The sequence below is a fragment of the Balaenoptera ricei genome, chromosome 4 (assembly GCF_028023285.1).
Source record: "Balaenoptera ricei isolate mBalRic1 chromosome 4, mBalRic1.hap2, whole genome shotgun sequence".
NCBI classification, from domain to species: domain Eukaryota; kingdom Metazoa; phylum Chordata; class Mammalia; order Artiodactyla; family Balaenopteridae; genus Balaenoptera; species Balaenoptera ricei.
This window is the reverse complement of record NC_082642.1, coordinates 74,975,932-75,120,110: the sequence shown is the minus strand read 5'-3', so window position 1 is coordinate 75,120,110 and position 144,179 is coordinate 74,975,932. Positions and strand designations below refer to the sequence as shown.

Here is a 144,179-nt window from a genome sequence, read left to right as displayed (position 1 = left end):
GCACACATATACTGTGGTGGAATGTGAATTTATACAATACCCATCAAAATTAAAAGTATACACACTCCCTGACCCAGCAAACCACTTCTAAAAACAATTCTATAGAAGTATTTTGTACATGTGCTCAAAGATATAGGTATAAAGGTGTTCATGATAACATTTCTTGTAATAACTGAAAATTAGAAACATACTGAGTCCATTAACTTTAAGATAATAAAGACGGTACATATATACAATGAAATATTAGCCTTTAAAAAGAATGAAATAATGCCATTTGCAGCAACGTGGATGGACATGGAGATTGTCATACTAAGTGAAGTAAGTCAGACAGAGAAAGACAAATATCATCTGATATCACTTATATGCAGAATCTTAAAAAAAATGATACAAATAAACTTATTTACAAAACAGAAACAGACTCACAAACTTAGAGAATGAACTTATGGTTACCATGGGGGAAGGATGGGGAGGAGGGATAGATTGGGAGTTTAGGATTGACGTGTACTCACTGCTATATTTAAAATAGATAACCAACAAGGACCTACTGTATAGCACAGGGAACTCTGTGCTATTCTGTAATAACCTAAATGGGAAAAGAATTTGAAAAAGAATAGATACATGTATATGTATAAGTGAATCACTTTGCTGTACACCTGAAACTAACACAACATTGTTAATCAACTTGCTCCAATATAAAAGTAAAATTAAAAAAAAATATGGTACATCCACACATGGAATATTATGCAGATTGAAAGAGGTCCATTGATTAGTGAAAAAAGGCAAATCTCAGAATAATATGTGTAGTGTAGTCCTATTGATGTAAAATCTCTCTCTTTATATAGGTATATGTGTAGTGCATAGAAAAGTTCTGGAAAAATACAATTCCAAATTTTCAATAATGGGAGGTAGAGCAAGACTGAGATTGGCAGGTTGGGCGGTGTGTGTGTGTGTGTGTGTGTGTGTGTGTGTGTGTGTGAAGTTTTTACTCATTACACTCTGTGTTGTTTGAAAATTTTCTTACAATAGTATGCTTTTTTTTTCTTTTGCAGTGAAACAGTAACAAGAAACCCACCATCAAATTCATATAAACAAGGCATATTGTAGGGAAGACAAAAATCCTTATTAATATTTCCTTTCATGTGCTTACATAAGAACTCTAGTTGCTGATCCTTTCCCACAGTTTAGACCTAGTTGAGAGAAAGTGTTTTAGAGTCAGATACATGCGGATTAAAGTTCTAGTGGAAAATTGCTGAACCCTTGGAAGCCTCAGTTTCATCATCTGGAAAATGGGGATAATGGGTTCTTATCTAACAGGACTGTTGTGAGGATTTAGGAGATAATGTACCTAAATTGCAGAGCTCCAAGTCTGGCCTAGAGTCAGAGTTTGATGAATGGTGGCTTTTATTTTTGTAGCTTCACAGCAACTCTGTGATGTGGTAAAATGTATTTTAACTCTAATTTTTTACAGATGGAGAAATTCAGGCTCAGAGAGGTTAAACAGCTTTTTCAAGATGACAGAATCTGGGGCTAGCATCTGAATTTAATTATCATTATTCTGCCTTATGGTTCTTTTTCTTAGAAGCTGAAGAAATTGAAGGTTGGATAATTTTTACTTCAAAAACTGCCAATTTTAATCCATATTTTTGAAATGACTACTTTCACCTGTGAAACGAAAAAAACTAATTTGCGATGGAAATTGGTACTGAAGGAACAACAACAGAAAAAACCCCAGTAGCTCTACATAATTTCCTATGAATTGCCTGGCCTCTGATGTAGAAATATCTTTCATTTCTGGGACCCTAGGGACATGAGAGAGACAGATTCCTGCTCCATTCTGATTCAAAAGATTTCTTCTCCCAGTTTCCCATTTCACTCCTTCTGGCCTGCCCCATTCTCAACCTCAGCTTTTCCCTGCAGTTGACAGAATTCTCTGGCCTCCAGCTTGCTGCTCTGTCACCCTGATTCCTGGGCAACTGTAATGCAGTGCCTGCTACTGTGTTCATGGAATGAATGGATGATTATGAAGTTTCATACACTCTTTGTTTCCATCTTTCATTAATGAATAGAATGTTTAGTGCTACGGATTCCAGTTCAATAGAAAGAGGAAATAGCTGACAGTGGGACAGGTTGTCTGGAAAGGTTTGAGGATCATCTATCAAGGATGTCTGCAGTGAGTAGGAAGCTACAAGATCACATATATGACCTCTCCTTGATTCCGGGATTCTGAGATTTTAAAATAAATGTTGAATATCTGCTATTGTGTGTTGGTTGGTTGGTTTTTGTTTTGTTTTGTTTTTGTACCAGATGCTTGAATCCTGAAGTAAGGTAGAGAAAACAGCTTTTAATTTTTTCCTTCCTAGAACTAAAAACCTAAAATTAACAAGCTGATGGACATGGGAACAACATAATCTTAAGGAGTCAGTGTGTGCACTGGAGGTTGGTGGGTAGCTTAGAGTCTGGCAAGGCAGGGCAGAGAGGATCTGGGAAATCTACATGCCTTTTGGGGTGTGCAGTGTCCTGGAGGAGTCTAGGTGGATGGATGACAATATCTAGCGAGAATGGAGACATACATCTATGGTAGTCTGGTTAGAGAGCAGCAAGAGCTAGGTGTTCTCAAAGATCAGCAGAGAATCCCAGACTCGGAATTATGTGGACATTCAGAAAGAGAAGGCCGAGGCAAAAGTGGAAGCGGGTAGCTGGGCCCCCATCTCCAGACTGGCGTTCAGGGATACGGCTTCAGAGCCATGGACAACTGGGGAGAACCAAGCAGGTGTCAAGGTCAGAAAACAGTTCAGGGCAGGAAGTCAGGACCCAGTTCAAGGGTACAAGGGTAAGGCCTGTTCAAGGACAAAGACTAGCTACTAGAAATGGGGCCCAACATCAGAGCACACAATTCTAAAGACAATGAACTAAGATTGCTCCTACCTAGACCAACCTTAGGGTGAGTTCTAATACAGGCTGAGCCCAATCCTGACCTTGGCCAGGAAGCATGTAAGGAACAAAATTTCTATAGTTGATAGCCAGGTGGGGCATTATATTGAGTGATAAAATAAACTAATATAGAGGCTGTTTTAAAAAAAAATGGAAAGACACACAATATGTCACTTAAAAATGCTTTGCTCAAATGACCCCCGCCCCATATTTGTTTATTAGGAGTATTTTTTTTCTTTTTTGGCCATGCCATGTGGCTTGCAGGATCTCAGTTCCCTGACTGGGGATTGAACTTGAGCCACGGCAGTGAAAGCGCCGAATCCTAACCACTAGACCACCAGGGAACTTGCTATTAGGAGGATTTTGGCAGGTAACATTTAATTTAGTTTTATGTTGAGAAAATTCAGAGAAGCAGCAGTAGCATTCCTTCTGGGCTTTTTGTTTGTTTGTTTGTTCATTTGGTTTGGTTTTGTTTTGCAGAAATTATATTCCAACTATTCTTTTACTATGAAACTACTTATTTCCATGGAGAATGATTTGCTCAAAAGTTATACTTATGCAGATAGAGAAAAAAATGACCCATGGGTTAATAGTCACAAAATTGCCATTAGCATTATGCAGTTTTTATGAGCCATCATCTATTTTAAGTTAATATTGTTGTGATGTGAACCTAACAATACTATCTTCACAGATGGGCCACTGATCAGGGTGGTTTGATCAGTGCAGAAAATAAAAATAAGATAGGGGTCTTCAGACCTTGCCTTTGGTCATGCGACTAAAACTGGGTCTCTAATAAAAACATTTTGAAAGACCCAGAGGTGGTATGAGTTTTCCTTTGGTTGACCACCATGAGACTTCAAGGACTCGCCTTCCCTATGGAGACAGTTTTCTTCAAGACTGTGGTCCAGGCGGCCTCTCCAGGAAGCCAGCAGGTAGCATAGTTTCCCAAGTTTTATGAGGGCTTTGATTTGCATTAAGTCTCCCGCACACTTCTGAGCAAAGGACAGGAGGGGGGATTTTCCACGAGGAGATCCTTTGAGTTTTTGTGCCAGTTGAAGACTATGAATTAATGCTTTTCTGATATTCCTAAAATTAAGACCCCATGAACTAACCATTTTAGGGTATTAAGCTTTGCTTCAAAATGCATTCTCCACAGATGAATCAAAGGGCCTAATGCATTTGCTATTTGGGAATAATAAAGCATGAAATGGGGTGCAGGACATATATTTATTTACATAAGAAGAAAGAGCTGGAGAAGTTTAGGAAAAACAACAACAGAGGAAGGTGCCACTGTGAGACTTGTTCTGAAAAAGCAGACATGTAAACCGCTCCTCTTCAAACCACTACCCAGCTTATGACAATTCAGGTGCATAGAGGATTCTGGAGACCTCACCCCTTCCTTTCCCTTGGTTTTCCCTGAACTTCCTCTAGATTTTGGCATTTCCCTTGCCTTGCTGTGCACTTCTGGGAGAAACAAAGGGCAAGGGGAAACAAAGAAAAAGAAAAACATTGGTGTTTTCCAAATTTTCCGTGGTGATCAGGTACACAGTTAGGAAAATATATTTAAAATGGAAGAGAAAAAGTCAAGATATAGGAACTTTAGGAATAGCAGTGATCTAGTTTTCTTTTAAAATTGAGTCAATCTAGACATTGCACTTTATACAAGAAAAAGTTGTGTGAATCCCAGATACCCAGCCTCTTTCGCAATCTCCCATATCACCTTGAGAGCCTCGAGGTAATTCCATCAAAGAATCATGGAATCACATAGCTTTGTAGCTGCGAGTTGAATATCCTGTTAAGATAACTAGAATTTAAAATTTTTTAAACAAAAATATTATTCCAGATGGCAACTCTTTTATTTTATTTACTCACATGAAAATAAATTCAGGACCAGAGCCATGCTGTAGGCAGTCCCTGTGGGAATAGAGGCTGTGTCAGTTAGCCTAGGCTGGGCTGCATGTGATAGCGAGCCCAGAGTTATGGAGCCTTAAACAAGGTCAAAAGTTTCTCTTTCACGTGAAATTAATGTGGAGTTAATGATTCCAGGGCTGACGTGGTAACTCCATGGCCCTCAGAGACCGCAGCTCCTTTGTTCTTGCTGCTTTGCCTTCAGAGTTTACCTCATGTCCAAAACAGCAATTCTAGCTCTAGTCATCACATTTGCATTCCAGGGGATATAGAAGATTGAGGGCCAAGGAGATTCCCAGAAACTGCCACACAGCTCCTCCAGTTGTATTTCAAAAGCCATTTCTTAAACACATGGCTACACCTGGCTGCAAGGAAGGCAGGGACTGCCTTCCTTATTCTGGGCAGTAGAGTGCTGGGGTTGTATTAATAAGGAAGAAGGTGAGAATGAATATCAGGGCAGAGAGCCATCAACCTGTGTCTGTATGTCAACAAGATGCCTATTCTAATAACTGTTCTTCATCCTGGTTACTACTTTTTCCTTCACTTTTATCTTCACGTAATATCTCCTGGATGAAAGTACAGAGCAATGAAACATCAGTTACATTATGTGACGCCTATAACAATAGTAATAAACTGGGAAGACAAGAGGTAAAGTAGAGATGGTTTCTAACTCAGAAACAAAAAGACAAGGGGGAAGAAGGACCTATTTTCTCTCCTCCCCTCTCTCTCTCACCCCTGCCCCCTCCACACAAATTTGTACACACTCTAGCTATTTTTTCTTATTTCTTGGCCAGAGCACATCACTGTAGAGGTGAAATATTTCACATGGTCCAGTGAAGAGAAAATGACAGTTATTTGACCTTTTTGTACTTAATGGCAGATCATTTAACAGAAAGGACTGCTGGTTTGTCTAGGGAATTAGTAAAGAGGAATATACTAATATATAAAAGGCATCAGCAATAAAAGAAGCAAAACCTTTTACAAATCCCTCAGGAGAAGAAAGTCAAAAGCCCTGAGTTTCTTTGGTTATTTCAAACACTGCCTTTCTTTGGGCATCTTTTGCTTTCAAATATTTGCCAATTGAGATATGTTATTTCACTGGGATAGCCAGTTGAAGTGGGGAGTGCCTATATCATCGACAAAAGCAATGCATTCAAAGTGAGAAGATTCGTTTGTTGTCCCTTTCATCTTCAAGGTATGAGTTGCCTTACTCAGGGGAAGCTATATGGTAATATTCAATGCAGACTTGATTGGGCTGGCCTTGAGAGTACAGCAATGTGAGTCAAGACCAACATTATAATGTGTTGATTGATGAATTAGTTGGATGATGGTAGTGCAATGTGATAAAAATAATATATAGCTAGAACTGTGGTTCTCAAACTTTAGTGTTAATAAACTGAGTAATAATCAACTGAGGAGCTTGTTAAAACCACCTGGTCCTGGTCCAGCCACAAAACTCTAATTTAGTACATCTGGATAGGTCCCAGGAATCTGAATTTTGTTTGTTTTGTTTTGTTTTTGTTTTTGGTCGCGCCTCGCAGCATGCCCTGCAGTGGAACGTTCCCTGCAGTGGAAAAGTGGAGTCTTAACCACTGGACCACCAGGGAAGTCCCCCAGGAATCTGGATTTTTGCTAAGCATCTTAGGACCAAGCTTTGAGAAATACTGACCTAGAAATTCAGGTAGTGTGAAAATGATAGAATATGAGATTTAATACTATAAGAACTGGATTTGACTCACCTTTGCCATTTATGAACTGTGTGATCTTGGGCAAACTACTTAACCTCTGAGATCAGTTTCCTCATTTTTAAAATGAGTAAACATATAACTGCCTCATAGGATTGTTTTTTGAATTAACTGGAAAAAGACACTTGAAAACACATAGTATGTTGCTTGGCACATAATAAAGATATAAAAAAGTTTCTCCATCATGACATAATCTGAAGCGCTCCACAGAGATTCTTTACCCACAAAGTCTACCACAAGTAATCACCTGAAATTCCTACCAAAGAATCAGGCTTCTGGGTTAAAACACAGTCTTTAGAAAATACCTGTTGTTGTTTTTTTAATCAGGTGTAAGGTTCATAGGTTTTTCTTTTATTTTAACTTTTTATTTTATATTGGAGTATAGCCAACTGACAATATTGTGATGGTTTCAGGTGCACAGCAAAGTGACTCAGCCATACATATACATGTATCGATTCTCCCCCAGACTCCCCTCCCATCCAAGATGCCACATCATTGAGCAGTAGGTCCTTGTTGGTGATCCTTTTAAAATATAGCACTGTGTACATGTCAATCCCAAACTCCCTAACTGTCCCTTCCCTCCACCCTTCCCTGCCCTGGTAACCATTTCTCTAAGTCTGTGAGTCCATTTCTGTTTTGTAAATATGATCATCTATATCATTTCTTTTTAGATTCCACATATAAGCAATATCATACAATATTTGTCTTTCTCTGTCTGACTTACTTCACTCAGTATGACAATCTCTAGGTCCATCCATGCTGCTGCAAATGGTATTATTTCATTCTTTTTTATGGCTGAGTAATATTCCATTGTATATATGTACCATATCTTCTTCATCCATTCCTCTGTCGATGGACATTCAGGTTGCTTCCATGTCTTGGCTATTGTAAACAGTGCTGCAATGAACATTGGGGTGCATGTATCCCTTCGGACCATGTTAGAAAATACCTGTTGTGATTCAAGTAAGTCACTTTAACTGCTAATCCTTAGCTGGTGCTTCCTGGGGTGTGTTCCGTGGAACAGGAGTCCTGTGGGACATTAAGGGGTGGTATTTAAAAAGCTTTCATTGACAAATAATTTTGGAAAATGCAGGATTAAAAAAAATCAATAAAGTTTTCCAGTGTAAGACTTCTCTGAGCCTTTAATATGTTAATGCACATTTTGTCCTCAAGGGTGAGGTTGTGTATAAACATTTCCTAAATTTAACAGGAAAATCCTTTTTTTTTTTCTTCACACACACACACTGTATATTATTTTTACAAGAGATAAATAGACTGACACCAAGCATTATAAATGGATGACCACAACAAAAGCAACAATGATTGCAATTACCAAACACGAAACACACTCATGCTATGTCATAATATTGACATTCAGTCCAGTAATCCTCCACTAACAGCTCCTTTACTTTGCAGTGAAAATTGAAGGAAAATCCTTTTGAATGAAGCATCTCCGGGGAACACACTTGGGATACATAATGACATATTTCCACACATTGAAGTTTTAGGTTTGCTAGCAGAGAGCAGTAAGTTAAGAGAGAAACTAGAATGGTGGATTTTAGGAAAAGGAAATAGGAAAAGGTGTGGGATATAGGATGAAGCCTGGGGAGGGCAAATCCAAGTGAAAAGCTCACAGCAGCTGAGGACATCATGGGGGAACCAGGGGTCCTAGAGGCTAGGCCCTAATACGAAGCCTTTAGGGACTTCCCTGGTGGCACAGTGGTTAAGAATCCGCCTGCCAATGCAGGGGACATGGGTTCAAGCCCTGGTCCGGGAAGATCACACATGCTGTGGAGCAACTAAGCCCGTGAGCCACAACTACTGAGCCTGCGGTCTAGAGCCTGCAAGCCACATCTACTGAAGCCCGCATGCCCTGGGCCCACACGCTGCAACTACTGAAGCCCACGCACTCTAGGGCCTGTGTGCCGCAACTACTGAGCTTATGTGCTGCAACTACTGAAACCTGCGCACCTAGAGCCTGTGCTCCACAACAGGAGAAGCCACTGCAATGAGAAGCCTGCGCACCGCAATGAAGAGTAGACCCCACTTGCTGCAACTAGAAAAAGCCTGCGTGCAGCAACGAAGACCCAAAGCAGCCAAAAATAAATAAAATTTTAAAAAAAGACAAGAAGAAGCCTTTAAAGTCAAAATGCCTTAGTCACGATTTAGTCTAGTACTGCTCCGCTAGGGGAAAAAATTCTGTGCTTCCTTTCTCTGTTCTTATTTTTACCTTCATAGCTTCTGATCTGCCTAATTGAGGTCACCTAGGTACTCACAGTGGAAGTTCATTCCTCCTCTTCTCTTCCAAAAAACAGAAACTTTAATTAGATATTTAACATATGTCAGGCATTGGACTTGGAGCTAAGAATCAAAGGGTGGTGTCAGGCATCGGACTTGGAGCTAAGAATCAAAAGGTGAACATGATATTGTTTATGTCCTTGAAGAACAATCATCTGGTATGAGAGAAATATAGGTAAACAGATGATTATAGTTGTGTGATAATGTTAATTAGGTTACATTATAATTAACATAGTGAATGTTATAGTGAATGACGGGTAGTGTTTCAGAAATTGGAGGTATCAGAAATATTTCAGGTATAAAGTTATGGTTGAGCTAATTCTTGAGGGGTAAGGGTTCCATGAAATGCAAAGGCTTAGGAGGATGAGGATAATAGAGTTCTAAAAGACAGATTTTCAGCTGGAAGCAGGGAGCACACATATTTGGTGGAGTTCATGGCTCTTTTATGGTGTAAAGGACTGGAGGTAAATTTGTAAAACAATGATGCTAAATCCAGCCTATAATTAAGAGCTATTTTCTGGGACTTCCCTTGCGGTCCAGAGGTTGACTCCTCACTTCCACTGCAGGGGGGCACTGGGTTGGATCCCTGGTCAGGGAACTAAGATCCCACATGCTGCGTCACACTGCCAGAAAAAAAAAAAAGAACGATTTTCCATCCATGACACAGCGATGTTTATGAAAGAAGTCAGCACTTAAAACACTATGGGTAAGGGCATATAATGGGCTTTGTGGTCATCCTGATAGATTCCCACTCAGGTGGGCTTTCCTGGGAACCTACATGATCACGGCTAAATCTTTCTTTTTTTAATTGAAGTATAGTTGATTAACAATGTTGTGTTAAGTCACTGCTGAATCTTGAGTGTATCATCTATGCTCTTTGCTTACACTAGTTCTTGAATCAGATAGCCAATCTATTTTCATCTGAAACTAACCCGTCTTTCAAGGAGAAATTCACATCTCAGGCATACCCAGGGTGAAAATTTCTCTGACTACTGTAGTACACAGCACCATCTTTTTCTGAATTTATGAAGTGTTTATGGTCTAATGAGAACATTAGACACACAACTCAACTCATTCACTAGAGTTTCCTCTTATATGGAAATGATCCCTGAGAATTTCTTAAATCACCATTTAAATTGATAAGGTCTGACCTGCTCACTCTGAAATTCAAGAGTTAGCTAGTTTTTTTCTTTGCTATTTTTTTTGGCTGTGTCCTCTCTTCTGTGGAGCAGTGGGGTCCAAGGTTTCAATTTACACACTGACAAGCAGAGAAAATGGAAATTTATCCCTAAGCAGGGGAGACTATATGAAATTTGAGGTCAGGGGACATGTCTAATATTTCTTTTTATGCTCCCTGGTTTCCAATATTATTATTATTATTATTATTATTGGCCACACTGCGCGGCATGCGGGATCCTGGGATCGAACCCGTGCTCCCTGCAGTGGAAGTGCGAGGCCCTAACCCCTGGACCGCCAGGGAATTCCCTCCAGTATTATTCTTTGTTGGTTTGTTGATGAGCCTGGGGAGAGAAACACCTATATGGCATTAGAACTATGAAGATACTTCCCTGGACAAAAATGGCTACTCATTGTGGAGGGAGCCAGACAGAGAAGCTATCTCTCTGCCTGGAGGCAAGTGTCCCTGATAAACACCGACTTCTTTTCTGCAAGGCTCTATGTATTTAAATATTTTGAAAAAGAAAACCTCAATTTTATGAAATAAAACTGTTTTCCTCTAAAATTCAGGAATTAAGAGTTTTAAAATATGTATAGATAAAACAGAGATAAAAATCTGTAGACCTATTGATTATTTTCAGTCCTGGCAGAAAAAAAAAAAACTATGTTGTTAAAGAAATAACAATGTTAAGAGCCACTAGTGTATATGCCTCCAGTGCTTTTTGACAAAACGTAGAAGAGAAAAGCAGAATGCTGTCTCCTTCATAACTGCTATTACTTTAAGCAATACTTTGGCCACAAGGTCTGCTGCCTTGCCTCTCTGATTTTCTTATTTCAACAATTGCGCTAAATTCTGGGTAAATTAATTTTCCCTCAAAGTGAAAGGTCCTTTTAATAATTTCTTGAATGTTCACATCATTGTCATTAATGGGCTTTGTTCTGTTCACTGTAAGATAACTTCTTTATATACGTGTCTTTTCAAAGGCTTTCTTCCCATGAATAGACATCATAGTAAGTCACTTGAAAAAATCTCCTGTAAATATGGATTTTTTTCAATATTATCAACCATTGTCTTATAATTTTCTTTCATAACTCTGACTTGGAATTACAGAAACCCTGGTCATGAATACCAGGTCAAATTCTATACTTGTAGCTTGAAAAAGCAGTTTAATAATAAATATAAAGCTTATTGTAGTTAAAAAAATAATAGTAAAGCATCAATATAGGTTAGGATTCTGAACAATTTACTTTTTAAGTATCTTTTGTTCTCACTCTATACTTTGAAGTTTAAACTGAGAATTCAAGATAAAAATATGAATAGTTAAGAGTTCAAGAAAATATCACTTGGAGACCATATTCTTTTTTTTTTTTACTTTTTTTTTATATTGGGAGTATAGTTGTTTTACAATGTTGTGTTAGTTTCTACTGTACAGTGAAGTGAATCAGCCATATGTACATATATCTCCTCTTTTTTGGATTTCCTTCCCATTTAGGTCACCACAGAGCACTAAGTAGAGTTCCCTGTGCTATACAGCAGGGTCTCATGAGTTATCTGTTTTATACATATTAGTGTATATATGTCAATCCCAATCTCCCAATTCATTCCACCTCCCCTTTCCCACCTTGGTGTCCATACGTTTGTTCTCTATGTCTGTGTGGAGACCATATTCTTCTTCTTCTTTTTTTTTTTTCTCTTTTTTCCCTTTTTAAAAAAAAATTAATTAATTAATTAATTTATGGCTGTGTTGTGTCCTCGTCTCTGTGCGAGGGCCCTCTCCAGTTGCGGCAAGCGGGGGCCACTCCTCATCGCGATGCGCGGGACCCTCACCATTGCGGCCTCTCCCGTTGCGGAGCACAGGCTCCAGACGTGCAGGCTCAGCAATTGTGGCTCACGGGCCCAGTCGCTCTGCGGCATGTGGGATCCTCCCAGACCAGGGCTCGAACCCGTGTCCCCCCCACCGGCAGGCGGACCCTCAACCACTGCGCCACCAGGGAAGCCCGAGACCATATTCTTGAGAAGATTTTTTGTTTTTTTTTAAATTACCGAGAGAGGGATTCAGGGTAGTGCATTGTTAAGACCTGTAGGCTCCAATGAGTGACACACTAGACTGTGTGAATCTCTTCGTTCTTCCACTCGTTAGCTGTGTGACTTTGGTGTCCTCATCTATAAATTGGGGATCACAGCAGCTACTTCAAAGGGCTTTTATGAAAATAAATGAGGCAACACATATAAAGTGCTTAGCAGTGTCTTACACTTATTAAAATAGATTTTAACAGATCGAGGTAGCGTTTGTTGTAAGATATGTGTAATCTAATGTTAACTTTGTGGTCTGAAGTGTTTAGCTATCAAACGGATTCTTTTTTTTTTTTTTGGTGGAGGGGACACCCGGAAGTGGATTCTTTAGTAGACCAAATCTTTTGTCACTGAAGTGTTCTGAAATATACCTTGATGTTTAAAAAAACAAATTATTATTATTGTATATGTTTGCCTGTTATTTTGGCATTGTATGAAATTTACGACTGGGAAACCAAATAACTCCAGGAATGAGAATTTAGAAACTTTCTTTTTTATAGGGCCCAAAGGGACCATTTTCATAGTACTTTCATTTGGGACACTCAGGTAAGAACACAACTCTTCCAGGAAATCTATGTGATTGAATATTATTTTTGTGTCCTCCAAGAGGGTGGCCAGCCATGTAGAGCAGGTCAAACCTACAGGCCCAGTTCTCAATTTAGAACAACAAATCAAGCGGATTGAGAATAAGTTTACAGGCCACACACCCAGGTGTGTCAAAAAGCACTTTATTCTTCTACAGGTAAAATTAATATCTATCTCTAGCTCTTATTCCTCTGAGATGCAGAGATTCAATTTCCATTTAATTCAGGTTTGCATCTAATCCTGGAAGGTTTAAATGGAGCTCACCAAGAATTTCTGGGGCTTGGCTGAAAGAGTTGGGTGCAGGATCCACTCTCCAATCCATTTAAAACATCTAGCACAATTTCTTTCTTGTCTATCCCCTCACCCTGCTTTACCTTCCCCCAGTCTGGACAACCTATGTTTAGCCTTCGGAGTAGATGTTATGTCTCCTCACCTAGTCTCCTTCCAATTTTTTTTAAATGGATAAACCTTATGTCCTGAATCCTCCAGAGATTGGATTTTTGAAATGCTTTAAGCCCAGATTTTGCAAGTAAAAAGTTGTGTGTTTCATTTAAGAGCCATCAGAGAAATGTGACTGACAATATATTTGATGATATTAAAGAGTTACTGTTTAATTTTTAAATGTGATAATGGTATTTATTGTGGTTATATTTTCTTTAAAAAATGAGTCTTTTCCAGCTAATATATCTTGTAGAACAAACAAACAGGTGTGGAGAAAGGGAATCACAAAAAAGTCTTTATCTTGGAGATATGTACTTAATATTTGTGAGTGAAATTATATGATGTCCAGAATTTACTTCCGAAACTCCAAGGCAGAAGCGGAGTGGGTAAGGGTGTAGATTAATCAGAACTGGGCTTGAGTTGATAATAGTTGAAACTGGGTGGTGCATAGATAGGAGTTTATTATATTAGTCTCTCTGCCTTTGTATTTTGTTTGAGAATTCCCATAGTAAAAATGGTTTTTTATTTTGTTTTCTTTTGTTTTTTTTAAAGCCATAAGTTCTAAGAGCCTCTTACAGCAATCAGAAAACAAGAATTGAACATCTGTGTACCCTGAATTCTGGTCATCCCTCCTTCCCTGAGTAACGCCTAGCTCTGATCAATTGAGAAGAGTCAGAGTGACATAATATTCTTGGAAAGGGGAAATCTTGTTAATATATCAAAGTTTCATCCTATTACACAAACCAGTCAATTCAGACTTTGGATATGGTAATATTTAATGATTAAAAATATGAATGACTGATACTTCCCTAATATCCTTTGGTTATATATTCACCATGTTAGATGTGCAAATTGATGCAGAAAGTTTGGAACTGTGAAACTATTTCGTAGGCTTGATGATTTTTTTATCAACCAGTTAGCCAGCTGGTTGGGGGGCAGGAGTAGGGAAGAGGTTACACCACATGAGTTATTCTGCACAGTTCAGCTAATGGAAAATGTTTCCAAATTATGGCCTCCATTGCTGAGAGTTTGTGTAAATTGATCTAACCACACTCTTGAAAATGTAACAAGCTCCTATAAGAGAAAGAAGTTAGTATGAGTAAAACATAGTATTAAAATAAAGTAGTGGTAACCTTCATGTCAATATAAAAAAAATGACGAAGGCAGCTACTGTGCAGGCTATAGAATATTTAGCAATATAATGGCTGATTTCATCCCTTGTTTGTCCCCTATGGTAGAGAATTTATTCATAAAACATTTATTGAGCACCTACGCTATGCAAAGAACTGGACATGAGAAGACAAATAATACACAGACTCCAACGTGGAGCTCATGGTATGATAGGTAGCTGGGGGTACAGCATGGACTACTTCTGATTACCCTCTCATCCTCTCACTCTCCCAGCTTCTTTTAATAAGTATAAGATTAATACAAGTATTAAGATCAGAATTTAGAAAATTCTGCAAAACGTTACTTATAATTAGTTTGAAACATTTAGAAACACATAGATTTATTCTCCTTAATGGCAAAGAGTAGCTAAGATGAACAACTACTGGATATTTTAATTTAGTGCATTACTTTTCTTTGATAATCTTGAAATTCAGAGCTAGGTGTCGGAGAAAAGGTGTTTTTCTTCTCAACTCATTTATTCTCCCACCCATTTCTTCTTTTCTTCACTCCCTATATCCCTGCTAGAGCCACAGTGAAAATTATTTTAATTTCTAAAAGGCACTTCTGTGGGAGAGAGGAAAAAAAATGTTACAGTTAAATAAATGTTGGAACAGGCAGAGTGTCCTCTATGAAGGACATTGAAGTAGCTAATAGTTCCCCTAAGAGATTACCAGTGAAGTGGTCTTGCATGAAAGAAAGGTGGCATGAAAGATCATTGCTTCAGTTATTATTAATGGAATGCTATTCCCACAAAGATCATCTGGGGAATGGTTCTGATTGGTCATCTGGTATCATCAAAGGTAGTTTGTTTAGCTGTGTGACTAATGCCACTGTTTTCAAGGTCTCCTCATGGCACTTCAATTAAATGGAAGCTGTGGCAGTTAGAGAAGCTTTCTTGCACTCTTTGCAGAGTTTCAGGAAAGGAAAACTTTTCCATTAACTGTGAAGCTAAAAAAAAATCCTATAATGTATTTCTTAACCAGATTAGAAACCAGAACCCTGGTAGGCTTTTGTTTAGCTGTTTTGCTGAGGGTGTTCTGCTAAGGCCATGCAAAGAATGAATAATTCAGATTGAAAACCTTAGCATTTTACTTAAAAGCCTTATTTTCATTTTTGGAAAATGTGACAGCAAGAATTAGTACTGGCACTTCTGTTTCAATAATGGTGGTGATGTTTAAATGACAACAAATATATAATTGGACTTACATGCACATTTATGGACACAAAAAAAATGTCATTACCTATTTTGGTGGAACATTTTACACTTACTCTATAAACGACAAAAATCAGCTTAAGTTGTTTTTATCGATAAGCAATGAATCAATGTGAGAAACCCTTGTGGCATTCATACTTTGAGAAGAATATCTTTTTTTCCATTCCCTGATTTTGAAAGGATGAAATTGTTTGTTTTAAATAAGATCCTTGATGAATCCTCCTTAAATAAATGTTAACCCATTTTCATAACATTCCTTCAAGTCCTGTGGAGATCAATAATTAGACTTCTCAAATTAGAAGATAGATTAGAGACAAACTGTAGCAGAATAATTCTATGCCTCCCTCAGTTTGATTGAGCTGAAATTGTCTGACTATCATAGGGTATGAGATTTAGCATTTTATGGTGAGAACAGAGAAGAGAGATTAGGAAATAGAATGTTGTGGGAAGAATGGGGGAACTCATTTATAGCACTTTGGGTACCAATCATTTTACCCATGGAAGACACAGGATAAATAATGATATAAAACAACAAAGAAAAATAACTACTCTTCTCTCAACTACTGCATAGATATTCATTTTAAGATTAAGAATGAAATAAATTTATGTATTAATAAGAAATATGGCTTTGAGCTCAAAGACTTGCTGTGAATTCCTGGTTTACTAAATCCCAACAGTGAGGTCTGAGTATTTCCACGCCTCCTTGAAGTTTCTGAGACACACAGAGAGTCACAAATAGTTTTTTTTAAAACCAATTTTTAATTGAAGTATAGTTGCTGTACAGTATTACATGTTAAGGTGTACAATATAGTGATTCACAATTTTTAAAGGTTATACTCCGTTTATAGTTATTATAACAAATACTCATTACTTTTTGTCTGCCAATCTCTTGGCATTATACTGTATGATCCATTTGTTAACTTGAATTAAATTTCTTTTAAATATATGGTGCCTTGGTAGGTGTTTTCCCAGATGTCGCTAACCTTAAAAGTTACACATGCATTCAACTTTGGAGTAGCCATTAAACATTGCTAGGTTTCTACTAGAGACCATTTTAGTCCACCTATTAGTTGGGACATATGGGTAAAGTCTGAGAATTAAATATATAAAACAACGATCTATAGATATGTTAAGATTGACTGTCCTGTCTTTAGCATCTTTATAGGATTAATCTGTGTCTTCTGTTTTGCAGCGGCTCAATAAAAATGTGGCTACTGCTGTTTGCTATTTTCATTCCCTGCTCCTTTCCTTGGCTCAGGTAATTCTCCATACCTGTTATTTGGCCAGACTGCTCCACAATTCACCAGCCCTCCGTGGTTCTTGCAGCAAATACAACTCACACTTCACCAACAGATGGTTCAGTACAATTCGTGTTGGTCTCAGATTCTGCCCAGGAATGCAAGCTATTTCTAATGCAGTCCACAGTAGAATGCTGAGAGCTGGCTTCCCATCCCTCTCCAGTCTTATCCCTGCTTGGTCATTTAGTGCCCTCATTCCCTTTTTCTTCCTAACAAATCTAACCCCAAGGAAGATTTAAAACCCACAATTCAGTCTAAATCAATGATATTGTTTAAAGGGTTAGATCTGCCAGGCACATCTACATTTACTAGCTGACATGAGTTTTAGATAATAAAATTATTCTTTATTGGTAGAATTTTAGGTCTCAAAAGACATTGGAAAAGATTTCTTGGGGGGGACCAGGGGTGCAGGTGAGTCAAAGGGTCTCGTCCAGCACCTCAGAAAATACTCCCAGTCTTTTACTTTGCTTACTTATGAGATTAGTTCTGGTGAGGCATAACGCCCCTTCTCCAAACCATCTCTCTCTCCCCACCTTTATACTGCATATCAGGGAAACCTCTACTAAGAAGCTTTTCTTGATTAGTCTCACCATGCTTCAGCCAGCCTGTTTAAATTCTGGCCTACTCTTCCACTGTTATCAGGCTGTTAAAGACCTCCAAGGTCCCGGGCCTAACACTTTTATAGACCCTATCCAACATCATATCATATCGAATTGTACTGACATCCCACTTCAACCATATATATTTTTTCCTGCAACAATAATTTAAAAGGATTGTAATACTTTTATGTCCAAAAATTTTTAGCTATGTATAGCTTGTTTAAGATTGCCTATAATTTCTTGGTAATCATTGTGCAGTCTCAGAAATTTGGGTGATAAGAAAATATCTTACTCTTTTTTTAATGTAATGATGTTTTATGAATATTAAATTTCACAGGTAGTGAAGAAGATATGATGGTGACAGTTTGTGGAAATTTAATTAAGCACTTAATTTACTTTTAAAGTTTTTTGTAATGAAATTTTTTTTCAGGTTTCAAACATTTTTACAAGTACTCAGAAGGCTCATTTTCTAAAAATAAATTTATTTATTTATTTATGGCTGCGTTGGGTCTTAGTTGCTGTGTGTGGGCTTTCTCTAGTTGCGGTGAGTGGGGGCTACTCTTCGTTGTGGTGCACGGGATTCTCATTGCGGTGGCTTCTCTTGTGGCAGAGCACGGGCTCTACGTGCACAGGCTCAGTAGTTGTGGCTCGCAGGCCCTAGAGTGCAGGCTCAGTAGTTGTGGCGCACGGGCTCAGTTGCCACGACACATGTGGGATCTTCCCGGACCAGGGATCGAACCCCTGTCCCCTGCACTGGCAGGCGGATTCTTAACCACTGCACCACCAGGGAAGTCCTTGAAGGCTCATTTTTTTAAAAAATTTACTTTATTGAAGTATAGTTGATTTACAATGTTGTATTAATTTCTGCTGTACAGCAAAGTGATTCAGTTGTACATATATATATTCTTTTTTGTATTCTTTTCCATTATGGTTTATTACAGTATATTGAATATATTTCCCTGTGCTATACAGTAGGACCTTGTTGTTTATCCATCCTATATATAATAGCTTATACCTGCTAATCCCAAATTCCCAGTCCTTCCCTCCCCCCGCCCCCTTTGGCAACCACAAGTCTGTTCTCTATGTCTGTGAGTCTGTTTCTTCATAGACATTCATTCTAATGACATCTATATATCGAGTAATGTGCTGGCAGAGAAAGTTAAGAAGTTGAAAAGACAAAGTCCCTGCCCTCAGAGAGTTCAGAGGAACATATCTAAGGAAATAATACCCATGCAGGGTGATAAGTGCTCTAATTAAAATAGCATTAGGGACACAAAGATGGCTGTGACTAACTCACCTCAACCCAGTTCTCAGAAGAGGTGACTTTTGAGCATAACAGTGACTGACTTCAGTCATTCCTAGATTGAAGAGTCAGGATCGTTCATGGAGGACTGTCTCATTAATTACTTTCACATTCTATTTTTTAACTAATACAATCTTGAGTTCTTGTAAAAATCTGGAACATCTACCAGAATTGGTCTGATATGATTCTCAACCCATTGGGTCACCCTCTTTGCAGGAGCCTCCCTTCCACTGTAGAAATAGAATATGAATAGGAGGGTGATCCAGTTGCATGTGATCTTCAGAGACAAACTTCGAAGTCAGTGCTATCATGATCCCATCAAATAGGTGAGGAAATAAAAACTCAGAGAAGGGAATTCATTTGCCTAAAGTCAGACGGGTAGTAAAATAGCAGAGGTGGGGATCAACCTCCCATTAGTGTGACTCCACAACCCTTAACCTCACCTCTCTGTAGACTGGGACACTGAACGCACACTCCCACCTCATTCCTATGGCTGCTCTTCTCTAGGTAACTTGGTGTGTAGTACATTTTTCTCAATTTCCTTCTCTGACGATGAAATGTAAAAGAACTTTTAGAAAGAAGGGGAAAAAAAACCTCTCCATATCCAGGAAGAGGTAAAAACTTATATCAGGAAAAGATAACTCAGAAAGGAAAAAATATTGAGCACAAAATCATTCTCCTGATACCCCCAGCTTTTCCCAAAGCTTCTTTTATAAAGTGACAAGCATTTCCGTCTTCACCCTACATTTCTGCCTACCTTAGCAAGAAATATTTTGCTTGATACATAGTTTTTGATAAGGGAAGATGCATCAGGATAAAAAGGTGATAATATTTCATATACTTGAATGAATTTTAGGATGGAAGTTTAACAGAACAATAGGTGTATTCATATTATAGCCATTTTTAATGATCCCATTTTAAGATCTTGTTAGAGGCTAAGAATAGAACCCACACAAACATTGAGTTAGTGAAAGGTACTAATAACAAAAATTCCTCAGAGCCATGAAGATTAGTCTTTGCTGTAAGTTAGGATAATATTCTGTTAGAGGAGTTCTGATTTTAGTATTGTGTAAGCTGCTTTCTTAATACATATCTACCCTCTGCCTAGGTGATATTCATGAAATAAGGCATAGATAATGCATTTAGTAACACTGAGCTGAATCATGCAAAACATAATTTGTGTGCAATTTTGGGGAGTGTAAAATAAAAGTTGTTTTAAATGTCAGAAAAAAAATCCATAAAAATAAAGCATTCTAATCAGAGAAAAAATTCAAAAGCTTGTGTCATAAAGGAAAACAATTTACTTGTGCCGGTACCCTTAATAAGTGCCCCAAAGCGTTCCAGTGCTGTTACATTCTCTAATGATATTACAGTATGTGGCACATCTCATCTAATCTGTTAGTAAAATCCTAAAGTCACTTATGTCAGTCTCTAATGCAAGCCAAATGAGTCTTTCCAGTAATAAGAAGCTTCGCAGAATTAGTTTTCGTTTTGCAGAAAATTGCCATTGGGGCTGGCACTTTTATCTAAAAATTTCACTCGTGCATAAGCAAAAAACTCATATATTATTTGGTTACATTCCATCAGTATGAGAAATAACATTGTGAGAATTCTATGCATGCTAATGATATATAGAAATCCACCTGCTTTCAGATAAAATGAGTTTAATTTTCTGTTGCCCACTGCCTGGTTGGCCTTTCATAAATTACTTATGCACAGCTATTATTAAAATAGAGGGAAAGCAAATTAGAAAGTCCTCCTATCTCTCCACTGGATTTAGCCAAGGCAGGACTGTGACAGCTAGAGTCAGCGTTTTTGAAAAAATTCTGCTCTCTTGAAAAATTTTGCATCTCTATACAATTCTATACCACTGTTGTAAACGTTCTGACCTGCCTTCTTACCAAATTAACCTAAATCCTTTCTATTTTTCAACATTAATGGAATCCTCTAGAGTCCTGCTGATATATATTAAAATATATTTATTGGTTAATTTGAATTCCAGCATTTTGTACCTCATTTCCAGCACTCCTGTTAAATCTGAACAGCTTTGAGCTTTAGCATTAAAAACTTACAAATTAAGATACATACAGTACATCTTACAATTATCAGATCAAAACAACTTAACTTTTATTGGAGTATAGAATGGCAAACTTAACTTTCTGATAAAATAGAAAATGAAGGCTGTCTGTGTGAAAGAGTTAATTGGATTTCAATGAGTGTTTTCTAGCTGATGAGGGGGCGTCTTTATTGGCCAGTGAATACTTGACCTCTCGGTTTTAAGGACAGGTGAAAAGTTTTTATTTCTTGAGTGTTTTGAAGTCCAAAGTTCCCAATAACTGAAGACTAATTTCTGTTAATATTACTTTGCTCAAGTATGATCACAAGTTTCTTAGAATATCTGGTTACCATGTCTTTGAAGCCTGAGTAAGTATTGATGAGGCTCTACCCTTTCATTCCATAGTGTTAAAAGAGTTATCAAAGCACTATTTTGAAAAGCAACTTCAACCGCAGTTCATATTGTAAAAGATAAAATAAAGAACACTCCCAAGCCATTTCATAAAATATATTGATAAACAGATTTTTTTTTTAAAGAGAATTGCATCCTGTGTTGGGGAGGATTGGCTATCATACTCAAATAGCATTTAACCTAGTTCTGAAAAATTAAATATGCTCATTAGTTTCTGTTGTTAAGATCTTCATAGTGTTTTGATATAAGCTTTGTACATAACTAAATGGAGTTTTAAAAACAGCATCTTGATAGTATAAGTTATTAATACAAATAAAATTACAAATAAGTAATTGTGGTGTATGTGTGGGGTGTAAGTGGAGCTGTCTTAGGAAAGTATGGTGGAATGGGGAAAGGAGACACATACCTCTTTTTTGCCCTCATCTTTGCCCTGAATCCAAACTAGCCATTTTTCTTTCTCTTTGGGAGAAATCTTTCAGACAAAGGTAGCAAACATACTTATGCTCACGTTCAAAATGGATGTTGGAAAAGAATACCAAGCAAACAAAACCTAGCATCACAACTAAAAGGCATACAAATGATTTTGGAAATTTGCTGCTGTAAGATACCAGAGGAAAGTATTATTTTCAGGTCCGTCCACAGCGATTTTCAAATGGGGTCATCTCTCCTCCTGTCAAAGTTTAATGACAAAGTGTTGTTCTCTCCTTGAGAGAACTGGATGGAAAAATACTATTTGTGTATCCAGCATTATTAATTTTAAAATTCAGTGTGTAATTATATGGTGTTATGATGCCTTTAAAATAAATCTATTCTGAAACTTGCAAGGTGGAATTCACTAGTGAGGTGGAATTTACTAGCAATAGAGTTTTGTCAAATGTATCAAAAAGAATGCAGAGTTTGAGCTTTTGCCCTCCCTCGCCAGCTGCAAAGCCGAGGACATGTGGAGCCACTGGGTTTGGCAGCTCCTGCGTTCTGAAGGCAGCGGGGGCCTCCGGGTTTCAACTCCCCGCGGGCGTTATTTCCCCGGCCCTGCGGAGAGATTTCTTCACCACCACAACCAAGGAAGGATAATATATGAGGCGAGTGGACATAACTCCTTTAGGACAAAGGAAATTAACTTTTGATACCCGTGCATTGGTTCAGGACTTGGAAACTCATGGATTTGACAAAGCACAAGCAGAAACAATTGTATCAGCATTAACCACTTTATCAAATGTCAGCCTCGATACTATCTATAAGGAGATGGTCACTCAAGTTAAACAGGAAATAACAGTACAACAGTTAATGGCTCATTTGGACTCCATCAGGAAAGACAGTCATCCTAGAGAAAAGTGAATTTGCAAATCTGCGAGCAGAGAACCAGAAAATGAAAATTGAATTAGAACAAGTTAAGCAACAACTGATAAATAAACCCAGTCGAATCAGAGCAGATAATAAACTGGATATCAACCTAGAAAGGAGCAGAGTAACAGATATGTTTACAGATCAAGAAAAGAAACTTATGGAAGCAACCACAGAATTTACCAAAAATGAAACCAAAACCAGAGTTATATTTCAGAGACCGGTAACAAAATTGACACTGAAATTGCTTATTTAAAAACGCTAATGGCGTCTAACAAGCTTGAGACAATTTGTTACCTTGCAGCCTCAGTGTTTACTTGCCTGGCAATAGCATTGGGATTTTTATAGACTCTGGAAATAACAGTGAAACTACTATATTATGCTCCTAATCCTGCTGCTGTTGACTTCTTAGAACAAACACTGTGCCAGGATGGATTTACTCTGAACTTTGAAAGTTGCAGTAGAAACTTAATACAAGATTATTTAAAGTACATATGGACTAAAGGAAATGTTTTAGAATGGGAAGGTGCATTTTGTCTTTGTTTTTTATATGTCTTTATTGTATTATGTTGAAAAGATGCCGTTCAAAACCTGATTGATTTGAGATAGACAGGCCTTTTGTCTTTATCCTTTTGATAGCTCATAGAAACTGAAGCAGAGTTTTCTTGTTTGCTTGAACAACTGTAAATCATACAGGATTTCTTTGGTATGTGTTGCAAATTTGTTTAGTTATAAATAGGGAATCTAAAGTATAGAGTAGTCAAAAGACTGACCTTGTATGGTCCAGCAAGTGAGAATCAGAGGCTCTCCAACTAAATTTTTTTCAAAGAGCTAACAGCGGGGTTGTTTTCAAAACAAAACTTTCTGTATTTTGATTCAAAATATCTCAGAATCCTCTTGCCTAAGAAAATTCTTGGCACACTGTAGATAAATTTGTGTTGGATTAATAAATAAAGACCATATAGATTCCATGGTAAAAAAAAAAAAAAAAGAATATAGTTTGAGATCAGTGAGCTACTTGAATCATGATAGCTGATCCTCTGTTTATAAAATACTTAACTAGCTGAAGTTTCTTAGATGTCTTGTTTTTTACCTTGGCAATGGTGGTTTAAGCCAAGAAATCCCATGGAAGACAAATAATTAGTGTGCCATTACTCCCCAGGCATCTGCATAAAGTCTAACACCTGAATGAAAAAAGAAGCATCTATTCTTTTAGACAGTTTAAGGTAACAGCATGGTTGGCATTTTGTAGACACAGCTTCCTATCAGTTCTAAGGGTTGTAGGCTGAGAAGAAACTTAAATCTAAATTGAAAATAGAAGATGAATTAAATTATCAGGATAATTCAGGCAAAAAGTAAAGTTTTGCAAATAAATCGCTCACATGCTATTCCTCAAAAACTATAGCTTGCTTTTCCTATAGACTGTTTGCTTTGAATTAATTCATCATTTAATTGATCAGTTGTTTCCCTGTAAATTGCTTGAAGAGCAGCATGAATAGAGTTGTGAAAAGATAGGAACTTTTGAGTCTAACAGACTTGGATTTGAAACTTGGCTATAACGTTACCTACCTGTGTAGGTACATAACCTCACTTAAGCCTCAGTTTCTTCTTTTGTAAAAATGGAATAATACCTTACTCACATTTATCAGGAGGATTGAATAAGGTCGTGTTTGAAAATGATCGACTTATGAGTATGTAGGTGCTCAGTAAACATTAGGATTTCTTTAGTGCATTTAATCAGCTACAGGTATGTAAGACTTTTTAAAACAGGCTTCAGATCTTATACATTTTTGGTAGTATTAAAGGTATGATTTCCATATATAACTTCTCTTTAGTCAATTGTAGGTATGTAAAAATTTTGTTGTTGTTGTACTTTAGATATAATATTTTTGTAGTGTATTCTTATGATCGCCATAAAACTCCTCAGTATGTACATCCATGAATGAAGCAGAGAAGAGTTTGTTTCTTACAAAAGGACAAGGATTTTGAAAATACAAAATATTTCAAAACATTCTTAAATAAGAAAATACTTGAGTTGCTCAATGTAGAATATTTGAGAATTATACAGTGATATAAATTGAAAAATGAAAATCTTCTTTCTTTCCATATTCCAAAGACATTTGAATATTTCTATACATATCCATATTTTTTTATAAAACTGAGATCGTATTGTATTTGCTAAGATTTGATAACCATTTCATTTAAGAACATATTGGTCCTCCCTCATGACAAATATTTTTATAAGCGTAATTTTTAATGACTGCAAAATATTCAGGTGAATGATCTTACAATAATTTATCAAACCATTTACTATTTTTGGATGCTTAGGTTGTTTCTAACTTAGGGCTATTGTATAATTTTATTTAACTAACAGATTTTTGTCTGCATTTTTTTGTTGTCTTCTTTGGTAACCTAGTTGTCAATGAATATAGGCATTTTTGACCTGTTTAGAATTTAATTCCAAATTCTGCAAGAGTTGTAGCACTTTATACTTCCACAAATAAAATGCAAGAATATACTTCTCGAATCCCCTTTGCGTAAGTTGAGCATGTTATTTTTTAAAACTTTTGTGAATTTAATAAATGAAAAATTCAATTTCTGTCAAAAGTGTATGAGTACCGGTTTCCGGTAAACCAAATCAGCACTGGATATTATCAACAAAACAAGGTATTTTATTTGTTTTGGCGAAATTTATTTTTTAAATGAAAGAACTTTTTAAATTGCTAGTGGGATTGAACATTTTTTTTCTGTTTATTGGAATTTGAATTGTCTTCTTTGGTGAATCATCTTTTCTCATTCTTTTATCATTTATCTATTGGTGTGTTTATCTTATTCTTGTTGACTTATAAGAACTATTTATATGTTAAAATAAAAACCATTTAGTATTTTGCATTTATTTTTGGCCTTTTAACATTATGATGTTTTAAAATTAATATAGTTTTATGTTTTTATATTAAAAAATAAATCCTTTCCTTTATTTATAATATTATAAACTTCAATACTTATATATATATTACTTTCAAATATTTTACTCATAGACAGTAGTAAAATTGTTGCTTAAAATTAATTCTCCTTTTATAGTTTCTTTTTTTACATTTTATACAAACTATCTGAAATTTATTTCTGTATTTATGAAGAGGTAGGGTGTTAGTTTTATTTTTTCCATGCAGTAGGCCAACCTACTATCAGAGTCGGTTTTTTCCCATCTCTTATATTGGTTAAGTCTCATGGATTTATGACAGTTTCTGACTTACTTCTCAGTTATCGATTAGATCTATTTATCTGTAGATAGTTTTTCCCTAACATTATGCCCTTTTATGCAGTACAAATCTTCATCATTTTATCATTGTTTTGGCAATAATAAAATAATAATTGCAATAAATGATAATTATGATTAGGACAAGAATGATCACTTTACTCAAGTCAGTGATTCATATGCAAGGTAACCTTGGGTAAGCTACTTACTTACCCATTTGGGGTAAGTAAAGTGGGAAGCATCTGTAAAATGGGCAGAATAGTATCTAGTGAACATTATGGTTTACTCTTCAATAGGCATTCCACTCCAACTCTTTAGTGGCCAGTTATGATAGTCTTTTCATGCTTAACAGTGACTGCTTTAGATAAGGTCTTGTCTAAGCCAATTGGGCCAATAAAACTTGAGAAAAGTCTTAGGGCTTCTGGGCAAGAAGCTTCCTGCACTTTAACAGTTGGGTAAAAGTGGTTTTGGTCTGTCTGTCTCTCTCTCTGACACACATGCACATTTCCCTTACACATGAACAAGGAATTCCATTTCCTTGTCTACTACTGGCAGTCGTCTTGAGATTATGAGGCAAGCAGCCTGAGGACTACAGCTGACTCAAAGAGAGGGAAAAGTTAAGAAAATAACAGAAGGTGGAGCCTGGAGCCCTTATCTCCCTTTGCCTGAAGCCCACACTACTTCTGGCAGGTTACTGTTACTTGCAACTGAAAGCGTCCTGATTGATACATATTATCTCTTCCCAGTTTAGTGTGCTAAGCAAATAAAAGCATGATTCCATAGTGCTTTAGAATATCACCAGGAATGCAGCAATATGTGGTTGTCATCATTAAGATGTCATTAGGTACGAAATGTTACTGTCATTATGCATGAGTTAGTTGATCACACATCTCTATTAGCAAAAATGTTTGAGCATGCAGCTTCAATATATTTGTTTACCAGATGCATTACTGTAAATATCTATGTGATATATAAATAAAAATATATATTAGACATAATATATGTAACATTGAACATTATATACATTATAAAAATTCACAAAATAGGAAGGAACTCAGAAGAGATAAAGACGAAATAAGTAATTTAAAAATAATTTTATTTTGCTCACTTATTAATGTTACAGAAAACCCTTCCCCACTAATAGCATCATTATTAAATATATTTATTTTATAAAAACATCTACTGGATCACACACTATTACCTAACCCATATCATCTCAGAAAGGTCAATAAATCATGAACAGCTGTCTTAAAAAAATTGTCACAACTGTACTTTAAATTCAACCACTCTTTTAAGTACTTTTTGAAGAAGTTACCAGCAAAATCTGTAATATATCAGGCTTCTCTCCCAACCTAATGTCAGGTATTGTAAAGACTCTATTCTTTAAAGTAATATCTGTATGTATATTTGGCCTCATGCACAAACTGCAATAGGCCATAATATGCTGAAAGCTTGTAGATGAATTAAGGCTTTTCTGTTGACCCTCGGCATTGCTAAAACCACATACCTCCCTCAGCCAAACTGACAAACCTTTTATGATAGGTTGACCAATTTATGGTGTCAGTGTCAACTGTGTATTAAATATTATAGGGTTCTTTTATTCCTTTTTCAAGATAAAGATAAATATAAACTCATTATTTCTACCATATGTCAATAAATTGTCTTATGTCCTCCTGGCATATGAATGCCCTTCACTGGAATACATCGGTTAGATATCAATTGTGAGCTGCTAAAAAAAAAAATCTAATTTTTTTTTGGAAAAAGCCATCATGAGGTAACATGTCAAAACAACTGAAAACCAATCCTAAGAAATAGAATATTCTAGTTGATAAACTGCTATGAATGTAGAGGCTCTTGTTTTTATTCTGGCCCCAGTATTGATTACAAACCTTATAATCACAGTCAGAAGCACAAAACTAGAGTAGTTGGTGCTAACGTGGAAATTGAGGAATAGCAGTGTTAAATCAATGAGACCACTTCTGCCAGTGAAGGGGGGTAGAACTAGGAATTTATCATAGTGTAACAAAACCACATGAAGTATTGCCTTAACTGCTTTCAGCATCAAAAGAGAGCCAGTAATATTATCATTTATTTGTATAAAGATTCAGATGGTTTTGAAAAAGGTTAAAATATAGTTATATCTGGGTACTCTGAACTCTTGGAAAGTGAGTTGTACTATATAGCCAAACTGTACTGCTTCTTAAGGATTAAACCCTCAACAATCAACCCTTTTATTATATTTTAATTTTTCTAGTATGAGTTTCAGTCATTTATGCACTAAGCAAACATTTCCAAGAGTCTTCTGTAAATTCCTATAGACTGCTCCTGTGATGTGTGTAAGACCATTTGCCACATCCGTAAAGAGCTCTGCACAGCTGCCCTTTTTAAATTCGTGCTTTGCTTTTTACGGTGTTTCTATCTTTTCTTTTTCTTCTATATTGTCACATCTTGTTAATATATTAAGTTCTGCTTGTGGGAAATACCCTTCTACAGCCCTTCTCTCCCTTCCTAATTTGCTGCTTCAAATCAGTTTTGGTCCTGAAACAAGTTAGAAATGTTCATTAACAGCTAGATTGGCTTGAATTACTGACATAAGTTCTCTCCTATGAGCAGAGTGTGTCAATTTTACTGCCTGTGTGTTATAATATACATTTCAATTACTTAATATTCTTTTTTTGGCTTTGAGATTGGTGAGGAAGCCACAGACCCATGCTTCAGAATGGGTAAATTGTTACTCTGGTGCTCAGTGTTTTCTGCTTTTGACCTGATGGCAGTGGATTCCTTGAAACCTGTCATGTCTCTGTGTTGATTGTTAAGCTTTCACTCATGAAGAATGATTATAATGCATTTCCTGTTATCCCAACTTCTTAAATGAGGTTTTCTCAGAATATAGGATATGAAAAAACATATAAACATCCTTAGAAATACCAGAAAAGAATTCTGCACTGAACACTAGTGACACCCTACTGAATTTTTAAAAATTCCTTTAATCTAAGACCAAATTGCAATGTATTAATTGACTTGGGATTGTTTCTTTTTGACTTCTGGAAACTCAGAGTCATTGTCTAAATTTTTGACTGAAATAAAGTAAGAAGTAAATAAGTGGAAAATAAAATAAAATGTTTTTATTGTTTGTCCCACAATAAATTTTAATTTATTTGACTATTTACCAGAGTTAGAGTTGACGGTGTTCACTTGATATTTGAAGTGCATTTTATGATAGATTTTTTTTTGCAGTTTTAAAATTATTTAAGACCCTTTTTTGAGAAGTTACAGAAATGTATAAATCACACAGAATGAAGTCCAATAATACTACTTTCTGTATGCTTTGTATTTTACAATTTCCAAAGCATTCTCTCCATAACTTAATTTTTTAGTTCTCATGATCCATGTCAAGAGGTAAACGGGGCAGTTATTACAACTGTTTTACAGATGAGAAAACTGAGCCACGTATGCAACTAAGGGACTGACCAAGGAGGTCACATCGCCAGCTTGTAATTGACAGAACTTGGATGTGAATGTGAATATAGTCAGTGCTTTTTGCCCTTCAGATGTTGCCTGGGTGTGGTTCGTAGAAGTACTGATATGAAAATGAATGCTTAACAAAAACCTGTTGACTGATTGATTGGTATGGAAGCAAGTCATGTCTAATGGAAGTGAGAAGAGGCTGACAATAATGTCAGAATCGGCCTGGAGAGGGCCTGGCACGTGCCTGTGCATTTTGCTCTCAGTCACTGCTACATCCTATTCCTACTGTCCATGAAATGACCCAGGAATCCTTCTTCCCTGGCAGTGTCTGTAGCTGCTATATGTGGACCAACTCTCCATGGAACTAGGATTAAGGAAGGGCCATAGAAGAGTGATCTCCCCACTAAATAGGCTGATAAAATGTTCAAGAGTCACAGCTGTTAGAAACAGCAGGTCTTTTGTTCCCTGTGCATGTGGAAAAAGATCACTGGAACAAAGTTCCAGTTCTTCAAAATTCAAAGTTCTAGGACTTCAGAGTTTTGTGGGGTTTTTTTGTTTTCTTTAATCTTGGGAGAGGACTTTAGAATGATGTGCCACATTATCAATACATACAATATTTTACAAAAATCAGTCCTTTGTCCCCAGAAGCTCATTTCCTTTTTTATTTAGCGCAGGACATATCCTAGGAACTTAGTAAAGGGCATGCTACAATATTAAGAATTCTATAATTAATGTTGGCCAGGATTTGAATTTAAATCCTTTACTTTTCAGGGTCTAATTAAACTGAGGCATTATTGTGAGTGGAATGAGACATTTTCCTGACCAACCGTATATTAATGGTTTAATATGTAAGGATTTTATGTTAAAAGTTTAAAACATATTTGGAATAATGCGTTTTTCTTTGAAGTCAGGAAGAGTGAAAAGTTATCTTGCCTTAACATAAAAGGAAATCACCTTTGGTAAAAGTGGCCTTATTAGGGCAAATATTATTTTATCTCTTTACAATTCTTAGTAGCTCTAAAATACACCACAAAATTGTAAATATAATGACAAACACTATACCAACATAACTGCTGTAATTTAGTAGGTTTGGGTTCTAAATAACTAATTCATTTTAGATCAGGTTTTTAGCTGTGAAATTGAACTCTTTGGGGAATGATGTTAATATTTGCAGGTAGCTTAACTGCAAAACTGTCAATATAACAGAATTGTGTATTCAAGTGCTTAATTTCAGGTTTTACTTGGGCTGTAAAAGGTAGTTTAATATATGTCCTAGAAAGTCAGCTATAAGAAAATAATCATCTGTTGATGTTTACAATGTACTCTAGAAAGGAAATAATGTTCATTTTCTGGCAATCATTTTTTCCCCCAGAATTATAAATTATATGCATTAAGAGCATTAACATCTTAGATGTCCATAGCAACTTTTCTCTAATAATTCAAGTGCTTTTACGTCTATTATTTCATTGTATGTTAACATCATTATATGTACTTCATTCACAAATCAAACTCACAAATCAATATACTATACGTACTTCATTCACAAATCAATGTTAATTGAAAATAGCATTATAAAATTTAAAAAGAGAAATGCATAACCTGAAATCTATAAACTATAAAAATTATAAAAAGACAAACCTCCAAAAATGCTCTGTTCCAAAATAATATTCTTCAAATTTCACAAAGATGAAAATATTAGTTGGATTATTTAAAATCCAACTAATATTGAATAAAATCATCAGGCATAAATAAAACAGTAAGAATTGGTGTAAAATAAGCCTTCAGTTTTTATGTAAAAACAAAAGTGTGTTTTCATGCTCATACAAGCTTATAATCTTTTTCTGCCCCACTTCTCTGATCTTAGGAAGAAAGGATCAAGTTCTTTTGCTTTTTTCTCTGTTTCATCGAAATAGAAATCATAGATCTTAGGAGAAGGGGAAAAGAAAGCGAAACAAAGGGCAAAGCTAAGGGCGAAGTGGACTGAAAAGAAGGCTTCATACATTTCCCCGAATCTGACTGTTCTCTGGAGTTGGCTTATCAATATCTTGTGTAGTAGTAGTAATAATAGTAGCAGTGGTATAATTGTCACTCATATAGATATTCTTCCTGAAAATAGAGAAATAGCCTATTAATTTTAGGAAGAGTATAACTTTCACAAAGCCCTCAGATTTAGGCCCAGGGCACTGAAAAGAATGTCTGAGCACTCAGAAATGTTTAATTTAAGATTGAACTTGGACCATTTACCTTTTTTTTTTTTAATTTATTTTTGGCTGCATTGGGTCTTTGTTGCTGCGCAGGCTTTCTCTAGTTGAGGCGAGCGGGGGCTACTCTTCCTTGCGGTCGCAGGCTCCTCATTGCAGTGGCTTCTCTTGTTGTGGCTCACGGGCTCTAGGCGTGCGGGCTTCAGTAGTTGTGGCGCACAGGCTTACTTGCTCCACGGCATGTGGGATCTCCCCAGACCAGGGATTGAACCCATGTCCCCTGCATTGGCAGGCGGATTCTTAACCACTGTGCCACCAGGGAAGTCCCGGACCATTTACCTTTGATTGTCACCACCAGCAAATCCTGAAGTTGAATCTCTTGAAACTTACTATGGTTTCAGCAGCACAGGGGTTAAATTTCCTTCCAACCTGCCCTAGATTCTTCTCAGGAGCTGGGAAGGCAGTTCTCCCAATTCCCAAGTAAGTTATTCAACACAGCATAAGGCAGAGCTCAAATTCTTCTGTTGAGAACTTATCACTACTCAAACCAAAAGGAAATCTAAAGAAGGCTGCCAAAATGCTTCTCTGCTGCCCTCCCCCACCAAGAGAGATATAAAAATGGCAGAGTTACAAAGCAAGCTACAGTGTATGGAACATTATATATATATATATATATATATATATATATATATATATATATATATATATATATATATATATAAATTTAAAAAGCCCACCACTTTGTCTTATTTGCATGAGCACAAATCGCTTTCAACTTAATGCCAGAGAAAAAGGCAACATTCCCTGTGATGACTTGCTGAAAAGCTCACTGTATTTGTTTGATAATGGATTTTAGTTCATTGTCATGTACTTCACTCTTCATCAGCAGGAGCACTTCAGGGTAAAGAAACAGGCTTTTACCACACTGGAACAAAAGCTATATAAGAAAAAAAAAAGTCCTGAGCAGATGGAATATTATTTGCATTTGCACAAATAGTGGTTTTTATCACAATTCATATTACTCCATTGTGAGCTAAAGTAAGCCAGATGTGTCTACAGCATGCTGCAGATGTAGAATCGGCTTTTTGTTTGTCAGACTCAGAGGTCCCAACCTTATGATCTTTGTACTTGTATATCCATTAGTTTTATTTCAGTTACTTATCAGGAGGGAAAAGAAGAAAATGGCACTATGTATTTAAGAGGACCATTGCAGAGAGGGCCAAATTAACTATTTTTTATTTTCATGAGTGAGGATCAAATAGGTTTCAGTTATCTGAATGTCCATCTAGAGGTCTAGATGATGATGTAAAATTAAAAAGCAGAATGTAAGTGTAATAAAAATTTAGTTCTCTATGATTACCTTAAATAATCCTTGACATATATTTTTTTCTTAAGTATCTCTTATGCAAAGTAGAAAGACAAATTATTTGACATGATTGAAATAGAATTTTAGGTCTGAAAGGGATCTTTGACACTATCTAGACCAACTTCCTCATTTTACAAATCAGGGAATTGAGGCTCTGGCACTGAAGTGAGTTGTAGGAACTGGTACAGATAGAACTGGGGCCTGGTCTCCTGACCTTGAATCCCATCATCTGTCCATATATCAGCATTTTCTAAAATGTTTTAGTTGGGCTACAAGCTTGAACAGGTTTGATAATTCAGGCTTCAAAAAAAGTTAAGCTAACAAATTTTTCTCAGCCTTTAGTATATGTCACCTCTGTTGTACCTTTCTAAGAGCAGGAAATAATAAACAGCGTTTCCCAAAGTCTCTTGACCCAGACCCCCATTTTCCACAATACATAACAAGGGTCACTTGTGTAGAATGTTCTTTGGGGGGTTGCAGCAATGGAGTATTGCATCGCCTTTTCCCTTCATTACAATGAAAAGACATTGAACAAATTTAAAGAAATCACAAGGGAAAAAATCCTCGATGACATCAAATTCTGGTAAAGATAAAACAAAGGTATTCAGTTTAATTAAAAACAGTGAGTGATATATTTAAAGCTAGCTAGACATTTTTGATCAGTTAACATTCATTTATTTCATTTCTTAAACAAACCTCTGCTTTCCATGTTATTCACTATGTCTTATTTATAAAGAGTGTGCTCGTCCATCCATGCTGATAGTGGAATAGTGGCTGCTCTCCATCTGCGTTAACTCAGGGTCTAGTTGGTAACCCAAGAGCCATTTTTATCTGGCTTTGAGATGTTCTCATTCATTTGTCCATTTAATCATGTAATGATATGATTGAGCCCCTAGTATATATCAGGCACTGTGCTAGGCATTGAGACTATAGAAGTAAATAAGTAGAGCACTTCTCCTCAAGAAGCTTACAGTCTAGTCAGGGAGAACGAAATAACAAACAAATAAACAATTATGAACAAGTAAACAAACATACAAAGAAAAAATAGTTACAATAAAATACATTATACTATATTCCATACCACATATTATCGTAGCATATTTTCTGATAGCAAAATACACAAAAGTGCTTATAACAGGATGCCATGGATGCAAGTGGAAGGGCATATTACACATACCAAGAGGTCAAGGAAAGCCTCCTGATAGAAAGAGCTATCTCAACTAAGACCTGTAGGATAATCAGATGTCAGCTATTGTTAAGCACAATGGGAAAGGGAGAAAGAAAAAACATTCTAAGCATAGAGACTAGAAGGTACAAAGACCAAGAGCTGAATGAGGACATGACATGTTCTAGGGATTCTGGTGCTACTGTTTGCATGTGCCGGGGCATAGAGTGTGACAAGGAGGCTAGAAGATATAAGGCTGGAGAATTAAGTAGACACCAGAAGATGAGGCTGTCCTGAACTGTGTTAAAGAGTTGAGACTTTATCCCCTGAACAGTGGGTATGGGAAGCCTCTGAAGGATTTTACTTTGTCAGACAAGTTAAAAGGCTGTGAAATAATCTAGGAGAAAAATGGTGGTGAAGTGAACATAGTAGTGGTGGAGATGAAAACAAGTGGACAGTTTGAAAAACACTAAGGAGGCAGCACATACAGTTCTTAGGGTTGGAAGACTTGTGTGGACTGGGAAGAGAGACGACTGTAGATGACTCATGTGGCTGGGGCATCGGTAGGCTACTTTACTTAGTTATATTTGATTTAGGTTATTTCTTTAACTACCTGACAGCAAAGAAGAAAAAGTACCTTAACTTAGATTTGAAATGATATAGAGTCACAGGGATGCAGTGACCTTCTAAAAGCTGAGGTTAGAAGAAAAATGCGTTTAATCTCTTCTTATTGTAAAAATAGAAATGTTTGTATCATAATAACTTTTTAGCTATAAAGAAAGCATTTTAATTTAGTAAATGTGCATAATCTGCAAAAGTAGATGAAGAAAATAATGTCATTTCTCACTTAGAGATAGTTACTACTCTAACATACAGGTATTTCTAACTGTCTGAAAGCTTATTATCTGAATTCAGGAACTGAATTTTGATAGCATGAAATATTTGTATTTCTTTACAATCTTCTTATGTGTACATGTCACAAAATTGGCTTCATATTATATGTGTAATTGTGTCCCAATTTTTTATTTAACATTTTGTTGTATACATTTGTCTTGTGTCATCATATAATCTTTAAAAATGTGATTGTACTGACAGGACAATAATCCACTGTACTATAATTTTTGAACCATTTCCCTATTGAAGAACATTAGGGGTTTTTTTTCACCATAATAAATGCTGTGGCAATGAACATTTTTAAATGCAATATTAGCCTTTGATTGTTTTTTAGGATACCTTCCTGGAAGTGGAATTGCTAAATCAAAAGTTACTCACATCTTGAAGTCTCTTAATAGATAATGCCAAATTGACCTTATACTTTATAACAATATTTTGAGTGTCCCCTGTGTTCTGGGAACATTGTGTTTGAGTGTTCCCAGAAAGCAGAAACATTTCAGAAAAAATGTCTTTAAATCAGGAGTACATAACAGATATCTGAGTTATGGGAAAATGGGTTTTGTTATTCACTTGAAAAGCAGCAGTAGATATACCTGCCATAAAAAACAAGTGCTTAGTGTCTCTTCACACCAACTGAACGTAGAGCATTTACCACAGCCTAACAAAAGTGGAGACAGTGAAAGAGCTCTAGTATGAAATGATCTTATCATTTTGTTATATGGTCAGTGGAGAGTAAATTAGACAATACATGATCAAATGTTTGACTTATATACTTCCACCAAGAAATAAGTCAGACAGAGAAAGTCAAATACTGTACGATATCACTTATATGTGGAATCTAAAAAATATAACAAACTCATGAACATAACAACATCCCTCTGTTAGAGGATGAAGAATGGAAGAGCCAACAAAACCTCGAAGAGGTATTATGATTGTGTAATGTTTTTACAGATGACTATATAAACACAAGGTACACAAAGGAGAAGAGCACTTCAGAGGGAGGGAACAGGAACAAAGCCCTACTCTTTAAATGCTGATGTTTTCAAATCTAGAGGGTTCACCTTCTGCCATCTTTTATTTCTCACTTTATGGGCTATCTGCCAATAGTCTTATCCACTCCAGAGGCAAACACTGGTATAGATATATTAGTCTCAAGCCTATATATCTATTGGATCACCAGAACTGTATTCTTAACTCACTGGATGGCTCCACTTGGATATTCAACACACACTTTACTTTATTTTTAAATTATTGTTTAATTGAATTATAGTTGATGTACAATATTATATAAGTTACAGGTGTACAATATAGTGATTCACAATATTTAAGGGTCATACTCCATTTATAGTTATTATAAAATATTGGCTATATTCCCTGTGTTGTGCAATATAACCTTGTAGCTTAGTTTATACATAATAGTTTGTACCTCTTAATCTCCTACCACTCTATTGCCCCTCCCCCTTCCCTCTCCCCGTGGGTAACCACTAGTTTTTTCTCTATATCTGTGAGTCTGCTTCTTTTTTGTTATATCCACTAGTTTGTTGTATTTTTTAGGTTCCACATATAAGTGATATCCTACAGTATTTGTCTTTCTCTGTCTGATTATTTCACTTAATAACTCCAAGTCCTTCCATGTTGCTGCAAATGGCAAAATTTCTTCTTGTTATGGCAGAATAGTATTCCATTTGTATATATATACCACATCTTCTTTATCTATTCATCTGTTGATGGTCACTTTGGTTGCTTCCATATCTTGACTATTGTGAATAGTGCTGCTGTGAACATTGGGGTGCATGTATCTCTTTGAATTAGTGTTTTCGTTTTTTTTCAGATATATACCCAGGAGTGGAATTGCTCGGTTATATGGTAGTTCTATTTTTAGTTTTCTGAGAAACCGCCATACTGTTTTCCACAGTGGCTGCACCAGTTTATGTTCCCACCAACAGTCAACACGCACTTTAAATGAAACATGATTTGTTCCCTTCCAATCAGCCTTTCCTCCTATATGTACTTAGATTAACCAGATTTCAGAATCTTCTTAGATTTCTTACTGTTCCTCAACATTTAAAATTCTTTGAAAAAAAAATCAATAGGAACTATTTTTTCTCTTTCTTGAATGTCTCTTGAATCTGCCTTTTCCTCCTATTCTTGCTGCTATTGCCTTAGTTCACGCTTTTATTATTTCTTATTGAGAATATTGCTCTCTAACGGTACAGAGCAATGTAGCATAGATATGGTAAAGTAAAAAGAATATAGGCTTTGGAGTTGAACAAACATTTAGAATATCATTTCCAACTCTTAGTATTTAAATAAATTTTTTGAAGTTACTTAATTTATTTGGGTCATGATTTTTCCCTCTATAAAATGAGGAATCATAATATTTACTTTCAGGGTTATTGTAAAGATTTAATATTATAACGTACATAAAGTACCCAGTACCATGCCTAGTATGTAATAGCTGTTTAATAAATGACAGGTACCTTTTGTATGCAGTTGTAGTGTGAAATAAATGCAATTAAGAGACAAACAAAAGAAGAATGATATTGACACATGTAACTGGGAATTTCAGGACACTGTCACCCAGGGCTGACACAATGTTGTAGAGCTCTTTTCCTTTCACCTCTATTTTTTCTCATATGTTGGCTTCTATTTTACACAGACTCTTTCTGTGTAATGGCAGGATGGCTGTTGGGAACTCTCAGCCTACATCTTTAGACTACGTTTACTGAAAGGATCCATGGCTTAACCTCAGGAAAGAACTCAGATTGGCTCTGCTTGAATCACATGCTTATCCATGAACCAATTGTGCATCCCAGGAAAATGCAGCACTAAAATTGACCCAACCTTGTGGTTCTGTGGGACACTGATTGACAGTCCCACCAAGACTGCACAGAGTGGAGAGGAAGTTCTCACCAGGAAATGAACACTTTCAGACAAAACAACATGCCCACCATACCTTCCCTACCCAATCTCCTTGTCTCCAGTATTTCTATCCAGCATATCCTCCATGAGATAAGATTATTTTTCTAAAATGTAGAATGTATTATGTAACTCTCAAAACCTTAAAAAACTATACTCTGCTTAGAGAACATAGCACCAACTTCTTTACAGGGCTTCAAATATGCACACTATTTGACCTCAGCAACCTTCCCTTCTTTCCCACTGTGTACCACCAATGCCATACAGTCCCTCAACACGCACTGAGTTTTCCCTCTTCTTGCTTTTGCTCAAACTCTCTGCTTGGAATGACTTTAGTTTCCATCTTAGCATGGGGGTAGCCAATGTGTTTTTCTAGACTGCAGTGGATTTAATTCTTTTGGTTTACCCAGAACTCCTCTTTCTAGGAGAACCTGCTTCTCTCCCTTTGCAGTGATGTGTTTCTGAAAGCCTTGCCAATCACCGACCTAGGCCATATACATCAGCATGCTTGTGGCCCCAGTGATTGATCCAAGGGTGAGCAAGTAACCCCAGCTGGGCCAGTTGGAGTCCTTCCAAGATTGAAGGTAGGTAAGGGATACCCTTTCTTTCTGAATCATTACTTTGGAATGATGTTTAGCCCAAAGCTGCCAGTGACCATGTTCCCTACGACAAGGAGAAAGCTCACATGTAGTAGGAGACAATGAGGCCGACATGCAAAAAGAATCAGATAAGAGAGGTGGGAGGCTAAGGGAGTCAAGGTGCTCCAGTCCTTGTTCTAATAGTGGTAAACCATAATCTCCTTTTTCCCCTTAAACCACTTTGAATTGAGTCTCTATCGCTTGAAAGGAATAGTCTTCAGGTCCACATTAAGTATTTCTTCCTCTTTGCAGCCTTTCTAGACTGTAACCTTATAGACCTGCTTTATTACACAATTACCATCTGCTTTTTCCAAAGGTATAGTTAAGTATTTACTTATTCCACTAGGTTCAATCATTCAGTAACATTTGCCAAGTGTTACCATGTTTCCCACGGGGCTAGACTGGGAGCTTGTCTCATACCCCACTCAGCACAGTGCCTAGTACACAGTAGAATTTTAAAAAAATGTTTATTACTTTGAATTGCTAAATGTTGTTCAAAGAAGGGTTTTCTTCCTATTGTGTCTGATGACATGTATTTCTCTCTCCATTCAGGTTCTGCACTGGTAATAGAATCACAAATGATCTACAATAGTTCACTGAAAATGTAATTTTTGAAAAATATGTGAACAAGTGGAGAACATAAGCTACATTCAAAGCAGAAAAGGTTAGTTTTCAAATAATGAACTTAAGCCATTTCTGTGTCTTACCTCTAAATAGCAGGTACAAATTGGTTTATTTGCATTTTCTTGGTTAATTACACATTTTGGAATGATCTTTCCATGTGGAAGTCATTGATAACAGGATCTAATGCCGGAGACCAAAGTGCCATTAGCTTCATTGAATTGAAGCATTTTCAGAGGTTGGAGTCAAAGCCTGGGAATTAGAAATTGTGGGTCTTAATTACATCTTGGTCACAGATTGGTTGTTTTCTTAGAAGCATGCAACCTCAAAAAATTCAAGTGCCTGTAAAATGAAGATGAGAATCTTTGCCTCTTTCAACATCAGGCTTCTACATGGTTTAATGAAATATTACCTATACACGCCTTTGATTTCCAAGGATGGTGTGTCTTACTTTCCTTAGCTCTTAAATAGAGTGGCCATGTAGCATTATGGACGAACAGGTACATTAAGGCCTCTGGCGTGGTGGAAAGCAAAGTCTAGCTGTTTGTAAGTGAGGCTCAGAAACAGGAGAGGGAAGGGAGCCACCCTGAATTGGTGGGTCCTCTCCACGAACTGCGTGTTAACCAAGGGTCTTTACTTATCTGTAAACCTTAGAAATTTTTATGAGATAAATAGAGAACACCTTTTACCCATAATGAGACCAAACTTCAGATACCTTAAATAATTTTCTTTAGGGTCACACAAACAACAACTGGATGATGGTCTGTGTGCTGGTCTTTGTAGAATTAATTATGCTGTCGGAAGGCTGTGCTTTTGGTGCTGGCATATTAAGCCATTTACTCATAACAGTTAATAAAAACTAGGCACCTGTTTTGGACATATTTTCAAAAGTAGTGCGATACATTTTATTATTGATTACTGTCAGCAATAAGAGGAACTTTGAGCTTCAGCATGTTTTTGCTGTATCAGAATGGCTCATAAATTTAAAAAGTTAGCCCTTGAGTTTGTCTCTAGATGGGACTATAGGAATGCTGTGGGCAGTCTTTCTCAAAGTACAGATTAGGCATCCGATTCACTTGTGAAGCTTGCTGAAAAAACCAACCCTGGAGCCATTTCATGGAGATTCTCACTCTGAAGAATGTGTGTGTGTGTGTGTGTGTGTGTGTGTGTGTGTGTGTTTACACGCTCTTCTCTGAGATAGGAAGATAGCGATCCAAGAATGACAGGTTTCCCTGGGAGAAGACTAAAGCCAGTCCAGGCGAGGTGCATGCTTGTGGGAAGCTCTATGAAATCTAGGTTATCTGTAAGGTATCCTGGAGTCCCTAAACTGTCCCTCCAGTTGTACACATTTCTAAATTGGCTTTGGAATTGACCCGTTCTTCATAAAACTTGTGTGGCAGAGACAACACCTGGTCCTGACAGGTTATCATCGCTCATCCGGGAGCATGTTCAAGTCAAAACAGCTAACAGAGGGGAGGAGAGAGCACTCTGGGTGAACATGGGAAGCAGCGAAAAGTGAGAATCCTTTGGCAGCAAGCCCAAAACCTTACCATTAAGGAGGCTGCACCCCTTTCAACCACCAGATAAGACAGCATAATACCTTCATGTTTCAGTTGGCCAGTTTATAATGTGGCACTCAAAGGGAAGCAAGTGTGTCAAGCTGGTGTCTGCATTATCTGATTTCCCCTGCACGGCCCCTGCCGTCCCCCATTGTGTCAGAAGTGCATTACTTGTTGGAGCAGTGAGGCTCAGCAAACCTGGAGAGTGGGGCTGGGAGGATTATGGGGAAGAGCAGTGAGGCTCAACTAATGTGGGGGAGTGGAGAGAGGCAGGGACACATATAACAACACACGCTCTGCTTTGACTCACATGACCAAATCCAGCTGAAAAGCCGGTTCAGATTTTAGTGTAACAACTCTATTGGCAAAAGACAGCAAGGGTTTTCCCCAAGCTGTTTCTTCAGAATTCAGAGGAAACAGTGCTAGAAGGATGTAAATACTACTCTCTTAATTTATTTTATTAAAAAGAAGTTTAAGTGTGTGTGTGTGTATGCACATGTGTGTGCACTCATTCATTCCTCCCTACACTGGCATGGAAACATGGAAGAAGTCTCTCTTGGAAATGGCCACAGAGTGCTATAGGATAAAACTATTTCATTGATATTTTTCTTGTCCATAACACACAGAATTTAATCTGATGTTCCTTTCCCATGGAAACTGGCAATAGTCAAACAATATAGCATGGGTGTCTGATAAGGATTAGGGTGTATGAGGGTCCATAGCTTAATTTGAGACTATATGCAAAAGTCTGTATGCAAAAACAAACAGTCTGTGGCATAGCCAAAACAAGTATAGATTGACTATGGATTCTGAACAGTTCATACAATCATTATTAATCAATATAGGTATAGTAATCACATTGATTATGAAAACTGATCTTAGGGACTTCCCTGGTGGCACAGTGGTTAAGAGTCCGCCTGCCAAAAAAAAAAAAAAAAAGAATCCGCCTGCCAATGCAGGGGACACAGGTTCCATCCCTGGTCCGGGAATATCCCACGTGAGGCGGAGCAACTAAGCCCTTGTGCCTGCGCGCCTAGCGCCCGTGCTCTGCAACAAGAGAAGCCACCGCAATGAGAAGCCAGCGCACCACAACGAAGAGTAGCTCCCACTCGCCGCGACCAGAGAAAGCCCGCGTGCAGCAACAAAAAGACCCAATGCAGCCAAATAAATAAATAAATAAATAAATAAATAAAATTTTTAAAAAAAGAAAACTGATCTTAGAAAACCATAGGGATCATTTAAAATATTGAGGTTTAACAAGTTTAAATAGATCAGATCATAAGTGATGCCCTTTTCCTCATCTCCTTATGAAAGAAAAATTTAAATTCTTCAGGTGAGCATACCTGAAGAAAGTTCACAGTAACTTTTACTAGAGAATTCAACTGTACTTTTTTTTTTTTTAATTTATTTATTTATTTATTTTTGGCTGTGTTGGGTCTTCGTTTCTGTGCGAGGGCTTTCTCTAGTTGGGGCAAGCGGGGGCCACTCTTCATCGCGGTGCGCGGGCCTCTCACTATCGCGGCCTCTCTTGTTGCGGAGCACAGGCTCCAGACGCGCAGGCTCAGTAGTTGTGGCTCACGGGCCTAGTTGCTCCGCGGCACATGGGATCTTCCCAGACCAGGGCTCGAACCTGTGTCCCCTGCAGGCAGACAGACTCTCAACCACTGCGCCACCAGGGAAGCCCACAACTGTACTTTTAAAATGAACATTAAACAATAATAAACAGTAATAATAAAACAGCTACCCTTTACTGAGTAACTACTGTGTACCTGACATAGTGGTGTTTTACATATATTATCTTAATTAATTCTCTCAAAAGCCATAGGGCTTAATGCTTAATGCTGTTAGTATCCCCGTGAAGCCTACAGAGTTCAAGTTCACACAGCTAAAATAAGTGGTGGATTTAGGAATTGAACCTATAAAAGCCTGATCCCTGGAACCTGGCTCTTAACCATTACTGTATCCTAGAACCACAAACACCTTCAACATAACCCAGAGATGTAGCAAGAGGAGGTAAAAGACTTGCCATATTGATGGATCTAGGATGAGGTTTTCCAATTCATAAATTTGGGTTGTTCAGTAGATCACATAACTTCATTAAAGTAAATCAAGTAATCCTCCTTGCTTGCTAGGCTGATATTTATAAAGGATGGGCCAGGGAGATAGATTTCCAGTTAAAGTTTGTTCCAACCATGGCTTTTCCTATAAACTTATGTAATGTAAGCACCATCCCACCGTCAAAAAGACCCCAGAGAAACCTTACTACAGTCTCTTTAGGTTACTTTTAAATGAAGAATTGCTATTTAGAAAAGAAATATACTTTCACTGTAAAAAAAAGGAAGAAAAATACAGATATATTCAAGAAAAAAAATCACCCATCCATAACCCCATCACTGTTTAATTTTGTTTTTCTTATATTCTCCTAGTTTCTGTGTGTTCGTACATAAATTTCTATTGTTTTTGTAATTTATTTAGTTATTTATTTAGTTTTGGCTGCGTTGGGTCTTCGTTGCTGCACACGGGCTTTCTCTAGTTGCGGTGAGCGGGAGCTACTTTTCGTTGCGGTGCATGGGCTTCTCATTGCTGTGGCTTCTCTTGTAGCAGAGCACGGGCTCTAGGCGCGCAGGCTTCCGTAGCTGTGGCTCGCGGGCTTAGCTGCTCCGCGGCATGTGGGATCTTCCCGGACCAGGGCTTGAACCCATGTCCCCTGCATTGGCAGGCGGATTCTTAGCCACTGTGCCACCAGGGAAGTCCCATAAATTTCTATTTTCAAATAAAAATTAGATACCCCATAATATTATTTCATTTACTGTCTTTTCCTGTCAATATATTAATATATGATTTAGCAGCCACAACCCAGCTTCACATCTTATGAATTGTGAAACTTTAGGAAAATTGTTTAGTTTCTAAGTGCTTCAGTTTGCTTTTTTGTAAAATAGAGATAATATAAATATAATGTTGCCATAAAGTTTTATTTTTAATATTTGAAAAATGCTTAGGGCAGTGCCTGGCACATAGTATTATAAAATAAATACCGGAGAAAATTATGTGCACCTTTTAAAGGATTCTTTCTGGATTCTTTTCTTACCTTCCAGAAAGAGTCTACCAATTTATATGCTTAGAGCACAGCATGTGAGTGGAGTACCCATTTTCCTGCTCCCATGGCAGAGTGGTTAAGAGTGTGGGAGGTCAGGCCAAAATCTGACTCCATTGTCCAGTAGCCATGTTATCCTGGGAAAGTTGCTTGACCATGCTAAGCGTCACTTTCTTTTTCTGTAAAATGGGAATGACAATAAATATCTACTTTTTAGGATTGTTAGGAAGCTGAAATGAGATGATATAAGTGATTAACACAGTGCCTCACATAGAAAAAGGGATCAATAAATGCTAACTATTAGTCTATGTTTGCAGTCCCTCCACATTAAAGATAAGGAAAATTAGGACCAGAAAGTATGTCATCCATGGCTGAAGAACTAAAGTAACAAGCCAAAATGATACAGGAAATCCAGTGAGAAGGATATTTCTGGTTTGAGGTGATAAATTTTTTTGTGCCTTGCTGACCAATATGGATATCTTTAAAAAAAATTATTTCCAGGTTGCCTTCCTGTGGCTAGTGCTCAGCATATATTCATTAGTGACATGGACAGTGGCACAGAAAGTATGCTTGTTAAACCTGCCAGTGTGAGGGAGCGAGGGCATGAGCGTCACCTTGAAAGAAAGAACCAAGAAAATACGATTCTACCAGGAAAGGTGATAGTAGTCTACTTGAAGAGAAAAATCAGTTGCCCAAGTACCAAGTGCGAAATGAATGATTATGTTCAAACCAAGAAGAAAAAGCTCTATCAGCCAATCTGTGCGAAACAACTGTATGATGAATGTAATTCTACAGATTAAGTTAACCTGAAAGCCTTGAGTAGATAGACTGAGAACGGGGTGGTGTCCTGCTCTTTTGGGGCACCACTGATCAGCCTTTCAGATAAGTAACAACATAGGGTTACTTAATTGGGTTCCCTAATTAGGGATGGTCTTGCAGAGTGTAGGACTTCATCAGAGGGGACCTACAATACAAATGGCTAAAAAGATGAAAGAACCGCATTATTCACTTTGAGGAATTTGTCAGACATTTTTGTTATTTTTCAAGTACAGGCAAGACTCTCTTAGAAAGTATACAGTTGTTTATTTTCACTGAGATTAGGACAATAGGAAATGGATTTCAAACTGCAGCATGGAAGATTTAAGTTAGAATGATAGAAAAAAAACCTTACAAGTAGTGTGAAATGTAAAACACTGCAAATGATTACCAAGTAAAACTATGTAATCTTTTCAGAATTATTTAAAATAAGACTTTTTTGTATTAGTTTCAAATTATTTTAGTAGATCTTAACTAAAGGCAGGAGAATAAGCTGGGTAGACTCTCAAGGTTCCTTTCTATGATTTGATGATAAAAAAGACTTGATCCTATAAAGATTGCTCTGGCTTCTTTTCTATTGAGGCTACCCAAGGAACAGCTGTTGCCTTGACAACAAGGGACAGTCCTAGGTTCCTCATATGCTAATAGGAAAATGGCCAATTTTCTTGTTCATAAGAGAAAACTGTTGGTTAATGTGTGCATCTCTTTCTCTCTCTCCCCCACCCGTCTCTCTTTCACTTTCTCTGTCCTACCATTTTTAGCCACCCTTACATGAACCTCAGTGAAAGTTAGAGTTCAGAGAAGATGAGAAAAAGGTGGTAGAATAGTTTGTATTTTCAGAAATACTCGCCAAAACTTAAGAAACTCATTCACAAAAGACTTTGAAGTAAGGTAATGCTATAGGAATACCAAGAGATCAGCCTTCAATGTGTAGAGAAGAAAAACAACGGATGGCATAAAATTCTTAGAATGTGGGCAGACACACTGAACAGATTCCAAGAGGAAGGAATCAATATACCTTCACTGATGTCTCAACATGGGATGAATGACATAACCACCACTTCCAACTATGTAGGTACACGTATACAGACATCACCCACTTTTGACTAAACTGAGTAGATTGTATATAGACCTAGCTTTACATAAGATTTATGTGAATAATACTACAGAACATAGTAGAAGAACAGCAGTTACTTCACATACAATTCACTAAAGTAATAGGCAACAGTTAGTTCCCCTAGGGCAAAAACTTTAGGATAATCCCTGCTTTCTCCTTTGCTACCTGAAATGTAGCCAAATGCAGGCTAGGAAACAGATTGACAGCTGATAAAAAGTGCTTTGAGTAAACTTGCCCATATATTATGTGGGGAGCTATAGCTCGTTGAATTAAAGTAGGCCAACTCTCTGCAGTGTCTCTTAAAGCCTCAACTATAAAAAAGCCAAGTTTGTTAGCCCAGTGGAGTGGTGCTTTTTCCATACAGCAGCATGGAAGGTTCAAGCTGCAGCTCTGTACCAGCCTTGTTTTTATACTGCGCTCAAACGGATGGTGTGTTACAGTATCATGACAACACACATTTTCTTGTATGTTTACCCTACCTTTTTCTACATAGTGATTATACGGTGGGTGTGTTTTTTGTTTGCTGTTTCACCACTCCCCACTACCTCCCAAGGATTTTTTTTTTGTGGGGGGTGGTATTATTGTTGTTAAAAAGTATTTTTTTTCTGGTTATAAAAAAATTCAAGCTTGTTGTAAAGAATATGAAAAAAGTTCACAAAAGAACAAAGAAGGAAATGAAAGAATCTTGGTATTGTTTGGAAGAGCAGTACTGAAAGCAAAGAAAGCCAATACCAATATTTTTTTACTAACTGCTGGGATAGCATAAGACACAGGATATTACTTCCTGCCTGTTTTCTTTATTTTTCTGTGTCTACCATGGTCCTGGGAGAATAACACTCTAATGATGTGCGAAAACATGCAGGTACCCGTAGGTGATGCTATATATTCTGATGACGTAGAGTGGGATTGTCAAACACGTGAGAGACTATATAAGGTTTGAAAGGCCAAGCAAAACCACATTTACACTTTGATGAGATAATGTTAAGGATATTTTGAAAACTCTGCTACTTGTGGCACAATATTGCTGGCAGATTTTGGAGCTAGCTTTTCTCATCCCAAGCCCGACGGTCCCCAAAATTTCCCACAGAATGAGAAGACCATCCTCTTGGTTGGTCCCACTTTTAAACAGTCACAAAGTCTTATCTTCTGCCTTTTTTCTCTTTACCTATTTCAGACCCTCATTACTGATCCCTTTTCCATTCATCTCCCCCATTTAAAATTATTCAGTGTGTCCCTAACGTCTATAAGAAAATATCTTTGTGTTGTGGTACCTTTCAATTCTCCCTGCCTCATCTCATGTTACTCTCCCAGGCAAATGCTACCCTCAAAAGTCACCCCATTCCCCTTTCAGTAGTGTTGAACTACTTGTAATTTCTCACTTCTCTTTACCTCTGAGGCTCAAGATTTTCCACATTATTACCTTTTTATTATTATTCTACCTGGAATACACTTTCACCTCAGCTTTTCGCCAGGAACATTTATATCCCCATCTTTGAAGTTTCAGAGAAGACCTTATTCTTTTTTTTTATAGAGTGCATATATTTTATTGTTTCCTCATTGGTTACATTATTTTTTTTAATTTTTATTTTATATTGGAGTATAGTTGATTAACAATGATATGTTAGTTATAGGTGTACAGCAAAGTGATTCAGTTATACCCATACAAGTGTCTATTCATTTTCAAATTCTTTTCCCATTTCGGTTATTACAGAATATTGAGCCAAGCTCCCTGTGCTATACAGTAGGTCCTTGTTGGTTATCTATTTTAAATATAGTAGTGTATACATGTCAATCCCAAACTGCGGATCTAGCCCTTCCCCCCCTTTTCCCCCTGGTAACCGTAAATTCGTTCTTTAAGTCTGTGAGTGTTTCTGTTTTGTAAATAAGTTCATTTGTATCATTTTTTTAGATTCCACATGTAAGCGATATCATATGGTATTTGTCTTTCTCTGTCTAACTTACTTCACTTAGTATGATAATCTCCTGGTCCATCCATGCTGCTGCAAATGGCATTATTTCATTATTTTTAAATTCTGAGTAATAATCCATTGTATATATGTAGCACATCTTCTTTATTCATTCATCTATCGATGGACATTTAGGTTGCTTCCATGTCTTGACTATTGTAAACAGTGCTGCAATGAACAATGGGGGTACATGTATCCTTTCAAACCATTGTTTTTTCTGGATATACACCCAGGAGCGGGATTGCTAGATCATATGGTAGTTCTATTCTTAGTTTTTAAAGGAACCTCCATATTGTTCTCCATAGTGGTTGTATCAATTTATATTCCCACCAACAGTGTAGGAGGGTACCCTTTTCTCCACACCCTCTCCAGCATTTATTGTTTTATAGACTTTTTGATGATGGCCATTTTGACTGTGTGAAGTGATATCTCATTTGCATTTCTCTAATAATTGGCGATGTGGAGCATCTTTTCATGTGCTTCTTGGCCATCTGTAAGTCTTCTTTGGAGAAATGTCTATTTAGGTATTATGCCCATTTTTTGATTGGGTTGTTTGTTTCTTTCACATGAGCAGCATGAGCTGTTTGTAAATTTTGGAGATCAATCCCTTGTCAATCGCATTGTTTGCAAACATTTTCTCCCAATCTGTGGGTTGTCTTTTCGTTTTGTTTATGGTTTCCTTTATGTGCAAAAGCTTTTGAGTTTAATTAGGTCCCATTTGCTTATTTTTGTTTTTATTTTCATTCCTCTAAGAGGTGGATCAAAAAAGATCTTGCTATGATTTATGTCAGAGAGTGTTCTGCCTATGTTTTCCTCTAACAGTTTTATGGTATCTGGTCTTACATTTAGGAGGTAAGTCCTTATTCTAATGGTGTGACTGCTCTGCCCTTGATCCCCTCCCACCTGGAGACAGACATGCTTCCCTGATGAGTCTTGATAGCTTTGCCATACTGTGTGCACTTGGTATGCTTTAGCTCATTTAACAAAAGTTCTGGAAGGCAGCATCTTACTAGTTTTGTTCACTGATACATATCACTATCACTTACTACAGAGAGCATGTCACACATTAGGTGCTCAATGACTATACAATGAGAATGAGTGAATAAAGGAATGAATGGATGTCTACTGTGTGCCTAGTGCTGGGGAGCCAGTGTTAAATCAGCTAGACCTCTCTGACCTATGTTGCTTGCAATGTAATAGGGGGACTCAGGGAAGTAAACAGAGGAAATGTCATGATAGCCGAAATATGATGCCAGGGGAAATGTATATAGGTCAGGGAAGGTTGACATTAGCTGGGAAAATATGGGACGAGTGCCCAGGCAGCAGGAACAGATGTGCTAAGGCTTAAAGTGAGAGAGAACTTGAAGAAAAGGAAACAAATTCACTCGGGCTAGAATTCCCAGTGTGAGATGAAGAAGAGTGAGAGACGAGATGGGGGAGGGAGAAGGCCCAGTTCATGAGGGCCTCAGAATCCATGTTAGGGAGGCCTTGGAGAGCTGGGGAGGGATGACATGCTGAGATTTGCGGGTTAAAAAACTCATTTTGGCTGAGGCGTGGAGATGGTATTAGAGAGATCAATTATGGAGGCAGTTACCTGTTAGGAGATGGCTTTTGTCGTCGGTTTCTCCACTTGATGGTAAACTCCTTGAGGGAAAGGATAATCACTTTTTCAATTTTGTAAATTAAGGGCTTAGGTCATTGTTTCTTTAATGAATGACAAACTCTACATATGTCAATTATCATACCTCAGAAAAACAAAAATAAAAAAGCCCCTTCTTTTAAGAAGTTGCATCCCCTGTGGCTCATCTAGTCATTGGGTCAATATAACTATCTCCAGGTAAGCTAGTTACACAAAGGAGATTTAGTGGCACCTCCACCCTGACCTTGCTCCTGATAGATACATAAGCTGATTTATATTACCTTACCTATAAATGACCATTTAAATTGTATTTTTTTGGCTTTTTCATCAAGACGTCATTCCTGGATTAAGATCATGGCTTTTCCATGTTGCATAACCTACCTAAGAATAATCCATGCAACTCTGCCTCTTTGTGTTTATTCAAAGACTGGTGAAAGAGTTAATGAAGATGTGAGTGAAAGAAAGCATAAATGATAAAATAGTCACCTGAAAGCTTACTTCTGACTTCCCTGTATTTGTATTAGAATCTAGTCATTAAAGTGATATAATTCACTGAATAAAATCATTTTATTAAGCCTTTGGTCAGCAGATTATTAATACCTATATTATATGTAGAACTCATCTAAAATTAGTAATTATAGCTCTCATTTTTCTTTTGATACAATGAAAAGAGTAAAAGAATTTTCAAAGTATGTGAAAGGACTTTGTGAAATAACATCACAGTTAATCAAAATTTAATACAATAAACTAATAAAATAGTAAAAATGTTCTAATTTAATATTAGTAGTTGATGTCTTCTCCTTATCCTTATTTTATATACAATGACACTTTCAAAGCATTATAAATTTGTGAGCTAATAACATATCACAAATCTACAAAAATATGAAAAGCCAAAAAAATTGATAACTTCTGATTCAGATTATATGTCAAGTTTCATTATTGTGTTTCTAGTAAATAAGTAACATAAATTAACTATTTGTAGGGTGGTGGGTGATATGGATTATTTTTCCTGATACCTAATTAGAGTACCTACTTTTCTAAAGCTTTCAGTCTTTCATGATTCACAATGAAACATTAATTTGTATGGTTCACTTAATCAGATTCAACAAACTTTGTTTATAAAATTTCATATACCTAAGTTTTTTAGCATATGTTATCTTCTAAATGGTTAATTTACATGTTGATCTATCCATGACAATCTTACATTTAAACTTGCATTGTTAATTATTATCATTGTTATGGTTGCTTCACATTAATAGCAACTAACAGTGTTTAGAAGAATAAAAGGGACTCTGATTTTGCATCTGGATGTTTTTTAATGGAATGACACAGAGTTCTGTGTCACACCAAAGATTTTGTCATTTTACAGTGAGAATGAGCTGGGGGAAAATAATTGTTAATAGATTGTTAGGTTGGTATTTGGGCCACAATTATTTCTGGGGGGTTTTCTCCTTAAGAACATCTTTAATACTGCACCCAGAGATTTGGCTCAGATGTCAGGAATAATGAGCTTCATTATAAAGTAGACCTTAATGATAGTTCTGGCTAAAAAAGAAAGAAAAGATTGAAAAAAAGAGGTATTTGTGGTACTTTACATAGACAGACATGTAGCACCATCTACTGGATTAGAATAAATGAATAAAATCTGTATTTCCACTAGCAAAAGTATGAAACTATGAATATCAAAGCTTCCTATAGCTTGATAGGAATTGGTTTAGCCAATTCTTTTGATTTTGATGATTGTTTTACTAGTAGATGAGACTACTTTTCTATATAGGGCCTTCTTTTTCCCTTTGCCTTTGCATCTAGGAAATAGTCACAAAAAATTGTTAGCTATTATTTTAGGTTACCTATCTACAGCAATTGATTTTTCATGTACACACACACACACACACACACACACACGCATATCCCATTGTACCCAACTAAATCATGTAATTTTTTTTACAAGGCAGTGGTTGCCATTGGCAAAATAAATTTTGTGAATGTAATTTCCCAGAAAAGGATATTAGAAAGTCCATAATTAAGGAGGTCTTTCCTTTACTGTTTCTCTGCAGTAGAAAATGTTTTCTTTAAACATAGTTATGGCCTCCTGTTATCAGAAGAAATAAATCCTTAAAAATAATCCATTCAATAATTCATTAATTCAGCAAGTATTAATCAAGGGATTACTATGTTTCATCAACAATGATAAGAACATTGAAAAAACAGAACAGTGATTTCAGAAATATTGCATAATATTTGGCTGTGAGGTAAGTGTTCCTTTGTAAAGACTTACATCCATCTCTTTCATTAACTGAGCAGCCAATTATCCAATATAGCCTTGTAAAATGTACAAGTTTGCAAAATGTTATAGATACTGGTCAAAATATTCAGCACTAAAAACACGTTTTGTATAGGGAGGGAAACTGTGGAACAGAACAATTATAAGACCCTTCTGACCTTCTTTCAATGAGACTGTTATCTCATTACCCAAGTCATTATCTACTTCATAATAAAATGCATTTCCTCAGGAGGGAGTGAGTACCTCAGCAATACAATAGCAGTGTAAAAGCATTGCATGTTGCTGAGGTGCATGTTGTAGCCAGGGGCTATCTTGGAAGTTTCTTCTAATTCTGAAGTTATATAAATGCCCTGAATCTAGTCATATGGAACTATATTAAGAATGAATTACATAAAAGAAAATCTGAGAAAATGGAGACATTTACCATATTTCTGGGTAGGAAGACGATACAATAAAAGTTTCATTTCTTCTTAAATTATTATGTATATTCAAGGAAATTTCAATGAAAAATCCTAGGGTTCTTTGACCTTTTTTGAACTTCACAACTTGATTGCAAGGAAGTGTTTGAAAATAAGTAAGAGTAGTTGTGATGGTGGTGTTAGATGGTGTGCTTGGCCCTACCATAGTAAGAAGCTATGCTACTCAAAACAGTGTGGTACTTTTGTAGAGATAGATAAATAAATCAGTGAAATACCAGACATCTAGAAACATATCATTGTATATATGAGAATTTAGTATACAAAAAGGACACATTTCAAACCACAGGAGTGAGATAGACTATTTAACAAATGGTGCTGGGAAAATTCCTATTTGTTTTGGAAAAGAACTATGAATCTATGTCCTGTCATACACAAACATAAATTTTTATGTGCATTAGAATTTTAATGTAGAATATATAAATATAAAAGTAATTATATAATTATAAAAGTACTTGGGAATTTGGGGTTACCAGATGCAAATTATTACATATAGAATGGATAAACAACAAGGTCCTACTGTATAGCACATGGAACTATATTCAATAACCTATGATAAATCATAATGGAAAAGAATATATATAAAAAAAGAATGTATATATAGGTATAATTGAATCACTTTGCTGTACAGCAGAAATTAAGACAACATTGCAAATCAACTATACTTCAGTTAAAAAAATAAAGTTCTTGGGAAGCTGAAAAAAAGTACTAGAAAAATATATAAATAACTTATATATAAATATTTTAATGAACAACAATAAATTTTAATGAATAAATACTGAATTTTAATATTAATATAAACTTTAGTATTAAATATATTAAACTTTTAATAATAGTAAAATTTAAATAAATAAAATTATATGTTATATATAATACTTATATATAAATAAATAATATATAAAATAGTTTATTTTTATAGTCTTCCAGGAAAGGCTTTCCTTAGTGAGATGCAAAACAAAAGTTATCAAGGAAAAGACTGACAGATTTAACTATTTAAAAATTTAAAACTCCTCTTTTCATTTATATATTTATTCTCTCAGCAGATTTTTATTGAGCATTACCATGTGCAGGTATTGTTCTAGTTTCTAAATATAGTGTGAACAAAATGCATATGGTTCCTACTGTCATGCATATTATAGTCTAGTGGCAAAGATAGAAAATAAGTAAACAAAATAAAAACATAAGTACTAATTATGGTGAATTAGTCTCAATGTAATTACTAAATGTGAAAATTTTGCTATAAGACAGAGTAACAGGTAAAAGCTATATTTGATTGAATGGGGAAGGAAGGCCTCTCTAAGGAGGTTATATATAAACTGAAGAATATAGAGCCCTGCAGAATACTCTAGAACTAGACATTATGGAAGAAAAATATTCCAGGCAGAGGGATCAGCACATATGAAGACCCAAAGGCTGGGAGACTCCTTGGTTTTTTGAAGCTCTAAGGAAATAATTTTAAAAATTCAAGGTGGCTGAAACATAGTGAATAAGGGGAAAGATGGCAAGAGATGAGCTTGGAAAAAATTCTTCAGGGATAAGATCACATAGGATTTCGTAGACCAGATTAAGGAGTTTGGATTTAATTCCAACTAAACCAGGAATCCACTGAAGAGTTTTAACTTGGAAGAAATCTGATTTAAGTTTAAAAAACGCCCTTAAAATGGTACAACTACTTTGGAAAAGGTCTGGCATGTTTTATAAAACTAAACATACACCTACCCTGCTGTCAGCAATTGTACTCCTTCGAATTTATCCAAGAGAAATAAAAACATATGTCCTTGAAAAGGCTTGTACTGAGAGTACACATTAATAATTCTGAAACACATTTAAATGTACTTTGGGGTTGAAAAAATAAGTAAATGGCTAATGCATAGTGGGAGCAAGGTTTCTCACTGTCAGGAGGGAAGTTTCAAATAAGTAAGAAGGGAAGGGTAGAATAAATTCTGTGGTACTGGATTGGAGTCAGAGACATCAGTATGTACTAATGTTTAGCTTATACAGATAGACACAAAGATGATTATAGATTTGTATGAATTCTTGGGTTAGTATACATACATATATTATCTAGTTTTGTCTGCTGAGAGGGCCCAGAAGCACTGACAACCCAGTAACAGCAAACATGCCCAGAGCCCAGATCTTGATTTCTAAATGCCATTCTCCAATAAAAGGAATCAGAGCTCCTTGGAGAAATGGCTAATTCTCAGGCTGTGTGAGGGAAAACACAAGATGGCCTAGAGCACTTTGTAGGCCAGAAAGTAAGGAGGTGCTCAAAAAACAAAAAGATGAAGGCATGTCAAAGAGACAGGGGCCAATGGCCAGAGCTGGAACAAATTGGGTAACAAAATAGCATAGTTTGGATTATAATCCAAAGTATAAAATATATATGAGGGCTTCCTTGGTGGCGCAGTGGTTGAGAATCTGCCTGCTAATGCAGGGGACACGGGTTCGAGCCCTGGTCTGGGAAGATCCCACATGCCACGGAGCAGCTGGGCCCGTGAGCCACAACTACTGAGCCTGCGCATCTGGAGCCTGTGCCCCGCAACGGGAGGGGCCGCGATAGTGAAAGGCCCGCGCACCGCGATGAAGAGCGGTCCCCGCACCGCGATGAAGAGCGGTCCCCGCACCGCGATGAAGAGTGGCCCCCACTTGCCGCAACTAGAGAAAGCCCTCGCACGAACCGAAGACCCAGCACAGCCAAAAATAAATTAAAAAAAAAAAATATATATATATATGAGTCCCCAGTAATATAAATAAATAATTGAATAAAGAAATAAATAAATGGAGAGGATAGACTGTTACTTACAGAAAAATTTCAAATAATACATGTAGATACTCTCTTTTTGGGAGGTAGAGTGTAATCTCTCTCCTCCAAGGCAGACCGAACTCAGTGAATCATTTAGAGTATGGAAGGGGAACTAGTAGCTTTACAATGGAGAAACCTGGCAAATGCTATCTTAACAAAATGATCACAGGTAAAATCACCAGTAATGCCATGATGACATCACGAGCCCTCTGATACGATGTGATGAGAAGTGTATTTCACCTCTGTGGTTTTCTTCCCCCAAACCCGTAACTCCAGACTAATTATGAGAAAACCATCAGATAAAACATTAAGAGACATTTAGAGAACTTCTATATGAAATAACTGACCAGTACTTCTCAATACTGTTCAGGTTACAAAAAACAAGAAAAAACTGAGAACTTGTTACAGACCAAGGAAGACTAAGGAGACATGATAACAAAATGCAATGCGGTATGCTAGATTATATCCTGAAACAGAAAAAAACATGGATGGAAAGACTGGAAATCTGGAGTTTAGTTTATAGTAATGGGCCAATGTTGACTTCTTTCTTTTGTCAAATGTACCATGGTAATGTGTGATAATAATATTAGAGGAAACTGAAACTATATGAGGGATATATGGGATATTATCTTTGCAAGTTTTCTATAAATCAAACTTATTCTAAAATAAAAAGTGTATTAAAAATCTTGTACAGGAATGTTTATAATAGCTCTATTCATAGTTTCCCCAAACTGAATACAGTCCAGGCATTCATCATTAGGAGAACAGGTAAACAGAGTGTGTTATATTTACATAAGGGAATACTATTCAGCAATAAAAAGAAATGAACCATTGATACTGCACTACGGATGAATATCAAAAACGTGAAGCTGAGTGAAAAAAAGCCTAACATCAAAAAGTACATATTTTTATCAGTCTGGGTGCAATCAGGAGAGAGAAACCACACAGCAATTTAATAGGGAAGGCTCAATATAAAGAATTGTTAACTGTAACAGAGGATGGAGTAACAACGGGCTGGCCGTTAAGAAGTAAAGAAAACTCTAAAGCATGGAGAAATAGCGGAAATAAGGAGCAGTTACTATCCTTAAAGCTGAGACAGTGTGCCCAGGGAAGAGCCTCCCCACCCAGCCCCCCAGCTAAATGAATGGCAGAGAAATCATGGTGCTGGTCGTACTTGCTGGAAATCTGTTCTCTGTGGTGCCAGGGAAATCTATTAAGGGGGTGATGTCTCACTGGGGGCACTCTGTTGCCAAACTACCCAAGTTGGGGTGGGGGTGAGCACTAAGGGAAGCTGCTGCACACAGCAGGAGCTGGGCATGGAGAAGCCACAAGCGCTGCAGGTGCCTGATGCTGGAAGAACTGCCTGAGATGCAGGAACTGGACGCTGAAGAAGCTGTGCGTGCTGCCAGGTGAGCACACTGGAACCGGGGGAGAAAAAAAGGCTTTTCTCCTCCTGCAATGTCTCTCCTGTGCCCTTATTGGTAAAGCTTGATGTTGTGCCAGCTGTTGAAAGAGAAATATTTAAAGGGCCCATATCTGTTTTCACAGAGCAGGCAAAATGGGTGAATTTGGAGCTGAGAGGCAATAAATGGTAAATGTAGGAAATATAGCACAATACAGTACCTTTTCATTGATTTGAAGTTTTAAAAGAGAGGAAACTAATGTATGATAGAGAAAATATCAGAACAGGAAGTTGCCTCTCGGGGGTTAGGGGATGTGAGAGCAGGGATTGACTGCAAAGAAGCAGGCAGAAACTTTCTGGGGAAGTGGTGATGTTCCACATCTTGAGCATAGTTTAGGTTAACCTGGTGTATGCATTTGTCCAAACTCAAGATTTGTGTATTTGTTTGTACATAAATTTTACCTATAGAGGGAAGAATGTAAACAAAAGTAAACATATGCATAGTGAAGTCTTTAGGGGGGAAGTGTACTGATTACTGCAATTTCCTTTGAAATGCATCAATAAATAACATGAATTGATGAGTGGATGGATAGATGGGTATGTAATAGCAAGAATAGTCAAACATTCATGGTAGGACCTAGGAAACATTTAGATCCGGGGAATAATGGTGCTCACTGTAAAATTATTTCAGCTTTTCTATATGTGGGAAATATTTCGAAATTAGATATTGGAAGTAAAAGATTACCTTAACTGTTGAGGGAGAATGGATTTCGGGGGAACAAGAGTAGAAGTGGACAGATTGTTGAGGATGCCATTGCAGTAGTGCAGTGAGAGATGATGATTGTTTGGAGTGGTGGCAGTGGACTTGGAAGGGAGTCATAAAAGCCAAGAGAAGAAAATGTTTTAATAGGGAAGGAATAGTTGAGCTGAATGCAGCCCATAGATCAGGCAAGTTGATGATGAACATATCCACTGGAATATGAAGCATACTGATGGCAATGAGAGCAGATTCTGAGGTGTTGTATAGCAAAATACACTAAAAAAAGTTTTTAAAAAATCTCAAAAAAACATTAGGAGAAAAATACTCATACACACACACAAACATGCACAAAGAAACTACAACATAAAAAACACTGCCATATTTCAATAAGAAGAGACAACCTAATGGGAAAAAATGGACAAAGGATATGATAAATTCTTAGCAGAAGAAATGTGATGTTCAGTCTCACTCATTATTATATAATTGTCAATAAACAACAATGAAAAACCATATTTTTCTCTTTAGGTTGTAAAATATTTGATACTTCATAAGAATACTGTCATATTCTGTAGGTATGCAAAGACATTTTGAAAGATAATTTAGTGGTATCTATCAAAATAAAATTGCTTATACCTGTTTTCCATTAATTTTACTTCTAAGAAAATGTCATGCAGAAATAGTTACATAGGTGTTCAAGATTATATCTTATTCACCAAATATAACACTAACTGGGTTTCCCTGGTGGCGCAGTGGTTGAGAGTCTGCCTGCCAGTGCAGGGGACCGGGTTCGAGCCCTGGTCTGGGAGGATCCCACGTGCCGCGGAGCAACTGGGCCCGTGAGCCACAACTGCTGAGCCTGCGCGTCTGGAGCCTGTGCTCCGCCAACGGGAGAGGCCAGGACAGTGAGAGGCCCGCGCACCGCGATGAAGAGTGGCCCCCGCTTGCCCCAACTAGAGAAAGCCCTCGCACAGAAACGAAGACCCAACACAGCCAAAAATAAATAAATAAATAAATAAATAAATTTTAAAAATATATATATATAACACTAACTGAAAGATGCATTCCAATTTTGGAGATATTAAAATGTGAAAATAAGTATAGTCTAGAATTGATGAAATACAGCAGTAGAAAGGTGTTCATTATAACATTGTTTATAAAGTTAAAATTGATTGATGATACTGAATTTTAAGCTGCCATTAAAAGACCAAAGATCTAATATACTGACACGGAAACATAGCCACTATTGTTAAGTGAAAAAATGAATTTGCAAAAGAATATTTAGGGTCTTATTTCTATAGGAAAAAATTAATATATGTATATACTTACAGCTTCATTTAAAAAAATGCTGGTAGGATAAACACCAAAATGGGGCAAACTTTTGAGAATGAGATTGGCATGGAGGTGAGGATATCTTTTCCTTTTACTTCATACATATAAGTATTTTTCTTTTTTATAAAACAAAGATCACGTTATTTTTGCAAAACCCCAAATCTCTTCATATTTTAGCCTTAACAACCTGATCTGGATGAAGTTATCTATTTGGGAATGAGATAGTAAAAGGGTAACATCTACCTTAGCATTTGGGGATTAAATTGATTATTTCATGGTTAGTGACAAGGCTTGTAAAACTTTGGGCTTTATTTCTAAATCTGAATGAATAATAATAGGGTTAGAATCTGGAAGCTGTAGAATTATAAAAGTGGGAAATGGATGATAGGAATACTGTGGTGATGAGGGGGAGAAGCAGGGATATTGTTCAAAGGCAGAAAGGTAGAATTGAGAGGATGCATGGACATTTTGTCCAAAATTCAACATTGTATAATCATTATCCTGAAATTCAGGAAATAGAAGCCTTGAGATATGGGAAATGGGACTCTTTCCAGGGATTTGGCTGCCAAAGTTCTTATGTCCTTGGGGCCTAGAGAAGTACCCAGCAAAGACAGCTGCAGTCATACATTTGGCAGGTACAGCTGACACTGAGAAGGGTGGATCAACAGATTGGCACAGGCGAAGGCAGCTGCCTCAGTATTCACATTTTAAAATAATCATTAAAAAAGGGACATTGCCATAACAATTTTTAAATATAAATAACTATATGCCATCTTAATATATGCTGGATATTAACATTTTCATTAGTAGTGTTGACTAAACTATTATAAAATAAAAGATGATCTCTATTAAGGTTATTTAGGCTGTAAAAGTCCATTATTCCGTATAGGTCAACATTCCCTCTACAAGCTGTCTTTCTCTTGACCACCTTGGAAATTGTGCTTCAAAATACCTGTCTACTTCAGCCTACAAGATTTCATCTACTAATGAAACTCAACAAACGCCACTTGAAAGGAAAGCTGGGTTTATTCTTTTCGTTAGCGCTCATCTTCCGCCCGCGATCGCAGCTGCGTAGCGCAATGCAGGTCCGGTGCCCTGTGGTCCCCCGAAGACTGCAGGCGCCACCGATTTTATACCTCCCGGGAGCGCCGAAGGGGCTAACCGGAGCCGCACGTTGAAGGACTGTTATGCCGGTACCTGGCAATCCCAAGGAACCTCTGGAGGAGTAAGTTGATTCGCTTCTCTGGGTGCCCAAGAAGAAGAAGTTGCACTGGCTCCTGGGAAGGAGTTCTCAACCGGAAGATTTGCCTGGGGACCTGAGCGCTTCCTGTTTGGTAACTAAGGGCGCGAAACGGTTGCTAGAGCTCCAGTAGCAACTACCCCGGAGCTTTGCGAGTTCCTGGGGTTGCCTCAGGTGCCGCTCACGGGCGATACGAGAAGGTGGATCTTACCTCTGCACCTTTCCTGAGGTCCCCTATCTGTTTGTCATCATGAGTAGTGAATTCCTGGCGGAGCTGAATTGGGAGGAAGGGTTCGCCATCCCGGTGGCGAACGAGGAGAACAAGATACTGGAAGATCTGGTAAGCATCAAGTGAAGAAGGCGGGGGAAGAAGGGGTCTGTTGGGGGACGTTTTCTAGTTGGCAGAAATACCCCAACCCTTTTATTTCTCTCCGTTCTTTCCCTAATCCCATCTCTTCTCGGTCTACCTCTCTCCGGCAGCATCTCCTTCCTCCCTCACCTGCTAGCCCTTTTCGGTACTTGCTAAAGCATTAAAATCAATCAATCAATCATCAATCAAATTGAAACGATAATTGATATTCACAACTATAAAGCTTGAATCTTTACTCCCTCCTCCTCTTCCACTTCTTCCACTCATTTCCAGCCTCCTGAGCAGTAGAGGGAAGGCTGGTTCTCGCGCCCGCTTTTTCCTTCCTCAGAATTAAGCGCAGTTTGCAAAGGGACTTCTGAGGTTTGCGTAGCAACAGTTATTTAAGGATGTTTGTAAACAAAACATGTTATGGTTGACATTTCTTTTTGAGTTACTGCCTATGATGTTTAAAGTTTAAAGTGACTCGAAGAAATGTTTTCAAGAGGGATGTTCTAGTAAGTATGTATAATGTGCAGTTTACAGCTTTTTAAAGTGAGGATTAAGTTGTCACAGAAATATATAAAATATTTTTGTAAGGAGTATTTTACACCAGCTTGCAACCAATGCATGGTAGTTGTTAAAAATAAAATTGCAACCAGCTCAGGGAACTTTGAAAACCCGTTAGCAGTCAGTCTAGAGTTCCATCACATGGCAATGTGTTGTGTGGAAGAGGGTCCAAGAAGACCGATGATGTTTACACTACTTTAGAGAATGGAAGAGAAGGTCTTCTCTCCTCTGAGAAATGAAAATGAAAATCCTCCACTTTGTTTTTTGAAAATATTTTTTTCAAACTCTTCTGACTTATTTACTTATATCTAGTGTAGATGGCTTCAGATTTTGTTTTTTGTTTTAAGTGAAGGGCAGCATTAGGAAATATAAGAGATCTAGCACTGAGTACTGAGGACTAATAATAAGTATCCAGTCTTGGGTTCTGATCCTGCTTACCAGCGTTGAGTCCATTTCTTCTTCTGTAAACTGGAGATAAGTAAAATAATTATCTCACAGGGTTGTTATACAGCTCTAAGGACTTTAATATAGGTTAAGTTCCATTCAAACGTTAGTTTTTGGTATTATTGCCATAATATTTGGCTCACAGGACTTTATATACACATTACTTGTATTAGCTATTTAAAAAAATATTAAAGAGCAATAAAAAGAGTAATGAGGGCCATAATCACTTCACCTGAATAAACTCCAATATTAAAAAAGCAACTCTTGAAAGTTTAAGATATTCAAACAGAAGAGAAGGGTATAAAATAAAAAATTCAAGATATTCCCTCCCCAAAGTACTCACTGTTGACCGTAGAAGTGGCTATCATGGCTTTAAACAAATATCCCAGACATCATGGTCTACAGGTATACAGATAGAAAAGACAGGAGTATTATAAAACTGGGATCCTATTACATGTGCTGCTTTTAACATAAAAATTTAAATTTAATTTTACTTGTGTTTAAAAGGAGAAAATGAACGGAATTGTTGAATTTCAGTGAGTATTACTTGGTTATAAGAGATAGTGGTTGCTAAAAGATTTCTTTAACATTAAGAAAAACTAAATGAGAAAAACGAAATGGTTAAATTAATTGTTTTTAAAAAACTTCTTTGCTTCATTTGTAGACAGTATGGGTTGACTCCCTGATCTTTCATTTCTCATCTTTGAAATGAAGAAATTAGCTCTATTACCCTTCCTGCCACCTTCTTTTCCCCATTAAAAATATTGGTTTTATTATTTTTATAATATCAAGGTTTATTTTATTTTCATTCTATTCAGTGCCCTTAATTTATTACAAGTGTTTAGTCTTAGTTTTATATTTAAAATGATTTAATGGTTGTTCATGCAGCCACTTTTACTAAGTTTACCTTTTTTTGAATTTTTCACTTTGATTCATGTTTTGACTGGTTGGGTACTATCCATGTGTGGGTTTCAAGAAGGACCCACAGTACTGTGCTTTCAATTCCTCACAGCCCTGGCTGCCAGTCTGGTTCCTTGCATTGCCGACTTTACATTTATATTCCTTAAATCATAGTATCAGATCTTCAAGATACTTTCTCTCTCCCCCTACTCCTTCCTCCTGGAGTCCTGTGTTTCCCAGTATGGACTATTTTCCCACAGGCCTATTTCCCAGATGTTAACTTGAGAATTCCCTTTCCTTTACTGGGTTGATGCTCTATTTCCTACATCACATAGCTTCTTTTTTCTTAGATTATTTTTCCCTTATTTTAATGAAATACTTTCTTGTGTCTCCCTAAGAAGGGTCTATGGGAGGTAAACACTGTGAATCTGAAAATGTTTTTATTTATCTTCACATATGATGGTAATTTGGCTGGGTAGAAGATCCTAGAATAAAAATAATTTTTCCACAGAATCTGGAAAGTATTGCCCTATTATCTTCCAGCAGTGTTGTTGGTGAGTAATCTGATATTAAAATGATTTTCATTTCTTTGTAGCTTACTTTTTTAATCTCTGAAAGCTTTTAGGGTTTTATTTCATCTTTACATAGCAATTTTAATTTTGGCAAATATATCAATCATAGTTTTAATTTTCAGGTTATTTGCTTATTGCTTTTTTGTATCACATGGTATTGTTTTAGGGGTACATTATCATTTACAATCTCTCTGAGTGTGTGTGTGTCTGTGTGTGTGTGTTTAGTTCTTGTCTTTTGTGTCCTGAATTATCTGTTTTCTTTGGGATCTTTTTGTTTGTTTATCTTGATGTCCCTCACATTATGTAAGTTTTCAATATATATCTGGTGGTCCTTGCATGTCCTTTTATACTTAAGAAAGAGGCAATAAAATGTTGTTTGGGAACTCTATGGGGAAGGAATTATCAAGTTGTGGAGAGTTAATCGTTATGCTTTCATTTAAAAAGCGGATGCTTTTGCTCTGGGTTCATTATGCAATGATAAAAGTCATAATTGATGAAGAAATAAAAGTGATAAAGCACCAAACATCACAACAGCTAAATACGTAAAAGTAAAAGCTATTATAAATGCAAGTAGGCCTTGACAAAAATATGTAGTGAGATACTTCAATATTTACTTCCTCAGAATTAGACAACTCTAATAGACAAAAATAAAGATATAAAAGATATGACTAATACAACAAAAATAAGAACATAGAGAACATATATCCCTTAAGTAGAACATGTTCATAAAACATTTACAAAGGTAGATTATGTACTAGACCAGAACAAAAACCTAAAAATGAGTGCTAAATCTTAAATACAGTAGGCTAAGTAAAATAAGCTGGACACAAAAGGACATACTGTATGGTTCCACTTATATGAGATAACCTAGAGTAGTCAAATTTGTAGAGACACAAAGTAGAATGCTGATTTCCAGGGGCTGGGGGTAAGGGGAATGGGGAGTTGGTATTTAATGGGTACAGAGTTTCAGTTTGGGAAGATAAAAGATTTCTGGAAATGGATGGTGGTGATGGTTGCACAACACGTGGCAGTACGTAATGCCACTGTACTTAACGTACACTGAGAAAGGGTTAAAATGGTAAATTTTATGTTATCTATATTTTATAACAATTTAAAAATGAGTGATGGAAAACTTATAGGTCACATTTTCTGATCATAAGCCAATAGAATTTATAATAAACAATTTAAAAAATTATCCGCCATTGTTAGGAACTGAATACTTGCGTGCCTTCCCCACCCCCCACCCCCGCCCCATACATATGTTGAAGCCCTAACCCCCAGTGTGATGGTATTCAGAGGTGGGGCCTTTGGGAGGTAATTAGGTTTACATGAGGTCATGATGGCGGGGAAGGGGTAGCATGGGATTACTGTCCTTATGAGAAGAGGAAGAGAGACCAGGGCTCTTTCTGTCATATGAGGACTCTGAGAAGGCAGCCATCTGCAAGTCAGGAAGAGAAATTTCACTGGAACGAAATTGTCTGGCACCTTGATTTTGGACCTCCTAGCCTCCAGAACTGTGAGAAATAAATTTTCATGTTTTAGCCACCCAGTCTATGATATTTTGTTATGGCAGCCTGAGCTGACTAAGAGATCCATCTTAAATATTGATACTTAGGTGAGTTTCTCAGAAATATATTTCTGGATAGCTTTATATCAAAGAGAAATTGAAAGGAAAAAAATCACCTTTTAGAAAACAATAAAAGGAGACTGCTTCATACCCACACCCACGGGAAACGGCAAAAATCTTAGAGAAAACTTATAGCTTTAAATGCCTTTATTTTAGATCAGTGTCTTAGCTTGGGTTACTACACCAGAGTAACATAGACTGAGTGACTTAAAAACAGACTTATTTCTCACAATTATGAAGGCTAGAAGTCAGGATCAGGGTGCCATCATAGCTGAGTACCTATGAGAGCCCTCTTTCTGGTTTGTAGATGGCTGCCTTCTGGCTCTGTTCTCACATGGCTAAGAGAGAGAGTGAGCTCTGGTCTCTCTTCCTCTTCTTATAAGGACACTAATCCCATCATGAGGGTCCTACCCTCATGTCATAATTTAAACCTACTTACCTCCCAAGGGCTCCACCTCCAGATAAATATCACATTGGGGATTAGGGTTTCAATATATGAATTTGGGGGTGACAAATATTTAGGTCATAAAAATCAGTAAGACAAAAAGTAAAGAAACTAAGAACTCCTCTTAATAAGTTTTAAAAAAGAACAATAAAGTAAAAAAAAGGGAATTAAAATAAAAACTGAAGTTAATGAAATAAAAAGCAAAAAATACATATTTATTATTACAGTTGACCTTGAACAGTGTGAGGGTTAGGGGGTGCTACCTGCCCATGCCCCCCAGCAGTGGAAAATTTGAGTACTGCTATCTCTGTCTCAAAACAGGGAATTGATAAATGATTCACCCAAGGGCAGGAAGCTGAAACAGTTTGGATAGAATCAGAAATCAAACCTTAGTTCTTTTGATTCCCCATATTGTGATCTCTAAGCAAACACAAACTTTTCCCCACACTTAGTTAAAGATCTGTAAAATGAAAATATAGGTACTATATTTATTGAAAAAAATCCCCATATAAGTGAAACCACAGTTCAAACCCAGGTTGTTCAAGGGTCAACTGTACTTAGTAAGTTTAATAAAATATAGGACATAACAAATGAGTAAATTAGTATTTATTTTCTTTCTTCCTTCGTTAAAAATTCAAATATTTCTTCTGCACTTTAGTGGATGGTGTTGTGTACCTCCTGGGTTGTAGCCCCAACATGGGGAACCACAGCTCCAAACACTAAGGAAGCATATTTTTTGTTGTTGAGCTTTTATACTGCTTTGAGGGGTGACATACTCTAGTGGTCCTGAGAATCTGTGTTATAATTTCCTAAAGGTTTGTTTGTTTGCTTGCATTTACACTGTTTTGTTTCTACTCAGGGTTCTTATTCAAAAGACACACAAAATTTATTAAGAAACAGGTTTTAAGCATGTGAGAGTTAGTTGTTCTGTTCTGTTAAGCTTAGCCTAAGTCTGTTGGTTTTGAATAGGAGTTCAGGGAGGAGCTATTATGCTGCGTGTACAGCTACTTTTCAAATTTATGTTTCATGCTCTGTGTTTTTGTTACATCTTGTTGCTATGCTCTGTCTGCTTTAGCTATCTTGTGGTTTAATTACAGAATAGAATCTTATTAAATTGCATTTTAGCAGTGGACCTGCTAACGCTGTAAATCTGAGAGAGATTTCTATTCTCTTTTAATAAGGTGCTAATTTTCCCACAGAGCTATTTTATAATATTTAAAAGATTAGTAGATTTTAGAAGTTTAAATGGATATTGAAAGAAGTGAAGTAAATGAGGATTTAATTTTCTTTTGATTTTAGATCCTTTTAATATGGTAAAAACTTAGTAGGACTTTGGTTAATCATAGAATTTATTATTTACAGTTGTCAAAGCTGCGGGATGAAAGGTCAAGCTTTCAAGATCAGCTACGTGACTATGAAGATCGAATTAATGCTATGACTTCTCACTTCAAAAACGTTAAGCAAGAGTTCTTATTTACCCAGGTACAATAATGTTGAAATTCACATTGATTATATCATGTGTAGTCATGGAACATTTCACATTGCATTTACATCTATGATTTGATTTTAGAGATATAATAGGAAACTTTCGCATAACTAAATAATTATGAACATAATCTTGAACCTGAAAGTAGGTAGAAAAAAAGACTTTTAGGAACTCTACTGCCACCAAATTCAAGGAATAACTAGTTCATTTGAAAAGAGAAATCATCATTCAAACAGCCTGATATAATATTAGTCAGCTGATTATATGAGAAGGGTACAGTGATGGTAGTGAGAAACTATGGCATTAAGTGGAAGCAGACCTAATAAAACACATAATAGAGTTTCTGTCTACTTTTAAATTTTTCAGCACAACCCCCTGGAGCCATTTTGAGTGGAGGCAAATAGTCCACACACTTCAGTAGCCCTTAGGACACAATGGTATTTTAGCATAGTTTAAGAATTGAATTTTATAATTGCAATTCTGAGATAATAGAAAAGTTAAATTATATTCAGGAAACTAAGGTAACTGGGAACAATACAATGCATTTTAGAAATATTGACACAAATAATAAAAATTAAAACTTAGAGTGATTAATTAAGTAAACATCTGTTGTATGGACAATCTATTCATGTGTAGAATCTCTTTCCCTGATGATGCCCAGGAAATCAGAAAGCTCTGTAAATCAGCATTGGAGAGTTTACTAACTTCCATCTGAAACTATTTTTAAAAAAATGCATCAAGTTTCCTTTGAAGAAGTATGTAATTCTTAAAAATGAAAAAAGTCATGTTTTTAATACCAATTTATACTTAATATAGGTAAGTGTTTTATGGGTTTTTACAAGTCTTATTAGAAAGTTATAAATTTAATGAACTTTTAAAAACAATCTCAAGATTTTTATATCCTGATGTGATTTAGTAACTAATAAGCAGTTTGGAACAACATCTTTTCTTCAAGTTATTAAACCACTGAGTTGGGGAATTGAGAAACGGAGATTTTCTGTAGGTGTATTTCATTATAGCCAAACCTCAATTAAGTAGGACAATAGAGACAAAAGACAGTAAACTTCCTTCAACACTAACAGCCTTAATAATGTAAAAATAATACAAATGGTGATAACTTTGAAGCCCTACAAGATCAGTAGTCAACAAATACGATTTTATTAAGTAAAACTTAACACAAAGGCATCATTGTATATTAACATACTCTAGGACATATTTATAACCATCACTGTTTACATAATTACTTTAAAATTATCTCTGTTAATTAGAATATGTGATCAATTCTTATAAACATACCATTTCCTAAGTATTTTTAATTAGTTTCATTTTTTATTTTTAAATAAATGAATTATATCTTTTAAAGTCTCAGTATATAAATTTTGGTTTTCAGCAGTTTCCCTAGACCAAAATAATAACTGAAAACTGCTGACAACATTTTTTCCTAGCACATTCCATGAACTGACTTCTTACAACTAGTAAGCAACACCGACTACACTGACTCACAAAGCCTAATGTGGTGTAGGTTTCAGAGAAGTGGAATTAATAGTACTTGATCTAAGCATTTTGTGGGAACTTTGTTATTTTCTGTCTAGTGGATTATTATCAATATTTTATAATATTAAAATTTTAAAAATCTTTCTGTCTTGTATATTATTCTCTAGTCTCTTTGCAAAGCCAGGGAGCATGAGACTGAAAGTGAAGAACATTTTAAGATGATTGCTGAAAGAGAACTGGGACGAGTGAAGGATGAAATGCAACGACTGGAAAATGAGATAACTTCAATACGGGAAAAGAAAAGTGATAAGGAAGTATGTGTTGAAATGTTATTTAACATTGTGTGCTATTGTTCCTCCTTCCCTCACCAAATAAACATTTTTTTTTTCTGTACGGCAAAGGCATTCTTTAGTTTCCTGACATTCACTTACGTTGTTTTTTGGACAATGAAACTCACGTGGAGCTGTAATTTGAATCAACAGTGATAGAATGTTACATTTATTTTCTCAGTATTCATTTACCAAATAGTCATTGAGCCTTACTATGTGCAAAGTACCATGCCGGCTGCCTGTTATATACCACACTAGGCATAATTTATAAGTGGTACATTTTTAAAAGCTACATTAAAAAAGTCACTTGTAATTTTGAATTTCATTTTTCAGTCAAAATTTTTACTTTTCATATTATCAGCTGGTGATTCTAATATTAAGCTACTGTAACCTATTTTTCTCTTTCTTAGTTTTTAGTTACGTGGCTGGGAGCTCTTTCCAAATTCAATTCTTATCTTTACATATACATATACTTATGGAACTGTATATATCTGTATCTCTCTATATGTATACATGTATGTATACATATGCATACATATCATATTAATTTGTATATGTTTGCATATTGATCTGTTTTCTTTTTGTGAACCTAGATTTGTTAAATGAATACATTGACAGAAATATTTTTATCTGCTTAACTACTATATTTATTTTAATTAGACATGCTTCCAAAATTTCTATATAAGAGGTCTTTTAGAGGCAGCAATCTGATTGGAAATGGGGCTGAAGGGGACTTGTCTTGGGCTTGAGTTAGCATATCAAGTACATTATTTTTATTAAGGTTGTGGATCAGCTTGGGGTAGTTTGGGTGGAGTGACTAATGAGATTGCTCTAGGGTAGCTACCCTGAAGCCTTTTTAAGCAACCTTTGGCTCAACTACTATTCTCAACTTTGTATAATCATCTCCCCTCTATTTCACAACTGAATAATTAAAATATTAGTATGATAGTTATACAATTAAATATGGTATTTATATACATCTGGCCAGGGACAGAGACAGGATTTCTTTCTTCCTTTTAAATATGTCCTGTAATATGTAATGTTATGTTTTATTTTAATTTGTACAGTAAATAATGTTTTGTAATCTCCCCATGCCCCCTCTCTTTGGAAATTAGAATTACATATTTAAAACTACTCAAAAACTGGATGGTTTGAAATGTCAAATGAACTGGGACCAGCAAGCATTGGAGGCATGGCTGGAAGAATCAGCTCATAAAGATAGTGATGCCCTCACTCTTCAGAAGTATGCACGACAAGATGATAATAAAATTAGGGTGAGATATTATAAATCGTAGTGATAGATTTTCTCTGAATCTGTAATATATCAACCATTTTATCTAAATTGGACTTTTTTTTTTTTTTTAAACATCTTTATTGAAGTATAATTGCCTTACAATGGTGTGTTAGCTTCTGCTTTATAACAAAGTTAATCAGTTATACATATACAATATGTTCCCATATCTCTTCCCTCTTGCATCTCCCTCCCTCCCACCCTCCCCATCCCACCCCTCTAGGTGGTCACAAAGCACCAGAGCTGATCTCCCTGTGCTATGCGGCTGCTTCCCACTAGCTATCTATTTTACATTTGGTAGTGTATATATGTCCTGGACTTCTAATTTTAAAGTAGTTCTTAAACATTTTGGGTCTAATAAAGCCAATTATCCTGTCTCTAGAAAAATGACTGTACTCAAATATCCACAAAATTTTGCTGCAAGTTTTACAGATCCTCTGAAGCCCTTTGACCATTTAGGGATCTCTGGACTCCCGGTTAAGAATCCTGATTGAGAAGGTTTCTCAAAAGCATTTCAGAAAAGAAAGTTTTTGTAGTAGAACTATGTATAAGTATTTTAACTTCTTTTGTGTAATAGTTTGAATGTTACAGATAGTTTTTGCTGATTTGAGACTATAGTGCTATTGATTATTTAATATATTATTATAACCGTTACTTAAAGATCTACTTGTAATTAAATCTGGTAATATTTTAGTATCATGAAACATGCTATTTTCTAATAGATTAATACCACATGCATTAGTTAAAATAATTTTAAATGGCAAATTATTGTTTAACCTTTTTTCTAACTTACTTTAAAAAGTATTAAAAGTCTTTTTAGAAACAATTGGGTTATCATTGCAGCACTATGGGGCTAGAAAATAAAGAATATATATATTATTTTGTAGTTATTTTAGATGTCAAATAAATATGTATAATATAATAATACTTAATGTGAGATAGGCTAACAGCTTTTATGTTAATAAAATGATAATTATGAATATTTTTGCATGTACTTACATCATAGGCACTGACCCTGCAATTAGAAAGACTGACAGTGGAATGTAATCAGAGAAGAAAGGTACTTGACAATGAACTTGCAGAGACTCTAAGTGCACAGGTTGGTTTAGTAAAGATTTTTACTTCTTAATTGTCAAAGTGATGTTTAAAAAGCACTTAAATTCACAGAAATATTATTTGGTCTTCATTTGACAGTTAGAATTGGATAAAGCAGCCCAAGATTTTCGTAAGATTCATAATGAAAGGCAAGAACTCATTCAACAGTGGGAGAACACAATAGAACAGATGCAGAAGAGAGATCGAGACATCGATAACTGTGCCTTGGTAAAGTAGTTGTTTGGTCCTTGCAACATTCAGCTGTATTTATCTCTTTTGTATTTAACTCATTCATTTCAAATGTAAATCGCACTGTTATTTGAAAGTCACTTTTGTAGCAGGATTCAGTAGTTTTGGTAAATGTTTTTCAAAGCTGACCCTGTATCCATTTAGAAATGAGATTTTATGAAAATTATTTACTTATGGTATATAATGCTGAAGACTGGATCCTGACATCTCTGAAATGTGGGACAAGAGAAGATCAACAGATAATGTTATTGCAGTAAAACCAATGCCCTGACTTATACATGGTTGTCCAAGGTGCCTTGGATTTAACATGTGTGCTATTTGTGTGCTAATCAAAGGTGTAGGGAAAGGAGCCTCATGGATAGCCAAGAAAGAAGGACTGCAATAAATTTTCCCTTTTGAAACTGAGGTACCCATGATGGGGTGAAAGCTCAAAAGTGGAGGAACACCACACTGATTAAACACAGACCTAGTGTTATCTTTTGCTACTTTCAGAGGTAATTTAGGAGAACTTTTTTGGGAAATCATTAAGGGGTAAAATAGTGGTGAGTGAAAATGGGAAGATGACGGAAAGTTGGGAAGGAGAAAGAATTGAGGAGGAAAGAAGGCAGATGAGAAAATGGGCGAACTTCCATTCTGAATATACTCCATGGAAAGGCATTAGCAAGCAGCTCAGGTCACTGGGAGTTTGGAACTCTGATATCTGGATGTGGTTTACTTGTTATATGTAACTTATATGTAAAATGTGATTTCTTTATTTTAAACTTCTGTAAGTAATCAACATTTTGTCAACAAAATGGCCTATGCCTCCCTAAGGAGGGACTTGGGAGACCCAATCTTAACTATGAGTTCCTCTTATTTCTTAATGCTGATGTTGGTTTCTCTTTCTTGGCTTCATACTACTTTCAAACATCAAGTCCTGACTGCTTCCTCTGTGTAAATTAAATGTGTCAGATCTAAGACTGCAGGTCCATAATCAAATTGTCATACAACCCTGCAGCTAAATTGACTCAGCCTGCTGATTTGGCAGAATCCACAGCTTGTAGCTCTCTGGTCATATCCTCAGTGGTTCCTTATTTATGGGGTGACATTTCCTGGCTGTATGTATTGAAAAAGACTAGGGAGGGAAACAAGAAGTGATTCCATAGGTACTGGGATGCTTCTAAGGGTTTAACAACTGGCTCTCAATTTGTGGTATTTCTAATTTCTGTGGCATCACCTGTATGAAAACTTAACTGTGAATAAATTGCCGTGTTAAAAAATGTGAACGCTGAAGTAGGAAGTAAAGCATCTGATTAAGTGGTAGAAAAATTAATATAAGGCAAGAAATTCTAGAATAATCATTTGACACATATAAACTTAGGAAGTTTTGACCTCCTAAGGTTGAATGAACATAGTAGATATATGGAATGTTACAATTATAGAATATTAATTGTTATATAGATGGGAATACTAGATTAAACAAATTTAAAATGTTTTTTAAAATGCAGTGAATCTCAGATATATATTGATTTAATATGCTAATATGTACAATATTACATGCAGCATTTCTAAAACTTACTGATTTTAGAACACATACTCTCCCCTGACCCAATCTCCTGGGATTAGTTGTTTGATGGGACCCTATTCCAGAAAACTTGGAAGAAATATATTTTAGGGTAAATTTTGCTTCTCCCTCCAATTCAGTTAACATATTGCCATCAGAATCACCCGTAAAAACCACATATGATCTTTTTACTCCCCAGCTCTAAAATCTTTATTCCATGTTGCTTAAAAGCTGACCCTTTTTAACATGGCAATTGAAAAATTGAATTCTTCACCATTTGGCCTTAACCTCTACCTTTCCAGCCTAATCCCTATCATCTGCCTCCACCCTTTCCTATTATGTCCCCATTCCATCCCCGCCCTCCCACCCTGCACCTTAACCATGTTAGAGTATTTATGCATCCCCATTTATCTTTTTAGGCCCAATTCAAATGAAGGCTCTTAGGTAAAGCCTTTTAATGATTTCTCTTGGGTAGACTTCATTATCTCTTTGCTCCCATAGTATTAATACTTTGTCCATACCTCAGTCACTACGTTGTATATTCTAGTTATTTTGTATCCCCAAGACTAGCAAAAAGCCTGCGTGAAGACATTCCTACTGAAACCAATAACAAAAATAATATTCTCAAAAAATGAAAAAAACTGGTCTTGTGAAATACTTGGAAAATTTCATTGAAATCCAACTTTCTGTGTGAAAACTATTCAATACTGTTATATTTTTTTACATGTCACCTTTTGTTGAGGAAAGATTGACATTTTTCTCATCCCTTTAGCAAAGTACCAGATGGATGAAATAAAATACAGAGATCTTTAAAAAATGAGCTTATAGATATTAGTGTGTGGCATATTAATATTTTATTTTATTCATATAAATTAGTCTCTCTTTAAAAAACATTTTCTTAAGTTTTGGTAAAACAAATGCTATAGAAAAACTAAATTCCTTTTAGTTTTAGTTTTGTTTGTTATATTAAATATATATTTAACATGTATTTTAAATCCTAGGCATTAGCAAAGATAAAGCAGGAAATAAGAGAAAAAGAAAATTTGGTTAAGGAAAAGATCAAGTTTTTGGAAAGTGAGATTGGGAATAACACAGAGTATGAGAAAAAAATTTCTGTTGCTGATCGTAAAGTTTTAAAATGTAGAACGGAATATCAATGTCATGAAACTAATCGAATTCAGCTGAAGGATGAGGTATGTCAACTAAAAAGACTGGTTTGTGTGTTTATAACAAATTACTATACAAATAAGCATAAAGCCTTTCCTTTGATTAAGAAACTGCCTTCTAGTTCTTTTTGTTACATCCCTTCATGTTGTGGCACTTTTAGGATACTCTAATGAGACCTTGCTTGGATGAAGGCAACAGGGGGCTGTCATTCATATCACAGGTGGTGTGAAGGGCTCCCCCTGGAGTTGTGCAGTGCCCAACTTGACTGTCACACATGGTGTTCTGTAAGTGACCCAAGGCAAAAGGCTTCTGAAGGGTCTAGGCTGGAAATCATAATTATAAGATAACCGACAAATGAGCAAATGTGAAGATGAATTATTGACATCGGTGATAACTTGAAGTGTCCTTCCAGTGCTACATGTGTATGGTGGTTTTTTTTTGTTTGTTTTTTTTTTTTTTAATTTTTTTAATGCTATTCTTGTCTGCTTACATTCTTTTTATTTATGTATGTATGTATGTATGCATGGCTTTGTTGGGTCTTCGTTTCTGTGCGAGGGCTTTCTCCAGTTGTGGCAAGCGGGGGCCACTCTTCATCGCGGTGCGGGGGCCACTCTTCATCGCAGTGCGCGGGCCTCTCACTATCGCGGCCCCTCTTGTTGCCGAGCACAGGCTCCATGTGCGCAGGCTCAGTAATTGTGGCTCACGGGCCTAGTTGCTCCGCGGCACGTGGGATCCTCCCAGACCAGGGCCCGAACCTGCGTCCCCTGCATTGGCAGGCAGATTCTCAACCACTGCGCCACCAGGGAAGCCCCTGTATGGTGGTTTTAACTCTCAAATTCTAGGTGGAACTACCTGCTGAAGTTCAGTTTCTTACCTTGTTAAGGGAAAATATTTCAGTGTGGTAGTGGGACAATGTAGTGGTATAATGTCTTTAAACAGACTAAGAGAGAATAAAATTCTCCTGCTTTGTTCTTTTCTTTTTTTGAGCATACATGCCAACTAGATTATTCCATAGGGAGAGTTAGCAATCCCCTTAGTTAGCAATAAAGTGATCTTTATGAAATTTGTGCCTTGAGGCCATGTTATCTGAAGTTACTGCTATTTGGGTGGGAAATTGGAATATTGCAGAGCATTTTATTCTATAAGTTGTTATACTTTATATTCTTGATAAAGAAGGAAAGATTTTTTTTCTGTCTGAAGAGAATAATTAAGATCTTGAAAAAGTAAAATAAGTGAATTTCTTGCATAAATTAAATGTCACTGCTAATAGCTCATTGTCAAAATTTTTAAAGTTTAAACCAATTGCAGAAAAGAATGCAGGTATTCATTCATTTATCATTTGCTTATTGAAATAAAATTCACGTATCAAATACACCCTTTTGAAGTGTACAATTCAATGGTTTTTAGTATTTCACAGAGTTGTGAAACCATTACCACTATCTAATTTTAGAATATTTTTGTCTTACAAAAAGAAATCCCATACCCATTAGCAATCACTTTCCTTTCTCCCCTCCTACCAGGCCCTGGCAACTCCTGATCTACTTTCTGTCTCTATGATTTGCCTATTTTGAACATCATACAATATGGTGCATTTTGTGTCATGATTCTTTTACTTACATAATGCTTTCAAGGTTCATACAAGCTGTAGCATATAAGAGTACTTCTTTTTTTTTCCTCAAAATTTTTTTATTGTGGTGAAATACATATAATATAACACACATTTACCATCTTAACTGTTTTCAGGTATACAGTGGTATTAAATACATTCCTAATGTTTTACAACCATCACCATCACCCATCTTCATAACTCTTTTCTTGTAAAGCTGAAACTCTGTACCCATTAAACAATAATTTCCCATTTCCCTTTCCTCCCAGCCCCTGGAAACCACCATTCTACATTCTGTCTCTGTGATTTTGACTACTCTAAGTGCCTCATATAAATGCAATCATAAAGTATTTGTCTTTTTGTGACTGGCCTATTTCACTTATTTTACTTAGCATAATGTCCTCAAGGGTCATCCCTGTTATAGTATATGTCAAAATTTTGTTCCTTTTTAAGGCTGAATAGTATTCTATTGTGTGTATATACCACATTTTGCTTATCCATTCATCTGTCAATGGCCTTGGGTTGCTTCCATGTTTTAGCTATTATGAATAATGCTGCTGTGAACATGGGGGAACAATTATTTCAGAATTGCTGATCATATTGTAATTATATTTTTAATTACTTGAGGAACTGCCATACTGTTTTCCACAGTGGCTGTACCATTTTACATTCCCACTAACAGTGCACAAGGGTTCCAATTTCTCCACGTCCTTGTCCATACTTGTTATTTTGGGGTTTTTTGATAGTAGCTATATTAATTGGTGTGAGGTAGTATTTCACTGTAGTTTTGATTTGCATTTCCCTAATGATTAATGATGTTGAATGTCTTTTCATGTGCTATTTGCCTTTTGCATCTCTTCTTTAGAGAAATATCTATTCAAGGTCTTTGCCCATTTTTGAGTCAGGCTGTGTTTTTGTTGTTGTTGTTGTTGAGTTTTAGAAGTTCTCTATATATTCTGGATATTAATCCCTTATCAGATATATAATTTGCAAATATTTTCTCCCATTCTTTGGGTTGCCGTTTTGCTCTGTTGTTATTGTTTTTGTTGTACAAAAGTTTTTAATTTAACGAAGTCCAATTTGTCTACTTTTTCTTTTGTTGCCTGTGCCTCTGGTGTCACATCGAAGAAATCATTGCCAAATACAATGTTGTGAAGCTTTTGTTCTATGCACTTTTAACTCATATATGTAGGTCTCTATAATATGCCAGGATTTGCAAGTTATTTAAAATTTAATATCAGATCAAAAAGAAAAATTGTTAAGTATGTATTACAGCAACATGGTTATTATGTTTGTGGTTGTGATGTAGGTTAGAAATTAATGTGTTCATAGTAGAACTTCTCAGAAATGATATTAATTTATAAGATATAGAGTAAATATATAATTTCTCTCTGTTAACTAATAAATAGCTGGATTCTTTAAAAGCCACTGTGAATAGAAGTTCCAGTGATTTAGAAGCTCTGAGGAAAAATATTTCCAAAATAAAGAAGGACATTAATGAAGAAACAACAAGGTAAGAAAAAAGGTATTTAAATATGTTTATAGTTTTTGACTATTTCTAGAAAAATTATTGAATATTTGATTTTTTGGTTAAATAACTGTAAAATTATAACTACTAAATTATTAAACTTAAAAAAATTTTCCTGGGTTTTTCAGTACAAAGGCTTAGGAGCAATATTTTTATGGTTTATTAAATACACATTGGTAATAAAAAGATTTATGGCAAAAGAAACTTTCAAGTTATATGAAGAAATCTTAGGATAAACTGTTCCTTATTTGTTTGCATTAAATATCTTTTAGACATGTTTTCTATTTTTTCCTTATAAATTCTCTATAGGTTACACAAAATTAAAAATCATAATCAGATTGTAAGAAAAAAATTAAAGCAGATAACTGAGAAAACTACATCTGTAGAGGAGAAAGCTACCAACTTGGAAGACATGCTAAGGGAAGAAGAAAGAGGTGCGAAAGTAAGTTTAGTTTCGGTTTTTTAAAAAAAATCACAGCAGGGCTTCCCTGGTGGCACAGCGGTTAAGAATCCGCCTACCAATTCAGGGGACACGGGTTCGAGCCCTGGTCCGGGAAAATCCCACGTGCCGTGGAGCAGCTAAGCCCGTGCGCCACAACTACTGAGCCTGCACTCTAGAGCCCATGAGCCACAACTACTGAAGCTTGCGTACCTAGAGCCGGTGCTCTGCAGCAAGAGAAGCCACTGCAATGAGAAGCCTGTGCACTACAAAGAAGACCCAACGCAGCCAAAAATAAATAAATTAAAAAAAAAAATCACAGCAAATTTAGCAATAGTGAATAAATTAGACTCTTGAGATCAGAGGAAGGAGGTCTTCTAAGAGGCTCTGATTTCTGGGGTGATTGCATTTGTAATTAGATTGTTGAGTTGTTGGACCTCTTTTTATCTTCAGCTCCTAATTCTCCACTTGCTTCACTTTCAGCATTTAACTTTGTCTTCTTTTAAAGATATAGCCCTTCTATCTTAAATTCCATGTCTTCTCAATGCCTACTGTGTCCCTGTCCCTGTTTGCCATTCATATACATGTTTTTGTTTTTTTTTTTTTGGCTGCATTGGGTCTTTGTTGCTGCACGCGGGCTTTCTCTAGTTGCTGCGAGCAGGGGCTACTCTTCGTTGCGGTGCTCGGGTTTCTGATTGCAGTGGCTTCTCTTGCTGTGGAGCACGGGCTCTAGGCACACGGGCTGCAGTAGTTGTGGCTCGCGGGCTCTAGAGCACAGGCTCAGTAGTTGTGGTGCACAGGCTTAGTTGCTCCACAGCATGTGGGATCTTCCCGGACCAGGGATCAAACCCATGTGTCCCTGCACTGGCAGGTGGATTCTTAACCACTGCGCCACCAGGGAAGTCCCTGTATATATGTTCTTATATTGCAAATGCATCTTGAAAAATGCCCGTGTTTTACAACTTATTTCCACCTGATTATCATCTTTTTTGTTTGTTTGTGATCAAGTTCCCCCCAGTGGTCTACGTTCATTGCATGTATTTCTTCATCATCTGCTGTCTCTTTAACCTCTTCCAGTCTGGCACCATTTATTGGTAAACAGGCTTTTAAATGCTAACACTTTTACTAACTTCACTGGCATACCCCTTCTACCTTAACCTCTTTGGCATTCTGGTAGAATTAAAGCCGATTTTTGAGGAACTGGAAAAGGCTGGTTCACCGTTCCCTCTTTGAAAACTTCAAAATGATTTGTGTGACCTATCACTGTAGGCACTACTTTCTGCTTTTACTCTTTTTTTTGATGGGGGAAGAGGAGGGGTAGCTGAAGGTGGTGGTAAAATACCCCATTTGCTGAGGCTTATATCAAGCATGGTTTCATTTATATTTGGATAGAATCCAGCTTCCTCAGTGTGCTGTTGTATGTTTAAAATTCCTGAGTAGTGAAGTCATGCAACAATCTTGACTTGAGTGGCATTTGAGTCCAAATCATACAACATTATTTAAAAAAAAAAGTTGTGGGTTTTTTTCCCCCTAAGAGCATGATTTTCTGTAGTACATGGAACGAGGTAGTATTAGAACTTATTAGAAGTCTGTAAAGACTGTGAAGTTTATATGAAATACACCTTCTGAAGACATAATTAAAAACTAGTGATATTTTTAAAGAAATTAGCTGAATTAGAAAACAGTAAGATTGGCAGCATGTGTACTGATTGTGCTGTAGCAGGGCTGGGTTCATAATCTTGGTTTTTGTAGTTATTGGGGTTTTTTGTTCGTTTGAAAAAAATCTCAACTCTATATATTTTGCTGTGTTATTCACCACCAAGCACTGACTTTAAAACTCTGCCAAGCAGTCTCAGAAGGTCTTAAACCCAGTGAAAATTGTCTATTATATGAAAAATAATGTATTTTATAAGGTTATATCAGATTATATTTCTTGATTTGTGAAAATTTAAATGTGCCAGTCAGACTTCTTTTGTTTCATATTGAGGTTCATTGGATGCCAAAGGGAAATATGCTTATCTGGGTATAAGAGCACAGAGGGAAATTATTTCAACATTTTAAAATGAGAGCTTTCAATAGATCTTGGCATGGGAGATCTGTTTGAAACCTAGAATACATTGATGTGACACTGTGAGATCAAGACGGACCTGCCTCCTGAGAAAGGAGAAGTGGGAATGGGGTACTGGTTTCTATTTCCTAGAGGGCTGCACATGTAGGGAAGTCAACTGCAGGCAAGGTGTGAGTAAGGGATAGTGATAGTGCCAGTAGTGTGTTGGGGCCAGCGCTCACCAGCTCACAAGAGCTGATAGTTAAATTTTCTGGAATTTCTTACGTCAGCTGCTAAACATAGCTACTATTAAAAATCAAATTATATAGACTTACAATTAAATAAATTATATTAAAAATAAAAGTAATATGTACTCAGCACATATCACTTCCAAATTATTTTACTGCATTTTACTGTTATCTATGCTTTTAAGGTTACTTAAGACTATTAACATCTGTTATATCCGTCTAGTAGATATACTGCATAATGGTCTGCTATGGCATATCTCTTCCTAGCTCTGCATTTAGAGGAATCATGTTAGTAGCTTGAAATTGGCCATAGTGGGAATAAAATAATCATAGAAATCAGCCTCTTCCCCGTAACCTCCCATCTACTAGAAAGCTGATGGTTAAACATTTATCTGCTCACCACTGGATAGTGCCAAAAAGAAGGTGGGAGATTTCTTCCCTTAACACTCTCAAGACTTTAGTAAACTTTATGAGCTTAGAAGCTGTGTGTCTTCAGTATATTTTATGTTCTAAGGAAACCAGTGGAATGGTCAAGTTCTAAGGCTAAGGTGACATAGGATAGAATTAAGATGACAGATCAAGGTCATGACACAGGAATAGAAAACTACTATCTAGTCTACTAGACTAGAGTAGACTACAAGCAATGTTGGGGATTTGTTGAAACTGTGGGAAGGGCTTTATATTCTTAAGGGCTAAAATGAGGGTTCATTTATGACCCCCCAATTATAATATTCATGCAATAAAACATTACAAGGTATTATATTTCATTAATCATTGTTATTCTTATTATCAGGAAGTAGAAGTTCAGTTGAACATAGTGAAGGATGTGCTATTTAAGAAAGTTCAGGAATTACAGACTGAGACAATGAAAGAAAAAGCTGTTGTATCTGAAATTGAAGGAACCCGTTCTTCTCTAAAGCACCTCAACCATCAGTTACATAAACTGGACTTTGAAACCTTACAGCAGCAAGAAATTATGTACAGTCAGGTAGATGTTACTCTTATGAATGTCTTCATATTGATTTGTTATATTTGTGATGGTCAAGATACTGCAGTATCCTAAGAAAACAAAGATTTCTAAGAACTCTTGGGGTGGGGGGATAGACAGATGCTGAAGATGGGATATCATGTTAGGTCAGTGAAAGGTGAGGGGGCCTTAAAAGCTATTTTTTTCTTGATCTGAAATAAACGGAGAAGAGGATCGACAGCTCTAGTGAGGGAGACCATGCTTTAAAGGAACCTGGAGCAAATGGACCTGGAGTAAAACAAAACAAGGAATGGGATGTCTGAAACCTAGAAAAACTGTATGTTGGGAATTCCCTGTCAGTCCAACGGTTAAGACTCCACGCTTCCACTGCAGGAGGTCCAGGTTCAATCCCTGGTCAGGGCACTAAGATCCTGCATGCCACACAGCGTGACCAAACAGACAAACAAAAAAACCCCCCAAACCCCTAAGACTGTATGTTGTGCAAACATCGGCATCCCCATCCCCACCCCCACCCCTGGACGAAAAAAAATATATATATATATATATATTTTTTTTTAATGTATTTATTTATTTATTTATGGCTGTGTTGGATCTTCGTTTCTGTGCGAGGGCTATCTCCAGTTGCGGCGAGCGGGGGCCACTCCTCATCACGGTGCGCGGGCCTCTCACCGTCGCAGCCTCTCCTGTTGCGGAGCACAGGCTCCAGACGCGCAGGCTCAGTAATTGTGGCTCACGGGCCCAGTTGCTCCGCGGCATGCGGGATCTTCCCAGACCAGGGCTCGAACCCGTGTCCCCTGCATTGGCAGGCAGATTCTCAACCACTGCGCCACCAGGGAAGCCCCGAAAATATATTTTTAAATTTTTTCCTTTTTTGTTCTATTTATATATTCTGTCTCATGTTAATTTCTTAATGTCCTCCCTCTCTACATCTTAATTTCCCCATCTAGTATGTTCTTAGTTTCTCAAAATTACAGATGCTAAAGTATAATTTTCAAAATAATTCTTTAGAAGTTCATCATATTTGAGACTTTCATGGCTAACAATTTGTGACTCTTTTTTTGTACTCCTTAGAAAATGCACCCTCAAAAAATCCATGTCCATGTAAATCCAGTGGATTTACTGATGTTCCATCATGGGAGTATGATAAATGACCACCTAGCTGCTTTATTATATTTTCAGAAGATTAGTTCTGTGTTACTATCACGTACTCTGGTTGTTGAAGAATAGTTTGCTCTTTCTCCCCTTACAGTAAGAAAGATTTCATCCTATATAAATCACTGAAGGGTGAAAGTGACTTTAGTAAATGGTGACATCAGGCCAAATTCATAAGAAAGTATTTACAGTGTTTTTGCATTTATAGAAATGGTTTTAACTGTTTCTCCTTACTAACTTATCTTTAAAACCTGTAACAGGATTTCTACATTCAACAAGTGGAACGCCGAATGTCACGGTTAAAGGGAGAAATTAACTCAGAAGAAAAACAAACCCTTGAAGCAAAAACTGTTGAACTTCAAAAGACATTGGAAGAGAAAAAATCTACATTTAACCTTTTGGAAACACAGATCAAGAAGCTTCATGTAACTTAGCTAAAATACTTTTTATGCTTCAAATATCCTAGTCATCATTTTGTTTTAAGTCAACATGTTCCTAAGACTTGACTTTGGATAGGATAATTGCCAAGCTACCCATATATATAACAAATGTATGAGCTAATGCTTATATTTCTATACCGACTATGAGAATGTAACATTACCATTGATTATGCATTTACTGTATGCTAAGTATATGCCTTTAGTATTTTATTTCATTTAATCCTTATAAATGTCTTGTGATGAAGATATTAATACTTGTTTTACAGATTAAGTAACTTGTCCATGATTACAGCTAGGACTTGATCCGTGGTCCATGTGACTTAAAAATAGTCTTAAATAGTACATGATTTAAAAAATTGATAAATTCCAGTTTTCTATTATATATCTGCCATAATAACTTGATTGCTTTTTATCTCTGAAGTGGCATCTAAAAGAAGCTGCTCTTTTATGGGTCATCTATTGTTATTCAAATATCTACTTAGTTACATATTTCAGATGACTCAATTTTGTTAATATGGTAAAAATGTTCTTCATCTTTAGGTACTTTAATGTTTATGGTAATATAAAACCTGTGTTAGGGGAACCTATGTAATATAAAACCTATGTTAAAGTTTAACTGGGAAGTAAGAGTGAAGGAGTGAAAACGTGGACCTGAATACGGGGAGAACTCCAAAGGTTTTAAATGTTAAACAGCTGGAAAGGCTAGTGATGAGTGTCCTCTAGTGGTTTTAAGAAGAATTGCCCTGAATTCCTTAAGGGCTACAAAGGTGAAAGGGAGCTACTACTTTTTTAAATTAGGGGGAACAAAAATTAACATGACAAAATATTGGTTTGGAGTGGTTTGTAGCCTGATTAAATTTTTAAAAGACTGTTTCCTTGGTTTAGTGGAAAAGAGCAGAACCGGTTTTGAATGTCAAGGTTACACCACTAACTGCTATTTTAACTTTTCTGAGTCCTAGTTTACTCATTTTAAAATGGAAAACAATATTTAATATTATTTAAGGGCATTTGGGAGAATTAGAAGCAATGTATGTCTTAACACAGTGCTTTTAGTAGGTACTCAATAAATGGTATTGTTTTAATTACATAGAATATGAGAATATTAGTGCTACAGAATAATAGGAGGGTGACATTTGTATCTGGACATGTTTTTTGACCCTAGCCTGAATTGTGTCTGTTTTCCTGTGTGAGGATGGTTCTAGTATTCTCCCTTTTAGCTACCCTGGGGCTCTGTCCATTATGCAGTAGGTTAGTACTTATGCCTATCCCAGCTGGTTTTGACAGAGAGGTAAACAAATTAATAGAAATGCAAGTGAATTTTTAAAGATATTAAAGCTAGTTAACCTTCTAATGAAGGTTTTCTCTTCTCAATAGTAGCATTAGATTGTAAAGTCATTCTGCATTCTCTTTCCCATGCCACTCCATCTCTTATTTTGAATAGTAGAGACAAATTTCTTCTGGTTGAAAACTGCCTTAAATTAAAAATTTCATTCTAAAAGTTAATTTTATGAAATCACATCTTTATGTGAAAAAAAATTCTTAATGTCTTGCTTCAGTCTTAAGTCCTGATAGTTCAGAGAAATACAGGCAGTGAGAAGGGCAGGGGAGGGAGGAAGGAAGGGACAGAGGAAGAGAGAGAGAGAAGGGAGACAGATCTTGGCAATAGAAACTTTTTGCTTTATGTCCCCTAAGAGGGACTAAGGGGGACAAAGGGAACAAACCTTGTTCTTGTTCTGAGTGGGAGGGAGGATACAAACTGGTATAAAGCTAGAAAACTAATCTCTGAGTATGTATGACCCATTTATTCATTCAGTGGAATTAGATCTTATCTAGCGTTTTTCTCTCCAGCAGTATGTGATTATATATGTAATACTAATAATAATAATAGACATTTCCATGTGTCAAACATTGTTGCACATATCCTTTGACAGTAAATTCTTTAACCCTCACAACAACCCAGGTAGGTAGGCATTGTTATCATCTCCATTTTGGAAATGAGGAAACTGAGGAAGAGTATGCTGCCCACTGGGGTTGGATGGCTAATATATAATTAAGGCTGTCTGATTCCAGAGCTTGTAGTTAACCAAGACCCTATGCTTTCTCAGACTGTTAATGTTTTTACCTTCTGAGACTTGGGTTGAATCAAATAATGAACTCCAGAAGGTGAACCATGTATTTAACCAAAGCTTGAACTCCACCCTCCCATTTCTCCCCATAAATGGCAACCACCTAATAATTCAGTTTGAACTGTAATCCTACATAATATTTCCTAGAATTATTGAACTCAAACTGAACCCAAACATCAATAGATAATAAAAATGAAAATGCTTCTATGTGAATATCCATGTATATTCTATTAGAGACATAAGAGCATGAAGAGTGAGATTTATAATATTATATTATTATAAATATTTAATGGAGCATATAGTTTAATGTAAGTCATGTTTAGTAGTATGTATTTAATATTGTTATTTAAAATATGTATTTACGTACTTTTTTTTCCTCTTTACAGAATGATCTTTACTTTATCAAGAAGTCAAATAGTAAAAATCGTGATGAAAAACAGTCCCTCATGACCAAAGTAAATGAACTAAACCTCTTCAATGACAGATCAGAGAAAGAACTTAATAAAGCCAAAGCTTTGAAACAGGTGCAATAAAATCATATGTATATATAATACTAAAAACCACATATTTTCATGCTAATTGTAGAAAAATTTTAAATACCAAATTATAAAGAAAATAAGTCACTATAATCACTGTACAGAAGATAAACAGTGTTACAGTATATTATGTTCTTTCAGTCTTTTAAAGAAAATTGGCTTTATATATTGTATTCAAAAATTTAAAAGTATATCGCACATGTCTCCTAAACATTAATTATCTTTAAAGGCTTCCTACAGTCCATTGCATGAAGTTACCATAATTTATTTAACCATCTCCTATTTTTGGATATGTATTTGTTTCTAGTGTTTGGCTATTCTAAATGGTGCTATCATGTACTGTGCACATATTTCGTTGTACAGTTGTTCATGTAGCTCCTTAGGATAAATTTCTAGCTGTATAATTATGGTTCAAAAAGAATGAATATTTTTGGTGTCTTGAAACTATTTTCAAGCCAAATTGCCTTCTAGAGGGTTCAATTAATACTCCTACCAGCAGTGTGTAAGCATTCTATTTTACTCACCACCACCAGGGCTGGATAATATAATTCATAAAATTATTGTTAATTTGATGGGCAAACATGGTATCTCATTGTTTTTAGTCTGTACTTTAGAAATTGGTGACATTTTAAAACATTTTATGTTTAAACATAAAATTTAAAATATTTATGTTTCAATTAAAATGTTTAAACATTTTTTTATATTGTTATGTTCCATAATTTTTCTTTTGGATTTCTAGTTCATTTTCTTGTCCATATTTCCATTAGGAGGTTTATATGTTTATTTATTTATTTGGTTGTGCTGGGTCTTAGTGGCGGCAGGCAGGCTCCTTAGTTGTGGCTCGTGGGCTCCTTAGTTGTGGCATGTGAACTCTTAGTTGTGGCATGCATGTGGGATCTAGTTCCCTGACGAGGGATTGAACCCGGGCCCCCTGCATTGGGAGCGTGGAGTCTTATCCACTGCGCCACCAGGGAAGTCCCCAGGTGGTTTATATTTTTAAAATGTTTGGCAAAAGATCTTCGTATGTTAAAATATTAACTCATAAATATTAACTCATAAATATTTGTCCCATTGTCTTTAAATTTCTATTGTTTTTTTTGACATAAAAACTTTTTTTTTAACATTATATGTTTAAGTGTTTTTCCCTGTATAATTTTTATGCTTAGAAACTTTTTCATCACACTAAAAATCAAACAAATATTTACTATTTCTAGTGGCTGCACTGGTTTAATCTCTTACATTAAGTTCTTTCATTCATCTGGCATTTATTTTTGGTACATATGAGATATGGGGATCTAATCTTTTCTCCAGCTAACAAGCTTTGTTTTGAATTAGTAAAATCTTATATTCTGGAGTGTTTTTTCTGGGCTTTCTATTCTGCAAATTGATCTGTTAGTGTGCTCTTGTGTCAGCACTCTACTCATGACTGAACTGTTTTAAAATAAAAATGTATTTACACATTATTTTGTAAGATTTAGTTTAGAATATAAAAATGCTCATCCATTGGGCTTCATATATTTGCTGGACATTGTAACTTTCAATTTTAGGAATAACTTCTTCTTTTTGTTTTTTTAGTAAACTTGAATTTAAAATTGAATTATAATAAAAGACTTGGAATAACCATAAACCCTTTCCTTAAAATAAAAATAAAAGGAAAATCAGTCATGACTCAGAGCAATCTAAATTTAACCCTAATTAATATCTTGGTCAATGGTCAAATTAGAAAAAGTTATATTTTCAAGTTAGACTTTTGTAGCAATAAAAAGGAAACGTATTTTGGTTTGGATATGTAAATGATTATTTCAATATTTGATGATTTTGTTATGTTGATAGGATTTGATGATAGAAGACAATCTTTTAAAACTTGAGGTTAAACGTATTCGAGAAATGCTTCACAGTAAGGCAAAAGAAGTTCTTTCTCTGGAAGAAAGAAAACAGCAATTACACACTGCTATGGAAGAACGGACCGAAGAAATTAAGGTTCACAAAAAAATGCTTGCATCACAAATAAGATGTGTTGATCAAGAACGGCAAAATATAAGGTAATAATTAGAGTTTTAAAATCCTGCTCACGAATTTTGAAAACGTTAAGAGTAATGTCAGAAGAACTGACTGCACCCTCCTCCACCTTGGATGTCCATCTTTTTCTTATTTGTTTGAAAAAACTTTTAATATAATACATAGGCCATATTTTAGCTACAAATCTATGCTTTTCCCTCTCTCTTTCCTTAGGCTAACTCCTCATTCTTTAGATTTATCCTTTTACCTTAAGATCATTAATCCCCTTGGAACTGATTTTTGTGTATGGTTTGTGGTAAGGGTCCAATAACATGCTTTCCCTTATGGATACCTGACAGCTGCATTTATTGAAGCAATTTTCCCCTAGAGATTTCGCATATCTTTTATAAGATTTATTCCTGGATACATGCTATTTTTTTTTAATGTTACTGTCAATGTTATCTCCTTTTAAAACATTTCATTTTCAGTTTGTTGCTGGTATATAGAAATGCAGTTGGATTTCTGTATATTAAATATACAGCAGCCTTGCTTAAATTTTTATTAATTCTAACAATTGATCTGTAGATTCTACTTTCTAGGTATTTCACTGACATCATTTGCAAATAACAGTTTTGTGTCTTCCTTTTCAATCTTTATAACTTTTCTTGTTCTTATTGTATTGTCCTTGTTATCTAACCTCCAGTTCAAAGCTGAATAGCAGTGGCGATTGCAGGTACCCTTGTCTTGCAGGTGGTTGATCTTAAGGGGAAAGTTTTCATTGTTTTAAGTATCAAGTTTACTATAGTGTTTTTTTGAGATTCTCTTTATAATATTAAGTGAGCTCCCATCTATTTTCATTCTTTGCTAAGAGGTTGTTTTAATTTGTTTAATCAGGAGTGAATGTTGACTATTAAATGCTTTTTTTGCACTCACTGATATGATGTAGCTTCTTCAGTCTGTTAATATAATTGAATATACTGATTGCTTTTTCAAAGTTAAAACAAACTTACATTCCTGCAATAAATACAGCTGTCTGTTACATATTACATTTTGTATGTATCTAGATTTTGTTTGCTAATATTTTTATACAATTTTTGCATCTATGCTTATAATTCTCTTTTTCTCTCCTGCCCTCATCAAATTATCAGGTTATTAAGGTTACATCTACTTTTATAAAATGATCTTTGTGTTTCTTATTTTTCTACACTCTGGATAAGCTTGTAAGAGAGCAGAATTATATCTTTCTTGAATTTTCAACTACCTCACCAGTAAAGCCATTGGACATCTGGAGTTTTCTGAGGAGGATTTTCAACTGTTGGTTCAATCAATTTATTGGTTATAGGACAATGAAGATCTTGTATTTTTTTCTTGAGTCTGTTTTAGTAAGTTATATATTTTTTCCTAGGAAAAATTTTCCATTTCATCTAAATTTTCAAAGTTATTCCATAAAGTTGTTCACAATATCATTTTATTATATGTTTAATAGCTGCAGTGTTCATAGCTTTTCATTCCTGATATTGGTTATTGTGACTTCTCTTTTCTGGGTGGGATAAGTCCTGCCAGTAGTTAATGAATTTTATTACTCTTTGAAAAGAATAAACTCTTGCTGATTTTTTTCTATTGCGAATTCATTTTCTATTTTATTAATTGCTGCTCTCACATTTACTATTTCTTTCTTCTATTTTTGTGGATTTATTTTGATGTTCTTTTCCTAACTTCTTGAGATAAGATGCTTAGCTAATTAGATTTCAACTTTGAAGGCTAAAGCAATTCCCTGAAGTATTACCTAGCTGTATCCCACACAATTCTCTGTAATGGCCAGATAGTAAATATTATAGGTTTTGCTGGCCATACGGTCTCTGTTGCAACAACTTGACTCTGCCACTGTGGAGTGTAAGCAGCCCTAGACAATATGCAAATAAATGAGTGTGGCTGTGTTCCACTTTGTGGACACTGAAATTTGAATTTCATAGAATTTTCATATCTCATGAAATAGAAACTTTCTCTTGATTTATCAACCATTTTACATTAAAAAATGTAAAAGCCATTCTTTGCTCGTGGGCTGTACAAAAACAAGTAGCAGGTGTAGGAAGGTTTGCTGACCTTGGCTTTTTATCTCTAAGTGGTACTATTCCATTGTATGTGTCTACCCCAATTTATATATATATTTACCTGTTGATGAATATTTCAGTTGTTTCCAGTTTGGGGCTATTACAGATAAAGCTGCTATAAACATATGTGTTCTTGGTATGGACATATGCTTTCTTTTCTCTTGAGTAGATACCTAGAAGTGGAATAGCTGGATCATATGGTAGGTATTCTCTTTGTCTGTTCTTTCATTGGTTTTACTGAATTTTTTCCCTTTTTTCCTCTTTGTTTGTAGTATGTATATTCTAATTTAAATTATTTTGTTTATTTTTAAATTCAAAAGAAATTCTAATCTTCCTATCTCTCTGAATACTGAAGATTAGTTACTATTATTTTTTCCTTCCTAAAATAGTTATGACTTTTAGCATGTTTTACTGCTGTATTTCCTTTCTCCATCTTTCATTTATTATTGAAATCACAGATTATAGTTTTGGGTTGTTATTTGTTTTTAATATTATGTCTCTACTTTGAAAAGAACTCCTTTCTTATAACTTGTACATTAAACTGTACAGCCAATTGCCAGCAATAATTTCAACCTAGCTATGTGTTTTACTTGTTTCTTGGTTTAATATTCTTTCATGTATCTTTTGTTATTCTACTTCCTTGGATTCTCATTTCATTTCTCTGGAATATGTTTTGAAACTTTTTCTCAAGAACTGATGTTTTCTGAAATTTTCGAGTCCTTGTATGTTTAAAACATATTTATTCTTCCCCATATTTGAATTACAGTCGAAGTTTGAAAGCGTTTCATATTCTTCCAGATTAAAGTGTTGTTTATGAGAGGTCTGGTTCCAGATAGGGAACCTGGTTTTTGTTTTCTTTCTGGAAGCTTTGGGACAATGTTTTTATTTGGGGGATTTCAGAACTTTCATGTGTGCATCTGGGTGTTTTATCCTTTTGCATTTTTCTTGTTTGACCCTTGGTGAGCTCCTTCAATTATTTCATTCAAGTCTTTCTTCATATCAGGAAAATATTTTTCTGTTAGTTTTTCAATCTTTTTTTCTCACACCACTCTCCCCATCTGTTGCTCATTTTTAGTGGATGCTTAGTCTTCCAGATTTCTTAACTTTTCTCTGATTTTAATTTTTTATTCTTTTTATTCCACTTTTTAAGATATTCTCTCTCTCCCCATTACCATCCTTTCTGTCTTCTCCCCATTCCCTGCCCCTCTGTCTTTCTCCTCTCTCTATATCATTGATTCAGTCTTTTGACCTGCTTTGTTTCCAACCTGGGCCGGTTCACCCTTCCTTAGGCAACCTGGTGGTCCCCCTCTCCCGGGAGGTCACCATGTTGAGGCCCAACTTAGTGTGGACACCCAACTGGCCTAGCGCACTACAGCCCAGAGCTCGTGGGCTCAAGAGATCCTCCTGCCTTAGCCTCCTGAGTGGCTGTCACTACAGTCATGTACCCACTGTGCCCAGTATTCTTTACTACTTTTAAATTAAAAAGTGGAGATTATTTGAGAGAACTCTTATTCTTTCATTGGTTCTTTCTTTTCAGAGCAGCCCATTCTTGTTTTATGGGCATTTTTGGATGCAATATCCTTTCATGTTTTAGAAGATACTAATTAGAATACTTTGAAGGTTTTTTTCTATCCCATACATTATCTTTGTTTCTCCTAGGGTCTGTTCTGTCTTTGGTCATTTTGTTCTTTTCATTCATACTGTTAGCTTTTCATAAATGCTGACAATCTTTGGCTCTCTGTTATATTTATTAACAAATGCTTAATTAATAATCATGATGATTGGTATAGCTAGCTGGTATGGGTTTCTTCTGCAATTAGGTAGATTGCTTTTTCTAACAGGTCTCTCCCCTAACTGGGAGGGCTGACTGTAAGCCCTGGGCTAGTCTGTCCTGTAAGGAGCATAAGGGGTTTATTTTGGGCAATGAAAGCTTTCATTCCTGGCTGGCATTGCCTTTCTTTTTTATTAACCTCCACTACTGTGGAGGCCTGGAATTACTTCATGCTCTTTTTTGCTTTTCTCTCCAGCTTCAACATACAATGTTAGGAACTCTGGTAATTTTGAGGGTTATCATTGGAGCATAAATAATTCCTGCCAACATCTCTATGTACTTTGAGGGGTTGAGGAGAGTGGCCCAGATGTTCTATAGGCAATCCTTTTATTAATTACCTTGACAGTAGCCTCAGAGATCACTCTTGCTCTTTTTATTTCTTATTACTGAGTTTGGATTTTCTCCAGACTTCTTTGCTGAAAAATGGCTCTTATTTCTACATAATCTTCTGAATCTCCATTTTTTTTCATCCTGTCAATCATATCCCATTTGTTTTCCATTTTTCATGAATTCGTGAAAAAATTATCTTTCTTTTCCCAGAGCTGTGGTGGGTTTTTTGTTTTTTCTTTCTTTTAATCTTTTCCATTTTAGGAAGGAGGAGAGAGATGCTTGTGCACAGTCTACCATCTTAAGCTAGAAGGCCAACAAGACTTGTCTTTTAAAATCACATAAAGGATGAGTAAATATTTTCTGATGAAACAATAGTAATACTTAAAAATAAGCAAAGCTGTAACTTCTGATACTTAATATAATTTACCATCAAATTTCTTTAGGAGTAGGAACCTGGTATGTTGAAGATTTCTTTTCACCATGATTGGAAGGCTTATTTTCATGAAGTTGTAGCAGGCAAACAAGTCACTCTCCATGTTGCTGTGCATATAGTAACATTATTAGTATTATTATTAAATAAGTTTAAAAATAGTTTAAAAATATAAATTTACTGGAATAGAAGGAAAAAAGTAACCAGCAGATTTAAGAATCAAAATCTTAGGAGACAATATCTCCAAAGGTTTCTCATATTTCTGCATGCCTTGCAAGGAGAGGCACTGGCTTTCCTGTTCTGGAAAGACAAAGGAGCAAGGTAAAAACCTATAAGACCAAATAAATGAAGATGAAATAGGCAACCTACCTGAAAAAGAATTCAGAGTAATGATAGTAAAGATTATCCAAAATCTCGGAAACAGAATGGAGAAAATACAAGAAACATTTAACAAGGATCTAGAAGAACTAAAGAGCAAACAAACAGTGACAAACAACACAATTACTGAAATGAAAAATACTCTAGAAGGAAACAATAGCAGAATAACTGAGGCAGAAGAATGGATAAGTGACCTGGAAGATAAAATGGTGGAAATAAATGCCAGGGAGCAGAATAAAGAAAAAAAGAATGAAAAGAATTGAGGACAGTCTCAGAGACCTCTGGGACACCATTAAATGCACCAACATTCGAATTATAGGGGTCCCACAAGAAGAAGAGGAAAAGAAAGGGTCTGAGAAAATATTTGAAGAGATTATAGTTGAAAACTTCCCTAACATGGGAAAGAAAATAGTCAATCAAGTCCAGGAGGCACAGAGAGTACCATACAGGATAAACCCAAAGAGAAACATGCCAAAACACATGTTAATCAAACTATCAAAAATTAAATACAAAGAAAAATTATTAAAAGCAGCAAGGGAAAAGCAACAAATAACATACACGGGAATCCCCATAAGGTTAACGGCTGATCTTTCAGCAGAAACTCTGCAAGCCAGAAAGGAGTGGAAGGACATATTTAAAGTGATGAAAGGGAAAAACCTACAACCAAGATACTCTCCCCAGCAAGGATCTCATTCAGATTCGATGGAGAAATTAAAACCTTTACAGATAAGCAAAGGTTAACAGAATTAAGCACCACCAAACCAGCTTTACAACAAATGCTACAGGAACTTCTCTAGGCAGGAAACACAAGAGAAGGAAAAGATCTACAAAAACAAACCCCAAACAATTAAGAAAATGGTAATAGGAACATACATATCGATAATTACCTTAAAGGTAAATGGATTAAATGCTCCAACCGAAAGACACAGAATGACTGAATGGATACAGAAACAAGACTTGTACATATGCTGTCTACAAGAGACCCACTTCAGACCTAGGGACACATACAGAGTGAAAGTGAGGGGAAGGAAAAATTTATTCCATGCAAATGGAAATCAAAAGAAAGCTGGAGTAGCAATTCTCATATCAGACAAAATAGACTTTAAAACAAAGACTATTACAAGAGACAAAGAAGGACACTACATAATGATTAAGGGATCAATCCAAGAAGAAGATATAACAATTGTAAATATTTATGCACCCAACATAGGAGTACCTAATACATAAGGCAAATGCTAACAGCCATAAAAGGGGAAATCGACAGTAACATAAAAACAGTAGGGGACTTTAACACCTCACTTTCACCAATGGACAGATCACCCAAAAGAAAATAAGTAAGGAAACACAAGCTTTAAATGACACATTAAACAAGATGGACTTAATTGATATTTATCGGGCATTCCATCCAAAAACAACAGAATACACTTTCTTCTCAAGTGCTCATGGAACATTCTCCAGGATAGACCATATCTTGGGTCACAATCAAGCATTGGTAAATTTAAGAAAATTGAAATTGAATCAAGTATCTTTTCTGGCCACAATGCTATGAGTCTAGATATCAATTACAGGAAAAAAATCTGTAAAAAATACAAACACATGGAGGCTAAACAATACACTACTAAATAACCAAGAGATCACTGAAGAAATCAAACAGGAAATAAAAAAATACCTAGAAACAAATGACAAAGAAAACACAATGACCCAAAACCTATGGGATGCAGCAAAAGCAGTTCTAAGAGGGAAGTTTATAGCAACACAATCCTACCTCAAGAAACAAGAAACATCTTGAATAAACAATCTAACCTTACACCTAAAGCAATTAGAGAAAGAAGAACAAAAATACCCAAAGTTAGCAGAAGGAAAGAAATCATAAAGATCAGATCAGAAATAAATGAAAAAGAAATAAAGGAAACGATAGCAAAGATCAATAAAACTAAAAGCTAGTTCTTTGAGAAGATAAACAAAATTGATAAACCATTAGGCAGACTCATCAAGAAAAAAAGGGAGAAGAGTGAAATCAATAGAATTAGAAATGAAAAAGGGGAAGTAACAACTGACACTGCAGAAATACAAAGGATCATGAGAGACTACTACAAGCAACTATATGCCAATAAAATGGACAACCTGGAAGAAATTGACAAATTCTTAGAATAGCACAACCTTCTGAGACTGAACCAGGAAGAACTAGAAAATATAAACAGACCAATCACAAGCACTGAAATTGAAACTGTGATTAAAAATCTTCCAACAAACAAAAGCCCAGGACCAGATGGCTTCACAGGCGAATTCTATCAAACATTTAGAGAAGAGCTAACACCTATCCTTCTCAAACTCTCCCAAAATATAGCAGAAGGAGGAACACTCCCAAATTCATTCTATGAGGTCACCATCACCCTGATACCAAAAGCAGAAAAAGATATCACAAGAAAAGAAAACTACAGGCCAATATCTCTGATGAACATAGAAGCAAAAATCCTCAACAAAATACTAGCAAACAGAATCCAACAGCACATTAAAAGGATCATACACCATGATCAAGTGGGGTTTACCCCAGGAATGCAAGGATTCTTCAATATTCGCAAATCAATCAATGTGATACACCATATTAACAAACTGAAGGATAAAAACCATTATGATAATCTCAATAGATGCAGAAAAAGCTTTCCACAAAATTCAACACCCATTTATGATAAAAACTCTCCGGAAAGTAGGCATAGAGGGAACCTACCTCAACATAATAAAGGTCATATATGACAAACCCACAGCAAACATTGTTCTCAATGGTGAAAAACTGAAACCATTTCCTCTAAGATCAGGAACAAGACAAGGTTGCCCACTCTCACCACCGTTATTCAACATAGTTTTGGAAGTTTTAGCTACAGCAATCAGAGAAGAAAAAGAAATAAAAGGAATCCAAATCAGAAAAGAAGAAGTAAAGCTGTCAGTGTTTGAAGATGAAATGATACTATACATAGAGAATCCTAAAGATGCTACCAGAAAACTACTAGAGCTAATCAATGAATTTGGTAAAGTACCAGGATACAAAATTAATGCACAGAAATCTCTTGCATACCTATACACTAATGATGAAAAATATGAAAGAGAAATTAAGGAAACACTCTCATTTACCACTGCAACAAAAAGAATAAAATACCTAGGAATAAACCTACCTAAGGAGACAAAAGTCCTGTATGCAGAAAACTGTAAGACACTGATGGAAGAAATTAGAGATGATCAAACAGATGGAGAGATGTACCATGTTCTTGGATTGGAAGAATCAACATTGTGAAAATGACTATACTACCCAGAGCAATCTACAGATTCAATGCAGTCCCTATCAAACTACCAATGGCATTTTTCACAGAACTAGAACAAAAAAATTGCACAAAAGACCCTAAATAGCCAAAGCAATCTTGAGAAAGAAAAACGGAGCTGGAGGAATCAGGCTCCCTGACTTCAGACTATACTACAAAGCTACAGTAATCAAGACAGTATGGTACTGGCACAAAAACAGAAATATAGATCAATGGAACAGGATAGAAAGCCCAGAGATAAAACCAGGCATATATGGTCACCTTTTCTTTGATAAAAGAGGCAAGAATATACAATGGAGAAAAGACAGCCTCTTCAATAAGTGGTGCTGGGAAAACTGGACAGCTACAGGTAAAAGTATGAAATTAGAACACTTCCTAACACCATACACAGAAATAAACTCAAAATGGATTCAAGACCTAAATGTAAAGCCAGACACTATAAAACTCTTAGAGGAAAACATAGGCTGAACACTCTATGACATAAATCACAACAAGATCCTTTGTGACCCACCTCCTAGAGAAATGGAAATAAGAACAAAAATAAGTAAATGGGACCTAATGAAACTTAAAAGCTTTTGTACAGCAAAGGAAACCATAAACAAGACAAAAAGACAACCCTCTGAATGGGAGAAAATATTTGCAAACGAAGCAACTGACAAACGATTAATCTCCAAAAGATACAAGCAGCTCATGCAACTCCATATCAAAAAAACAAACAACTCAATCCAAAAATGGGCAGAAGACCTAAATAGATATTTCTCCAAAGAAGATATACAGATTGCCAACAAACACAGGAAAAGATGCTCAACATCACTAATCATTAGGGATATGATTAGTGATGTTGAGCAAATCAAACAAATCAAAACTACAATGAGGTATCACCTCACACCAGTCAGAATGGCCATCATCAAAAATTTACAAACAATAAATGCTGGAGAGGGTGTGGAGAAAAGGGAACCCTCTTGCACTGTTGGTGGGAATGTAAATTGATACAGCCACTATGGAGAATAGTATGGAGATTCCTTTAAAAACTAAAAATAGAACTACCATATGATCCAGCAATCCCACTACTGGGCATATACCCTGAGAAAACAATAATTCAAAAAGAGTCAGGTACCACAATGTTCTTTGCAGCACTATTTACAATAGCCAGGACATGGAAGCAAATTAAGTGTCCATCGACAGGTGAATGGATATAGAAGATGTGGCACATATATACAATGAAATATTACTCAGCCATAAAGAGAAATGAAATTGAGTTATTTTTAGTAAGGTGGATGGACCTAGAGTCTGTCATACAGAGTGAAGTAAGTCAGAAAGAGAAGAACAAATACTGTGTGCTAAGACATATATATGGAATCTAAAAAAAAAAGGTTCTGATGCACCTAGGGGTAGGACAGGAATAAAGACACAGACGTAGAAAATGGACTTGAGGACACAGGGGCTGGTGAAAGGTAAGCTGGGATAAAGTGAGAGAGTAGAGTTGAGATATATACACTACCAAATGTAAACTAGAGAGCTAGTGGGAAGCAGCCGCATAGCACAGGGAGATCAGCTCGGTGCTTTGCGACCACCTAGAGGGGTGGGATAAAGAGGGTGGGAGGGAGACGCAAGAGGGAGGGGAGATGGGGATATATGTATGCATATAGCTGATTCACTTTGTTATACAGCAGAAAGTAACACAACATTGTAAAGCAATTATACTCCAATAAAGATGTTAAAAATTTTTTTTTGGTAAAAAACATAAAATTTATCATCTTAACCATTTAAAAATGTACAGTTAGTAGTGTTAGTATTTTCACATTTTTGAGCAATAGATCTCCAGAACGTTTTCATCTTATAAAACTGAAACTGTCTTTTAAAATTTTTTGGTAAAAAACACATAAAATTTACCATCTTAACAATTTTACAATGTACAGTTAGTAGTGTTATATATTTTCACATTGTTGAGCAACAGATCTCCAGAACTTTTTCATCTTGTAAAAATGAAACTCTATACCCATTAAATATTAACTTCCCATTTCCCCCTTCCCCCAGCCCTTAGTAGCCACTATTCTTTCTGTATGAATTTGACTACTTTAGATACCTCACATAAGTGGAATCATGTAGTATTTGTCTTTTTGTGACTAGTTTATTTCATTTAGCATAATGTCCTCAAGGTTCACCATGTAGCATGTGACAGAATTTCCTCTTTAAGGCTGAATAATATTCCATTTTATGTATCTTATTCATTCGTCTGTCCATGGGCATTTGGCTTGCTTCTGCATCTTGGCTTTTGTGAATAATATATGAACATTGGTGTGCAGATATCTCTTTGAGAACCTGCTTTAAATTCTTTAGTATATATACCCAGAAGTGGGATTGCTGGATCATATGGCTCTTCTATTTTTAATTTTTTGAGGAACTGCCATGCTTTCCATAGCATTTGCACCATTTTACTGTCCCACTAATAGTGCTTAAAGGTTCCGTTTCTCCACTTCCTCACCAATACTATGTTGGGTTTTGTTTTTTTTTTTTTTGTCTTTTTGATAGTAGCCATTTTCATGGGTGTGAGGTGACATCTCATTGTGGTTTCTCATTGTGGTTTTGATTTGCACTGGACCATCTTTTTTTTTTTTTTTTTTTTTTAATTTATTTTTGGCTGTGTTGGGTCTTCGTTTCTGTGCGAGGGCTTTCTCTAGTTGCGGCGAGGGGGGGCCACTCTTCATCGCGGTGAGCGGGCCTCTCACTATCGCGGCCTCTCCCGTTGCGGAGCACAGGCTCCAGACGCGCAGGCTCAGTAGCCGTGGCCCACGGGCCCAGCCGCTCCGCGGCACGTGGGATCTTCCCAGACCAGGGCTCGAACCCGTTTATCCCTGCATTGGCAGGCAGACTCTCAACCACTGCGCCACCAGGGAAGCCCCTGGACCATCTTTTAAAAGATGTTTGGATAGTGAGCAGGCTTGGGAGCTAGAGATAGTATCTCCCTCTGCAGCAAAGGTTAGGTATGTTTGCTTATTTCCCATTATAAAATATTTGGATTAACTAAGCTTGAGGTTCTTCAGTTGTGACATAAACCTGCTGTATGTGCAGCATCCATTTGAACTCCTCCTCACCTGCATGGCACTTTGGGAGCTAGGGGAACTAATGCAAATAGGAAGCTCATGCTACTTGGTATGCCATGAGTGATAAAGGCCTTTTCCTCTGACCCAGAAATCTTGTGTTTTTTGCCAGCATCCATGAAACTGTGTCAGGCTAACTTGTTAGCTTTCAAACTGGGTGAAATCTGAGACCCTTCACACTGAATTATAAAATTGTAATGTGAGAATATATTTAAACTGTTTGAGTTCAGTAGTAACACAAAACTGTCTTCTGTAAGAACAGTAGTCCTTTAAAAGTATATTGTTTTTCAGTGTTTAATTTTTCTTTTCCTTTTCATACTAGTGCTGAGTTTCATGAGCGGCTAAGTAAAATTGATAAGCTGAAGAATAGATATGAAATTCTTACTGTTGTTATGCTGCCTCCTGAGGGAGAAGAGGAGAAAACGCAGGCCTATTATGTAATAAAGGTAATCTTAATGGATTTACAGTTGTGATAGAATGAAGTATTCATTCTTTCTTAGCTCTTTGTTAAAAACCAAAATGGCAAATTTTTTTGCCATGAAATTTCAAATTTCATAGCACTCCAGTAGCTATTACACTTAATTAGGTCATAAAACATGAGTTACTAGATGGAGGTACTGAAGCATTATTAGTTTTATACACGAGGTCAAAGAGAGGTCTGGACCACTCTGACACTGTTTTTTCTGCTGTCATTTGTGTCATGTCTTTTTCCCTCATTTATTCAAGGTTCATAATCTCTTTTACTCTAAGACCCACTATCACTCTGGGTGTCCTTAACATGTTGTGACAACCTGTTCAAAACCTCAGGCTCAAAGCTTTACTTCACTGTAGTCATGCACTCATATGACCACAGCCTAGACTTTATTGTCACCTAGAGCTACACCACCTCTGAATCTTACATTCCAGTTTGTCATTGCTGTCCTGGTATGGCAGATATCCAGAGAGGAAGAGGGCTGTTCCTTTGCTTTCGTTTTAGGTGGGAGACAAACAGATCAGGTGAATCTACTGTTTTTTCTGTTTTGAGAGTTGTCTGCCATCTCATGATTATCTTTACCTTGTAACCCTAAAGGGAAATTTAGAAGTCATCAGGAGTTGGATGCAATTTCCTTCCTGACTACTGCTATATTCATCTTTCCCTTGTAGAAAATACCCTGAACAGGTGTGATTTCCTTTGCTGAGAGGTCTGGGAAGTTACTCAAAACAGTTCAAAGAAGGAATGGAGATTGTAACTATAGCTCATTTTTCCTGTATCATACATGGATAGGAGTGGGAAAGAGATCTCCAATTCACACCTTCAGAGGATGGCCCTTGTGGATGCACCCTCCATTTGGACTTCTACTTAATCTTCTAAGTTTCCTTCTGTAGCCCTTCTTTAAGGCTGCCCTTAACATACTACACTGTGTGATGTCTGCCACTTTGCCTCAGGAAATTCCACCCAACCTATTATGAGAAATGAGTCCCAGCTCTCAAACCCTTCTTATAACTCATCAGTCTTTAGTACGTGAGGCTTCTGCCCACTATGAACAGGACTTTCCTCCTCTCAGGTTTTGAAGGTTCCCAAGGGGTGAATTGTAGGCTCTAGTCTGTTAAATGATGGGAAGTAGATGTTGCAATTCCAGCTAAGTTTCTCTACCAACAAGGGCTCTGATGAGTTACATAAAAGCACTGGTGTTTTTGTCCATGCCTTGGTTCTATCACTGATTAGGTAGGTGACCTTGAATAAGTTATTTAACCATTTGGGGCCTTAGTTTACTCACTTGCAAAATTAGGGTAATACTGTTACTTTTGTTGTAAGAAGTAAATGAGAAAATATATGTAAAGCCCTTAAAACAGAGCCTGGAACAAAATGAGCTCTCAATGAATATTAGCTATCACTACTGTTATTGCTGTTATGATGATGATGTTGATGAAGTATCCACTTCTCAGGAAAACAGGCAAATTTTACGAGGAAGAGTATTCCTTCTGTGCCACTATAGTGAATATGTGAAATTAATCAAGGCTATCAGTTGCCCTTGTTAATTTCCTGATGTCATACTTCACTTTCCTCCAGAGTCCATAGCTTGCCACACAGTTATTCACATTTTTTGTTGTCAGCATATTTAAATGTTTTACTCATAACACTTCACATGTGCCAGATGTGTAAAATTGAAACTTTTCTTTATAACTAAAGTAAATCTGGCTTACGTTGAGAAAAATTATCCATGGTCTGAAAATGGGCAAAAGCAATCAGTGGGTGTACAATGATGCCACTGCACGGTGACACCAAAGACTTGGCATTTTCTAGTGGGCCCTCCAGGGATTATCTGATTCTACAGGAGTGCACACCTCTGACTGATTTTCTGTTTACCACTGTTTAGAAGTCTAAGGTATTTATGGAATTAGATCAGGATTTTGTATAAATGAACAAATTCAACCCATTTATTTGACAAACAAACTGACCTTGGAGTAGGGAAGTAAATGACTTAATGTTACTCAGCTTACTAGTAGGAAATCCACAACTAAAATCTAGCTGTTTTGATTCATTCTAGCTCTTTCTCCCACTACACTATATTTTGAATGAAATGTTTGCTAATTCTAGACTCAACTTGAAAGAATTAGATGTAATTTACCTAAGAATGTTATTTTTTTTGCTAAGCTTAATTTTTTATTATGTACTATTTGCTATAAAAATGTGTAACATATCTTGAAGCATAATAAAACAAATAACTGAAAATGTTAAGAATTGAAACATTACCAAAAAAAGTTTCCAGTGACCACATTCTGGTTTAAGTACAGATACTTGGGATTAAATAAATTTAACAATGAAATTATTAGTTGATTTTGACTAAAAATGGGTTTTGGCACTTTCATTTATTTTTTTAAATTTTATTGAAGTATAGTTGATTTACAATGTTGTGTTAATTTCTTCTGTATAGCAAAGTGATTCAGCTATATTCTTTTTCAAATATTCTTTCCCATTATGGTTTATCACAGGATATTGAATATAGTTCCCTGTGTTATACAGTAGGACTTTGTTTATCCATCCTATATGTAATAGTTTGCATCTGCTAATCCCAAACTCCCACTCCCTCCGTCCCCCACCCCCTCCCCCTTGGCAACCATAAGTCTGTTCTCTATATCTGTGGGTCTGTTTCTGTTTCATAGATATGTTCATCTGTGTCATATTTTAGATTCCACATATAAGTGATATATTTAGCTTTCTCTTTCTGACTTACTTCACTTAGTATGATAATCTCTAGGTCCATCCATGTTGTTGCAAATTGCATTACTTCATTCTCTTTTATGGCTGAGTAATATTCCATTGTATATATGTACCACATCTTCTTTATCCTTTCATCTGTTGATGGACACTTCGGTTGTTTCCATGTCTTGGCTATTGTGAATACTGCTGCTATGAACATAGGGGTGCATGTATCTTTTTGAATTATAGTTTTGTCTGGGATTGCTGGATCATATGATAGCTCAATTTTTAGTTTTTTGAGGAACCTCCATACTGTTCTCCATAGTGGCTGCACCAATTTACATTCCCAGCAACAGTGTAGGAGGGTTCCCTTTTCTTCACACCCCCTCCAGCATTTGTTATTTTTAGACTTTTTGATGATGGCCATTCTGACTGGTGTGAGGTGGTACCTCACTGTAGTTCTGATTTGCATTTCTCTAATGATTAGCGATGCTGAGCATCTTTTCATGGGGACACTTTTAAATATATATGCATGCTATCCCTCTCAACCCTTAACTGGAGTTCTTTGGAACTGTTTGGGTACAACTCTAGAAGGCCTAGCCCAGTGACACAGTTAAGCTGGAAAAAGTCACTGACTATGTTCACTCACTGAGGAATTTTTGGTTTTCAGCAATTTACAGACTTCATTTTTTCTAGCCATATTTATCACAATTATCTAATTAAAACTTTTTAAAATGTGATAATATATACATAAAATTTGCTGTTTTAATAATTTTTAAGTGTACATTTCAGTGGTATTAAGTATATTCATACTGTTGTACAGTTAACACAAGAGCCATCCCCAGAACTTTTTTTATCTTTCAAAACTGGAACTGTACCCATTAAACAGTAAATCCCCATTTCTCCCTCTCCAAAACTCCTGGCAACCACCAATCTACTTTGCTTTTGTGAATCTGACTACTCTAGGTACCTCATATAAGTAGGATCATGCAGTATTTTTCCTTTAAAAAATATGCAACACTTTATGGGTATTCTTTGTTCACCTCTTTTACTACTAAGACTTAAAATGAGAAAGTGTGCCAAGCCTCTTTCAGGTGAGAAACATACATTCTTTTTATTTAATATCTAGTTTGAAACCTCTTCTAGCTAACCTTATTTCTCTTCTCAGTAAAGTTTATACCTGCTTAACTTTTCGTTCATTTTTGTTGGAGAGTTTTCATGTAAGCTTTGGTTGGTTACTACATTGCCATCATGCTTTTGTATCCTATGTGCTATATTTGGAAGGCCTTGAGGATTTGGTCTTTTACTTTAAATCAGGTGCAAGAAATAAATGCTTGGTGCTGCATGTAGGCCCCAAGGCAAATTGGTATTGTTGTGAGTTAACTATTTCCTGCCCTGAAAACAGACATTCTCCCCCATGACACTTTTAACCAATCTATTCCGTTTTTCATAGGCTGCTCAAGAAAAAGAAGAACTTCAAAGGGAAGGTGACAGTTTGGATGCTAAGATCAACAAAGCTGAAAAAGAAATCTACGCTCTAGGAAACACCTTGCAAGTGCTGAACAGCTGCAACAACAATTACAAACAATCTTTTAAGAAAGTGACTCCATCTAGTATGTAGGAATTATTAAAACTTTTAAAATATACATGCAATGAAAGCTGTACAATTATTTATTTTAAAAAGAGGAACACTATGAGACAAGAAAAACAAAAGTGTATCATGTTTGACTCAGTTGGAAAAACTAATCATCCCCCTCCTTTAAAATAAGTGCTAAGGTGTTATTTCCATTATTACTTCTAGTGATATGGCATATCACTTCTCTAGGGAGTTAATTTCAAATCTGAAGAGAACAGCATATTGGCTGCTCTATGTTGACAAAATAAAAAGTTATTTCATGCCCTGTTTTTCAACAACTAGACATAAGGAATTTAACCTTTCATAAAAAAAATGTTAAAAGTTTAACTTATGTAAGACTTTAAGCTTGCTTTCTACACAGCATGTTAAAAATTTAAAGCAAAAATTCTTTAAATTCTAGGTGCTGAGTATGAGGTAAAAATTCAGCTAGAAGAACAAAAGAGAGCTGTTGATGAAAAACACAGATACAAACAAAGACAAATCAGAGAACTACAGGAAGATATCCAGGTAAATTCTACAGGCTTTAGTAGTAAGACCTTAGTAAAAGTTAACCATCATTATTCTGTCTTGTTACTTGTACAAAGACAATTTTTTAGAGAATTAGATAGTGAGAGATGTCTCATTAAATGAGAAAAAAAATAAGTGATCAAAGTATTAACTAAATTAGTTAAAATCCCAGTGCTAAAGTGTAGGTTAGACTCCTGACAATTACTTGTTGATTAGCTGATGAATCATAGCTAGCCAATTATGATCTATCCACTAACCTTTTATTCAATGAACTTTATTTCACTTAAATCCTTTAAGATCACCTTAAAGATTGTTCCTTAAAAGTCTGAAAGATAAGAAAACAACGTGCTTGGTAATAAGCAGGCTCTATAAACATTTAGATTTTTTTTTTTGACTAATAAAGTTGAAGGAACAGGTGATATGAATTAGGAATCTTTGAAAATTGTATGCTTTCAACAGTCATTGTTTGAATTATTTTTCTCCCAAATACCATAAAAATACTTTCCAGTGGAATTATATATAAAACTTAATCCATAAAGCCATTATACTTATTATCTACCAACAGAATGTACATTGTATACAAAAATAAATGAATCGAAATTAAATGAATACTTGGCAAGTTATAAAAGTTACTTCTGATCCTAATCAATAAGTATGTTAATACTTTATTTTCTGCAGAGCATGGAAAATACTTTAGCAGTTATAGAACATTTAACAAATAATGTCAAAGAAAAAATATCAGAGAAGCAAGCTTATGCACTTCAACTAAGGAGAGAAACTGAGGAGCAGAAGCCAAAATTAGAGAGAGTAACTAAACAGGTATTGATAACTTTTAAAAACTGACCTGTCATATTTATATTTTTTTGGAGCTCCAAGTGGTAACCCCAAACCCTCCTTCACCCATTAAAAAATATTAAGTTCTAGAAAACACGTTTAAATAATAACACTACTGTTGACCAACAGTGTGCAAAACTCATCAAGGAAATCCGTCTTTTGAAAGACACGAAAGATGAAACACTAGAAGAACAAGACATCAAACTTCGTGAAGTGAAACAGCTTCACAAGATCATTGATGAAATGTTAGTTGATATCACAGAAGAAAATGCTGAGATTGGTATTATCCTTCAAACATACTTTCAACAGGTAATGAGTATCTTCTAGTTAAATATAAATATTCCTTAAACATTTCATGAAAAATTTACAGTATTCATCATAAAGTGAAGTCTAATGAAAAATATTCTAAAATGCAGTGGTACTGATTGCTATTGACTATCCTTCCAGAGTGGTTTAGCACTACCTACAGCTAGTACTAAAGGGAGTCGTCACAGTTCTAGATCTCCTTCCCAGACTTCACTGGTATCAGCAAGGTAAGTAGAAGGAGAAAACACCATCTCCTTACTTACTTACCTACAACTCTCACAGCTTCCATCCGAAGTGAACTCAGCTACTTCCACATGCCACAGCTATGGCATGTATCAGTGTCAAATACACAGAAAACAGCCAGCAGGGCAAGACTCTTTCCTTCTGACTTCTGTCTGGTGTTATTATTTTCATTTTGACATAAGTGCTTTGTGACTAGCAGCTATTTCAGTAGGATAAAGCAGGGTGAGGGTGAGATTTTGGAGGGTACATTTAGCATGGTCATCCCTGAGTATGGGGAGAATTTACTAAACCATAAAAGGGCAACTTGGTTGTACAGACGTATTATTAAAATCCATTGTAAAATCTTCAGGAGTCAGAATTTTATTTATGCTGCTTAATTTTGCTAAAAAAGAAATTATTCTTTACTTCTGCAGTTTAGTTTTATACAGAATTCTATCATCAAGTAGACATTTAGTCAACGCTCTTGTGCTTTGCTGACAAAATAATAATTATTAATGATGATCCTAATTTTAAAATTCCCAATCTCCCACATTCAGCAGCCATATTACTTTTCATTACTCCACAGAGATGTCATGAAAGGATTTCCTAAAAGACAGTGCTTAAGTAAAACAAGACAAACACACTTTCTATGTAAACATGGTGAGCAGCCACTTGAACATCCCAGTACTTTCATAAAAATATATATTTAAAAATCTTAGTATTTACAATCATATGGATAGTTACCACCACTTTATCCTGTCAATAGGCCCTTCACTTTCTTCTTTTTGGTTTAAATTATATAACCTATCATTTTAATCACTCTTGCCAGCACCCAAATTCCCATGCCTGTTTTTGTTATCTTTTAATGATTTTTGCAAACTTTTAATACCTAATGATTTTATCTCTAAATTGGTTATAGTTGAAAACATTTTTCATATATCAATAGAAATATATTTGTTGAACTATTTTTCTACTGGTTTGAAACTTTATCACCTTTTCCTTTTTAAACTAATTTCTTGATATTACTAATGGTGATGCTTTTAAAATTATTAGCACTATTAATAGTATATCTTTTTTGATCTCTTTAATTACTTGTGGGATTATGGCATCTTTTGCCATTAATGAGGGGGTCTCTACTAAAATAAAAATTTTGAATTAAATTACAGTAATTCTGGTTTTATTCTAGGTCATCTAAGAGTACAAGTACTTCTGCTTCTCAGACTTCAATTAAAGTATTAGAGCTGAACTTCCCAGCCTCTTCACTAACTGGCAGCACTTCTAGACCAACTAGTGCTAGCAGTGGCTCCAGTAATGGTAAAAGCAAAAAGAGCAGCAAATAAACATTTTAATCCCTCTTTTGAACAAGTTGTAAACACAAAACCAAAAATCTCATAATTTTAAAATAGTATATCCCACTCACTCTATGCTTTTGGGTGCCTTATACTGATATACAGGCCTACTGAAATAGTGTTAGAAATACAAAATGACCAGACAAAAGTTTTATCCAGTGGAAAATATAAAAACTGTTAAAAAAAAAAAAAAGTCAAGCTATTTGGGTCCAAATAAGCCAAAGAAATGTTTAATTTTCTTAGCTTTTTTTCCTACTATTTTTTTCACATAGAGGGAAAGAAGTAAGAACAGATTCTTAACAATGATACGTGTTATACAAGCATAGGGTTATGATATTTTCCACTGTCATTTTGTTTGTTGTATCTCTTTTACCCTGGAAGATCCTGAAATTAGGTTTTATTAAAAGAAACATACTTCCCAGACTTTGGGGGAAGAAATGTTAGTTTCTTCCTTTAGCATAATTAAAAAATTTTTAGTCAAAAATGTCATTACCTCTCCCCCTCCCCCCACCAAGAAAACAACTGATAGGAAAGAGAACCACTGTTATCAATAAAAGTGCAGCTTAAATTTCTAGGAAGTAGTCCATTCTGATCTTGAAAGACGTCAAACACATTAAAGATTTTGCTCTCGAGATACAACCAAGAATGTGTTTTCAAGATTTCCTTGATTTAATAAACAATTTAAAGAAAGCTAAGCATAATTAGATTTACAATAGGAATTCCATAAATTTGCAGTGAAGGTAGACTATCAGATTAAGAATTAGTTATTTCAGTCAATACTTTATCGTAACATGTGCCCAACAGTTTGAACTCCTGAAGTATGACTATGATGTTATAAAACTGGTTTTCAAATAAATTTATCAGGATCTATGTACCTAAATGAGTATTGTCTCCTTCAAACCTTGGAAAAAAATATTTGTTATGACAATTGTCATTGTTTAGAACTGTCACTTGCAATTCCGTCTGAAAGGCAGTAGTGGTTTCTCCTGATCACTAGAGTATTTTATTATCATTTTTAGTAATAGCCAGCAAAAGGCATAGCCAAGTCCAATGAATAAGATGGGTAAAAAGCTGAATATTGTTTCGTAAAACACTGTTCTGGTAAGTGAGATTTATAAGATCTAAAAACTGATAAATTTTATGGTCACTTCAAATGTTCAGAGTTCTCATTCTCTGCCCTATTTTACTTTGTAAATTACTTGTAAGTTGAAATATTAAACACTGTATTCTATGAAGGCAGGGATTGTATCTTACTACTTCTCTGACCTTGGGAAAGTTACTTTATGCTTTTTTCCTCATTTGTGATATAGAGACAGTAAGAGTTATCTATATCGAAAGTTTATTGAAATAATCAGATAATATATACAAAGTGCACAGGGCCTGACACATTGGAATTGCACAGTAACTTCTACCTATTATTGAGTCACCAACCAAAGCCTAGCACAGTATTTGTGGAATGGTTAGGTTCTCAAGCCAGCATGCAAGTCTACATTTAACTCTTAAATAAAGTAATAGTTCCAAGTTCAGTGTAATAATGTTAAATGGTGAAACAACGGATCAACCCCATTATCTCCAAATCTAGAGAGTTATCCTAACATTCACCTGCTGTGTTAGAAAGTCATCTACTTATACAAACCAAGATACTGCCTGGGTATGTACAAACTATAGACATAATGTTCAGGGAAAAAAAGTGCTGAAGATACCACTAGGGATTCTTCACAAGTAAATCTCCAATAATATATTTTTTTCTGTGATAGGTTTCCTGAATATATCCTTATAAATTGTCTTATATAATCTGCTTAATATATCCCAGGAAAGAAGCTTTGGGGAAGATGGAATTTCTAAATTCAGGCAGGCTGTTGTATAAGATACTATCCTAATTTTTTGTAACTGAATGTAACATTAAGCCACAAAAACGCTTTGGAAAATGACAATGCTGGTTGATAGTGATGCTCAGAGATTTTATTAAATAAAGTGTGTGTAAAATCCTGAAGCTGTGCTAGCAATTCCTAAAGGTCAAGGCGTAGAGTTTCCACTCTTTAAAAACACCACTATGTAGGACTACGCAGGGATGATACCAGAACTATTAACACACAGAAAGAACTAGGGACTCTTTTCAGATAAATTTCTTGGTGCAAAGACTAATGCCCAAGTGACTGACTGATTTCTACTGCCATTACCTATTGTTTTTGACCAGAGTTTCTTTTTCTGTTCCATTGTAAAACAAATTTTAGCTTTTTCATTAGGCTCCCATCACTGAAGTCTGAAGGTCACAAATAGTACACATCCAGTTGTACTAACTTTCGGTATTTTACTGTTGGCAGGAACTCCAAGACAGAACAAGGACTGTCTTCTTCCTCTATCATTCTGTCACTTAGACCTTTGTAGATGGATACTCACTACCCTCCAACCCCATCCAGTGTCATCATGAGTTGGAAAGATCCTAAAGCCCATTATAAACACCTAGGACTTCTATTTATATCTATCTCTATCCCTGTCTATACTGTTTTCAATAATTTGGGGAGGATCCTTACGATCCAAGTCCATTCCTTCTTCAGCTCTAGTTGCTGAAATTTATTCTAAGCCCAGGCTCTGTCAGCCTAGTCATTTATTCAGACTCTAAGAAAGGAGGTATCAGAGGAGAGGTGTTAAGGAAGAAAAGCAGAAATGCAGGCCAGCTCTAGGCTATTTAGAAACAGGCCCAGTGCCTTCCCAACTGGACATTTGCTATACTAGGACAGTTTCCTAACTTCCTTTCCCGTAGTGGAAGACCAGATTTATAGTGTGTTTCACTTGCCACTGCTGTTTTTGCTAAAAGAACTCTTTCCTACTCTGATCTATTTTTGCCTGTAATGTAGTCTCTTAGGGTCTTGCCAATATTTAAAGAAATTTCTTAGTGCTATATTGCTAGCAAGAAGGGGGGAGAAAAAGAGAAATAAGTAAAATGGGCCCTAGTCAACTTTCATGGCTTTATTCCTAAGGTACCTGTTAAATAGCTGATACATAAACCATTTTAATTAAATCAGGGTTTAGAGGTCAATTAGACAAGACAGATAATCTACCATTTTAAAATAAAAGTTATGCAAAAAACTTAATATTTAAACAATGAATATAAAATGGTACTTATGAAACATTCAAATATATTTGTTTCAAAAGTTAAGAGCTTTTAATTTAACAGAGGAGAGAATGAAATAATTTTTGATAAAAACGATCCAAGTGTTCAATGCACAAATTTAATATTCTCTCAAACAGCAGGATAAGGTGGACCCAAGGAATTCTCACACACCATAATACAATGAAGAAACAATACTTTGAGAGTGTTATCTTCAGGTGAAAAAGTTTAAATCATCAGAGTAAGAAATAACTGTATATAAACATACACAAGAAAAGCCTGAAAAAAATCAAGCTATGAAAAGGGGACCTACAACTGAAATATACTTTGAGGATCACTATAAAAAGCACTTGATTTCTGTAGTCTCTATAAATAAAATAACTGCAGGAGCAGATATTTCTGCACTGGACTGTTATTACTAAAAGACCAAAACCTTTTATTAAAAGCCTTTAGTGTAATGGTGCTGATCCCCTTGGCGTATTAATTTTTTGGCTTATTTCCTTTTTCTTTCTCAAATGCAGCTATCTGATTAAATATATTGAGTAAATTTTGAGGTAATTTTTTTTTAACTCCACTTTCTGAATGCTCTTTGCTACTTAGTCCCTCTTCTGGAACCTCTGTTTTAACATCCTCCTCATAATTACCCTCTCTTTCATATTCTCCTTGATTTTTATTTAATTGATATCTTTGCTCATGTCTACTGAAATCACGTGATCCAGAATAAGTGTATTTTTTATATTTTTCAACTGACTTCCAAGAGTAGTCTGAGCTTGCTGGTGAAGTGGAATATCTCATGGAACCTGGCTCCCACCTTCTATAGTGTTCTTTTCTTCCTTCTGTATCTTTCTCACATCTTCTATAACCATAAATTTTTATCTTGTCCTCTGAATTCCTATAGAAGGAATCTGAGGAATCTCTTCTACTGGAAAAATGTCTTTCTGATTTATGTGGCTTCTCTGTTTTGCTACTACCTGTCTGAGTTTTATAGCTATTATAAAAATCTCTTGGATCTTCAGACCTACCTCCAAAATCATCCGGAATTTCAACTGAAGATGAAGAAAGAGGGCATCTATCTTTTTCTTTTACCTGTTTCTTTTGATATGGTAACCTATCCTGCTTTTCCAGTAGTTTTTCCACTTCTTGTTTTTGGTTAAGAAAAGATGCTGAAGTATTGGCTGGAACTGGGAAGCACTCATCTTTCTTATTCTGATCTACCTGATTTGAGGATGCCTTAGCTGAATGCCTTTTGGAACTTCGAGAAGACTCTGAGCGATTCCTCTTATGTTTCTTATGCCTTTTGTGACCAGAAGAGGAAGAGGATGAAGAAGAAGAAACTGATTCATCAGCAGAAGAAACACTTGAAGAGGAAGAAGTTGATTTTCTTCTTTTTTTCTTTAGCCTAAAAAAATGTAGTTAACTCATCAGATATGTTGAGTATAAAAATGTTTAATTATCCATAAAGATTTTAGTTCTATTTTATTCTCTTTAAAGATTTTCATAAAAGTTGTGGCTTAGATAAGGAATTATAATAATAATCCTAGTTACTACAAGATCCAATTTTACCATGTCATGACTTTTGGAAAAAAAAACTTGTGTAGACAGTTGTTACTGTAAGCAAATCCATCATTTCTGAAAGACACAGTGACATTTCCCATATTACCTTAAAAATTTAAGACCATATGAATACATAAAGGAGAGAATTGAGGTTTTATATTTGGCTACCTCTAGTTCATAGTTTTTCCACCTCAGTACTATTAACATTTTTGGCCGAATAATTCTTTGCTGGGAGGGTAGGGTGGTGGTGGGGGAATCCTACATCATTGTAGAAAGTTTAGCAGCATCCCTGACCTCTACCCTCTAGATGCCAATAGCACTCTAACAGTTATTGACAACCTAAAATGTCCTCTGGGGGACAAAACCACTCCCAGTTGAAAATTACTGCTCTAGTTCTAAAACATTTCTCCCTAAAATACAGATAATTAAAATGACTTACATATTTTAATTCTAAGATTAAATTTTTTTTTTTTTTTGCAGAATTCTAGCCTTCCATTCCACTTTGCTTTATCTCTTTTATAGAAAAATTTATGGTACACATACTTGCTAAGAATCATTGATTACGACTTGAAACACTTTTATGTTTTACTTACTTTACCTCCCATATGGCACTTTGGTTCAACTCAGTACCTGCTTTAAGTTTAAGAATACTGAATATCATAGTTTACCTTTTCTCCTCTTTTAAAAGCTTACGTAACTTTTCTGCACTTGTTTCTATTTTCCTTGTTTTCTGCTTTTCTTCCTTTTCAGCTTGTTTTTCTCTTAATTCCAAAGATTTCTTTTAGAACCCAGATATCGGAAAAAACCACACGTTAAAAATAGCAGAATATATAAAACCCAGTTTTCAAAAGACCAACCCCCCCAACCAGAAACCAAATGTGGTATACCCAAATCACCATATATCCAGCATTAAACAAGTATTTTTAACATATAAAAATTAATCACACAGGTGTTTGGCATTAATCATTGGAACAGCCAGAACAGTATTGAGGACCAATTGCAGTTGGTATTCCATGAAAAAAGGGGAAGCCATTGCATCGATTCCCATGACCCAGAGTGCAAGAAAGGGAAAAAATAAAATACATGAAAAATTATTAAAAAACATTAAAAATTTAAACAGAACACAAATTTTATAAATAAAATTCAAATAAAGAAATTCCATTAAGGTGAATTGAGGGGGAAATCACCATGTTCAAATACAAACCATTTAAAAAATAGCACAGCCCAGTTGGATGCATGATTATATAAGAAATCATTTTCCAGTTTGAGGATGGGGATGAGCAGCACCAGATGTCACAGACACAGCAGCAATGGTCCAATTCAGAAGAAAATGCATGAGAAAACATCATCATCAGTATTACAGGAAAAGACAGTTTCAAATATTTCTCAAAAAGGTTTTTTTATAATTAGTTCAATTACAGTAACAATACTGAATTCTGTAACCACCAGGAAAGCTCACTACAAGGACAGTTCTCAAATCCACGTACCAAATTTAGGCAACGGGAATTTTCTTACAGGGCTATTTTTACTTTTGAGTATTAACAAAACTATGAAGCAATGTCAAACCCAATTAAGAAAAGCTATATCTAAAAAACTCTTCATAATGTCTTAATTAAATGATCTAGAATAGTTTTCCCTAGAAGAAAGTTAAGTTTTGGCATTAATTTCAAATCTCATTAAATTTCTAAGAGGAAATAAAGAATCACCTGCATATATTTATGAAGCTTCTGCAAAGCATCCTCTGCATCTTTAAAAGTTTCATCCAAAGCCAAAGCTTTCTTATAGTAACTTTCAGCATTTAAAAACTTTTCTTCTTCTTCTAACCTAAATTTGAAAGGAAAATTTAGCTTTTTTTTGAGTAAAAATTAGAAGTCCTCAAATATGCATATACGGCAGAGGCGTATATATGAGAGAATTTATTAGGGGAAAAACCATGTTCAGCAAATTATTATTTTTTTAAATAAATTAATTTATTTATTTTATTTTTGACTGTGTTGGGTCTTCATTGTTGCGTCGGGCTTTCTCTAGTTGCGGTGAGCGGGGGCTACCCTTTGTTGCGGTGCATGGGCTTCTCATCGTGGTGGCTTCTGTTGTTGCAGAGCACAGGCTCTAGGCTCGCAGGCTCTAGAGTGCAGGCTCAGTAGTTGTGGCGCACGGGCTTAGTTGCTCCGTGGCATGTGGTATCTTCCCGGACCAGGGCTCGAACCCGTGTCCCCTGCATTGGCAGGCAGATTCTCAACCACTGCGCCACCAGGGAAGCCCAGCAAATTATTTTCAAATTGAACAATACTTAAATATTTTGCTTTTACAACTTTTTTTTTTTTTTTTTTTTGGTAAAAAGACAATATAAAACCACATAAAACAAATCAGAAAAACTGAACTCAAAGATACAGAGAACAGACTGGTGGTTGCCAGACGTGGGGGTGGGGGGGGGGTGTGGGCAAAGTAGGTGAAAGTGGTTTATCTTATAAACTTCCAGTTATAAGATAAAGTCCTGGGGATGTAATGTACATCATGGTGATTACAGTTAATACTATATTGTATATTTGAAAGTTGCAAAGAGAGTACATCTTAAAGTTCTCATCACAAGAAAAAAAAATTTAACTATGTATGATGATGGATGTTAACCAGACTTACTGTGGTCAATACTTCACGATATTTACATATATCTAATCATTTACTGCACATAACCTGAAACTAATATAAAGTTATATGTTAATTATATCTTAATTAAACAAACAAAAAAACGAATAGGAATCTATTACTGATAACTAAAGCCATACTGTAGATCAAGCATTGGCGTTTTAGTATAATACGTGAAAACACATGATCAACTGATATCCTCTGTAAATTTACTATGACCTTGAGCTTTAGTACAGAATTATATAGGCTGGCTTTTCCTAGTAATTTATGAAGAATTTTCCTTTCTACAGAAAAATTTTCACAGAAAATTCACTGCTAAAGTTGGAAATACCAAGGCATACGTGTATATCACAACCAGCCTGTAGATAGGATAATTATTAGATCACAAGTCTATGTTGTGAAAAATGAGAATTAGAAAGTTTAGATACACAGCAGTGAAAGGATTTTGCAAAATATTTTCAGGTTTTGGAAAGGTGGAAAAAGTAATTACTATAAAACAAATTTAAAAACCAGTGGGTTCAATGGAATCACTTGTGTCAGACTGGATGAGGGGAGTAAGGGACCAAAGACGATCAACATTTTTGGCGTGGATGATGGAATAGATGGTGTTGTCATTCACTGAGCTAAAAATCACCAATATGTGAATAATAAGACAACCACATGTAAGTAGGTACTAGCTTATGTACCTAGTGAGAAAGTAAAAAGCTGCTCCAAACACTTGGGTCCAAGTAGAAGTTCATATCAGTTAAAAACAAATATTACAAAATTTCATTTATATGAAGTTCTGGAATGATCAGGCAAATTCATGAAACAGAAAAGAGATGATTCTATTTAAAAAATTAGCAGCAAAAAGATGCTATTAATCATAAACTGGTCTTTAATTATTAAAGCAGAGTGTTAGCAAATTCTTTATATTTAAAGTATTATGTTTCTTCAAAATATTTTATAAATTAGACTAGTCTATTAGTCATTAAATATTTATTATAAAACTACTATGCCAAGTATTATGCCAGTATCTCAGGACAGTAAGATAGGTTATAGGGTTTGTTCTTAATGTTTTGCTCTTCGTTTAATCTAAGTCTTGTGGATTTCACTGGACAAAGTAGAGCAATAAGCTGAATACAACAGTGAAATCTTATTCACAATTAACTAGAGTTCTCAACTTATATTTCCGGCATTATAATTACTAAAATGATGAAATAAATTAGAAATTTCTGTCTATTAAACAAAAACTTCTAGTGTATGTCCAGGAAAAGAATATTTACCTAATTTCTTGTATCTTTACATTTATATATTTGTGTAATGAAAATATTCAGAACAGTGAAGTCAAGACACTAAAATATCTCCTATCTTAAAGAACCTAAGTAATAAAGAAGGAAAAAAAGGACTAGAAAATATATAGAGGACTATATTTAAAAAACATTTTCAACCAAAATTGAAACTAAGAGTGTCTGAACTGAGTTAGAGATGCTATTTCCTTATGTTAAGTTCAAGATTTTATAGTACCTGGTTGAATATTAGATCTTTGCTATTAAACAAAATCTGACACTTACTGCCCTCCTCTTTCTACAAGGGTCTGGCAGAGGTATTTTCTTGCATTCCTGTGAGTTGGACAGTTTTCCAATGCAAGCTCAAAATCTTCTATTGCTTTGTTCAGACTTCCTTTTGTTGCATATCTATAGATATGAGACAAAATTAGAGGAATTTATCTTGTGAGCTATTCATAAATCTTATACACATTTACCTTGTAAATATTCCTTAAAACCCATTATCCACTTACAATGCTCCACGAGCTACCAAAGCTTCCACATTTTGTTTATCTATTTCCAGAGCCTTATTGTATTCATTCATAGCATCCACGTGGCGTCCAACCTTAAAATAATCAACTCCAATCTTCACACTAAAAAGGTGTTTGTAAAGCATACATAACAAATATTTCACAGAATATCCAAACAAAATGTCAGCACGAATAAAATTTTAAAGCAAATCAAATTTGGTTAATATTTAGTCTTTGATATTCTCAACATAACTAAGAAGTATTCTGTCTTTGGATAATTTCATAACAAATACTTATGAAATCCAGATATTGATATACTAATTCCTTTTTTAAAAAATTAAGAATATTGGCTAAACTTAAATCTTTAAAGTTTACAACATAACACCATTTACACCTTTAACAAAGCTAATGTCAAAAAGGTATCATTTAAATTCATTTATAAAAAATTTGGTCTTAAAGATGACAGAAGCATGCTTGCCTTAACCGAACCTTTTAGACTAATGCAAGTGTTGAAAGACAGTCTTCATACCATTTTAAAGCCCAAGATGCAGACTGCTTCTTTCTTAATGCAGAAGCAAAATCGTCTTCAGAGAAATTTTTGCTATTAAAGAAAATAAAAGTCAAACTGTAAATACTTTTTAGGGTAACTATATCTCTCCACCTGACAATAAAAACTGAATCCCAAGCAAGAAATTTGTATTTTATTTACAAAGCAAAATTCTTGAACTCTCAGGAATGACTATTATTGTTAAATATTTTTTTCTGCATCTTTCTCTGCATCTTATAAATTTTTTCTGCATCTACCTGGTCACATGGCACACATCAATCACTGATGAAAGACTCCATTCCAGAAGGAGGGGATCACGTAGTTCATTCAAACTTTGGCAGCAAGCTTAGGATAATCGAGTATTTTCTTCAGTTATGCAGCTTTTGACTTCAGCACCACTGACATCACCACTTAATAGAGTAATACTGATTTACTATACCTTTGCAGGCCTCGCATTAAAGATGGTGGATTAGATTCATCTATTCCTAGTTTTCCTAAAAGGAATTCAACTACTCCTGGATTAACAAATCCCAAAGAACTCTGCATGATATTCTCATAGGATTCTGAAGAATTGCTATTTAGTTCAACGCTTCTCCTTAAAAAAAAAAAAAAAAAAAAAAAGTCACAACAAAAATATAAAAATGATTAACACGAAAAAAAAAAAAATGATTAACACGATTAGCATGTCCCATTTTCATTAAGGAAATAATATTATCACATGGGATTTAAATACTCAGACCATTTTTGTACATGAAAGTGTGGCAATAATGACTTGGTTCCTTTTGCCAAGTTTGAAAAAATTTAAGGGTTATAAAAATAAAATTATCATATTTTGAAATGAGAGAAATTAAATTCTACTTTGTTAGAAGTTGGGCAAAATTTGCTATTTTTTAGCAAAGAAATTGTTTTCCACTTAACTTGTTGAGACAATGTGGATAAATTACCTGTAGTACAAAGGAAGTTCTTCGGAACTAATTACACCTAATTTAATACCAGATAGGTGTGGTGGAAGAGATGAGCTATATAGAGATACAGCAAGCTTTTCATGATATCTGTCGATATCCTTGATTCCAGCTTAAAAAATAAGAAAATTGAGTTGATTAACAAGGCAATGCAAACTAACAAATATGACAACTGTTACTTTTTTATTAATATTATGAAACCGATTACCTCGAATGATGTCACCAATTTGGTAATATGATAAAGGATCCCCATGGTTACTGAGAGAAGGCACGTCTCTTAGTGGACATAGAGCCTGCAATGAGAAGTACTGTAAAACATCAGACATTCTATTCTTTGGTGAGAAGTGTCTTCTTTTATTCTAGCTGTTCAGTAATAAACAGCTAATAGTTGACAGGAACATTAAGAAAACAACTAGCACCCTAGAGTCTAAATTTAAATAAGGATTTTAATAATTTCTGTGCCTAAACATAATAAAACAAGTTTTCTGGTTCAGGTCAAAAACTAAAATCTCATGAAATTTGCAATTAGTTTTAGGAACCACATATAAGTATGGATGATGAAATAAAAAGTTATTTTGTGCTTGTTAAATATAAAACTAAAGCTTGTCCAGAAAGTAGGAGAGTTCCAAAGAAAATGAAATGTGAATTCTTCAAAGTTTACGTCTGTTATCCAGTTTGTGATACCTTCTGCTTTTCCTTCCTTTCTATCTGCCTTAACAGACAGTAAATATCAAACCTTTTAAATTAAAGTGACATACTATTTCAAATTTAGGTCTATTCACCTTGGGCAAAGCATCTTATTATAATGTACAAACCACTTAATTTAATTATTGTAAATACATATTGAATAAATAAGACAAGAATTTGTTTCTAAATTATCCACATACAAGTATCTAATGCTAAATACTAAATAATTAAAGACATGTTCAACTAGAAGAAATAACCCCAGGCTACTAATCAATCTCACCATCTCCACTGATATCTCTTTGAGCGTTTAAAAAAGGACCCCACCCCTGCCAACCAAAGGGACCAAAAGCTCCCGAAACTAGAAATGGTGCCAGAAACTGTAAGTAACTCTATTACTGCTGATTATTTTTTAAAAAGGAAAGGTGCTTTATATTTATACTTTTTACTTAATACTTATTTGTTATTAATTAATACTTATTTAATTCTCAAAACTATGTCTGCAGGGTACACTTAATTACAACTGGATGCAAAGATGTAAGTTTTGCATTGAGATGACATTTTATCCAAAACAGAAACAATCAAATAACTGAAAAGTGAATAACTTACTGTGATTTCTAAGTGGGATATATCTCTCATAATGCCACTGCCTAAACAAATCAACACCATGAAAAACCCAAATTCCCGAATGGAACTAATTCTTCCAATCACTATATCACCACGCTCAATATCTCGAAAAAAGAGCTCTCTCCGGTCCATACTAGGTATCTCCATGAATTGCTCTAAAGGTGGCATGACTGCATAATGCTCTGAAAAAATAATTAACAAAATTACTAACAATAGTTTTGTGTTCATCTGAAATGCTGTTAAACCAAACCGCAATCAAACGATTTTAAGATTAATCTCACCTTCATCGTCTTCATTAACTTCAGAAGTTGTAGGTGCATCTGATTTCCAGGAAAGTGCAAAAAGCAGATCCGCTTTTTTGGAAATGAATTTTTGTATTTCAATGTTTTCAACTCTCTTCTCTTTTCTTAAAAAGAAACAAAATTTATGAAAACTGGTTTACCTGCAAAACCTTGTCCAAGCTTCTGCTCACGGCTTTCATCGCCCAATCGGGTCCGTCCTAAGCTCTTGGCCATACATCCTCCGAAAAAAAGTTTTAACCAAGGATTCCCTCATTCGCCGGTCTGTAGGTGGAGGGCGCGGAAACTTAAAAAGGGACAGCCGCGGCAGACACACAAGCCCAAGAGATTTTAGCTAAAGAATCCGCGCCTCTGGTAGTGCAGTACCAGATTTAAAAAGTTCAGCCCGCATCCTGCATTGCCCTCACACCAGGAGTGGGCACCCTCCTCCATCCTGCCCTCGGAACTAGCGCCGCAGTTCTCACGTGCTCACGGCCTCGGCTCTGCTCCTTCAGGACTCAGCCGGCCGACTGCGGTAGAGGAGCCCGGAGCTGCGCCCCCTCCCCCGTCTCGCAGCGGCGCCGCCGTCCCATTACCTTCCCTGTAACTGCTGCTGGGGCGGCGGGCCCCGGGCAGGCTCGACCACCGACCCCAGGAGGCTCCGGAAGTGCGGATTGTCCTGCTGTTCGCTCCTGAGCAGGGAGAGCAATGACGGCCCGTGGAAATTCAGTGACTGCCGCATAAGGTCCCGGTCCATGGCTAGAGACTGACGGGCCCAACGACCGGGGGTTGCCAGCGCCCCGTTCCGTGCCCACTACTTCAGCCCGATGGTCCGGGAGGCTGAGGAAGCAGCCAGGAAGCCGCCGGAAGCACACACCCAAACACTTCCCCACAGGAGCCTCCCGGAAGTGTTCTGGAGCCGCCCCCAGCGGCAGTGCCGCGGAGCTCAGCCTTAGTCTCGCGGAGCTCAGCTTTAGTCTCGCGAAATTGAGCGATGTTACGGAAGCCGAAAGGATTGGGCCAAGCTTTTCTGGAGCTAAGGGACGACTGCGGCTTTGAGGTAGTGATGTGTGTAGCAAGTTTGCTTTGTAAAATTTCCGAGGTATTAGTACATTGAAATGGCCCGAGCTCTAATCTGTGGTAGGTAATAATTCATCCTCTTATTTAGCGAGGCACTTCTAAGTGCGAGTGTAAGGAGGAGAACTCCAAACGGGTTACGAAGTTTCTTCCCTCGAAGTATTCGCTGCATAAGTCACTACCTGCGCCTCAGGCATAACGACATTAAAACGACTGCTCTGGGAGATTTCCTGGAAGGCTAAAGGGCAGAAGAAAGGCAGGACACTAACATTTACTAAACTCTGGAGCTGTGTTCTCTAGCCATACCCTGTTCACTATTAGTGATTTTAGAGTTAAAACCAGAATGGCCTTAATGCCTACATGTACGCATATATACATTCTTTTTTATTTCTTCAGTTTAAGTGGTTTCTCAAAATTTAGTGCCCATAAGGTTTACTGTATAGTCAGTAAAGTCAGACTAAAGTCAATATGCTATACTTAGGAGTAATTCAAGTGATTTTTCAAAGGTAATTGTGACAGGCTTCCCCCCCACCCCCACCCCACCGTACTTACTGACTTGGGAACCTAACCGCTGTACCTCATCGTACTCTCATTTTGGAGATTGAGGAAACAGGCCCAGAGACTCTCAATACATTGCTCAATATCACCAGCTGGCAAAAGGCTAGTTTGAATTTCAACCTACGACGGAATAGATCTTCACTGGCAGAGTTGCTGGAGGAAGTATTTTTATCATATAGAAGGTCTAACTTACTCTAATATTGAAATAATGTGGCTTTGTTTTATTACAATATATTAAAGTCTGTATTAATTAAGTTGTGTAGTTTAGCCTAGTCCTCTTGAACAAAAATAAATAGCAGCAGTTATTCTGCCACCTTCTGCAGCTTTGCATATTTGGGGAGATTAGTTTGCCCTTCATTGTCTCACCACCCAGCCAGAGTATAGCGAATGCCTTCACACTATTTTGGTTTACAATTACAGGTGTATTTGAATTCATTTTCTGCTGGGATGGGTACCTTTGACTTTGAAGGGGACAGGGTACGAGATCTTTGAGGTAGGACTGGAGGGAGTGAGGAGAGAAAGTGAGGAGAGAAAGTGAGGAACTAGTTTTGCTTCTTATCTTGGAGAAACCAGTCCCACAGATGGAACTTCTCAAGGTGGACACAGAAAGAAGACACTTTTATTTTCACTTCTTGATTTAAGTTTTTTGGTTACTGGTTTGACTGTTAAAAGTATTTAAAAAATATTTTCCAAGTAATTTTTCCACATGAAGCAGTACGAGTGATTAAGTGAATATATGGGAGGTAAGAGAGGGCAGGGCATTCAAGACAATCACATCTTTGGTGTCTTCCCCCTGGACCTATTTTTACTGTGATGTCAAATTCCATTTCTAAATAAACATATATGTACATCTTTTAACAAATGCTTTTTAGGCCCTGGAGATATAAAGATAAACAGAACAAAACAAAACAAAAAAAACCTGGTTCTTGCCTGGCACACAGTTCAACGGAGGAGTAGACATAAGAAGAAACAAATATGGCACAGTGGTAAGTATTATTGTTGTGGATACCTGCTACGTGTCTGCTTAGTTCCCTTTTTTTTTTTCTGGGAGATGAGGTAGTGGGAACTAATGAAGGTAAGAGGAGAGGAGGAGGCAAGTATGTGCACTTCAGGATGAGGGAGCAATAGGATTCAAGGAGTAGAGATGTGAAAAAGCAACATGCTTTCTGGAGATTGCAAGATTGAAAATGAGTTAGGTAGGGATATTTTAGTTATGGACATTTTGGTTGTTTAAGTGTGTCATTTCAGGTATTTTTCCTATAACGAGGCCACTTGGTTTCATTCATAAGTACGAGGTACAAGAGGTTTAGATTACAGCTTTGTTACCGTATAAGGTAGCTTTGTTCTATTGAAAGTTCTATTCGAGGGACTTCCCTGGCGGTCCAGTGGTAAGACTCCGAGCTTCCACTGCAGAGGACGCGGGTTTGATCCCCGGTCGGGGAACTAAGATCCTACATGCCTTGCGGCACAGCCAAAAAAAAAACAAAAAACTAAACACCCCCTCCCAAAAAAAACCCAAAGTTCTATTCAAAGTCCCCCTAAATTGACTCAAGAAGGAGTGAAGAATACTAAATAGAAAGTATGGCTAGACCGGCCAAAAATCCATCCTCGTTATTAAAGAAATAATTTAAACTACAAGCCCTTGTGATAAGGGTTGGTACATCTTCATTCATTCAGTAATCTTTGTTTCCACCACCTTCTCTTTTCATTTTTTTCTATCACGGAGCAAGACATATCTTTAAGAAAAACATTGCTAGTTTAGTATTTATCCACTTGAGTGTGCTCTAAGATCATTATGAGTATCAGATTTTCTACCCTTTACCAGAAAACCAACTGCCAATTAAACAAAGATTCAGGGATGGGAAACTGTGACCTATCATATAAAGTCATTTTAAGATAGTTGTGTCTCTAACACCTTCTCCATTTTTTAGTTACTGGTAAATGTTTTGAGGATATTATATTAATGTAAATCAGTTCATATATCATTGTCTAGGATTGATTAGCTCAGTCATTTTGAATTACTTTTTCCAAGAGGAAAGATCATTGGTTTTAGTTCCAGTCTGAGCTGGTTAGATTGAACAGACCCATGGGTGAGTACTGCACAACTCCTGGGAAGGGTGGTGGTGGTGGTACTGGTGCATTTACATCATAATCCATGTACAATACACATGGCACTTGCAGAGATGTGCAATGCTTGACCATACACAGTGGCCACCTGCATTGCTATTCTCAGCCAGCTATTTATCCATGTTTGTTTACAAAAAGGACTTGGAAATAGAATGAGGATATTTAAGAACAAATCCATCATGATTGTTGAAAAAACAAACCAGTTGAAAGATGTATAGAGTACTTGCATAGAATAGATAGGTCAGTATGCTTACTCTCAGGTACTTTGTCATGACTGCTTATAAAGATACATGCACACACACACACACTTCTTAGATTCTCATTTTGTGGCAGTTTCTCAGAATACTGTGCAAGAGAACATGTCAAGGTTATAACCAAGAAAAATTGACAGCTTAATTGATGCTAAATAAATAGTATTCCTTGTCAGTACATTCTGGGTTGGTTTGATACTCATTTTTAATGCATTTGGGTGTTTCTTTGAAAAAGAGTAGTTGATCATCTTTTTATTAATTTTTTTCTTTTGGGCCCCACTGCACAGCTTGGGGGATTTTAGGTCCCCGACCAGGGACTGAACCCGCGCCCTCGGCAGGGAGAGTGCAGAGTCCTAACCACTGGACCTCCAGGGAATTCCCTGATCATCTTTTTAAAAAAATTTATTTTATTTATTAAACTATAGTTGATTTACAATATTGTGTTAGTTTCAGGTGTACAGCTTCAGATTCTTTTCCATTACAGGTTTTTACAAGATATTGAATATAGTTCCATGTGCTATACAGTAAATCCTTGTTGTGATCATCTTTTAATTATTAAACAGTAACTCCTTTTCATTTTATTGATGGCAACACCAAAGAAGATTTTCAGAGACTAGAAATGTATTATTGCGTTAGTACATTTCCCTCCTTAATGGAATCCTTTGGAAGAGCCAGCCTATCTGGGTAAGGATTCAACTTTGATCCTACTCACTTTAGATATGACATTTTATTATTGGTAGACATAAAGTGGTCAAATTTCCAAATGCCATTAATTGAATGAATTAATTCATCCAGCAAATATTTGTTGAGGGTTAGGCACTCTTTCAAATGTTAGGGATATAATAGTGGAAAAATACACCAAGATTCCTGCCTTCACGGAGCTTACATTCTGGTGGAAAGAGACAGACAATGAGCAATAAACATAGTAAGTAAATGATGTAGTATGTTAGACGGTGTTAAATCCTATAGAAAAAGGAGAAAGTCAGGGTTAGGGGCATTGGAAGTGAAGAGGGTTGGGTGTAGTACTTTTAAATAGAATGGTCAGGGCAGGTCTCATTGAGAAGATGACATTTGAGCAAAGACTTGAAGGAGTTGAAGGAATTAGTCATTCAGCTTATTTGGGAGAAAAAAAGTTCCAGGCAGAGGGAACAGCCAGCACAGAGGTCCTAAGGCAGGTGAGTACTTGGTATATTGGGAACAGCAAGGAAGACAGTGTGGCAGGAACAGGGTGAGAATGGAGGTGCAGGATTTGTAGGCTATTGGAAGAACTAGCTTTTACTCTTTGTGGAATAGGAGTTGTTTCAGGGTTTTAAGCAGAAAGGTATTATGACTTTGATTATAAAAGGATCATTTTGGCTGCCGTATTGGCTGGAGTTAACTAAATACCTATTGCTCTTAATGGGAAGGAAAAAGTTTTATAGAAGGCTATCTTTGATTTCTTGGAAAACAATTTCTTTTTAAAGTTTACGCATCATTGCATAGAATGAGAATATGAAGTTTTAATGGCTGCAGGAAGATTAAGAGTGTGAGCAACTATTACCATGAGGTAGGGAGTTATCATAGTGGGAACAGTTTAGCACAGGAGTCCTGGTTGTATTTTGGGAGCAGACCATCTAATCTCTCAAGCCTCTCTTGTCACCTTTAAAACTCAGGGGTTGGACACAATGAACTTTCAGATCTAACCTTTAACATTCTCTGTCTATGATAAAAACAGTCCAAGTGCTAAAACTGCATGTCTGTCTTTAAGCCACTATGCTTCTTTTTCTATGAAGAAGGTAGGAAGTTCTTTTCCTATCGTATTGCATTGCAGGTAAGTGTGGGTTCCTACTGTGGATAGTCCCTTTATATGGATGAGATTCTCTAGTTCCAATTGGTTGTGGATAGAAAAGAGACCAGCGGGCTTCCCTGGTGGCGCAGTGGTTGAGAATCTGCCTGCCAGTGCAGGGGACACGGGTTCGAGCCCTGGTCTGGGAAGATCCCACATGCCGCGGAGCAACTGGGCCCGTGAGCCACAGTTACTGAGCCTGTGCGTCTGGAGCCTGTGCTCCGCAACAAGAGAGGCCGCGATGGTGAGAGGCCCGCGCACCGCGATGAAGAGAGGTCCCCACCTGCCGCAACTAGAGAAAGCCCTCGCACAGAAACGAAGACTCAACACAGTCATAAATAAATAAATAAATAAAAGAACGTGAATTAAAAAAAAAAAAATCTTAAAAAAAAAAAAAAAAGAGACCAGCCACAGAAGTCACAGACATTGGTAGGTCACTCTCTGGAAGCCTGAGTGTGACAGTTCCATGAGGTAGTCATTGCACTGGGGGATCCTGTTTTTCAAGTGCAGAAATTAATTAGACACTGATTTAGAAACCTCATTGATGATGTTTAATGGTGAAATATAAATGTCATGTGCCCCAGAAACTCATGGAGTATCAATATATTCTCCCATGAGAAACCAGCTCTTGTCAGTAGAAGTTTGTTTGTGAGCCTGGAATCAGAGCAAAAGCAGGCTGTTGGGTGATGTTAATGACTTAATTCCATCAAACTATTTAGTCTTATGCATTTATTTCCTCTATATGAGTATTTCTGCTAAGGCTGTCCGATACTCTGCTCACCTAGGAACCCCCTCTGTCTCTCCCTCTTTCTCTCTCCCACACCCTCTTTCTCTTTCCTTCTCTCCTTGTCTTTCTCTCTCTCTCTCTCTCTCTCTCTCTTCCTGCCTCATATATATATACATATTTATAGTTACAGTCTCCATATATATAATATATATTAGTTATATTCTCCATATATGCCATTATATATATATAATTATAGTTTCTGTTTTTGAAGCAGTTTTCAAAGATTTTTTTTTACCTTTTTTGAAATGGAAGACTAATGTACAAAACAGGTAACAACAGAACTATCTTTGTTGGAATATTGACAGGAAGATATTGAGCAGTCTGTTAACACCTCCCCCATTTCTCCCTGCCCTGCCATGGCTGGAGAGGTACCTTTAAGGAATATCTCAGACTTGTTAGCAGATTACTCCTTCAGGCAGGGTTCAATATCATTGATTATGTTTCAGCTTAAGTTATAATCATATTCTAATCATTGTTCTCTATGTCTATACTGTAGTCACTCTGGAATTGTATATTTTTCAAATTCTCCAGCCATACACACACTTTCTTTTCTGCTTGTAACCGCTTCCACAGATGGTGATTCTTGTTCATTGTGCTTTGATTCTTCCTGGTTTCACTTTTTGAGAAAGTAATCTGGTTTCCAAGTTCAGGAGGGTTCCATTCTTTGCCCTAATAAATTTCACTATGAAACCCTTTATGATCTGGTCTCTGCCTACGTATCCTACCTCATTTTCAATCCTTTCCGTCATCATTGGGATTCAACCACATGGATTTTCTGATATTTTCTAAACACTCCAAGTTTTTCCCAGTTCAGAGCTTTTGTACTTGCTGTTTTCTGAAATGCTCTTCCCTTACTTTTCTCTATTTTATTTTTTTAAATATTCAGGTCTTAGTTTGAAGACCTCTTCTGTCTCACAGTACTCCATTTATTTCCATCATGACAGTTATCATAATTTATTTTCTTACCGATTATTTGTCTTCCCCACTAAAATATAAGTCCATGAGGACAGGGCCATATCAATCTTGTTCATGACTGTGTACTCAATAGCTAGCTCAGTGCCTGGCACATATATTTGAGTGAATGAATGACAATATACAAATATTTACATGCAGATATCACACTCACTCAGAGTAAGGGATGGGACATAGTATGTTATATATATCACATATATGGCTGAGCAAGGCTTAATTAACCAGGTTCTGAAGGGGACCTGGAAATAATTTCCAATTCTGGGCCATGGGACCACCTTTTGCCTTGGGAGGTAGTTATGGCAAGCAAAACATGTCATCTGGAAATTATAGCAACAGACAAAAGGTGGTATTCCAAAAAAGTGATTCATATTATTGGTTCAACATGGAATAAAAGTGTTTTCTGGATGGGTGAAGGGAGCATGGTAACTGGATACTCCAGAAGCAGATGGGTTGATTTTTTTAAAAAACTTCAAAGGAGTTCTTTCCTCCTTTTGCTCAATTATGAGTTAAGTGGTGTGATAGCTAAAAAAGCAAATGTAATTTTCTTTCTTCCTTCCTGTATATTTTTCTTCTCCCTGGTTTACATTTGGTTATTGTCTTTTATCTTGTATAAATCTTTGTTGATTTCATTGTATCTGTGATTAAGGACTGCCCTCTCTGAGGTGTGACTAGGAATAATCTCTCTGCAGTATTCTGTGCATATAGGACAAAAATCTGCATGCGTGTTATATTAGTCAGGGTTCTCCAGAGAAACAGAAACAGCAGGATGTGTGTATATATATAGAAAGTGATTTATTTTAAGGAACTGGCTCATGTGATTATGGAGTCTGACAAGTCCAAAATATGCAGGGTGGGCTGGCAGGAGAGCTGATGCTGCAGTTCAAGTCTGAAGGCAGAATTCTCTGCTGGCAGAATTCTCTCTTGCTTGAGGGAGGTCAGTCTATTGTGCTAGTCTGGCCTTCAACTGACTGGATGAAGCCCATCCACATTATGGAGGGCATTCTGCTTTACTCAAAAATCCACCAACTTAAATGTTAATTTCATCGCAAAGCACCCTCACAGAAATATCCAGAATGTTAGGCTACATATCCAGGCACCATGGCCCAGCCAAATTGACACATAAAATAACTATCACAAATGTGTTGTACTTCAGTGCCACATTTTAAGACAATGACGCTTAATTGGAGCAGTACAACCCCATGATGGCAAAGCAGCTAGAGACCATGTTATGTGAAGAACAGCTGAAGGGATAGGGAATGGTTAGAAACTTGGCACCGAATAAAGAAAAAAGAATGAAAAGAATTGAGGACAGTCTCAGAGACCTCTGGGACAACATTAAACACACCAACATTCAAATTATAGAGGTCCTAGAAGAAAAAGAGAAAAAGAGAGGGTCTGAGAAAATAATTGAAGAGATTACAGTTGAAAACTTTCCTAACATGGGAAAGGAAATAGTCAAGTCCAGGAAGTGCAGAGAGTCCCATACAGGATAAATCCAAAAGAAACACACCAAGACGCATATTAATCAAGCTATCAAAAATTAAATACAAAGAAAAAATGTTAAAAGCAGCAAGGGAAAACAAATAATATACAAGGGAATCCCCATAAGGTTAACAGCTGATCTTTCAGCAGAAACTCTGCAAGCCAGGAGGGAGTGGCAGGACATATTTAAAGTGATGAAAGGGAAAAACCGACAACCAAGATTACTCTACCCAGTAAGGATCTCATTCAGATTCGACAGAGAAATTAAAACCTTTACAGACAAGCAAAGGTTAAGAGAAATCAGTACCACCAAACCAGCTTTACAACAAATGCTAAAGGAACTTCTGTAAGTGGGAAACACAAGAGAAGGAAAAGACCTACAATAACAAACCCCAAACAATTAAGAAAATGGTAATAGGAACATACATAACGATAATTACTTTAAATGTAAATGGATTAAATGCTCCAACCAAAACACAGAATGGCTGAATGGATACAAAAAGAAGACCCGTATATATGCTGTCTACAAGAGACCACTTCAGACCTAGGGACACATACAGACTGAAAGTGAGGGGATGGGAAAAGATATTCCATGCAAATGGAAATCAAAAGAAAGTGGAGTAGCAATTCTCATATCAGACGAAATAGACTTTAAAATAAAGACTATTACAAGAGAAAAAGAAGGACACTACATAATGATCAAGGGATCATTCCAAAAAGAAGATATAACAACTATAAATATGCACCCAACATAGGAACACCTCAATACATAAGGCAAATGCTAACAACCATAAAAGGGGAAATTGACAGTAACACAATAATAGTAGGGGACTGTAACACCCCACTTTCACCAATGGACAGATCATCCAAAATGAAAAGAAATAAGGAAACACAAGCTTTAAATGATACATTCAACAGGATGGACTTAACTGATATTTATAGGACATTCCATCCAAAAACAACAGAATACACTTTCTTCTCAAGTGCTCATGGCACATTCTCCAGGATAGATCATATCTTGGGTCACAAATCAAGCCTTGGTAAATTTAAGAAAATTGAAATCGTATCAAGTATCTTTTCTGACAACAACGCTATGAGACTAGATATCAATTACAGGAAAAAACTGTAAAAAATACAAACACATAGAGGCTAAAGAATACGCTACTAAATAACCAGGAGGTCACTGAAGAAATCCAAGAGAAAATCAAAAAATAAGTAGAAACAAATGCAATGAAAACACGATGACCCAAAACCTATGGGATGCAGCAGATGGAGTTCTAAGAGGGAAATTTAGAGCAATACTGTCCTACCTCAAAAAACAAGACTCAAACAACCTAACCTAAAGCAATTAGAGAAAGAAGAACAAAAAAACCCAAAGTTAGCAGAAAGAAAAATCATAAAGATCAGATCAGAAATAAATGAAAAAGAATTGAAGGAAACAATAGCGAAGATCAATAAAACTAAAAGCTGGTTCTTTGAGAAGATAAACAAAATTGATAAACTACTACCCAGACTCATCAAGCAAAAAAGGGAGAAGACTCAAATCAACAGAATTAGGAATGAAAACGGAGAAGTAATAACTGACCCTGCAGAAATACAAAGAATCATGAGGGATTACTACAAGCAACTATATGCCAATAAAATGGACAACCTGGAAGAAGTGGACAAATTCTTAGAAAAGTACAACCTTCCCAAACTGAACCAGGAAGAACTAGAAAATACAAACAGACCAGTCACAAACACTGAAATTGAAACTGTGATTAAAATTCTTCCAAAAAACAAAAGCCCAGGACCAGATGGCTTCACAGGTGAATTCTATCAAACATTTAGAGAAGAGCTAACACCTATCCTTCTCAAACTCTCCCAAAATATAGCAGAGGGAGGAACACTCCCAAACTCATTCTATGAGGCCACCATCGCCCTGATACCAAAACCAGACAAAGATGTCACAAAGAAAGAAAACTACAGGCCAGTATCTCTGATGAACATAGATGCAAAAATCCACAACAAAATACTAGCAAGCAGAATCCAACAACACATTAAAAGGATCATACACCATGATCAAGTGGGGTTTATCCCAGGAATGCAAGGATTCTTCAATATATGCAAATCAGTGTGCTACAGCATTTTAAAAAACTTTAGGGGAAAAACCATATGATCATCTCAATAGATGCAGAAAAAGCTTTCGACAAAATTCAACACCCATTGATGATAAAAACCCTCCAGGAAGTAGGCATAGAGGGAACTTACCTCAACATAATAAAGGCCATATATGACAAACCCACAGCCAACATCATTCTCAATGGTGAAAAACAAACCATTTCCTCTAAGATCAGGAACAAGACAAGGTTGCCCACTCTCACCACTGTTATTCAACATAGTTTTGGAAGTTTTAGCCACAGCAATCAGAGAAGAAAAAGAAATAAAAGGAATACAAATTGGAGAAGAAGAAATAAAGCTGTCACTGTTTGCAGATGACATGATACTATACATAGAGAATCCTAAAGATGCTACCAGAAAGCTACTAGAGCTAATCAATGAATTTGGTAAAGTAGCAGGATACAAAATTAATGCACAGAAATCTCTAGCATTCCTATACACTAATGATGAAAAACCTGAAAGAGAAATCAAGGAAACACTCCCATTTACCATTGCAACAAGAAGAATAAAATATCTAGGAATAAACCTACCTAAGGAGACAAAAGACCTGCATGCAGAAAACTCTAAGACACTGATGAAAGAAATTAAAGATGATACAAACAGATGGAGAGATATACCATGTTCTTGGATTGGAGGAATCAAGCTTGTGAAAATGCCTATACTACCCAAAGCAATCTACGATTCAGTGCAGTCCCTATCAAACTACCGATGGCATTTTTCTCAGAACTAGAACAAAAAATTGCACAATTTGTATGGAAACACAAAAGACCCCAAATAGCCAAAGCAATCTTGAGAAAGAAAAACGGAGCTGGAGGAATCAGGCTCCTTGAATTTAGACTATACTACAAAGGTACCCTAATCAAGACACTATGGTACTGGCATAAAAACAGAAATATAGATCAATGGAACAGGATAGAAAGCCCAGAGATAAACCCATGCACATATGGTCCCCTTATTTTTGATAAAGGAAGCAAGAATACACAGTGGAGAAAAGACAGCCTCTCCAATAAGTGGTGCTGGGAAAACTGGACAGCTACATGTAAAAGAATGAAATTAGAACACTCCCTAACACCATACCCCAAAATAACCTCAAAATGGATTAAAGACCTAAATGTAAGGCCAGACATTTTAAAACTCTTAGAGGAAAACATATAACACTCTATGATATAAATCACAACAAGATCCTTTTTGACCCACCTCCTAGAGAAATGGAAATAAAAACAAAGCTAAACAAATGGGACCTAATGAAACTTAAAAGCTTTTGCACAGCAAAGGAAACCATAAACAAGATGAAAAGACAACCATCAGAATGTGAGAAGATATTTGCAAATGAAGCAACTGACAAAGGATTAATCTGCAAAATATCCAAGCAGCTCATGCAGCTCAATATCAAAAAAACAAGCAACCCAATCCAAAAATGGGCAGAAGATCTAAATAGACATTTCTCCAAAGAAGACATACAAATAGCCAACAAACACATGAAAGAATGCTCAACATGGGACACCTAGAGGATGGTACACCGTCTGATCAGCAAGAGTTTGGAAAAGGCACCTCATCTCCTGATCTCCTGGTGGTCGGGTTCCCCCCTCCAGCCTCTTCCCTCACAATCTCCCCACTTGGGGAAGTCAGCACCTTCAACATCCTTTTTCGTACAGTTTGGAATTTGTCCGGAGGATGAAGTGGAAGGGGGCAACCAATGAGAGACAAGCCCTAGGTGTTTGGACAGGCACATGCCACTCTAATTTCCAATCAGGAAGAGGAATTGACCAAGGGCTCAGATTGCCCCCGTAACCAGAATAGGGCTTGCAGCAAACATGCTGTTTTGTGGCCAGTTCCCAAAAAAACAAGTTGAAAAATGGAGCTCGGGGCATTGCAATTCACAAACCTGCACCATTGTAAATGATACCTGTCGACGAAAAACGTCTTGAGGTATGTCATCGAAAAGGACTTGTAAGCAAGGCAGAATTGCAGGAAAGGGATTTCAAGAGGTAGATTGGACTCGCCATTAAAGCACATGAAAAGCGGCTGAACTTCGCCAATGACGCACAGGCAGGCAATGCAAATCAACACTACAAAAGGTATCACTTCCCACCAGTCAGAATGGCCATTCTCACAAAGAGTAAAAACCAGAAATGGAGGACAGGGCATGGAGGAAAGGGAGCCCTATTACGCTGTTGGTGGGAATGTAAATTGCCAACGGCCACTCTGGAGAAGTGTATTGTGTTTCCCCAAAAATCTAAAAAACAGAGCTACAGAGCATATGGCACTTCCACTCATGGGTGTATATATTGGGAAAACCAAAAATCGACAGGACACAGGCACCCCAACGTTTAGTGCTGCTCTGTTTACAAGAGCCTTGACTTGGATACAACCTAGATGTCCTTGGAAGGAAAAAGTGGATAAAGAAGATGTGGTATTTATGTACAATGGAATATTACTCAGCCATGAAATCAATGAAATCAGGCCAGTTGCAGCAACTTGGGTGGACTTAGGTACTATCATTCTAAGTGACATAAGTCAGACAGAAAAAGAGACTTATCATAAGATATCACTTATAGGTGGAATCTAAAAATGGCTACACATGCACTAAATTACAAAACAGAAATACAGTCACACCTTTAGGGCTTCCCTGGTGGCGCAGTTGTTAAGAATCCGCCAGCCAATGCAGGGGACACGGGTTCGAGCCCAGGTCCGGGAAGATCCCACATGCCACAGAGCAACTAAGCCCGTGTGCCTCAAATACTGAGCCTTTGCTCTAGAGCTCGTGAGCCACAACTGCTGAGCCTGCGTGCCACAACTACTGAAGCCTGCATGCCTAGAGCTTGTGCCCTGCAACAAGAGAAGCCACCACAATGAGAAGCCCGCGCAGCACAACGAAGAGTAGCCCCCTGCTCGCCGCAGCTAGAGAAAGCCCGTGCGCAGCAACAAAGACCCAACACAGCCAAAGATAAATAAATAAAATTATTTAAAAAAATGCATTTTATACAAGAAATATTGCTACTAAATGGATTAATAGCATGTCAATGCTGAAATTTTCTGGGCAATCTCATTATTTACAGCCTGTTTACCTATTTGTCTTTTTTCAAACATTGAGCTCATGTGTGAGACTTTTTGGCATGCTTGCCCATTTAAGTCGTATACCCTCCCAGTTTTCCTGAAACTCTGTCATAAGTGTTCATTTCACTTCCATGCAAGACCCATACTCACCTTGGGCATGTGACACACTTCTCTAAGGCTAGCCTGAACTTATCACATCTTCGGTCTTTGAGGGAACCATGAAAATTCTCTTAGGTCTTCGTCACTTGGGCCTCTGTTTGCCCTCTTCCAATGGATTATGTTTTATTCTCCCACGGCCATGCAGTGAGCAAACACCAGTTCCCTATCCTGTCATTGACTGCAGACTCCTGTATTATTAAATTCTGAAACTTTTCAATTTTATTAGAAAAGAAGAGAACTTAATCCCTCCTTTGTTCTCTAGGAAATTGCTTTTCTTTTGTTCTCCAGGAAGTCATATTTAGTTCCCGTCTTCTTCTTCTCTTCCAGTAACTTCTCTTTTGTCCTGTTTTATGAATAAATCTTCTAGCTGATCTCTCTACATGAAGTATCTGAATTATAGTCATTACAGTAGTAATAAAATTTGACTATACAATCTAGTTTACATGCCTGTAGAAATTTGAGATGTTTTGATAGTATGATTTATGAATTATTAATTGATTTTTTTCCTGGTATAAATGATTAAATGGTGATCCTCTTCTCAGTTGGCACCTACATAGAAGGATATCCATTATATTAGGGATTGTCAATAATAGTATAAATGGAGAAAATCAAAAGCTTTGACTTGTATTACAGCTATGACTAATTAATTGGTACCAGACTAACCCTTAACGCAATAAAGAACTAAAAAAAAGAAAACTGGAAAACATATATGAAACAACTGTTTTCAGACATTGTACAGAAGGCAGTGCAAGACTACAGTGTCTGAGAGAAGGAAATCGAGCTAGATAAGCCCTACAATTGCCCAGTTTTCTGGCTGGAGGCACTTCCTAGACAGTGGTGCATAGAGGTGGAACCCAGACAAAGCATGGCGGCCTTGCTAAACTGAAGGGGCAAATATCAGAGTTAGAGAGGCTTAAGAAAGTTAATTTATGGGGCAGAGGGCCAAAAAGAAGGGAGCTAAGCAGGGAAAGAACTCCAGAAATCTGCATGGATGTCCCTTTGAGCATTTGAATATTAAGCCACACATACATGGGGTGAGACTCCGCAAGACCAGACAAATGACTACCAGGGAAGTAACAACTAGAGGGAAGCTGTAAGCTGAAAATCCATCAGAGTTTCACAGGGTTGGGAGATGTTTGAATTCTGACCAATTAGAATGGAAAGGCCTGTTCACACTCAGGGAATTCAATAGAGATCCCCAAAGGGCTATACCATTAGTTTTACTCCTAAGAAGAAGGGCTAAAACCATCCCTAGAGTAAAATCTGTTCTAGACCCACCTTAATAAAGTTGAAATAGAAGCTGCAAAATGATCATGTTACTCTTCAGGTACAGGTATACCTCGGAGATATTGTGGATTCCATTCTAGACCACTGCACTAAAGTGAATATCACAATAAATTGAGTCACATGCATTTTGGGGCTTCCCAGTGCATGTAAAAGTTATGTTTATACTATACTGCAGTCTATTAAGTGTGCAATCTAAAAAAATCTTAAAAAAACACGTACATACCTTAATTTAAAAATGCTTTATTGCCGAAAAAATGCTTACCATCATCTGACAATGCAGAGTTGTAACAAACCACAGTATCTGTGAAGCACAATAAAGTGAAATGTAGTAAAACAGGTATGCCTGTAAATTAATTGCCTACCAGAACAAAACTCAGTTCCCTTTAATGAAACACAAAAATCACTCAACAATAAAATTCTTCATATTCAACATTCATCAAAAATTACTAGACATGTGGAGAATCATGAAAATGTGACCCATAGCCAGGTGAAAAAAATCCATCAATAGAAACAGACTAAGAAATGACAGAGATGATGGAATTAACAGACAAGGACGCTTAAAGCAGTTATTATAAATATATGTAAAGATTTATAATGGTAATGGAGATAGAGGCAAGAAAAGGGAGCTTTGTCATTTTCTATGTAAATGAAATGAATTCCCTTGGAATGAATTCTGGGGCAAGTATAGGGAGAGGAGAGAATGGTGGTAAATCTTTCTCCCTGTCTTCCTCCGATGGGTTTACTCTCTATGAATCACCCTTTCTTTCTGGGACTTTGGTAGGTTTGCTGAGGTTCACCACACTATGACAACTGGAGAGCAATGGAACAGAGAATTGTGAAGAGATGGTATGGCACAGCAAGTGCCTGCTGACAACCATAGAACCTTTGTGGTCCAAGAGGTATATGAAAAAACAGGGAATTTCTCTGTGTCCACAAGAAAGAAAGGGCCCAGAATATAGGTGAGAAAGAAAGACTCAGCAGACTTGCAGGAGGTTTACCAGTCTTTCAGCCTGGGTGAGAAGAATCCCAGGGAGATGGGAGAAGATAAGAAGAGGATGCTGCCACATCCCAATGGATTATCAACAACACAGTGGTGAAACATGATCTCCAAGGATACCAGTTTCCAAAAATGAGACCAATTAAAATACAAAGTGGATACCCTTTCTACCCAGATGTCATAGTGGCATATTTAAGTTCCCCAGCTCAACAACAACCAGGGTAGAGGAAGAGGACAAAGGGAAAGTAATCTTAAATAGGAATGAGTTTTCATTTTGGTATATCTTAGTTTGTTTTTTGTTAAGCAGGCTAAAAAAATGATTTCCTGCTCCCCAGTTGCTTTTCTAATCATCTAGCTTTAGATTTGTCACTGGATAATTTTAGAGATGTGCTCATTTCTGTAGAGGAATAAATGTGAAGCCAGCCTATAAACCTGTGAGAAGCTAATTTGCTTTGTGTAGGTAAGCAATTTAAAAACTAATGTGTAGGTACATTATTGAGAGGAAAGGTAAAAAGGCACAGTAGAAAGCTAAAAATAGATGATTTTCTGTATCATTTTCGAGATGTGATGATTAAGTACTTGAATTCTTCGCTTTGTCTTATCAGCAAATACACAGCTGCAATAAAAAAAAAAAACTCCATTTACCCTATAAATGTGATCTGAGAGAACTAAATACTGTGTCTACCTGGTTAAAGCTTTTCTTCCTTAAAACAGGATGATTTAAGGGGAATATACATCTAGGCTCAGCCTTAGTAGTCCCTTGCCACTCACATGGTTAAATTTACTGTGGATTGCAAGTTCATGTAGTGTCCCTGGCTAAAATATAGAAGCTCTACTAATATTACCTCATCATACTATAATTTCTCTGGGATATAGGCTTTCATTTCTTCAAGATTTGATTTTAAAATGTTACCTAGTTTTTAGGTCACTTGAACTTTGTTGGTTCTCAGTTTCTAAAATAATCCAGGCCTTTCCAGCTTTAAATTTCTGTGATAGTGTGATTTGTGTTTGAAAATAAAAATACTTCCTTTTCAAAGAAAAATACCGCAAAGTATAATTTTATCATTATTAACACCAAATTGGTACTTCCCTGGTGGCACAGTGGTTAAGAATCTGCCTGCCAGTGCAGGGGACACAGGTTCGAGCCCTGGTCCTGTTAGATCCCACATGCCGTGGAGCAACTAAGCCTGTGCGCCACAACTATTGAAGCCTACGTGCCTAGAACCTGTGCTCCACAACAAGAGAAGCCACCGCAGTGAGAAGCCCTTGCACCGCAATGAAGAGTAGCTCCTGCTTGCCGCAACTGGAGAAAGCCTGCACGCAGCAACGAAGACCCAACGCAGCCAAAAATAAACAAATAAATTAAAAAAAAAAACCAAACACCATATTGACTCATTAATTCATCCTCCTATGCCAATAGTTTGGAAAGAAGTGACACTAACAACTAAAAAAGAAATGGCTCCCTTTTTCTTCAAGAATTGGTGACCTAAAGAGAATGCTTATGTTGTGCACGCTGCTTATAGATCTAGAAAGCTAATATAAATGTTTAATAGCACAACAAATCAAATTATTGCAAGATGAGAAGTTTTATATATATACTTACATAGATAGCAGTATCTACATATATGTTCATATAAATATATATATATATATATATATATGAATAAGTGTGTCATGGATTCATTGGCATAAAATGTGGAAATTGGAAGAAAGGTGGAAGTTTTTACCATATTTTTCTAATGCTACGTGGTCAACCTAAACTGGTGGATTCATATATTCCTGAACATCATGATAATTAGAGCTGAGAAGTGAATTAGATTACCAAATAGGCCTCAGTGATCATTTGTTGTCTTTTGGCTGCCTAACATCCATTTTTCCTAATTTTGGTAACAGTACCCACTTTTTCCCCACCCTCTGTCCTTGGGCTTTGTGTGGCCTAAACAACTGAGTCTAAGAATAGGCATGTGATTCAGTACAGGCCAATCATCATGTTTCATTCCTCTGATTAAATTGATAGGTTTAGGAATGGGCAGGTGACTTGATTTAGTCCACTGAGAGTTAAGCCCAGGAACTCTGATTAAACTGTTGAAAGGGCCTTGTGTTTTTTACTTTATTATTTTTATTTTATTTTATTATTCTTTTACTATTTTTTCTGGACTTCAACCTGAAACTGCTATCAGATATCTTGCCACTTCGAATAAAGTCTACACATAAGAGAACAGAGCTGAGAGATGGAAAGATGCTGAATCCCAATGACATCCTTTGAAATGTTGGGTGAAGCTGGGCCTGAAGATAGAGCTACCTCTATAGTTTTCAGATACTTAAGTCAATAAATACTCTTGATAGTAGGCTCGGCCCCTCCTCAGCTCTTACCCTCCTCTACCCGAGGAGGGGGGAGTCGAGGGGGTGGGGAAGAGTTCGTTGTTTGTTTACACGATGTAAGCGGAAAAAGAGACCAATAAAGTTTATTCTGGAAACAAAAGGAAAAAAACAGGGGTGACAGAGAAAGGAGACGGGGGCGGGGGCGTGTGGCTGGGGCTAGCGAGGAGAGGCAACGAGAAGGAGAAAGCGGCAGTTCCGGTGCCGCCGCTGCGGCCCTTGAGGTCTCGGGCTGCTGCCGCCGGGCCGCTGGGGCTGGGGCCGCCGGCGAGGCAGGGCTCGGGCCCGGCCGGGCAGCTCCGGAGCGGCGGGGGAGAGGGGCCGGGAGGCGGGGGCTGTGCCGCCCGCTCTCCTCTCCCTCGGCGCCGCCGCCGCCGCCGCCGCCGCCGCCGCCGCCGCCGCCCGCGGGGCTGGGACCCGATGCAGTTAGAGCCGCGGAGCCTCGAGGAGCCCCAAGCATTTCTGCTTTGGGACAGCCACGCATCTAATTCCTTAAAGTACTTTTATATGTAAAACTTGTAAAGGATCAGAACAATGCTTCCAAGACCATCATCAGGTGAACTGTGGGGCATCCACTTGATGCCCCCAAGAATCCTAGTAGAATGTTTACTACCAAATGGGATGATAGTGACTTTAGAATGCCTCCGTGAGGCTACATTAATAACTATAAAGCATGAACTATTTAAAGAAGCGAGAAAATACCCTCTCCATCAACTTCTTCAAGATGAATCTTCTTACATTTTCGTAAGTGTTACCCAAGAAGCAGAAAGGGAAGAATTTTTTGATGAAACAAGACGGCTTTGTGACCTTCGGCTTTTTCAACCCTTTTTAAAAGTAATTGAACCAGTAGGCAACCGTGAAGAAAAGATCCTCAATCGAGAAATTGGTTTTGCTATCGGCATGCCAGTGTGTGAATTCGATATGGTTAAAGATCCAGAAGTACAGGACTTCCGAAGAAATATTCTCAATGTTTGTAAAGAAGCTGTGGATCTTAGGGATCTCAATTCACCGCATAGTAGAGCAATGTATGTCTATCCTCCAAATGTAGAATCTTCACCAGAACTGCCAAAGCACATATATAATAAATTGGATAAAGGGCAAATAATAGTGGTGATTTGGGTAATAGTTTCTCCAAATAATGACAAGCAGAAGTATACTCTGAAAATCAACCATGACTGTGTGCCAGAACAAGTAATTGCTGAAGCAATCAGGAAAAAAACTCGAAGTATGTTGCTATCATCTGAACAACTAAAACTCTGTGTTTTAGAATATCAGGGCAAGTATATTTTAAAAGTGTGTGGATGTGACGAATACTTCCTAGAAAAATATCCTCTGAGTCAGTATAAGTATATAAGAAGCTGTATAATGCTTGGGAGGATGCCCAATTTGATGCTAATGGCTAAAGAAAGCCTCTACTCTCAACTGCCAATGGACTGTTTTACAATGCCATCTTATTCCAGACACATCTCCACAGCTACACCATATATGAATGGAGAAACATCTACAAAATCCCTTTGGGTTATAAATAGTGCACTTAGAATAAAAATTCTTTGTGCAACCTATGTAAATGTAAATATTCGAGACATTGACAAGATCTATGTTCGAACAGGTATCTACCATGGAGGAGAACCCTTATGTGATAATGTGAACACTCAAAGAGTACCTTGTTCCAATCCCAGGTGGAATGAATGGCTGAATTACGATATATACATTCCTGATCTTCCTCGTGCTGCTCGACTTTGCCTTTCTATTTGTTCTGTTAAAGGCCGAAAGGGTGCTAAAGAGGAACACTGTCCATTGGCCTGGGGAAATATAAACTTGTTTGATTACACAGATACTCTAGTATCTGGAAAAATGGCTTTGAATCTTTGGCCAGTACCTCATGGACTAGAAGATTTGCTGAACCCTATTGGTGTTACTGGATCAAATCCAAATAAAGAAACTCCATGTTTAGAGTTGGAGTTTGACTGGTTCAGCAGTGTGGTAAAGTTTCCAGATATGTCAGTGATTGAAGAGCATGCCAATTGGTCTGTATCCCGAGAAGCAGGATTTAGTTATTCCCATGCAGGACTGAGTAACAGACTAGCTAGAGATAATGAATTAAGAGAAAATGATAAAGAACAGCTCCGAGCAATTTGTACACGAGATCCTCTATCTGAAATCACTGAGCAAGAGAAAGATTTTCTGTGGAGCCACAGACACTATTGTGTAACTATCCCTGAAATTCTACCCAAATTGCTTCTGTCTGTTAAATGGAATTCTAGAGATGAAGTAGCTCAGATGTACTGCTTGGTAAAAGATTGGCCTCCAATCAAACCTGAACAGGCTATGGAGCTTCTGGACTGCAATTACCCAGATCCTATGGTTCGAGGTTTTGCTGTTCGATGCTTAGAAAAATATTTAACAGATGACAAACTTTCTCAGTACCTAATTCAGCTAGTACAGGTCCTAAAATATGAACAGTATTTGGATAACCTACTTGTGAGGTTTTTACTCAAAAAAGCATTGACTAATCAAAGGATTGGGCACTTTTTCTTTTGGCATTTAAAATCTGAGATGCACAATAAAACAGTTAGTCAGAGGTTTGGCCTGCTTTTGGAGTCCTATTGCCGTGCATGTGGGATGTATTTGAAGCACCTGAATAGGCAGGTTGAGGCTATGGAAAAGCTCATTAACTTAACTGACATTCTCAAACAAGAGAAGAAGGATGAAACACAAAAGGTACAGATGAAATTTTTAGTTGAGCAAATGCGGCGACCAGATTTCATGGATGCTCTACAGGGCTTTCTATCGCCTCTAAACCCTGCTCATCAGCTGGGAAATCTCAGGCTTGAAGAGTGTCGAATTATGTCCTCTGCAAAAAGGCCACTGTGGTTGAATTGGGAGAACCCAGACATCATGTCAGAATTACTCTTTCAGAACAATGAGATCATCTTTAAAAATGGGGATGATTTACGGCAAGATATGCTAACACTTCAGATTATTCGCATTATGGAAAATATCTGGCAAAATCAAGGTCTTGATCTTCGAATGTTACCTTATGGTTGTCTGTCCATTGGTGACTGTGTGGGACTTATTGAGGTGGTGAGAAATTCTCACACTATTATGCAAATTCAGTGTAAAGGAGGCCTGAAAGGTGCCCTGCAGTTCAACAGCCACACACTACATCAGTGGCTCAAAGACAAGAACAAGGGAGAAATATATGATGCAGCCATCGATCTATTTACACGTTCATGTGCTGGATATTGTGTTACTACCTTCATTTTGGGAATTGGAGATCGTCACAATAGTAACATCATGGTCAAAGATGATGGACAACTGTTTCATATAGATTTTGGACACTTTTTGGATCACAAGAAGAAAAAATTTGGTTATAAACGAGAGCGTGTGCCATTTGTTTTGACACAAGATTTCTTAATAGTGATTAGTAAAGGAGCCCAAGAATGCACAAAGACAAGAGAATTTGAGAGGTTTCAGGAGATGTGTTACAAGGCTTATCTAGCTATTCGGCAGCATGCCAATCTCTTCATAAATCTTTTCTCAATGATGCTTGGCTCTGGAATGCCAGAACTACAATCTTTTGATGATATTGCATACATTCGAAAGACCCTAGCTTTAGATAAAACTGAGCAGGAGGCTTTGGAATATTTCATGAAACAAATGAATGATGCACACCATGGTGGCTGGACGACAAAAATGGATTGGATCTTCCACACAATTAAGCAGCATGCTTTGAACTGAAATGATTAAGAAACTGAGAGCTCAGTATCTGGATTCTATACTGCACTGTTAATAACTGTCAACAGGCAAAGACTGATTGCATAGGAATTGCACAATCCATGAACAGCATTAGAATTTACAACAGGAACAGAAATAAAATACTATATAATTTAAATAATGTAAACGCAAACAGGGTTCGATAGCACTAAACTAGTTCATTTCAAAATTAAGCTTTAGAATAATGCGCAATTTCATGTTATGCCTTAAGTCCAAAAAAGGTAAACTTTAAAGATTGTTTGTATCTTTTTTTAAAAAACAAAACAAAACAAAAAAAAAAACCAAAATATATAGAAATGATGGAGAAGGAAAAAGAATGATGTTCTTTTTTTGTCTTGCAAATGTTTTATGTTTTGAAATGTGGACACAACAAAATCTATTATTGCATTAGGTCCAAGTAAACTGGAGTTTGATGTTAAATTACACTGAGATTGGAAAATAATGAAAATTTTTATTTTTCCATTGCTGTTCAACTTATAGTTTGAAGTGGGTTTTTGACTCCTTGTTTGATGAAGAAAAATGCTTGGGGTGTAAGGGACTCTTGAGATTTCATCACAGACTTTTCCTTTTTAATAAATCAAACCTTTTGATGAAAAAAAAAAAATAAATAAATAAATAAATACTCTTGTTTGCTTAGATAACCTTGAGTTAGATTTTATATTACCTCCAAAAGAGTACTATATTGGATATTTTCCATTTGCCCTCCAAATTCACTCTCCACTCTTCTCCACCCTCTCTGTGCCCCAGGGGACTAACCTATCTGAATTGCATCAAAGAGTTCTGTTGCCCTCTGGTTTCTGGTTGTGTTCAGCCAATGGAAGTCTCTCTGGAGACTGAAGTCAGGGCAATTATTCCCCATTTATTCCTAAGGGCTCTCACTGGTAGATACGAATAGGTTGGCTGGTCCTTCTTGCAGAGGCTGTAGATCCTGTAAAGTGTCCTTCTCTCTCCAGGTTTGAGTAGCTTTTTTCTCCCTTCACACCATCTGATGTAGGGCAGTAGTACCTCCCTACAATTGCTAGTCCTGGATTAAAGCATTATGCTTAATTGATTTCCTGTAACCCTTCCCATACTTTTGTAGTCTCTCTATTAAATTCTCCTCAGTTATCCAGTTTGAGGCAATCCAGAGCCATCTCTTTCTGCCAGAACCTGAGTGATACATACTCCATTTGGTCTTCAAAATAGAGGAAAATGAGGTAGTTTTAAAAGACATAATCAGACTTGCCATTTGAATAATTTATTGCTTGGTGGTGAATGCTCAATTGAGTATCACAACAAGGCTTTAGACTTTTTGCAATGCATTAAAGGAAGTCTTTGGTAAAGGGAACTGAGGCCTGTTGGCATTTATATGAGCTAGGACTTACTTTAAGATTTTGGATACTATTCCAGTCTGTCACTCCCAGAAACTACCTTTTAGTGCAACCATGGTGGGATTCTTCTTTGTTATCCATAGTAGCTCTAAGTAAGCATCACAATGCTCTCACAAACTTACATTTTCACTTCTGCAGGTCTAAAAAGAGGGCTACTTGAATTTCTGTGAATAAATGAATAAAGAAATAATCTGGAAATGCACACCAAATTAAATGGCAGCAATCTATATGCAAGTAAAGCATTCATTTACATTCATTGAATTTATATATATCCTGTGATTATTTGCTTAAATTTTTTTTGTACCGTCTATGTAAAAAGGGTTTCCTGAGAAAATTAACAATATTAATAAAACTAACAGGTTTATGTTAAAAACTACTCAGGAGAACAAACCTTCCATGGGTCTTTATATACTTCAGAAGGACATAGCTGTAAATATGCCAATTTCAAATTATTCATTGAAGTAATTTCTCAACTAGGTATCATATAATTACTGCATGTATTTTAAGTAGTAAGTTTACTTTAATGTAATTTATCTTTTAAACTTTTACCACATTAGCCTTTTCTTCAGTTTGTCTGAATGATGAGCACTGATGAGCTTTTTTAGTGATAAAGTGTTAAAAGAATTAACCATACTGAATATACATAATAGAGTTATAGCAGGTAGATATTCAGTATTAACCTGAGGGTATGGAGTATATTCAGTAGTCAAGATGAAGCAAAATATTATTTATACTTTAAGTTGAGAACACTTTACTAAGTCAATCAAGATACTTTCCACGTCATCTAGGTTTTCCTGACTCTTCACTTACAGCACAATTTTTACACTGGACAGCAGTTCAAACTAATAATAAGTATATGGTTGCTATATTTTTTTGAACTATAACATCTGTTTATGGTGATAATGGAACAAAATATTTGAAATTGCCCTGACCTAAGGAAAAAATATCTAAGCCATAAGGTTGCTATGTGTACAATGTTTTATGTGTAACACATTTCCTCTCAATCTCTTTTGTGAAAGGAAAATCAAAGTGGAGTCAGTATTGCTAAGAGAGCTTTCTAAAATGGAGCTGGGAGACCATTGAGGAAGTGTGACTTATGTGCATCTCAGCCCAGATGGAATCTCACCTTTTGAACACTTATTGTCCTACTCAAGATACTTATCTGTCATGTACCCTAAAATAACTTGTGACAACCTATCTGCTTATTGAATCCTTACCCTAAAACAACTCATGATTCCTTAAGCACAAATATTCCCTGACTTGCATCAGAGTCAATCACAATTCTCTCACAAGTTAACAACCTTGTGGCTTTTGTCTTTTTAAACTCCTGACTGCTTCTCTTCTTCGGAGCAGTCTTTCAGTTTCACCGGAATCTGTGTCTCCCAAATTGCAATTCTTAAGACTCCAAAGCTCTTTGTTCTTTGCAGCCTCAATACTGATTATTGTTTGACATTTTCAACAGCACAACTGCTTTAAAAGTATATACCAGTCTCCACAGAAATCTAATAGATTTAAGAAAATAGGTATTATAATAATAGTTAATAATACCCAAGAGTTCTGTAGCATGAATTAGTGCTTCACTGTGCTAGGCACCCTTGTTGATTAAAGGGTACAATAAAATATGGTTCCTGCTTTTAAGGAGAATAAAATTTAAGAGAAGTGAGCTATCGACACTAGGCAGTATAAGAAGCCTTGACATTTCAAAGGACAGACTTGCTGAGGACTATTAGATGAAGAAAGGCAGTGTGTGCAGACTGCTGTCTATGGTGGTAATCTGGGCTTTAGTCCTGGCTACATCATATGCTAGTTATATGACTTTGACTAAATATCCTGAGACAAGGTTCTCAAAATGAAGATGGTTACTTACCTGACTACCCCACAAAATCACTGGGAAGATCTGTCTTACACCCTCAACTTTTCCCCACTAAATCCTTTTTTTCTTTAGTTTCCTTTGATATATTATCTAGAATT

At 36.4% G+C, this 144,179-nt stretch overlaps 3 protein-coding genes, 1 long non-coding RNA gene and 1 pseudogene across 4 annotated transcripts; 4 read left to right on the top strand and 1 right to left on the bottom strand.

The window, feature by feature from the left end:
• The first annotated feature begins 22,146 nt into the window (after positions 1 to 22,146).
• LOC132365328 (coiled-coil domain-containing protein 90B, mitochondrial-like) lies at positions 22,147 to 22,910 on the top strand (annotated as a pseudogene).
• A 36,786-nt stretch (positions 22,911 to 59,696) lies between these two features.
• Positions 59,697 to 106,364, top strand: CCDC39 (coiled-coil domain containing 39). The gene is given in 22 exon segments (XM_059920577.1): positions 59,697 to 59,903; positions 65,830 to 65,949; positions 67,615 to 67,761; positions 68,892 to 69,050; positions 70,074 to 70,166; positions 70,262 to 70,390; positions 72,956 to 73,147; positions 76,137 to 76,240; positions 76,565 to 76,697; positions 79,783 to 79,977; positions 81,390 to 81,554; positions 84,082 to 84,219; positions 86,065 to 86,273; positions 98,047 to 98,193; positions 99,651 to 99,690; positions 102,190 to 102,263; positions 102,493 to 102,518; positions 102,942 to 103,048; positions 103,727 to 103,867; positions 104,012 to 104,191; positions 104,330 to 104,415; positions 105,597 to 106,364. Coding segments are annotated over 22 exon segments (2,829 nt in total). The 5' UTR covers positions 59,697 to 59,813; the 3' UTR covers positions 105,751 to 106,364.
• Positions 106,365 to 107,081: 717 nt separating this feature from the next.
• On the bottom strand, positions 107,082 to 118,849 carry TTC14 (tetratricopeptide repeat domain 14). Its single transcript, XM_059920578.1, has 12 exons — positions 118,540 to 118,849; positions 117,947 to 118,071; positions 117,648 to 117,847; positions 116,563 to 116,647; positions 116,337 to 116,466; positions 115,832 to 115,987; positions 115,375 to 115,446; positions 114,849 to 114,968; positions 114,622 to 114,744; positions 112,132 to 112,249; positions 111,094 to 111,203; positions 107,082 to 110,270 (listed from the first exon to the last, which is right to left on the bottom strand). Exons 1-12 carry the CDS (start codon positions 118,698 to 118,700, stop codon positions 109,352 to 109,354), a joined length of 2,319 nt encoding a protein of 772 aa, XP_059776561.1. The 5' UTR covers positions 118,701 to 118,849; the 3' UTR covers positions 107,082 to 109,351.
• A 138-nt stretch (positions 118,850 to 118,987) lies between these two features.
• LOC132365326 (uncharacterized) lies at positions 118,988 to 135,238 on the top strand. The gene is made up of 3 exons (XR_009503075.1): positions 118,988 to 119,083; positions 120,451 to 120,564; positions 134,467 to 135,238. It is a non-coding gene; the product is annotated as an uncharacterized LOC132365326 (long non-coding RNA).
• A 2,204-nt stretch (positions 135,239 to 137,442) lies between these two features.
• Positions 137,443 to 141,425, top strand: LOC132364657 (phosphatidylinositol 4,5-bisphosphate 3-kinase catalytic subunit alpha isoform-like). Its single transcript, XM_059920576.1, has one exon. The coding sequence runs from the start codon at positions 137,596 to 137,598 to the stop codon at positions 140,800 to 140,802; it is 3,207 nt and encodes a 1,068-aa protein (XP_059776559.1). The 5' UTR covers positions 137,443 to 137,595; the 3' UTR covers positions 140,803 to 141,425.
• The last annotated feature ends 2,754 nt before the right edge of the window (positions 141,426 to 144,179 follow it).

What these genes read in the sequence shown, in the direction of transcription:
- TTC14 (XM_059920578.1), bottom strand. Translation starts at nt 118,700, where the DNA reads ATGGACCGGGACCTTATGCGGCAGTCACTGAATTTCCACGGGCCGTCA. An exon ending in TTAATGCGAGGCCTGCAAAG is followed by an intron (nt 115,447 to 115,831) that starts GTATAGTAAATC and finishes TTTCTTTAATAG; the next exon opens with CAAAAATTTCTCTGAAGACG. An exon ending in GCATCTTGGGCTTTAAAATG is followed by an intron (nt 114,969 to 115,374) that starts GTATGAAGACTG and finishes ACACCTTTTTAG; the next exon opens with TGTGAAGATTGGAGTTGATT.
- LOC132364657 (XM_059920576.1), top strand. Translation starts at nt 137,596, where the DNA reads ATGCTTCCAAGACCATCATCAGGTGAACTGTGGGGCATCCACTTGATG.